The sequence below is a fragment of the Crotalus tigris genome, unplaced genomic scaffold (assembly GCF_016545835.1).
Source record: "Crotalus tigris isolate CLP2741 ecotype Arizona unplaced genomic scaffold, ASM1654583v1 scf7180000017975.10810073628:1450386, whole genome shotgun sequence".
NCBI lineage: Eukaryota > Metazoa > Chordata > Lepidosauria > Squamata > Viperidae > Crotalus > Crotalus tigris.
Window position 1 is genome coordinate 1,324,611 of NW_024096754.1, and position 126,330 is coordinate 1,450,940.

The 126,330-nt window shown below is 45.8% G+C and overlaps 6 protein-coding genes across 15 annotated transcripts; 2 read left to right on the forward strand and 4 right to left on the reverse strand.

The window, feature by feature from the left end:
* The first annotated feature begins 5,206 nt into the window (after positions 1-5,206).
* Positions 5,207-24,786, forward strand: LOC120309005 (F-box DNA helicase 1-like). The gene is made up of 19 exons (XM_039345778.1): positions 5,207-5,262; positions 6,273-6,412; positions 8,151-8,289; positions 8,878-9,068; positions 9,736-9,819; positions 10,551-10,642; positions 12,332-12,500; positions 13,315-13,546; positions 14,745-14,832; positions 15,595-15,690; positions 16,894-17,030; positions 17,362-17,461; positions 17,546-17,670; positions 18,885-18,939; positions 19,586-19,780; positions 20,972-21,094; positions 22,189-22,292; positions 22,729-22,860; positions 23,883-24,786. The coding sequence occupies exons 2-19, from the start codon at positions 6,294-6,296 to the stop codon at positions 24,051-24,053; spliced, it is 2,352 nt and encodes a 783-aa protein (XP_039201712.1). The 5' UTR covers positions 5,207-5,262; positions 6,273-6,293; the 3' UTR covers positions 24,054-24,786.
* A 16,002-nt stretch (positions 24,787-40,788) lies between these two features.
* LOC120309007 (interleukin-15 receptor subunit alpha-like) lies at positions 40,789-67,093 on the reverse strand. Of its 3 annotated transcripts, none has more exons than XR_005556980.1 (8): positions 66,753-67,093; positions 52,023-52,211; positions 50,178-50,219; positions 48,664-49,026; positions 47,376-47,411; positions 46,593-46,644; positions 43,452-43,941; positions 40,789-41,236 (listed from the first exon to the last, which is right to left on the reverse strand). XR_005556980.1 is itself a non-coding variant. In XM_039345779.1 (7 exons), the coding sequence occupies exons 1-7, from the start codon at positions 66,919-66,921 to the stop codon at positions 43,779-43,781; spliced, it is 1,014 nt and encodes a 337-aa protein (XP_039201713.1). In that variant the 5' UTR covers positions 66,922-67,093; the 3' UTR covers positions 43,423-43,778. The 3 variants fall into 3 exon arrangements, 1 of the variants encoding a protein (XP_039201713.1); XR_005556979.1 differs by having other exon boundaries at positions 43,441-43,941; XM_039345779.1 differs by lacking the exon at positions 40,789-41,236 and having other exon boundaries at positions 43,423-43,941.
* On the forward strand, positions 66,735-85,599 carry TSGA13 (testis specific 13). 6 transcript variants are annotated; one of them, XM_039345783.1, is made up of 6 exons: positions 66,735-66,762; positions 77,878-77,947; positions 80,024-80,230; positions 81,810-81,925; positions 84,056-84,165; positions 85,266-85,599. In XM_039345783.1, the coding sequence occupies exons 1-6, from the start codon at positions 66,755-66,757 to the stop codon at positions 85,457-85,459; spliced, it is 705 nt and encodes a 234-aa protein (XP_039201717.1). In that variant the 5' UTR covers positions 66,735-66,754; the 3' UTR covers positions 85,460-85,599. The 6 variants fall into 6 exon arrangements, with proteins under 6 accessions (XP_039201717.1, XP_039201720.1, XP_039201718.1 ...); XM_039345786.1 differs by lacking the exon at positions 66,735-66,762 and adding an exon at positions 67,046-67,107; XM_039345784.1 differs by lacking the exon at positions 66,735-66,762 and adding an exon at positions 67,119-67,411.
* A 2,602-nt stretch (positions 85,600-88,201) lies between these two features.
* On the reverse strand, positions 88,202-92,697 carry LOC120309009 (tubulin alpha-3 chain-like). Its single transcript, XM_039345787.1, has 3 exons — positions 92,502-92,697; positions 90,718-90,866; positions 88,202-89,420 (listed from the first exon to the last, which is right to left on the reverse strand). The coding sequence occupies exons 1-3, from the start codon at positions 92,680-92,682 to the stop codon at positions 88,437-88,439; spliced, it is 1,314 nt and encodes a 437-aa protein (XP_039201721.1). The 5' UTR covers positions 92,683-92,697; the 3' UTR covers positions 88,202-88,436.
* Positions 92,698-99,889: 7,192 nt separating this feature from the next.
* Positions 99,890-107,998, reverse strand: UCN3 (urocortin 3). Of its 3 annotated transcripts, none has more exons than XM_039345694.1 (2): positions 107,931-107,998; positions 99,890-100,654 (listed from the first exon to the last, which is right to left on the reverse strand). In XM_039345694.1, the coding sequence occupies exon 2, from the start codon at positions 100,639-100,641 to the stop codon at positions 100,195-100,197; it is 447 nt and encodes a 148-aa protein (XP_039201628.1). In that variant the 5' UTR covers positions 100,642-100,654; positions 107,931-107,998; the 3' UTR covers positions 99,890-100,194. The 3 variants fall into 3 exon arrangements, with proteins under 3 accessions (XP_039201628.1, XP_039201627.1, XP_039201629.1); XM_039345693.1 differs by lacking the exon at positions 107,931-107,998 and adding an exon at positions 107,430-107,638; XM_039345695.1 differs by lacking the exon at positions 107,931-107,998 and adding an exon at positions 107,128-107,422.
* Positions 107,999-112,851: 4,853 nt separating this feature from the next.
* LOC120308963 (kunitz-type serine protease inhibitor 4-like) lies at positions 112,852-121,528 on the reverse strand. The gene is made up of 7 exons (XM_039345696.1): positions 121,457-121,528; positions 119,717-119,770; positions 117,490-117,538; positions 116,152-116,160; positions 115,815-115,958; positions 114,277-114,447; positions 112,852-112,918 (listed from the first exon to the last, which is right to left on the reverse strand). The coding sequence occupies exons 3-7, from the start codon at positions 117,518-117,520 to the stop codon at positions 112,911-112,913; spliced, it is 363 nt and encodes a 120-aa protein (XP_039201630.1). The 5' UTR covers positions 117,521-117,538; positions 119,717-119,770; positions 121,457-121,528; the 3' UTR covers positions 112,852-112,910.
* Positions 121,529-126,330: the final 4,802 nt, after the last annotated feature.

A 126,330-nucleotide genomic window follows, 5' to 3' on the forward strand; every position in this document is an offset into this window, starting at 1 on the left:
CTCTCTGCCTCTCTCTCTTTCTCTGCCCCCCCTCTCCCCCCCAACTAAATAAATATAAATTGAATCATGGGGGAATGCACCAAAACCTCAGACCAGATATTGTGTGGTTTGGAAGCATCACTGATTCATATAGGCAGGCAGTACACAGAGTGATGAAGATGGCAGAAAAGATTATCGGTAGTTCGCTTCCTTCCATCCAGGACAGGGCACATAAGCGTTGCTTGAGCAGGGTGCACAAGATTGTGTGGCATCTGTTTGGGATGCCACACATCCTCTTCACAACTGGTTTTCCTCTTTACCTTCTGACAGGAGGGGTTTTTTTGTGGTATCCGATGCAAAACATCTGGATTCAGTTGCAGTTTTGTCCCATACAGTATTAAACTTGTCAACTCTCAAGCTTCCTCCTTCCGTTATGTTTTTCAAGATGGACAGTGATCTATCTATCTCTATATGTATTTACCATGATTCCCAAAAAATTAGATCGGGTCTTATATTTAGTTTTGATCCAAAAAGAGGGAGGGAGGGAGGGAGGGAGGGGGGGAGGGAGGGGATGGAGAGAGAGGGAGTGGCAGGGAGGAAGGGAAGCAGAGAGGCAGAGAGGGAGGGAGGGGAGCGAGAGGGAGGGAGAGAGGAAGGGGGTGAGAGGGAGGAAGGGAGGGAGTGGGAAAGCGAGGGAGGGAGGGGATGGAGAGGGGAGGGGCAGGGAGGGGAAGAGGAGGGAGGGGAGGGGGAGAAGAGGGAGGGAGCAGGAGGGGAGAGAAGGGACAGGGAGGGGGGAGGGAGAAGGAGGGAGGTAGGCAGGGAGAGGGAGGGAGGGGGAGGAAGAGAGGGAGGGAGGCAGAGATGGAGGGGGGAGTGAGGGAGGATCCAATCTGGGTTGGTATTTGGGACCAGAAGTTCCCTCCCTCCCCCCTCTCCCTCCCTCCCTCCCTCCCTCATTTGTTAAGTTTATTGGTCTCCTATCTTGCTACTCTAGGCTAAACTATGCTACTATGCTGCTCTGAACTCTGTGTGATAGTTGGATGAACCCTGGTCGATTGCTTAAAATGCGATTGGCAGGGGCCACACCTTAAACCATCAATTGTGGTTTGCAAAAGGCAGGGTCTGGGTTTACAGTGGAACGGGGTTTTCCTCTTTCACTTGTAGGTCTTTCTCTCACCCAGTGACATTTTGTTCTGTTGTTTTCTTGTGGGTCAGTGAGCTCTTCCAAGCAACTCGGCCCTGCAGTGAGTGAAGGCGAAGCTCCTCGGCAGAGCCCAGAAGGCACAGCCGCTCTGACGCAGCCCCTCAGCCAGAGGCCGGGCAGCCCAGATTCCAACGGGGGCCTTTGCCCACCTCCTGAGAGGAAGAAGGATTCCGAGGGTAGGATGAGTTGTGACCCTTTGCATTTGTGTTGCAAGGCTGAGCAGATGCTTTCCTGGTTTCGGGGGCCTTTGCTGCATCTGTTTGTGGGGGTGTTGTGTTGCAAAAGTTTGGTGCAGCATTTGTCCCTTGTCCCCTATTGATAAGGCTTGGCTCCCTTTTTATATGGCCACCTGTATATAGAGAGCAAAACCTTCCCCCTCCTAGCCCTGATGATGTTCCCTAGTTGGGTCATGAAACGTCTTGTACATGAAAACCACCAAACTCAGAGAGTATCAAGGAACCTACAGTCATTTTCATTTCCCACTTCCTCCTCCTCCACCACCACCTTTTCTTCCTCCTCATCCTCCCAACCCCCCTCCCTTCTGGCACTGATGATGTTCCCTAGTTGGCTGATGAAACATCTGCAAGAAAACAGCCAAGTTTAGAGAGCACCAAGGACTCTAAACTCCTCCATCTCTACCTCTATCACCACTTCCTCCTCCTCCTCCTCCCAAACCCCCCTCCCTTCTAGCACTGATGATGTTCCCTAGTCTGCAAGAAACCCCCCCACCTCAGAGAACACCAAGGACCCTACACATGTCTTCTCTCCTACAGGTTTCAAGGTTGCAGCTTTTATAATTTTACATTTGCTGTGCGGATACCAGGGCTTAAAGGCTTAAATGGGAGATGTGGAAAACAGTACAGATAGTCCTCAACATATGACCACAATTGAATCCGAAATTTCTGTTGCTAAGCGAGACGTTTTGCACCATTTTCTGTTGCTAAGCGAGACATTTTGCACCATCTTTCTTGCCACAGTTGTTGAGTGAACGACTGCAGTTGTTAAGTTAGCAACACGGTTGCTAAGTGAATCTGGCTTCCCCCATGGACTTTGCTTGCCAGAAGGTTCGCAAAAGGGATCGCGTGACCTCGGGACACTGCGACCGTCAGAAATATGAATCGGATTGCCAAGCATCCGAATTTTGATCATGTGATCCTGGGGAGGCTTGTAAGTGTGAAAAAGGGTCATAAGTCCCCTTTTCCAGTGCTGTTCTAACTTTGAACGGTCACTAAATGAACTGTTGTAAGTCGAGGACCATCTGTACAGAGGCCTGCCATTGTCCACCAGCGCCCTGCTCTTCGACATGGCCGAAGCTGTCCTTGGAAGCTGCTGTAATTGTCTTCCCTTTCTGTCTCTGTTGGGTGGGCAGGTCATCAAAGCACCATCTCGAGATGCTCCGATAATGTGGCAGAAGGCAGCGAAAGCAAAGTTGAGAAACCTCTGGAGAACTTTGTTCGTGACTCATCGTCCACCTCGGATAACTCTTCCATTCGTCCTGGTGATGGAGAGGAAACATCGATGCCCCCCAGGAAACGATCACGTTTGTCCCGGGGACCTAGCGACTCTGACAGAAGCTCTGGCCAAGAGGTCGAACCATTGTTGGTGAGGCCTCCTGAGCAGAACGTAGATGATGGAATGGTCAAACAGGAAGTTCGAGTCGTCGAGGTATTTCCTCTTCCTAATGTCCACTCTGGGCTCTTAGAACTAAATCTGAGGATGACATACCTCTAGGAACCATGGAAAAGCTGCAAAATGACCACCTTCAGGAGATCTTTGCCCTGGTGCCTGTAGTTGATCTTCTCCAAAACTTCTCTCGGCTGGGTCAGCACTGGAAGCTTATCATCTCTGACATGAAGGTAAGCTATGCCTTTACCTCATCTTCCAATATTTGAGGGGCTGCCTCAGAGAAGAGTGGGTCAACCTATTCTCCAAAGCAAAAGTGCCCACAGAATGACACAACAGGTTGATTAAAGCATCAATCACACCATCGTGACCACCATAGTGACTTTCTCACCAGTGTGGACACTACTAGTTTTATGTCTGATAGTCTGAGGGATCCTTATTGTTGTTTTACACCGACTGGAATCTATATGCTTGGCTATCTTCCTCAGAGTGAAAGGACCTTCCAATATTTGAGGGGCTGTCCCAAAGAAGAGGGAGTCAAGCTATTCTCCAAAGGGTCTGAAGGCAGGACAAGAAGCAACAGATGGAAACCGACCAGGGGAGAGAAGCAACCTGGAACTAAGGGGAAATTTCCTGACAGTGAGAACAATTAACCAGTGGAACAACCTGCCTCCAGAAGTCCAGTGCTGAAAGATTTAGAGAAGAGATTGAACAGCTGTTTGCCTAGAATGGTATAGGGTTTCCTGCCTGAGCAGAGGATTGGACTAGAAGACCTCCAAGGTCCCGTCAACTCTGTTATTCTGTGAACAGAAGGGGATTTTAAACAGGATTATGTTCTTGTCTATGGTTAGACTATGGAGGAAACGTTGCAAGGGAGACTGAATCTGCACTGGGTCCTGTCCATCCTCCTGAGAATAACACACTTGGAAGGGACCTGGAGGTCATCTAGTCCAACCCCCTGCTTAGGCAGGAAATCCTATACCATTTCAGACAAATGACTCTCCAGTCTCTTCTTAAAAACTTCCAGTGTTGGAGCATTCACCACTTCTGGAGGCAGGTTGTTCCACTGGTTAATTGTTCTCACTGTCAGGGAATTCCTCCTTAGTTCCAGGTTGCTTCTCTCCTTGATGAGTTTCCATCCGTTGCTTCTTGTCCTGCCTTCAGGCCCTTGGGAGAACAGCTTGACTCCCTCTTCTTTAGGGCAGCCCCTCAGATGTTGGAAGACTGATATCATGTCCCCCCTCGTCCTTCTCTTTGTTGGACTCTTCGTTAGCCACAGTAGATCACATCAGATAAATCCTTTTAATCAGAGGAAGACAGCCAAGCATATAGATTCCAGCCGGTGTAAAACAAGAGTAAGGACCCCTCAGAGTATCAGACATAAAACTAGTAGTGTCCACACTGATGAGAAAGTCAGTATGGTGGTCACGATGGTGTGATTGATGCTTTAATCAACCTGTTGTGTCATTCTGTGGGCACTTTTGCTTTGGAGAATAGGTTGACCCACTCTTCTTTGTGGCAGCCCCTCAAATATTGGAAGACGAGATAAAGGCATCACTTACCTTCATGGCAGAGATGAAAAGCTTCCAGTGCTGACCCAGCCGAGAAAGGTTTTGGAGAAGATCAACTACAGGCACCAGGGCAAAGATCTCCTGAAGGTGTCATTTGGCAGCTCCTCCATGGTTGGTCTAACAGGTATCTGCCACCACTTTGGAAATGATTAACGAATCAATGCTGCAAACACTGAATTATGGGGAGATAGGTAATGTTCAGAATTGCACCACACTTCTTCTGTTCTTGAAGACAAATCTCCTGTTTTCTAAGGTGTTCATCTTGCTTCTTATGAATCGAAACAATCCCAAAGAAAATTTAATTTCTAATCTAATCCAAGAGCAGGAATGCTTCTAAAAGTTCAGTCCCTCAAGCGAAGATTGTGCCCAGTCAAAAGTGAACCTGACTCCACATCGGTGTTGAACTCCCTTCAATGGTGGGACTCCCTGGCGCTGTCACGGGGAGCAGTATTAGAACCAGACAGGATTACCATTAGCACAGATGCAAGCCTGTTTGGGTGGGGGGGCACACCTCCACACGCACTGGGCTCAAGGTCGGTGGTCCAAACAGGACTTAAAGAACAATATAAACTGGCTGGAACTCAGAGCCATACATAGGGCCCTAAAGAGATTCACCGATATAGTACAGGGCCAACATGTCCTGATTTTAACCGACAACATTACAGCCAAGGCCCACGTCAACAGACAAGGGGGGACAAGGTCCAGGCCTCTCATGCAGGAGGCCAAATTGCTGGGGTCCTGGGCGGAACTGAATCTTGCCTCCATCAGGGCGGAGCACATATCCGGAGTGACCAACCAGCAGGCGGACTCACTGAGCAGAGCAACCGTGGACCATTCCGAAGGGCAGCTGGATCCGAAGGTGTTCAGAGAGATCGTGGACAGGTTTGTTTCCCCAACCTTAGACCTTTTGCCTCCCCTACCAACTCACAACTTCCCAGGTTCCTTTCCAGGTTCCCGTCTCCCTCAGCGGAGGGAACAGATGCGCTCCGCAGTCTCTGGCCCAGGGAACTGCTCTATGCCTTCCCTCCCCTGCCACGATCAGGAAGATCCTTCGCGAATGAGCAGAGGTCCTCCTGGTTGTGCCGCATTGGCCGAGACGCTCTTGGTCGCCGACCTGATGGAGCTCTCCGCATCCCCTCCATGGAGGATCCCAGCAAATCGCATCTCCCACATTCAGGGGGAACTACGCCATCCAGACCCTCAATGGCTCCAGTTAACTGTCTGGCACTTGAGAGGCAGGCCTTAGGCCGAGACTCATATTCATTGAAGGTCATAGCTATGATTCAGCAATCCAGGCGACCCTCGACAAATAGAATATACGATGCCACGTGGAGAGGCTCCTGCAACTGGTGTTTAGTTCGAAAAATTGACCTTTTGGCGGTTTCAATGCCAGTTATTTGGAGTTCCCGAGGGATGGTCTAGACAAAGGGCTTTCCACAAGCACCATCCGCAGGCAGGTAGCATCACTTGCCACAGTTATTTCCTGCGGCAATGAATCCTTAACACATCACCCTATGATACGCTCCTTCCTAAAAGGAGCTAACAACGTCAGACCATCAACTGTACATAGATACCCCTCGTGGGATCTTCATCAGGTTTATAGGCTCTTGTTTCGCACCCTTTGAACTATTGACACTGGTTTGTTCAAACAGTTATCGATGAAGGTGGCATTTCTTGTTGCTGTAACTTCAGCCAGAAGGATCTCTGAACTGGCTGCTCTTCAGTGAGGAAGGACCTGTGTACTTTCCATAAGGACAGGGTAACCCTTAGGCTAGGCCCCTCCTTCGTGCCTAAGGTCAAGTCCTTGTATCATAGATCTCAGGAAATATTAAAAGCGGGATTTAAGAAAAAAAATCTTAAGAAAAAAAAACAATATCCAATGTTTTGCTCAGGAATTTCCGTTCATTTCTTGGATGGATGTGTACAATCTGTATTTGGAGGGAGACAGCCGAGCCTTGGGGGCTGTCCGAGACAGTCTGCAGCGGTACGGCCTAACCAAGAATCACCCCAGATGCATGCCTGGATTAATTCGGTGAGTGGTTTTCAGTAACACAACCACAAATCCTCTCTTTTGCTTTAGTTAAACAGGTATCCTGATATAGGTAGTCCTCGACTGACCGTCGCAATTGAGCCACAAATTTCCGTTGCTGTGCAAGACAGTCGTGACGTTACGACCTTCCTTGCCACGGTTCTTAAGCGAGTCAATGCAATTAAGTTAGCAACTCGGTTGTGAAGTGAAACTGGCTTCCCCATGGAGTTCGCTTGTCAGAAGGTCGCAAGAGGGGATCACGTGACCCCGGGGCACAGCAACCGTCATAAATGTGAGTCAATTTCCAAGCCTCTGAATTTTGATCAGGTGACCCTGGTGCTGCTGATGCAGCAACGGTCGTAAGTGTGAAAAATGGTCCTAAGTCACTTTTTTCAGTGGCGTTGTAACTTCGAAGGGTCACCAAGCAAATCGTTGTAAGTCGAGGACTCGTCATCCTAGTCAGCCATTCAATCGCGTGTGACTCTCGGCCCCTCTATGGACTGACGCCCTCCGTGCCCCTCTCTCTTGCACCGCTGGATCTGCCAAGGGTCTGAATACACCTGCACAGGTAGTCCCCGACTTACAGCAGTTCATTTACTGACCGTTCAGAGTTACAGCGGCATAGAAAAAAGGGACTTATGACCATTTTTCACACTTACGACCTTTGCAGCACCCCTGTGGTCATTTGATCCAAATTTGGACTCTTGGCAACGGACCCATATTTATGACGGCCGCAGCATCCCGGGATCACGTGATCCCCTTTTGCGACCTTCTGACAAGCAAAGTCAATGAGGAAGCCGGATTCGCTTAACAACCGTGTTACTAATTTAACAACTGCAGCGGTTCTCTTAACAAAAGTGACAATGTCATAAAATGGGGCAAAACTCTCTTAACACATTTCTCACTTAGCATAGCAACATAAATTGTGGGCTCAGTTGTGGCCTCACGTTGAGGACCCCGTGCGCCTTATCAACGGTGAGCTGGCTTATGTAACCAAGTAAAGATAAGAAATCTGCATATAAGGGCTTCAGACTGCGTTGAGTGTTCTCCCAGTCTTACGAAAGGACCCACCTTTGCTCAGCTGAATGAACGCGTATCTTTAACGGAGATCACCCGGACTCTCTTCCCAAGAAGCCACACGACCTCGAGGACTCCCTGTAACCCAGCCATCCCCAAGCTTTCCAGCTGGGAGCCTGACCTGGTGCTGTGGGGGCAGACCTGTGAATGGCAGGCGCACGCCCACAGCTCCATTTGTGCGAGCAGCACATCTGCCCTCCACTCACACAAATGGAGCTTCGCATATGAGCAGAGGATGCTTGCGCTCATGCACGAAGCTCCATTTGCGCAAGCGCAACCTGCAGTGCAAGCAGAGGGCACTTGTGGGAGCACACGAATGCTTCACCCGCCTGAGTGTAAGCGCCTTCTCCCAGGAATAGTTTTGCGCACAAGTGCAAGCCCCTTCCGCTCACATGAGTGGAGCTTCAGACATGCACCCCTGCTGCAACCATTCCACTCCTATTAGGTTATCTGAGCAGGGGGTTGGAGCAGATGACCTCCAAGGTCCCTTCCAACTTTATTATTATTATTATTACTACTATTACTACTATTACTACTACTACTACTACTCTTAGTATCTAGGAATTGCCAACTTGCTAAAATCACAAAAAGGAGTTGAACTGGGGAAGAAATCTATGTCTGTAGAGAAGGCCGTCACCTGTCCCTGTTTCTCTTCCCAATCCAGGTGTGTGGCTGCTGTTCGGAGCTGCCACTGCCGAGATCCTACCGCTATCCTCGCGTGTCTGGAATGCCACTCGCTGTTTCCCAAGGCGCAAATCTGCATTGCCAAGAATCTTCCGGATTTGGAGAGTTGCAAAGAGAAAGTATGTCTCGGCAGGTTTAAACACTTATCTGGAATTGATCTTTGGGCGCGTTTCGATGGTGTTTCCCCTGGGAGATTTGTTGTCTTGCTCAGAATTTGGATTGGATGGTCACTCAAAAGGCAATGGATTGCAAGACAAGAGAGTTCTAGCAACCATTCATTTAGCGATCATTTAGTGATTTATATGAATGCCAGGCTTCCAAAAACCAAGGACCACCACCACCACCTCCTTCTCCTCTGCAAACCCATTTCCTTTTAGCACTGATGATGTTACCTAGTCAGCTGATGACACTTCTGTAAGAAAACAACAAGGTCAGAGAGCACAAGGGGCCCCACAGTCCTCACCCCCTTCCTCCTCCTCCTCTGTGCAGACCCCACTCCCTTGTAGCACTGATGATGTTCCCTAGTTGGGTGATGAAACGTCTGCAAGGAAACCCACCAAGCTCAGAGAGCACCAAGGACTCCACATTCCTTGAATAGCTGCAAGTTCAGGACTATTTGTACCATTTAACTTGCTCTCCTGCCAGACAGGACAGAAAATACAAGGTTGCCCCCATCCCGATAATGATCCCACCCCATGTTCTTCCAGGCGGCCTATGTTCGGGCAGTGATGGCGGCCATTGTGCTCTTCGCTGGAGGTGTTTGCGATATTCAGGATCTGGTGGGCTGCCTCCAAAGGCCCACCTCTCCCATGTCGCTGATGGACATCAATGAAATGTTATACTGCACAGCCACCCTTCTTTATGCCATGCGAGAGAACGGGGTCAAGATCAGCAACAGGTCAGTTTGAAAAGGGTCAGGAGAGACACTTAGGACGGAAACCTGTCCTTTACGGCAGTAGTAAAAGTAGAAATACATCTTTGGCAGGGCTTTGTGTGTATTTAAAAATGGTTCAGAAAAAGCACTTTGGATCTAGCATGAGAGCCGATTTGGTCTAGCGGTTAAGGCACCAAGGTAGAAAGCAGGAGACGGTGATTTCTAGTCCTGCCATAGGCATAAAAGCCAACTGGGTGACTCTGGGCCAATCAGCAGGAGACTGTGAGTTCTAGTTCTGCCTTAGGCATGAAAGCTGGCTGGGTGTCTTTAGTCTTGTCTGTCTGTCTCTCAGCCCAACGCACCTCAGAGGGTTGTTTTTGTGGGAAAAGTAGTAGGAGGAAGCTATATTGGATACATTCGTCCCCTTGAGTTATGTGCAAAAAGAATTCAGGTGGGTTATCAATCACCAAAAGCAACACTTCTCCTACTCATTAAAGCAGCTGCAACTTTGCTCAGGCTTTCTCACGCATCTGCAAACAGATACTGCTGATTTCAAGGGTTGGTTCCTTAAAGCAGAAATCCGCGGAGGTGTGTTTATTCTCCTCTCTGAATTATTTTTCCTGGATTTTATACAGTTTAGAGTTTACTTTGAGATTCATTATAACGTTTCTCATTTTCCCTATCCTTCTAGGTTTTATTACAATGTTTTTTATTATTTTCGTACCGTGGAGAATTGGCCCTACAACGACTCCAACCCTGAATTACTGGATTGTAGGTACGTACGTTAACTTTGTGTCTCGATACAGAGAGTCCTCGATTTACAGCAGTTCGCTTGGTGACCCTTCAAAGTTACAACGGCACTGGAAAAAAGTGACCTATGGCCATTTTTCACACGACCGTTGCAGCCTCCCCATGGTCACATGATCGAAATTCAGAGGCTTGGCAACTGATTCATATTTATGACGGTCGCAGCATCCTGGGCTCATGTGATCCCTTTTTATGATCTTCTGATAAGAAAAGTCAATGGGGGAAGCCAGATTCTTTTAACGACTGTGTTACTAACTTAACAACTGAAGCGATTCACTTAACAATCATGGCAGGAAAGGCCATAAGATGGGGCAAAACACACCTAACAAATGTTAACAACAGAAATGTTGGGCTCAGTGGTCGTAAGTTTGAAACATGGTCATAAGTTACTTTTTTCAGTGCCGTTGTAACTTTGAACAGTCACTAAATGAACTGTTGTAAGTCGAGGACTACCTGTATAAGTTTTCCCAGGAGAACCAGGGAATAATTTAGCCCAATGTTTCCCAACCTTGACAACTTTAAGCTGCATGGACGTCACTCCCAGAATTCCCTAGCCAGCAAATGCTGACTGGGGAATTCTGGGAGTTGAAGTCCACCCATCTTAAAGATGCAACTTTTAGACCCTGTTTGCTATGTTGCAAAAAACACCTGGTTACCTATGTTAGCTTTTTACTTTTTTCTGCTTCTGTTCATCAACAGGACTGACTTAAAGCCTACCAGAGAACAAGAACAGATCTTGAACCACGCCTTTAAAAAACCTGGAGAGGTGGTAAAAATTGTGGGTTTTGCAGGTAAGGCAGCCCCAGCCCAGGAGATACTTGATTCTGTCTGCAGGTGCAAATTTACTGATCATTGTATATCTTGAGAACTGAGATCACCTTGCCCGGATCTTCATTTCACCAGCTTTCCCGAATTCCTCCAAAGATCTCTTGCTATTTACAACAATATTGTCCTTGCTGGTGATGTAGGCTGCTACGGTTCTTCTCCACCATTATAGGGAGATTGTAGTGTTACCGATAGAAGAGAATATTTGTAGCTCATGGTTGGACTGTTGTTGCTCTCTGAGCTGGGTGGTTTTCTTGCAGACGTTTCATGACCCAACTAGGGAACATGATCAGTGCTTAGAAGCCTTTTAGTACAAGCCTTCTAGCAATGATCATGTTATCTAGTTGGGTCATGAAACCTCTGCAAGAAAACAACCAAGCTCAGAGAGCACTCAAGACCCCACAGTTCTCCTCTTCCTCCCCCTCCCCCCAACTCCTCCACAAACCCCACTCCCTTCAAGCACTGATGATGTGACCTACTTGGGTCATGAAATGTCTGCAACTGAACACCAAGGACGCCGCAGTCTTCCTCCTCCACAAACCGCGCTCCCTTCAAGCACTGATGATGTTACCTACTTGGGTCACCACCAAGGATGTCACAATCCTCCTCCTCCTCCACCACCACCACCACCACAAACTGCACTCCCTTCAAGCACTGATGATGTTACCTACTTGGGTCGTGAAATGAATGTAAGAAAATGACCAAACTCGGAGATATCAAGAACCCAGCAGTTCAACTGTGAGCTACAAATATTCTCCTCCATACATACATTTGCGCTCTTTCTGTCTCTCTCTCTCTCTCACACACACACACACATACACAAACACTCATATACACTTACCCACATCCTTCTCCACTAGGCTGGCAGAATGGGTGGGCTTTCTTTGTAGATTGACAAGACTGGAAGCTACTACAGATAGTCCCAGACTTACAGCAGTTCACTTAGTGACCGTTCAGAGTTACAGTGACATGGAAAAAAGGGATTTACGACTCCTTTTCACACTTACAACCTTTGCAGCATCCCCACGGTCACGTGATCAAAATTCAGACGCTTGGGAACTGACTCCTATTTATGACTGTTGCAGTGTCCTCAGGGTCACGGGATCCCTTTTGCGACCTCCTGACCAGCAGAGTCAGCGTGGAAACCAGATTCACTTAACAACCATGTTACTAAATTAACAACCGCAGTGATTCACTTAACCACTGTGGCAAGAAAGGTTGTAAAATGGGGCAAAAATTACCTAAGAAATGTTTCACTTAGCAACGAAAATTTGGGGCACAATTGTGGTCGTAAGTCGAGGACTGCCTGTGTTGCCTTGTTGGTTTTCAAGTCTGATAGCTGTTGATGGGATTTGCACAGGGGGCCTCTCCCTCTGCTGAGAACCCCATTTTGTTTTTGTCTGGTTCAAGTGACTTTTTTCCCCCTTGTTTCCTTAATGACTTGGTTCCTTCTCATTGGAAGGGATCTATTAGATCTGTTAGTCCTGGATTTTATCCACCTTGCTTAATTTCATCTGTAGACATGGAAGCTTCACATCTTTCACCTGCAAAGTCCTGGGGATTTTTTTTTTTTCTGCCATCCTGGCTGTCTGGAAGGAACCTGGCTAGGAAATAACAATCCGGAAGGACTGAAATGTTTTTAATTTTTCACACAGGCACCGGGAAAACGTACACACTGATCCAGTACACCAAGAAATGGCCCAAGCTTAAGTTCTTATACTTGGCGTTCAACAGTTCCGTCCGAGAACAGGCGAAGCAGCTTTTCCCTGAGAACGTCACCTGTGAAACCTTCCACTCCTTAGCTAAGGAAGCAGTCAAAACAGAGTAAGGAGCTGCCTCCTATTTAATGAATCTGCCCTGGTTTTAAAAAAAACAGTGATGTGGTGAGGTATAACATAATGAAAAAGAAAAGGTAACCCCCCCAAAAATAAAACCAAAGAGCTGATAAGATCCCAACAAACCAGCAATAAAACAATTTATTATTTTGAAATAGTTTCTTAAGACATTCGTGAAATAAAATAGGTTTCTCTGTTGCTGGAAGGATTGTGAAGAGAATAATAGAATTGGAAGGGACCTTGGAGGTCTTCTAGTCCAATCCCCTGCTGAGGCAGGAGACCCTATAACATTTCAGACAAACAGTTGTCAAATCTCTTCTTAAACACCGCCGGTGTTGGAGCATCCACAACTTCTGGAGGCAAGCCATCCCACTGATTAATTGTTCTGTCTGTCAGGAGAATTCATGAAAGAGTGATTCACTTCAATTCGAGGTGGGTAACAGATGTTCTTTTCCCACCAAATCGCGATTTAAAGCATACTGCCCACATCCCAGAAATTAATATGGACTCTGGGGTCCTTTCTGCTCTCTGAGCTTGGCTGTTTGGTTGCAGACGTTTCATGAACCCAAGTAGGTAACATCATCAGTGCTATCTAAAACGGCAGAGAATTCCTGGCACTCTGGGAAAAAAAATCAGCCATCAACAGGCACATTGAGATAAACAACAACTACATACCATTGAAAACAGATAATCCAAAAGCCAAAAAGGAAACAGAATGACCAAAAGACTTCCTTGCCAGCAACTAACAAGCAGAGATTAAATACCAGGATTAATTCTTCCGTCCCTCTTTCATTTGGCTGCAGTTACCAAAGAGAACTTGAACTGTTCCCGCTGACGTCCTATGTGGACAGCTTTCTCCAATCCAATCGCCAGGAAAAGCTTCCGTTCATCAGAGTCAGCATGATCGTTCAGACCCTCACTGCGTTTTTCGCTTCAGCGGATGACTCTATCACTGTGGACCACACACCCAAATGGTGCAAGAACAACTGCGAGAAATTCAAAAACTGTGGATTTGGTGCTGAGGAGCTATGTCAGGTACAGGTTACTCCTTGACTTTCAACTGTTTCTTTAGTGACCGAAGTTACAACAGTACTGCAAAGAATAACTTCGGATCATTTTTCACACACATGACCTTTGCAGCATCCCCATGGTCACGCGATCAAAATTCGGATGCTCGGCACCTGATTCGTATTTCTGACAGTTGCAGGGTTCTCGGCTCACATGATCCCCTTTTGCAACCTTCTGACAAGCAAAACCAATGGGGAAGCCAGATTCAGGGTGGAAATTGGTTCTCTGACCTTGTGGGTTGGTTTCCAAACTTTTTCTTACTGAGCTAGGTAACGTCTTCAGTGGAGTTGAGGGGATGTCAGTGTCGCTGTTCTTTTGTTGATGAGGGCTTCAGGTGTGGGTGTGTGTCGAGTGAGGGTCTTGTGATGAGTCAGGTGTGAGTCATCAGTGAGAGGCTAGTGATGGGTCTCGTCATGGGGAGGTTATGTCAGGTCAGGATCCTTGGGAGGTGAATTGCTGGTAGTGGGGGATTGCACGGGATGGTTGAGGGTCGGTGTCGTCCCCGGTTGGCTGTGTGGTTGATTTGGATTCTGAGGGGTGCGAAGGCCAGTTGTAGGTTGATGTGTCTGTGGATGGAATTGCTGGTGGAGTGCCAGGCTTCGAAAAACTCATGTGCCTGGCGGGTGGTGGCGTGGCTGATGATTTGTGTGCTGCTCCAATCAATTGCTCCACCTCCCCATCACAACACCCAAGCCCCTCATTGATGACTCACGCCTGACCCATCACAACCCTCACTCGACACACCCACACCTGAAGCCCTTATCAACAGAAGAACACGGACATCCCCTCCACTCTGCTGAAGATGTTACCTAGCCCGGTAATGAAACGTTCGGAAACCAACCCACAAGCTCGGAGAACGAACCTTCACCCTCATCCTACACCTGAACTGCAGATATTTGCCCCTATTGCAACTGTGTGACGAACTTAACAACTTCAGTGATTCACTTAACAACTGTGGCAAGAAAAGTTGTAAAATGGGGCAAAACTCACGTGACAGCGGTCTTGCTCAGCAATGGAAATTTGGGTCTCAATTGTGGTCGTAAGAAGAGGACTACCTGTGGATCCAGACCGTCCTTCTCCTTCAAGGTCTCTGGGCAGTCTGGATGAGAAAGCCTCGGATCTGATCTTGTCTGGCAAAATCTACTTATCAGCTTTTGCTTTCTAGATCATTGTTGAAGATGCAAAACAAATATGGAGGGAGATGCAGACGCTGAGCCCAACCGGGGAAATGGCGCACCGAATGACGCACGAAGGTAGGTGGGATATGTGAGGTTTCATTTAGTTCTGGTTGCATTTAGCTCTGCTGAAGAAAGAGGAAGAAAAAAATAAGAATAAAGGGCAGTTTTTTTCACGGAGAGAAATTCTAGTCCTTAGGCAAAAAGCCAGCTGGGTGACTTTGGGCCAATCACCAGGAGATGGTGAGTTCTACTCCCGCCTTAGGAATGAAAACCAGCTTGGTGACTTTGGGCCAATTATTAGGTGACAGTGAGTTCAAGTTCCGCCTCAGGAATGAAAGCTGGCTGTGTGACTTGGGAATAATCACCAGGAAATGGTGAGTTCTAGTCCCTCCTTAAAGCATGAAAGCCAGCTGGTGATTATGGACCAATCATTAGAAGACAGTGAGTTCAAATCCCACCTTAGGAATGAAAGCTGGCTGGGTGCCTTTGAACTAATCACCAGAGACGGTGAATTCTAGTACTGTAGCCATGAAAGCTGGCTGGGTGACTTTGGGCCAATCACCAGGAGACTGGGAGTTCTAGTCCTGTCTTGGCCGGTTTAAGACTTGTGGACTTCAGTTCTCGGGAGTTTCCCAGCCAGCATCTTGGGAGTTGAAGTCCACACATCTTTAAGTGGCCAAGCTTGGGAAACCCTGTATTAAAAGAAAATATATCATCATGCTTCCTTTTAAAAGCAATAGTGGGCTCTGTTTCTGTTGTAACACAGGAGTCCCAGACCAGAAAAATGCAAATGTTGCTTTTTTGTGCACTGATGTTGATTTTAAGCATCGGTCTTAGGTCTTTTAGATTACTTGAAGCTTTGGCAACTCCAGAAGCCTTCGCTTTCCGAATACGATGTCATCTTGGTGGATGAGGCCCAAGATTGCACCCCCGGTGAGTGAGGTGTAGGTTCTGGGTCCAGTTTTCCAAGTACAGGTAGTCCTCGACTTACGAGATTTCCTTAGTGACCATTTGATATTACGACAGCTCTGAAAGAAGGAACATGATCATTTTTCTCACGACCGTTGCAGCATCCTCACGGTCACATGATCAAAATTGGGAGGTTTGGCAACTGATTCATATTTATGACAGTCGCAGTATCCCAGGAGGTCACGTGGTCCTCTTTTGCAACCTTCTGACAAACAAGGTCAATGGGGAAGCCCGGACTGATGATCCCAACGAAGTAAGCACAACCGAGACACTCCAATCACTAGTGCAGACTTTATTGAGTACAGCATACCGGCACTGTTGAATGGAAAACCAGCTCTTGTTAAAATGGTGCCAAGCAGGATATTAAAAGTACATGGAATGCAGGTCACATCCCCCAATTAAGTGGCCGATAATTGTTGTGAAAAAATTTCTGTAGTTCTGCAGTTCTCAGCCATCAGTTCTTCAATGACCTGGGGTCCCACACTCACACCTGCACAAGCACACAACAAAATAATATGTCTTTGTAGCTGGACAGCCGGATTCCCTTATTAACAACTGTGTTACTAACTTAACCACTGCAGTGATTCACTTAAGAGCTGCGGCACTAGAAAAGTCGTAAAAAGGGACAAAACTCACATAACTCTTTTGCTTGGCAACAGGAATTTTGGGGACTGCTTCTGTTGATTGGATTCATCTTTTGGTGCAGTTGCCCCAGAGGAATAATTCTTAAGGAATTTTTAATTCTTTGCACAGGGCTGGCTGGGGAATTCTGGGAGTTGAAGTCCACCCATCTTAAAGCAGACAGGCTGGGGAATTCTGGGAGTTGAAATCCACCCACCTTAAAGCAGGCAGGCTGGGGGATTCTGGGAGTTGAAGTCCACATACCGTCAACTTGCCAAGGTTGAAAAACTGATTAGGGAACTATCAGGGGAAACTCTGTAAGATCCATGAATTGTGAGTTTGGGATATTGGGGTGTGATTTCCTGCAAACCTCTCCTGTTTTGGAAACTCCAGTTCCCATCATTTACGATAAAGATTAAAAAAATTAAAATCCACCGTTCATTAAAGCCGCTCTCTCTTTTTGAGGGTCTTGTTCCTGTGAGAACGTTGGCCTTGGCTTCCTTTCCACATCAAGCTTCTAAAGATCTCTCCTTTTCCTTTCTCTAGCTATGGCAGACATTGTTCGCTCACAAAAGTGTAGTGTGATCTTGGTAGGAGACCCACACCAAAAGATCTACTCCTTCTGTGGTGCTGATAACACAATTTTCAACATCCCTCACGACCACATCTTTTACCTGACACACGTAAGTCGAGGCAGGATGGCAGACTAGCTGGGATGCTTGACTTGGAGTTGTGGGTTACCTGTAGATTGAAGATCCAGATGTTTCAGTTCCAAGCAGTTCATGGGTCTCATTGTGGGTCCTCTCCAGTTCCAATTGAAAGCTATCTCGCAAGATACACATTTCATTCGCTTTCTCTCTCTCTCTCTCTCTATCTCTATCTCTATCGTGTGTGTTAGTGGATTTGCCAAACAACAGCACTTCCAGTTTTGGTTTGCTTAATCAGTGCGGCATTCACTGAAGACCCTGCAAAACAAGTGATGCTGCATTTTCCTTCCCCCTCTTGCTTCCGCAGAGTTTTCGCTTTGGCTCCGAAATCGCTTACGTGGGCGCGACCATTCTGGATGTCTCCAAGGGAGTCCGGAAGAAAACGCTGGTGGGGAACAAGCAGGAAAGTGAGTCTTTGAAGCCAGTTGTCCTTTGGTTGCTCCAGGTGAGTCTGGCTAGGCGGGACTGAGGCGGTGCTCTCTTTTCGACAGGTGACGTCAGTGGGGTCGGCGTGGAGGGGACGGTGGCCCACTTATCCCGGACCAACAAAACTGTCTTTGAGGATGCTGTGAAGCTTACCTGTGGAGACACACCTGCTAAGATACACTTGCTCGGGGTGAGTGTGAGAAGGCACAGGAAGGACGCAGTAGGGGTTCCTCCCTCCCTCCCTCTTTTCCTTCCTTCTTTCCTCTTTTCCTACCTTCTCTTCATCCCTTCTTTCTTCCTCCCTCCCTCCCCATCTCCTTCCGCCCTCCCTTCCTTCCTTCCTCCCTCCCTCCCTCCCTCCCTCCCTCCCTCCCTCTAAAAACTAAAAACCTATAGCTTCCTGGTTGGACTTTTTGTTGGCAATTTTTACTCCAGTGTTGAAGATGTTAATGCTCCCTAAAAGACTGAGCTGTTTGATTCACGACACCTCCAAAGTCTTTATTAATATTCTTGAGATATCTGCAGTGTCCCTGTTGTGCTTCAGCATCTCAGGGTTGTTTGTAGCATACAGAACAACAGAGTTGGAAGGGACCTTGGAGGTCTTCTAGTCCAACCCTCTGCTCAGGCAGGAAACCCTCTACCATTTCACACAAGGGGCTGTCCAGTCTCTTCTTAAAATCCTCCAGTTTTGGAGCACCCACAACTTCAGGAGGCCAGCTGTTCCACTGGTTAATTGTTCTCACTGTTAGGGAAATTTCTCCTTAGTTGCAGGTTGCTTCTGTCCTTGATGAGTTTCCCTCCGTTGCTTCTTCTCCTGCGTCCCGGTGCTTTGGAAAATAAGTTTGCGAGACCGCCTATTACCTCATAGTTCCCTACATCCGGTTAGATCCCACCGGCTGGGCCTCCTTCAGGTCCCGTCGGCCAGGCAGTGCCGTTTGGCGGGGCCGCTGGCGCCCACGTCCTGGAACCAGCTCCCCCCCGGAGATTAGGAACGCTCCCACCCTGTTGGTTTTCCGTAAGCTGCTTAAGACCTGGCTTTTCCGGCAGGCCTGGGGTTTATAAAATCTGACCCCTGGATGACTGTTATTGCACTGTTTGTTTTGTCATGTTTTATGTTGTTTTTATTGTTAGCCGCCCAGAGTCCTGCGGGAGTGGGGCGGTTTATAAATTTTAAAAATAAATAAATAAAATAAATAAATAAGTTCTTTGTTGCAGCCGCTCAGATATTGGAAGGCTGCTATGTTGAGGAATGTGTGGCAAAACCAATGGATTCTGCAGATGCCTCTTAATGTTTGGAGGGCATTAAGGAGCCCCAAAGGGCGGACAGATAATTATGACTATGCATCGGACTACAAGTCCCATCTCACAGGGCTCTACTTGATGTTGTTGTCCTCTTTTAATCAGGGACTTGAAGCCTTTGACAAGATTCGTGATATCTGGGCGCTTCGTCATCCTGAAGGTGAGTTCTCTCAGCCGGTGTTTGTGTAGATGTCCAAGCTGTGTACAGGCAGCGCTTGACATACCATCCTTCACGGAGCGTGCCCAATGTGGTCATACGTTGTAAAGTCATAAAATGGGTCAGTTATGCGGCCAATCCGCTTTTACGAGCCTTTTTGCAGGGGTCATTCAGCGAAATCTCTGGTTAAGTGAATCAAGGGTTTGCTGTGAGAGTTTGAAGGAAATAAGCACTGCTTTTCAGCAAAGCCTTGTAAAACCCGGTGATGTGACTGTAGGAAACGGGATGGCCATAAAGACTACCACATTGCCCGTGACAACACAACGACAAAGGAGGCTTGAGGTGTCACAACTTCAAACCTGGGTTGTAAGTCCCTGTTTTCGGATTAGTCTTTGGGTGGTCTCAACCGTTTGTTTAGTGACCGTTCGAAATTACAACAGCACTGAGAACAGTGACTTACGACCGTTCCTCACTCTTGACGACCATTGAGGCATCCTCGTGGTTACATGATCAAAATTCAGACGCTTGGCAACTGGCAGGCACTTAGGACGGTTGCAGTGTCCCGGGGTCACGTGGTCGCCAGCTGACCATAGGAAAAAAAGATTGTAAAGTTGGACGTGACTCACTTAACAACTTGCCTTGATCTTAGGAAGACTCGAGATACAGGATCCCTTCATCAAAAGTTGGAAAAAAAAAGGCTTCAAGAGCTTCAAGAACCATGCTAAAGAAACAGAAGATGAAGAACTAAAAACAATAATTGCAATTGTGGAGGAGACTCAGGGTTCTATTCCGGATTTGTTGGACAAAATATCCCAGCACCATGTCTCGGCTCCAGAAGATGCAGGTAAATATCCTGCGCAAAGAGCCAGATCCAGACAAATAGCATTCAAACTAGCTTCTTTTATTACTATCGTCTGCCTATAATACAGATAGTCCTCCACGTACGACAGTTCCTTTAGTGACCATTCAAAGTCACAACGGCACCAAGAAAAGTGACTTATGACCGCCTTTCACACTTAACAACCATTGCCGCATCCCCGGGGTCCCGTGATCAAAATTCGGACGCTTGAGAACGGACTCACCTTTATGACGGTTGCCGTGTCCCCGGAGTCACGTGATTCCCCATTTGCGACAATCAAAGTCACTCGGGAAGCTAGATTCGCTTTACAGCCGTCTTAACATAACGACTGCAGTGATTCGCTTAACGGCTGTGGTCATAAAATGGGGCAAAGCTCTCGCCTAACGGCTGTTTTGCTTAGCAATGGAAAGGTCGTGGATCCGAGACCAAACAAATCAGAACTCCGAGGCTCAATTTGGGCTCAGTTGTGGTCATAGGTTGGGGACTACCTTAAAGCCAGGTAAAATTGGGGTTCAAATGGGATCTTTGAAGAAAAAAAAAGATATCAGTATGAGGTTCATGAGCTCAACAGATGATGTTACCTAGTTGGGTCATGAAATGTCTGCAAGAAAACAGCCCAGCTCAGGACTCCACAGTCTTCCTCCTCCTCCTCCTCCTCTCTGCAAAGCCCACTCCCTTCTAATACTGATGATGTTCCCTAGTTGGGCTATGGAACATCTACAGGAAAACTACCAAGTCAGCACCAAAGACAATACAGTCCTCCACCACCACCACCACCTCCTCCTCCTCCCTGCAAACCCCACTCCCTTCTAGCACTGATGATGTTCCCTAGTTGGGTAATGCAATGTCCACAAATCAACCGCCAAGCTCGGAGAGCACCAAGGCAGCCACTGTGCCTCTGTCCAGCCCTGACGCCAGGTCCCCGTGCGGTTGATGGAAGTCCACTTTTCTTTCGGACTTTGGGGTCTAGCGGGATTGGAAGCCCTCTTATTCCGAGCACCTGCGTGGCTCCTCCGTCGGAGAAGGGAGAAAGGCATCCAGGCCCGCCTTCCTTCCAGATCTCTGCTGAAAAGAATAGAACGGACTGTCTTTATTGTCATTGTGTAACTCGCAACTCGTAATTAAGTTGGAAGTGTTCCGTTATGGACCTCACTGCTTCTCCTCTGTGTGTTTCAGACCACATCCTAGGCACTGTGCACAACGCCAAGGGGCAGGAATTCGACACGGTCCAAGTTGCTAGAGACTTTGCGAACATTACATTGGGGTGGTACTCTAAAAGGGTGCCTGGGATTGAAGCCAGTGAGTAGAGTTTCCTTCCTCCCTCCCTTTTATGGAAACACGTTAGCTTTTGTCAGATGCGTGGTGTGGCTTGACCGACGATAAACAACAACGAAACGCAGAACGATCGATCGGGAAGAGTCTGGAAGCTGCTTTCCTTGATTCTTGGTCACATTCTAACAATGGCCATAGCCCTTAGACTTATATACAGCTTCACAGTACTTTACAACCCTCTCTAAGCAGTTTATAGAGCCAGCCTGTTGCCCCCCCCCCAACAATCTGGCTCCTCATTTTACCCACCTCGGAAGGATGGAAGGCCGAGTCACCCTTGGGTCGGTAAGGATTGAACTCTTGGCTGTGGGCAGAGTCAGCCTGCAATATTCCATTTGAACCACTGTGCCACCAGGGCCCTTCCTTCCTTCCTTCTTTCCTTTCTTCCCTCCCTCCCTCCCTCTCTCCCTCCCTCCTTCCTTCCTCTATCATCTTCCTTCCCTCCCTCCCTCCCTCCCCTCCTATCTCTTATCATCTTCCTATCTTCCTTCTTCTTTCCTTCCTTCCTTTTATCTCTATAATCTTCCTCCCCTCCTTTCCTGCCTCCCCTCCTATCTCTATTCCTTCCTTCCTTCCTTCCTTCCTTCCTTCCTTCCTTCCTTCCTTCCTTCCTTCCTTTATCATCTTCCTTCCCTCCCTCCCTTTCCTCCCTCCCCTCCTTCTATCTCTATCATCTTCCTATCTTCCTTCTTTCCTTCCTTCCTTCTGTCTCTATAATCTTCCTCCCTCCCCTCCTTTCCTGCCTCCCCTCCTCCTATCTCTATCTCCTTCCTTCCTTCCATCTCTATTCTTCCTTCCTTTCTTCCACCCTCCCTCCCTTTTCCTTCTTTTACCTTCTCTCTTTCCACCCATCCATCCTTCCATCCGTTCCCCTCCCTCCCTCCTTTTTAGGGAATCCCTGATAACAATGTCTGATCAACCATGGAACACCTCCCTTGGCCTGGGAATGGGCACCACTCAGTGCTCAAGAGTTCAGATGTGTGTTTGGAGCAGATCTGCTCAAAGAAAGAAACCCATGCCATTATACTCAGTTTTTCCTTTTCCCTCTCCTCTCTCATCCAAAGCCACCCTAGACATTGAGTGGAACTTGCTGTATGTCGCTGTCACGCGAGCCAAGAAGCGTCTCATCCTGCCCATATTTTTTACTTCTGTCCTAGAAAAGGCCAAGGTGAGTTAAAGCCATTAATGCAGATAGTCAACTTACAACTTTTCATTTAGTGACCGTTCAAAGTTACAACAGCCCTGGAAAAAGTGACTTCACATGAATGATGATTGCCGCATCCCCGGGGCCACATGATCAAAAAAGTATGGACGTTTGGCAACTGGTTCATACTTAATGATGGTGGCGGCGTCCCGGGGTCATGTGATCCCTTTTGCGACCTTCTGACCAGCCAATTCAATGGGTGTAAGCTAAATTCCCTTAACGGCTGGGAGGACTGACGTAACAACAGTGGCAAGAAAGGTCGTAAAGTGGGGCAAAATTCACTTAATAACTGCCTCACCTTGCAACGGAAATTATGCAGTTGAGGCCTACCTGTGTTCCAGTCCTCGGGAGCCCCCTGGATTCCTGGCTGGCTAATCACTTCTGGTGTTTTTTCCCCGAGGAATACTGCATACGGTTTGAACTCGCCGACAAAGTGCGCGAAACGGCATCGCTTTGGTGTTTGGAGGACGGCTGCTTCACCGTCATCCCAGCGGATTCTTTCCTAATCCCGAAAAGGATGAAGTTTGCTTACGTACGTATCTCCTTTTAGGAAGTGACCAGCTCAGTAATACTATAACCTAGTAAGGCTGCATCCAGTTTTGGTCACTGCGTTAAAGAAAAAATGTTGAGACTTTGGGGAAAGTGCAACAAAGAGCGACTAAGAGGGTCAACGGCCTGGAGACTAGAACGTGTTTCTGGTCAACTTCTCTTCCAAGCAGGAGTCAGAAATATTTCCCTCTCCTGCCGTTGCTCCTTGCAAGGATGCTTTGGAGGCAAACTGCTCCCCATTCAGAGTAACATGGAGTGCAGGCTCCTTGCTGCTCTATGAGCCTGGCGCTTTTCTTGCAGACATTTTATTACCCAATTAAGTAACATCATCAGTGCTAGAAGACATATGCTAGGAGGCTTCTAGCACTGATGATGTTACCTGTTAGGTAATAAAATATCTGTAAGAAAACAACTGAGGAATATCAAGGACCCCACAGTGATCGTTGTCGTAGTCGTCCTCCTCCCAAATTCCTCTCCATTCCAGCACTGATGATGTTACCTAGTTGGATCATGAAACATCTGCAAGAAAACCACCAAGCTCAGAGCGCTCCTCCTCCTCTTCCTCCTCCTCTTCCTCCTCCTCCTCCTCCTCCTTTCCACAAACCCCTCTCCCTTCTAGCACTGATGATGTTCCCTAGTTGGGTCAAGAAACATCTGCAAGAAAACCACCAAGCTCAGAGAGCTCCTCCTCCTCCTCCTCCTCTTCCTCCTCCTCCTCTTCCTCTTCCTCCTCCTCCTCCTCCTCCTTTCCACAAACCCCTCTCCCTTCTAGCACTGATGATGTTCCCTAGTTGGGTCAAGAAACATCTACAAGAAAACCACCAGGCTCAGAGAGCACCCAGGACCCCACAGTTCAACCCTCAGCTACAAATATTCTCTCTTATCAGCACTCCAGAATCAGGAGGATGCTATTTAGAGCCGCCTCCCATGCACACGGGTGGGTAGAGATCGTCTCTCTCTTGCAAACCTCACTTTTTTTTTTTCCCCTCAACCTTTTTCTGGCAGTCGGGCGGCATCGAAACCTCCGAGAAATTACTTTGTCCTTCTTGTGCAGCGCGGATCCTCAGCCCCGTTGCACACCTCGCAGGATCTCCCACGATGGTGGAGGAGGCCGCCCGTGCTCCAGAAGTCATTGAGGTTCCACCCGTGCTTCGCCACCTCCTCGAAGACCTTTGAGTTCTTCACACACACACAAAAAATTGCACTGGGCATTTTTCAAAGCGAAAAGAAAGCAAAGAATGTAGAAAGGAAGGGGTCCTATTGATGTGAGAGCGATGCTGTTGTTGTGGTGCCTGGAGAGTCAGAATCAGAAGGGACCTTGGGGGTCTACTAGTCCAACCCCCTCCTCAAACAGGAGGCCCTGTGCTATTTCAGATAAGTGGCTGCCCAGTGTCTTCTTAAAAAACCCCAGTGAAGAAGCCCCCTACAACTTCTGGTGGCAATCTGTTCCACTGGTTAATTGTCCTCACTGTCAGGAAGTTTCTCCTCCATTCCAGGTTGCTTCTCTGCTTGATTAGTTTCCACCTGTTGTTTCTTCTCCACCCAAGGGGGGGGACTGTGCACAAATGATTGGCCACACCTCTACCCGGTGGTTTTACGGTGCTTCCCTTCCATCCTGGAGCCAGCAGAACATCACAGCACCCACAGTACACCCTTGTCACACACCTGGGGACGTCTGGGCTGCTGTCCTTACGGCTTCCCCATTTCTCCCTCTTGCACAGCCGGTGGTTCCCTTGGCTGAAATGTCCAACTTTTGCCATCCTATCAAAAGGAATAGCAACAGCCCCTAGACCAGTGGTTCTCAACCTTTTTAGTGCTGCGACCCCCAACCGGTCGTAAGTCGAGGACTACTCAACCGGTCGTAAGTCGAGGACTACTCCACTGGTGCAGCCCCGTTTGCAGAATGGGACTTTTGGCGGGCTCAGCAGGGCAGAGACAGCCTGGACAATTCCTATTGGCTTTTGAAAGCCAATAGAATTAGACTCTATTCAAGAGAGTCTATTCTATTGGTTTTCAAAAGCCAATAGAATAAAAGGGAGTAGCACAGCTAAGGAAAAGGGGGAAAAAATGGTGGACTGTGTTGTTTGGCGACCCCCGTGAAATGGTCCTTCGACCCCCAATGGGGTCCCGACCCACAGGTTGAGAACCACTGGACTAGACCTATATAGCGCTTTACTGGCCCCTCTAAGCGGTTTACAGAGTCAGCCTATTTGCCCCCAACCATCTGAGCCCTCATTTTACCCACCTCCGAAGGACGGGAGGCCGAGTCAACCTTGAGCCCGTCAGGATCGAACAGCTGGCAGTGGGCAGAGCCAGCCTGGATGGGATCCTGCATTCTAAGCACAGCGCCCCCTTGTATTGTGTCGTATTGTGGTTGTAAGTTGAGTTGACTTCCTCTATTGTTCCGGACAAACGTCCAGTCTCTTCTTAAAAACTTCCAGTGTTGGAGGAAGAGCCACGATTTTGAGGTATTAATTATTGTTAATCATGAATTGTTCTCCCTGTGATCTCCTTGCGGTCCAAGAGACTTCTCCAGCACAATTTGAAAGCACCCAACTCTCACAGCCCTACATTACAACCAGGCTTCATTCAGTGTGTGGGTTTCTGGAGAGAAATCCTAAGCCAAAATGTAGTTTGCTTAGTTTTGATTTAGCATGTTTCTAAACCAAGTTTGTAAATCATGCTATGTGATTTTGGTAGTGTGAATCCCAATTGTGGCTTAGCTAACCAATCATGGTTAAGTAGCAATATCAAAAGGACTTATATACCGCTTCACAGCACTTTAAGGACTATCTGTATTCCCAATCCTTCCTTCCTTCCCTCCCTCCCTCCCTTCCTTCCTTCCCTCCTTCCTTCCATCCATTCCTCCCTTCCTTCCCTCCCTCCCTCTCTCCCTTCCTTCTTCCTTCACAGCAATAGCATTTATACACTGCTTCACAGCACTTTACAGCCCTCGCTACATAGTTTACAGAGTCAGCCTGTTGCCCCCAACAATCTGGGTCCTCGTTTTACCGACCTTGAGCTGGTCAGGATCGAACTGCTGGCAGTCGGCAGAGTTTGCCCGCGATTACAGGTACTCCTCAACTTACAACGGACAATGTTCAGTGACCGTTCAAAGTTATAACAGCACTTCTGACAAGCAAAGAAGCAGGACTGTTTCACACATACAACTTTCGCCACCTCCATTGATTAAACTAACTTGACAATTGATTTATATTTATGATGGTTGCTGTGGTCGCAGAAAGGGATCACGTGGACACTGGGACCGTCATAAATGTGAGTCAGTTGCCAATTTTGATCACGTGAGCCTGGGGAGGCTGCAACAGTCGTGTGAAAAGCGGTCCTGAGACACTTTTTTCAGTGTCGTAACTTGGAGTGGACACTAAATGAACTGTTGTAAATCGAGGACTATCTGTCGATTTATCTGATTGGGCCTCCTTGCCCTGTGGTGGATATGCGTTCGAGTTTTTAGGCCAATTTATCAGCCGCTGGCTTTCTGTGCTGAGAGGAGAATAGCAAGCATAAAAATGTTTAATTCTGGTTCCCTTGTGGACTTCAAATTTGAGAGAGGCTCTTTCAATGCCGGTGTTCCTAAAAGTCAGGCAATCTGCTTTTTTTATATATCTAGTAAAGGTTTTATACATTTAAGCCACTCCAGCAGCCTTGCGCAAACCCCAGGGCCCTGGGGTATGTGTTTTTTTATAAAGTGAGGTGTTGCTTTTTTTAAAAAACACAGTTTTTGCAATGAAAAGGTAAAAAGAAGGTGATTTTTCCAAATTCCCGTCTTTCCAATTACTCTTTAGCACTTTCGCATTTGTTCTTTTGTTTTTAGTATGTTTTTCAGAAAAAAATGTTTGCTTGCTTATATGAATGAATCAAATAAACTAGTAATGGATGCGTCACAGTGATAAGGACTATTTCCTTCTTTGTGAAGTCTGAATGGATGGACGGATGGATTAGATAGATTAGATCAGTGATGGCAAACCTTTTAGAGACCCCAGTGCCCAAAAACTGGCCCCGCCCCACTCCACCCCTTGCCCCGCCCCTGCTCTGCCCCACCCCGCCTGCCCGCAGGGCCACTCACCACCTCCAGGGTCCGTCACAGATCACCCAACAGCGCCATGGTGGCCACGCCCTCTGCCCGCGTCCCACAGCCTCAACTGTACGATGGGGCCTGAGGGCCGAGTCTTGTCTACTCTGCCTGGCTGCCATGTCCTTGGCTGCACTGCTCTGCGTGGGCCACACTCGGAGGCGACTCTCTTCCAGGGGGGCTGCTGGTGAGGAGGGGGCCGCTGGTGAGGAGGGGGCCGCGGGGGAGGCAAGGCTGGGGCAACGGCACGTGTGCCCACAGTGAGGGCTCCGAGTGCCGCCTCTGGCACCCGTGCTATAGGTTCGCCACCACTGGATTAGATGATAGATAGATAGATAGATAGATAGATAGATAGATAGATAGATAGATAGATAGATAGAAATAGAGAGATGATAGATATACATAGATGAGATAGATAGATAGATAGATAGATAGATAATGATAGATGATAGAAATAGTAGAAGATAAATGATTTGTTGTTAGTTGCGAAGTTGTGTCCGACCCATCGTGTCCGACCCATCGTGACCCATGGACAACATTCCCCCAGGCCTTCCTGTCTTCTACCATCTTCTGGAGTCCATTGAAGAGCACGCCTTTTAGTACTATCCATGGAGTTTTCATGGCAAAGATACTGGAGTGGGTTGCTGTTTCCTTCTCCAGTGGATCACATTTTGTCAGAACTCTCTGCTATGGCCTGTCCGCCTTGGGTGGCCCTGCAGGGCATAGCTCATAGATAGCTTCATTGAGTTATGCAAGCCCCTTCGCCACGACAAGGCAGTAATCCATGAAGGAGAAGATAAATAATGATGTGGAAGGGACCTTGGAGGTCATCAAGTCCAGCCCCCTGCTCAGGCAGGTAACCTTATGCCATTTCGGACAAATGGCTGTCCAGTTTCTTCTTAAAATGATATAGATAATAGATGACAGTAGAAGATAAAAGATAGATGGTAGAAGATAAATGATAAATAGATCGACAGATGATTGATAATTAGATGATATAGATGATAGATGATAGAAATAGAAGATAAATGATAGATAATAGATGATAGAAATGATAGAAATAGAAGATAAAAGATAGATAATAGATGATAGAAATGATAGAAATAGAAGTTAAATGATAGATAATAGATGATAGAAGATACAAGATAGATGATAAATAATTAGATATAGATGATAGAGATATAGATAAATGAAAGATAGAAATAGTAGAAGATAAATGATAGAAGATAAAAGATGATAGTTGATAGGTACAGACAGATAGTAGAGTGGATGTATTCTGGAACGTATATGTAAACCTAACTAGAGAGCAGGTATCAGTGTGTTAGAGTGTCTGGCAGTTATTGGGTTAAATGCTAGGTATGTTGATGGGTCAGTGGGCGGAGTCTCAAAGGTCATTGGGAGACTTCCTGGACACAAGCCACATGGGAATCTCTTTGTCTGTAAGAAGCATGGGCCATGGAAGGTCACACAATAAGCCTGAGCCATTATAAAGATGGTATGGAAGAGCATCATACTTTTACCTAAAGAGATGGTCTAAAGAAATGGACAAAGGATGTATTTTCCAGGAGTATCAACCACAGCATGAATGCAAGTAATCTTTCTAATAAATATATTTTTTGTTTATTGTAAGATCTTTTCTTTTGAGTTATCTATCTGACTGGATTTAAAAGAAGGCGTTGTTTTATATCTGAGTCAGAATAGGATGGATGAAATAGGATGGATGGATGGAAGAGAAAGATATTTACACAGTGCATGGATGAAAATCAGAATCCATTGGGCCACCAGATGGCAGGAGAGAGATATAAACTGGAAGATTGTGTTTTACACAGACACACAAACACATCCATGATCTTATTTGTTTCTCTTTGAAAAACCAGCAGATTGTCAAGCAGATTTTAACTTTGGTTTTTTTTTGTAAAGCCAAGGTCGATTCCTGTTGATTTTATGGACACGTCCAGGAAGTGATCTGCTTTCTGGACACTTTTTAACTCCTCCGTCTCACTGACAGCCCTGGGATTTTGTAGCGGTGCCCCCTCCCATCCCGCTAACCAGATCTGAACCACGGGGATCTTTTCCCAAGCTCAGCCAAGGTCAGCTTGGTGCTGCCAAAGTCTCAGCTTACAAGGATGATACTCTCGGTTGCATCCCTGCTGAGAGGACCATAGGATGACTTTTCTTTCGACCCTTCTCAGCGTTGTCCCCCCATTAAAAAAACAACAACCGGTATTAGGAATTATATTTCACACAACTGTCCCTACTCTCCTGTTTTTACAGAGAAATAGGGAACAGTCAATGTATGTTTTTTTAAATAGTTAGCCTACAGGTAGTTCTCAACTTACGACCACAGCTGAGCCCAAAATTTCCGTCGCTAAGCGAGACACTGGCGAAATGAGTTTGGCCCCCGTTTAAAAACCTTTCTTGCCACAGTTGTTAAGTGACAAAACGGTTTTTCACACAGCGTCCCCACGGTCACGTGATCAACGTTCGGACACATGGCAGTGATTCACTTGATCACTCTGGGAAGAGAGGTCGTAAAATGGGGCAACTGGCTCCTATTTGTGACGGTTGCAGTATCCCAAGGTCATGCGATCCCCTTTTGCGACCTTCGGATGAACCAAGTCCGTGGGGGAAACTGGATTCACTTAACAACCGTCTTATTAGCTTAACAGCGGCAGCGATTCACTTAATAACTCTGGGAAGAGAGGTCATAAAAAGGGGCAAAATTCACTTAGCAATAGACATTGCGGACGCAAGTCTAGGGTGACCTGTACTTGGCTCTTTTCTAGATTTCCCCATCAGCTTGCAGAGAGGGTGCCCAAATGAAAATGGTCTCGTCCTGAAGGATTTATGCACAACCTGAACTTAACACCAATCTCAACAATTCACTTCCCTTCAAAAATGAGCAATGTCAGCTTCCCCAAATCCAAGCCAAGATCTAGCTGGGTATAACAAGCTCTCCAGGTCTTGAGAAGTCTCTTGTCTATTATTGTCTGTTAGCTAGAGAGAGCAAACAACTAAGGCTGATTGGAGTTTGCAATTATATATATAAATATATCTATCTATAAAGATAAAAGGAAGAAACAGGTAAGACCACACATTGCTCCTCGAAGCACGAAGCTGAAAACACCAGCCTGAAGATGACGAATGGGACTTCGTCGAAACGTTGCCAAGACACTTCCAATTTTACACGAGAGAAAACCCGAATAACCAAAGACCTACATATCTATCTATGTAGCTATTTATGTATGTATGTATGTATGTATGTATGTATCTATCTATCTATCTACAGTATATTCCACATATCTATATCTGTCTATCTATCTATCTTCCACATATCTATATCTTCCAAATATCTATATCTATATCTAATCTATATCTATATGTATGTCTATATATTTATATCTATATCTATATCTATCTATCTATCTTCCACATATCTATATCTTCCACATATCTATATCTATATATTTATATATATATGTATATCTATATTTTTAGGTTGCTAACAAAGAATAAAGAGAGAATGGTATAGCTATTTCGAGTTCCTTTAACTCTCTTCAGCCAAACTTACTCTTCTGAGATTCGAACCTGGGCTTATCTGCATGTTAGGCAGTTGTTATAACCTCTAAGCCACAGGCTCTCCTCACTTTGTCAGCTGTATCAGGAGAGAGATATAAAAAAGTATATAATAATAATAATAATAATAATAATAATAATAATAATAATAATAATAATAATAGTAGTAGTAGTAGTAGTAAAGTTGGAAGGGACCTTGGAGGTCATCTAGTCCAACCCCCTGCTCGGGCAGGAAACCCTACACCATTTCGGACAAATGGCTGTCCAGTCTCTTCTTAAAAACTTCCAGTGTTGGAGCATTTACTGCTTCTGGAGGCAAGCTGTTCCACTGATTAATTGTTCTCACTGTCAGGAAGTTTCTCCTTAGTTCTAGGTTGCTTCTCTCCTTGATTAGTTTCCACCCGTTGCTTCTTGTCCTGCCTTCAAGCGCTTTGGAGAATATCTTGACTCCCTCTTCTTTGGGGCAGCCCCTTGCTTCTTGTCCTGCCTTCAGGTGCTTTGGAAAATAGCTTAATCTATATCTATATCTATCTATCTATATCTATATCTATATCTATCTATCTATCTATCTATCTATCTATCTATCTATCTATCTATCTATCTATCTATCTATCTATCTATCTATCCATCCATCCATCCCACAATTTCTTCCAAAATAGGACTTAGCCGTTTGTGTTTCCATGCTCAAAATGCTATTATTTTGTCTCTGTCTTTATAATCAGAGAAAAGAAGTGGGGCGGGGGGGAAAACAGGGACGGCTATAAAAACCTGCTATTTTAAGGTTTTCCGTGGCCACTTTTAAGACCTGTGGACTTCAACTCCCAGAATTCCCCATGGCTGTCTGGGAAATTCTGGGAGTTGAAGTCCACAAGTCTTAAAGCTGCCGAGGCTGGATGCCCCTGTATTACACAGCTGCATCACAGCTTGTTGGCTTGTTGATCAGAACTGAAACGAATGGCTACTTTGGCAACGGGACAACACAACAAAAATGGCCTTTTGCACAAAGAAATGGGAGCTGCTCCAGGCTGGCATAATGCCTCAGCTTTTCAAAGTGTCAGTTCAGTTTTCTTAGCCTGTTTCTCCAGCCAAGAAGCTGAGATTGGAGGCCTCCACGGGGAAGAGACCTCAGTGAGCATCCTCAAAGTCAAGATGGTGGCTTCGTTGCACAGTTGCAGACACTGTTCCTAATTGTGTTGACAGCAGGGTGTCCATGAAGATACCCCTGTCCCTAACCCAATGCAACAATAATAATAAAGTTGGAAGGGACCTTGGAGGTCCTCTAGTCCAACCCCCTGCTCAGGCAGGAAAGCCTATACCATTTCAGACAAAGGGCTGTCCAGTCTCTTCTTAAAAACCACCAGTGTGGGAGCATTCACAGCTTCTGGAGGCAGGTTGTTCCACTGGTTAATTGTCCTCACTGTCAGGAAATTTCTCCTTAATTCTAGGCTGCTTCTCTCCTTGACTTCAAGGAGAACCTCAAAAGAAGCAAATTGTTCCACTGATTATTTGTTCTCAGTGTCAGGAAATTTCTCCATCGTTCCAGGTTGCTTCCCTATCCATTAGAGTCCTTCTTACTGCAAAGAGCCATCTGACAGAATTGGAAGGGACCTTGGAGGTCTTCTAGTCCAACCCCCTGCTCAGGCAGGACACCCTATGTACCATTTCAGACAGATGGTTGCCTAGTCTCTTCTTAAAAACCTCCAGTGATGGAGGACCCACAACTTCTGTTCCACTGATTAATTGTTCTCACTGACAGGAGGTTTCTCCTTAGTTCCAGGTTGCTTCTCTCCTTGATGAGTTTCCATCCGTTGCTTCTTGTCCTGCCTTCAGGCGCTTTGGAGAACAGCTTGACTCCCTCTTCTTTGGGGGGCAGCCCCTGAGATACTGGAACGCTGCTATCATGCCCCGCCCCCGTCCTTCTTTTCTGTAGATTGGCCCTACCCAAATCCTGCAGCCGGTCTTCGTATGTTTTAATCTCTAGGCCTTTAAATCATCTCAGTTGCTCTTCTCTGCACTCCCCCCCCCAAGTCTCAACTGAGCCCCCCTTTCAGCTGAACAAAATTGGACAGCCTCATCAACCCCCCTTTGGAGTTGAAATTTCTCCTTAGCTCCAAGTTGCTTCTCTCTTTGATGATTAGTTTCCATCCCTCCTTCCTTGTCCTGCCAACCTCTTGTCCCCAAGGTGCTTTTTTTTTTTCCAAAAGGCAATTTTTTCCCCCTTTGAAAATGTTTTGCTCCTCATCCAGGAAGCTTCTTCAGTTCTTCTGAGGAGTTTCCTCTGATGGGACACTCAGAATATGGTCTAACGTTGAATCAGGAGGGGCTCAACCTCTTCTCCAAAGCCCCTGAAGGGCAGGACAAGAAGCCACGGATGGAAACGAATCAAGGAGAGAAGCAACCTGGAATTAAGGAGGAATTTCCTGACAGTGAGAACAATTAACCAGTGGAACTACCTGCCTCCAGAAGCTGTGAATGCTCCAACACTGGAGGTTTTTAAGAAGAGATTGGACATGAAATGGTCTAGGCCAGGGGTGTCAAACTCAATTCCACTGAGGGCCGCATCAGCATTGCGGTTGCCCTGGGGGGGGGGGAAAGGTGGGTGTGGCCTACTGGATGGGTGTGGATGGAGTGGGTGTGGCCTGCTGGGTGGGTGTGGCCAGCTCTACATCGTTTGCATCAAGGGGGCCTGTGGGGGCCTGGGCAGGAGTGGGACAGATCTAAGGGTCTCTGGCAGAAGGGGGTGGGACCAGGGCAAGTGCCAAGATGGCCACCACAAAATTGTACATTGGCTCCCGGCTGGCCTGGGCCAGGGCCAAGGCAGCGGGGGCCGTTCCCTCACTGTTTCCAGGATGGCTTTTTGGGCCACATGAAACCACTTTGCAGGCTGCATCCGGCCCCCCGGCCCTTATGTTTGACATGTCTGGTCTAGGCCAGGGGTAGGCAACCTTGGCTCTTTTATGACTGGTGGACTTCAACTCCCAGAATTCCTGAGCCAACATGGCTCAGCTTGGAACCTGTTGCTTTCCCCTCAGCATGGCTAGCTCAGGAATTCTGGGAGTTGAAGTCCATGAATCATGAGGGGGCCATAGTTCCCCCATGCTGGCTCAGGAATTCTGGGAGTTGAAGTCCACCAGTCATAAAAGAGCCAAGTTTGCCTACCCCTGCCCTAGGCCTAGGCTGCTTTATGACTGGTGGACTTCAACTCCCAGAATTCCTGAGCCAGCCACGCTGAGGGGAAAGGGAGAGGTTTCTAAGCTGAGCCGTGCTGGCTCAGGAATTCTGGGACTTGAAGTCCACCAGTCATAAAAGAGCCGAGGTTGCCTACCCCTGGTATAGGATCTCCTGCTTGAGCAGGGGGTTGGACTAGAACACCTCCAAGGTCCCTTCTGTTATTCTTTTAGGTGGCTCTTTGCAATAAGGACTCTAATTTTTTTTTCCTTTTAAAAATACACGGGTCACGTTCCAAATCATTTCTTTTAAAGTGTCTTTGTATGGGTGAGGTTGTTAGGCTGTGTTTTGAGAAACCCCAAAGGTTGAGAACTTCCTTTAGAAAGCCATTTTGCAGCTTTTCTGCGTTATTCAAAAATCTCAGACTAAAACGAATCTTTTTTTTTAACAACGATGTGGGACAGAGGCCAAAAAACAAAACAAAAAAACACAACAACAAAAAACCCAGACACAGCAGCTTTCCCCCCCTCTCTTTACAAATGTAATATATTCACAAGCTATAAACAGTTGCGTACAATTTCAAACACATCTCTTCACAATGTCAGATTTCAGCCCTCCTTCCAGCTTCTTTCTGCCTATTCACACACACACACACACACACACACACACACACATCCCCCACCAGGATATTCTGCTCCCCCTTTAAATCCACTTTTCTTACTATACACAGTCCTCGCCTTAATGACCACAATTGAGTTGTTCAAGTCACTTTTTCAGTGCCGTTGTAACTTTGAACGGTCACTAAAGGAATTGATGTAAGTCGAGGACTTTCTGTATTGATGTTTATACTAGCTGTACCTGGCCACGCGTTGCTGTGACTCAGTTTGGTTAAATGGAAAAGAAAGAAAAGAGAGAGCGCACGTAGCGTGTGTTGCTTTTACGTCCAACAGATGGTGCTGTTTTTGAAAAAAAGCATGTTTTTACCTGTCACAGGTGTGACATCTATATAATATAGGTATATAAAAACACGCGCATATTCGAATACAACGTTGTGTCAAAATTTCAAAGCAATCGGAGAAGAACTTTCAGAGATTTAAGATTTTGAACAAACGAACATTTACATTGTTATTTATATAGATGATGATAATAATAATAATGTTGGAAGGGACCTTGGAGGTCATCTAGTCCAACCCCCTGCTCAGGCAGGAAACCCTAGACCATTTCAGACAAATGGCTGTCCAGTCTCTTCTTCAAAACTTCCAGTGTTGGAGCATTCACCGCTTCTCATGTCCTTTAATCTTCTCTCTCTCTTTTTTAAAATGAGTTTCTTTCCTCTCTAGCCTTCGTCCAACAGCTAGTAAAATTTTTTGTTTTTTTGAGCCTCTGAAGTGCAGGCAGCTCAGTAATCTGCAACATTGCACATTTCAGGGTAAAATACCCAATTTCTGGCAGAGGGTTCATAGGAGCAGTTGGTTCCATTATTTGGATTCTTTTAATCAGGTGTAGCAATGGAATTTCTGCTCACAACTGTAGTTGTTAAGGGCTTCCTGTATCTTGTTTCTTGCCTTTTTTTAACGTCACCTGTATCGTTCTTAACTTTCATTTTTTTTGTTTCTCTTACATTCTTTCCAAATATTAAAGGCAGTTACTTTTAAAAATAGCTCTATTAGACAAGCACCCCCTTTTAGTCTCTCCCATCCCTCCTCCTCCAAGTCCACTCCCTTCCAACACTGATGCTGTTATCTAGTTAGGTTAATAAACGTTTGCAAGAAAGATTAGAAAACATCAAGGACCCCAGTTGTTGTTGTTGTTGTTGTTGTTGTTGTTGTTGTTCTTCTTCTTCTTCTTCTTCTTCTTCTTCTTCTTCTTCTTCTTCTTCTTCTTCTTCTTCTTCTTCTTCTTCTTCTTCTTCTTCTTCTTCCTTCTTCCTTCTTCTTCTTCTTCTTCTTCTTCTTCTTCTTCTTCTTCTTCTTCTTCTTCTTCTTCTTCTTCTTCTTCTTCTTCTTCTTCTTCTTCTTCTTCTTCTTATCCTTATCCTCCTCCTCCTTTCACACCCCACTCCCTTCCAAACGCTGACAGTGTTATCTAGTTAGGTTATGAAACATCTGCAAGTAAACAATCAAGATTAAAAAGTATCAAGGACCCCGTTTTCTCTTTCTTTCTTTCTTTCTTTCTTTCTTTCTTTCTTTCTTTCTTTCTTTCTTTCTTTCTTTCTTTCTTTCTTTTCTTTCCCTTTCCTTCCCTTTTTCTTTCTTCCTCCTCCTCCTCTTTGCACACCCCACTCCCTTCTAACTCTGATGGTGTTACCTAGCTGGCTTAGGAAATGTCTGCAAGAAAACCATCAAGCTCAGAGAGCACCAAGGACCCCATAGTCCTTCTCTCTCTCTCTCCTCCTCCCTGCAAACCCTCCTCCCTCCTAGCACTGATGATGTTCCCTAGTTGGGTCATGAAACATCTGCAAGAAAACCACCAAGTTCAGAAAGCACCAAGGACCCCCAGTCCTTTTCCTCCTCCTCCTCTTCCCTCCCGCTGGAACACCAGCTGGTCACCATTAAACTGTGAGACCCTCTCCATCTAAGTCCCTTTCCACCCTCACAGAGGCTCCTGGCCTCCGGATGTAAGCATGTGTCTGCGTGGTCTCGAACCCAGATCGACTTCTAACACCGCGGTAAATTCCTGAATACAGTTCTGGCTCCAGCGTCTGTCTTCCACTTCACCAAATTAGATCTCTGCCTTGTGAACTTTAGGACCCACCTGTGCGTCTTTATCTGCGCCAAATCTCCTCTGACTCCTGAGAAACAGGGCCTGTTTTTTTTTTCTTTTCCCAGACAGATACACCCAGTTCTGCTCTATTTACAGTGATATTTAATATATAAACATCCTTGTCTTAGCCAAGGCTATGCAGGCAGGTCTCTGCAGATAATTTCCAGAGGGAGATTCCAGAATATCTTATTTGTTCCACTCCTTCCGGTGTTCTTGGATACCTGGGGTTCTTCTCTCCAAAGAACGCAGGAGAAGGGGGAAAAAAAGGACTCTTTTCTGGATTTTCTAGATCCCAGTCGCTCTGTCCTTGCGACTGCTGATCCCTTCTCTGACAGCTTTGCTCAGCAGATCGCTCTCAGATCCTGCTTGCCCCTGCTGAACCTCGACAAGATTCCTCTCCCGGATCCAACCACATCACCGGTCTGTGCCCCAGCCAGACAGCTCCACCAACTCCAGCAACCTCTCTTAGATAACAGAATACGAGAGTTGGAAGGGACCTTGGAGGTCTTCTAGTCCAGCCCCCCCCCCGCTCAAGCAGGAGACCCTGGACAATTGGGGGTCCGATTATCTTTTTAAAATCCTCCAGTGTTGGAGCAACCCACAACTTCTGGAAGCAAGTCGTTCCACTGGTTAATGGTTCTCCCTGTCAGGAAATTCTTCCTTATTTCTAAGTTGGTTCTCTGCTTGATTAATTTCCATTCATTGCCTCTTGTTCCCTTCCGGGAGGGGGGGGGCTTCGGGGTATCCGAAGCAGAACATCCCAGTTCAACCAGAGTTTCATTCCACGCAGCATTAACCTTGCGAACTCTCAAGCTTCCTCCTTCTGTTATGTATTCAAGATGGGCAGTATTTAATATTTATTTGCTACGTATATGTAGAGATGTGGGTCTACACATATGTTGTTCATAGTATGTCTAGGTGTGCGTCGTGTGTGTTTCACTTTGAGAGCGGGCAACTAAATTTCATTTTTGATGTGTGCCATTGTGCCCACAGTATACAAATGACAATAAAGGTTATCTTGTCCTGCCTTCAGGCGCTTTGGAGAATAGTTGTTTAATAATAATAATAATAATAATAATAATAATAATAATAATAATAATAAAGTTGGAAGGGACCATTGAATCCAACCCCTGCTCAGGCAGGAAATCCTGTACCATTTCAGACAAATGGCTGTCCAGTCTCTTCTTAAAAACTTCCAGTGTTGGAGCATTCACCGCTTCTGGTGGCAGGTTGTTCCACAGGTTAATTGTTCTAACCGTCAGGAAGTTTCTCCTTAGTTCTAAGTTGCTTCTCTCTTTGATCAGACCTCCGGTTTTGTGGAGGTATGGATGTAGTGTTGAATACAGAACACAGGGTTGGGGAAGGGACCTTGGAGGTCTTCTAGTCCAACCCCCTGCTCAAGCGGGAGACTGTATACCATTTCAGACAAGTGACTGTCTAGCCTCTTCTTAAAAACCTCTGGTGATGAAGCACCCACAACTTCTCTCTCTCCATTTCTCTCTCTATATATATCTCCATATCTATCTATCTATCTATCATCTATTTTTCTATGTATCTATCATCTCTATCAATCAATCTCTATTAATCTATCATGTATGTATGTATGTATGTATCTATCTATCATGTATCTATCATGTATGTATCTATCATGTATATATGTATGTATCTATCATGTATGTATCTATCTATCTATCTATCATCTATCTCTATCTAATCTATCTATTTTTCTATGTATCTATTATCTGTCTGTCTGTCTATCATCTATTTATCTATGTATTTATCATCTATCTATCATCTATATCTATCAATCAATCTCTATTAATCATCTGTATGTTTGTATGTATCTATCATGTATGCACGTATCTATCATCTATATCATGTATTTATCTATGCACCTATCAACTATCTATCTATCTATCTATCTATCTATCTATCTATCTATCTATCTATCTATCTATCTATCTATCTATCTACCTATCTATCTATCTATCTATCTATCTATCTATCTATCTATCTATCTATCTATCTATCTATCTATCATCTATTTATCTATCTAATCTATTTATCACCTATTTTTCTATGTATGTATTATCTATCTATCATCTGTCTATCTCTGTCTATCTATCATCTATTTATCTACAGTCAGGTCCAGAAATATTGGGACATCAACACAATTCGAACATCTTTGGCTCTATACACCACAATGGAGTTGGAATGAAACAAACACAATGTGCTTTAACTGCAGACTGTCAGCTTTAATTTGAGGGTATGTACATCCAACTCAGGTGAACGGGGTAGGACTTACAGCAGTTTGCATATGTGCCTCCCACTTGTTAAGGGACCAAAGGTAATGGGACAGAATAATAATCATAAATCAAACTTCCCTTCTTAATACTTGGTTGCAAATCCTTTGCAGTCAATCACAGCCTGAAGTTTGGAACGCATCGACATCACCAGACGCTGGGTTTCATCCCTGGTGATGCTCTGCCAGGCCTCTACTGCAACTGTCTTCAGTTCCTGCTTGTTCTTGGGGCATTTTCCGTTCAGTTTTGTCTTCAGCAAGTGAAATGCATGCTCAATGGGATTCAGGTTAGGTGATTGACTTGGCCATTGCATAACATTCCACTTCTGTCCCTTCACAAACTCTTTGGTTGCTTTTGCAGTTTGCTTTGGGTCATTGTCCATCTGCACTGTGAAGCGCCGTCCAATGAGTTCTGCAGCATTTGGCGGAATGTGAGCAGATAATATTGCCCGAAACACTTCAGAATTCATCCTGCTGCTTTTGTCAGCAGCCACATCATCAATAAATACAAGAGAACCAGTTCCATTGGCAGCCATACATGCCCACGCTGTGACACTACCACCACCACGCTTCACTGATGAGGTGGTATACTTAGGACCATGAGCCGTTCCTTTCCTTCTCCATACTCTTCTCTTCCCATCACTCTGGTACAAGTTGACGTTGGTCTCATCTGTCCATAGGATCTTGTTCCAGAACTGTGAAGGCTTGGTTAGATGTTGTTTGGCAAACTCTAATCTGGCCTTCCTGTTTTTGAGGCTCACCAATGGTTTACATCTTGTGGTGAACCCTCTGTATTCACTCTGGGGAAGTCTTCTCTTGATTGTTGACTTTGACACACATACACCTACCTCCTGGAGAGTGTTCTTGATCTGGCCAACTGTTGTGAAGGGTGTTTTCTTCACCAGGGAAAGAATTCTTCGGTCATCCACCACAGTTGTTTTCCGTGGTCTCCCGAGTCTTTTGGTGTTGCTGACCTCACCGGTGCGTTCCTTCTTTTTGAGAATGTTCCAAACAGTTGTTTTGGCCACCGCCTAGTGTTCTTGCTGTCTCTCTGATGGGTTTGTTTTGTTTCTTCAGCCTAATGATGGCTTGCTTCACTGATAGTGACAGCTCTTTGGATCTCATCTTGAGAGTTGACAGCAACAGGTTCCAAATGCAAATAGCACACTTGAAATGAACTCTGGGCCTTTTATCTGCACATTGTAATTGGGGTAATGAGGGAATATCACACACCTGGCCATGGAACAGCTGAGAAGCTGTTATGCAAACTGCTATAGGTCCTACCCCGTTCACCTGAGTTGGATGTACATACCCTCAAATTAAAGCTGACAGTCTGCAGTTAAAGCACATTGTGTTTGTTTCATTCCAACTCCATTGTGGTGGTGTATAGAGCCAAAGGTGCTCGAATTGTGTCGATGTTCCAATATTTCTGGACCTGACTGTATGTATCTATCATCTATATCAATCAATCTCTATTAATCTATCATGTATGTATGTATCTATCTATCATGCATGTATGTATCTCTCTATCTATCATCTATCTATCTCTCTATCTACTATTTTTCTATGTATCTATTATCTATATCATCTATCTGACTGTCTATCATCTATTTATCTATGTATCTATCATCTATATCAATCTCTATTAATCTATCATATGTATCTATGTATGTATCATGTATGTATGTATCTATCATCTATCTATCTATCTATCTATCTATCTATCTATCTATCTATCTATCTATCTATCTCATGTATTTATCTATGTACCTATCAATTATCTATCTATCTATCTATCTATCTATCTATCTATCTATCTATCTATCTATCTATCTATCTATCTATCTATCTATCTATCTCTATCTTTACTCATTTTAATCAGAATAGAGCTGAAAGAGCCCATTCCTGAAGGAGACCCTCTACCATTTCAGACAAATGATTGTCCAGTCTCTTTTTTAAAAAATTCCAATGATGGAGCACTCACAACTTCTGGAGGTGAGCCTTTCTACTAATTAATTGTTCTCCATGGTCAGGAAATTTCTCCTTCATTCCGGGTTTCTCCTCTCCTTGATGAGTTTCCATCCGTTGCTTCTTTTCCTGCTTTCAAATGCTTTGGAGGGTATCTTCCCGGATGTGACCCATTTAAAGTTATGTCTCCTTGATCGACAGGCGAGAAAAGGTCCCCACGGATTGAATCTCTCCTTCCGGGTTGGTGTTAAGAGGTTGCTTGCTTCTCCCTCTCCGACTATGTGACTCTGCAATGTTTTAAATCTGCCGCTTAAGAAAGCCAGCCCGCTTCGTCACGACATAACAGGCCGGGCAGGGGGCTTCAGACCTCCAGGAAAGCCCATCTTCAGATGATGGACACTGTTGGCTTCTTGAGAACCAAAAGAGGGTTACTCGAACCATGAAAAAGACCCAGGCAAGAGAAGGTTCTGGACACACGGACTGGCGATTCTCCTGAGAAATGAAAAGAACATTTCAAATCAGTGATGCAACTTTTTGTGCTTCTGCGGAAGGAAATCGGCCAAGGCAGATTTTTCGGACCCAACTGGGACTTTTTTTTTCTTCTTAGAATAGAGGTTGGATGTTTTCCTGCCACTGGGCTTAACCCAGAAAATTCAGATAGTCCTCGGCGTACGACCACAGCCGAGCCCAAAATGTCCGTGGCTAAGCGAGACGTTCGTTCAGTGAGTTTTCGCCCCATTTGACGACCCTTTCTCACTCCAGTGGTTAAGTGGATCCCTGCCGATGTTATGTAAGTAACACGGTTGTTAAGTGAATCCGGCTCCCCCCCCGGTTGACTGTCAGGAGGGTCGCAAAAGGGGATCACGCGACACCCCTCCCCCAGGGACAAGGCAACCATCACAATGACGAGTCATGCCTCTGAATTTGGATCATGTGATCATGGGGATGCTGCAACGGTTGTAAGTGTGAAAAAGGGTCATCGGTCGCTTTTTTCCGCGTCGCTGTAACTTTGAACGGTCACTAAATGAATCGTTGTTAAGTCGAGGACTACCTGTAGCCTTCCTAGTGGTTCCTGCAGCGTATAATCAGTGGGGGACTTTAATCTTTTGATTTAACCCAGTGGTTCTCAACCTTTTTAATGCCGCGACCCCCAACCAGTCGTAAGTTGAGAACTATTCAACCAGTCGTAAGTCGAGGACTACTCAACTGGTGCAGCCCCGTTTGCAGAATGGGACTTTTGGCGGGCTCAGCAGTGTAGAGACAGCCTGGATAATTCCTATTGGCTTTGGAAAGCCAATAGAATTAGACTCTATTCAAGAGAGTCTATCCTATTGGCTTTCAAAAGCCAATAGAAGAAAAGGGAGTAGCACAGCTAAGGAAAAGGGGGGAAAAAATGGCGGACTGCGTTGTTTGGCGACCCCCGTGAAATGGTCGTTCGACCCCAAATGGGGTCCCGACCCACCGGTTGAGAACCACTGATTTAACCTTTTGCCTAGACTGGACATCTACTTCCGCAGGTGGAACAGCAGCATCCTCAGTTTTTCCCATCTCTGGTTACCTAGTATAAACTCTGGTTTGCGGCCGCATTTCTGAGACCGATATGCTGGAGAAGACCTGCACGATCTGAGACCAAATTCTCTCCCTCGAACAGCAAAGCCTTCCTTCCTTTTTGCTCACAGCGCTTACAGGCCTCCTTGAATCTGAGGCAATCCCAGCTGTACCGTCACCATATGTCCTTTATAATGAAGGACAGGTCCTATGTTTGTACTGATGATGTTGCCTAGTTGGGTCATGAGACATCTGCAAGAAAATCACTAAGCTCAGAGAGCACCAAGGATCCCATAGTCCTTTTCTTCTTCCTCCTCCTCCTCTCTGCAAACCCCCCTCCCTTCTAGCACTCATGATGTTCTCTAGTTGGGTCATGAAACGTCTGCAAGAAAACCACCCAGCTCAGAGAGCATCAAGGACTCCACAGTTCTTCCTTCCTTCCTTCCTTCCTTCCTTCCTTCCTTCCTTCCTTCCTTCCTTCCTTCCTTCCTTCCTTCCTTCCTTCTCCTTCTCCTTCTCCTTCTCCTTCTCTTTCTTCTCCTTTCCACTCCCTCCTAACACTGATGATGTTTCCTACTTGGGTCATGAAATGTCTGCAAGAAAATCACCAAGCTCAGAGAGCACCAAGGACACCTTAGTCCATTTCCTCCTCCTCCTCCTCCTCCTCCTCCTCCTCCTCCTCCTCCTCCTCCTCCTCCTCCTCCTCCTCCTCCCTGCAAACCCACCTCCCTTCTATCACTGATGATGTTCCCTAGTTGGGTCATGAAACGTCTGCAAGGAAACCACCCAGCTCAGAGAGCACCAAGGACCTCACAGTTGTCTTTTTCTTCTCCTCCTCCTCCTCTTTTCCCTCCTCCTTCTCCTCTTCCCCTTTCTCCTTCTCCTCTTCCTCTCTGCACTCCCTTCCAGCACTGATGATGTTCCCTAGTTGGGTCATGAAAGGTTTGCAAGAAAACTACCAAGCTCGGATAGCACCAAGGACCCACCAGTCGTCATTTTCCTCCTCCTCCTCCTCCTCCTCCTCTCTGCAAACCCCCCTCCCTTCTAGCACTGATGATGTTCCCTAGCTGGGTCATGAAACGTCTGCAAGGAAACTACCCAGCTCAGAGAGCACCGAGGACCCCAAAGAATGATATATTTCAGCTCACCTGACACCCACTTGTATGCAGCTGAAGCTTCTGCTAGCCTCGATCTCTTCTTCATCACCTGTTCTCCATGCATGCTTCTATTGATCTCACCAGGGCATCACTTCTTCGTCTTTTCCAACTCCAGCTTGCTCTTCCTCTTCCTCTCTCCTCGTGCTCAGCTCCTGCTCACGCAGGTACACCTGCCGAGGACAACTGAAAGTGCCCCAAAGTGATTTACAGCCTCCTTTTCAAGGTTTTGCAAGAGGGGAACGGACAGACACCGTGTCCACCCTGACTCTGGACATCGTGCTTAGGACCTCTTTTCCCAAAGCTAGACGATGCTTTGATGCCCAGCAGGATCACTCCACCGGTGGAGGTAATCCCATTAGCATTGGATCTTCTTCATTCGCCGGACCGGGATCTGGAGCCTCGCCAGCCGATGCTGATCTTCCTCCTTCAGATCCCAAGGGATCCATGGGGATCACTTCCACAGAAGGGACCCTGGCCTGCCTCCAAGGAGCGCTGCGGGATGAAAGGAGATTTAAGGCACGCACCAAGTTGGCAGCCCTACGTCGAGAAGAGGCTGGCAGCGGCAGTCAAAAAGACTGGCTGAATGAATGAATGAATGGAACCCCTTTATTCCATTTGGAAATTGGGGTGGCTGTGCTGACGATCCCTTGCTTTTAACTGGGGTGAGGCAAGGTAAAACTACAGTAAGGATCGAACATAGGGGTGTCCAACTTGGCAGGCTGAAGATATGTGGACTTCAACTTGGCAGGCTGAAGATATGTGGACTTCAACTCCCAGAATTCCCCAGCCAGCACAGCTGGCTAGGGAATTCTGGGAATTGAAGTCCACGGGTCTTAAAGGAGCCAAGGTTGCACCTCCCGATCTAAAATAAAATTCTTTAAAAGAGTTGAAACATGAAACAACCCCGCTGTCTATTGTGCCTACGTTTGGACACTGCTTTTCTTTTTCTTTAGGGAAAAAAAAACACGACACAAAAAATCCCTTTTGCCTGTTGCGGATAAATTTGGACCCTGCCTTTATTTTTCTTTAGGAAAAAAAAAAAAAGACATCGCTGCAGTGATTAAGAACTCTGTCTTAAAAAAGGCCCCAATATATTTGCAGAGATAAGAAAATGGGGCAGGAGCAGTTAATAATAATAGTAAAGTTGGAAGGGACCTTGGAGGTCATCTAGTCCAACCCCCTGCTCAGGCAGGAAACCCTACACTATTTTGGACAAATGGCTGTCTAGTCTCTTCTTAAAAACTTCCAGTGTTGGAGCATTCACCACTTCTGGAGGCAGGTTGTTCCACTGATTAATTGTTCTCACTGTCAGGAAGTTTCTCCTTAGTTCTGGATGCAAGTATTCCAAGTGTGGCCTTACCAAGGCATTGTAAAATGGTATTAATACTTCATGTCATCTTGATTCTATCCCTCTATTAATGCAGCCTAGCACTGTGTTGGCCTTTTTGGCAGCTGCAGCACATGGCTGGCTCCTATTTAAGGGATTGTCCACTAGGACTCCGAGATCCCTCTCACAATTTGGACCCTGCCTTTATTTCTCTTTAGGAAAAAAAACAAAACCACATCGCTGCAGTGATTAAGAACTCTATCTTAAAAAATGCCCCAATATATTTGCAGAGACAAGAAAATGGGGCAGGAACAACAGTTCAAGGAGACAGATTTGGACTTTGAAACGGCAAGAGTCGGAAGAACCAACCAATTAACCCCTGATTTTGGAATTACGGGGCCACCACAACGGGGAAAAAAGCACCAGACCTGAAGGAATTCAAACCTCTTCTTCACAAGTTCCTGCGTCCCGGGAATCCCAAGTGGGTGATTCCCAAAGACTGGAGAAATGCAGGATGGGAATTTGAGGGAGGGTCCCCATATAGCTGGGTTTGGGACAGATTGAGCCAAGGGACCTATACAAACAAGAGTTTAAAACAGTATTTCTCAAGCTTGGCCACTTTAAGATGAGTGGACTTCAACTCCCAGAATTCCCCAGCCAGTGTGCCTGCCTGGGGAATTCTGGGAGTTGAAGTCCACCCATCTTAAAATGACCCAGATTGAGAAACATTGCCTTAAAGCCTGGGTTAAACAAAGCCAATGAGCTCCAGAAACCATAGAGTCTGTTATCTAGAGAAGCCAGACCCGGGGGAATTCTGGGAGTTGAAGTCCACCCATCTTAAAGTTGCCCAGATTGAGAAACATTGGCTTAAAGCCTTGGTCAAACAAAGCCAACGAGCTCCAGAAACCATAGAGTCTGTTTTCTAGAGAAGCCAGACTCCAGGGAATTCTGGGAGTTGAAGTCCTGTGGGGAAAAATGCATGCACAGCAAATTGGCTGTGCTTCCCCCCCCCCACAAACCTCATAACCTTTTGATACCCTTTGTCCCAGTGAAGCAGCCAAAAGGTCATCCCCTTTTGACTTAATGCCTAAATAGATAATATGCTTAGTTCCGTCTCCTATCTCTTCCTGCCTTTGTTAGTTCCTTCTTCTGTTTGCTCTTCACCTGGTCTTTGACCACGTAATGTGTTACTAGAAAATAGTTGCTTACATCAGTGGTTCTCAACCTTTTTAATGCCGTGACCCCTGACCGGTCGTAAGTCGAGGACTACTCAACCGGTCGTAACTCAACCGTTTGCAGAATGGGACTTTTGGCGGGCTCAGCGGGGCAGAGACAGCCTGGACAATTCCTATTGGCTTTTGAAAGCCAATAGAATTAGACTCTATTCAAGAGAGTCTCTTCTATTGGCTTTCAAAAGCCAATAGAATAAAAGGGAGGAGCACAGCTAAGGAAAAGGGGAAAAAAATGGCGGACTGCGTTGTTTGGCGACCCCCGTGAAATGGTTGCTCGACCCCAAATGGGGTCCCGACCCACAGGTTGAGAACCACTGGAATAGAAAATAGTTGCTTGCATGAAGACATTTTCCAATGAAGAAACCTTTTGTCAGCGTCTAATGTTAAAGCTGGTGTATGTAGTAAGTATATAAGAAGCAATAAACTCAGAGTTTGTCAAGATGTGTCCTGCAGCTTCTAACTTCTGCTCAAGACATGCCTTGTGTCTTTTTCTTAGCATCTTACAAAGTCCATCCATCTTAAAGGGGCCACACTGCTTTAAACCCATTGCCAATATTAAAAATTAACATAGCCACAAAGCTTACCGGGATCTTGCACAATAGCAGTAGTACACGAATCCTGCTGATAGGATGACCGCTATTAAGAGAGAAAAATGAATTAAAATGAATAATCATTCCTAAAAAGTTCTCCGTTGCAGGGCAGCCTAATGTCAAGTCAACCCCAGTTCTGGGCACAACAACACGGAATGCCGACAAGCATTCCACCTTTGTGAAGGAAATGAACTACAGGTCGTCTTTGCTTACAACACTCGTTCGGGGACGGTTCGAAGTTACAACGGCATTAAAAAAAGGGGATTACGACCATTTTTTCACATGCATCCCTGTGGTCACGTGATCAAAACTCAGATTTACGACGATGGCAGTGGCAGCCCAGATTGACCAGGACTAAGTTAAGAGGCCGTATCAATGTCTTAAAATAAAATTTATTTAAATAAATCAAACACAGCAAAGCGCACTAACTCCACACACCCCACCACAATTTAGGCTCAAAACAGCCAAGAATGCCTGAACAGGGATTAAAACAAACAAACAAACCCAAATCCAGATGCTAAATGCAATTGCCAAAACGAGAGCCTTTTCCATTGCAAAAGATGTTAAAAAAAACGGACTAGGTTTTGACTAGGTTGGAGCCAGACTTTTAAATTTCATTTAATTTAATTTTACTTTTGACAGTCTCCTGTGTCACTCCTAGGGTGAATTTTTGGCGCCCGCAGGGTAAAAATCCTGTTTTTGTGTAAGTAATTAAATCTGCCCATCCAGTTTGGAGGGCTGCTGAAACTCTGTGTATTATTCAGGAACATTCCTTACCAAAAAAAGGAATTCCAATTTTGAAGTAATGAGAACCTGCAAGGAAGGAAGAAAAAAAAAAAAAGAATATTAAGGAATTAAAAACGGCTCGCCCCTTCTTTTCATCGGCAAGAAGCTGCAAGCTTTAGCTTTTGATATGCTATTATTATTTATAGTGAATGCAAAAACATGCACGTTAGAAGCTTGTTTGTGGGTCCTTGACTTGACTGTCGTAAGTAGGAACCATTACTGTTTTTCCACACTTAACGACTGTTACAGAATCCCCAAGGTCACTTATTCAAAATTTGGATGCTTGGCAACTGGCTCATCTTTATGACATATTCTTCCCCCCCCTTCATTCCTCCTTCCTCTTCTCCATCTCCTTCTCCTCCTCCTCTCCGCAAACCCTTCTAGTACTGATGATGTTACCTAGTTGGGTCAGGAAACACCTCCAAGAAAATAATCAAGCTCAGAGAGCATCAAGGACTCCACAGTCTTTTTCCTCCTCCTCCTCCTCCTCCTCCTCCTCCTCCTCCTCCTCCTCCTCCTCCTCCTCCTCCTCCTCCTCCTCCTCCTCCTCCTCAAACCCCCTTCCCTTCTAGCACTGATGATGTTACCTAGTTGGGCCAGAAAAGGTCTGCAAGAAAATAACCAAGCTCAGAGAGCATCAAGGATCCCACAGCCTTTTTTCTCCTCCTCCTCCTCCTCCTCCTCCTCCTCCTCCTCCTCCTCCTCCTCTCCGCAAATCCCACTCCCTTCTAGCACTGATGATGTTACCTAGTTGGGTCAGGAAACATCCGCAAGAAAACAATCAAGCTCCGAGAGCACCAAGGACCCCACAATCTTCCTCCTCCTCCTCCTCCTCCTCCTCCTCCTCCTCTCCACAAACCCCCTTCCCTTCTAGCACTGATGATGTTACCTAGTTGGGTCAGAAAAGGTCTGCAAGGAAACCACCAAGTTCAGCGAGCACCAAGAACCCCACAGTCGCCGTCATTGTCATCGTCGTCGTCGTCCTCCTCCTCCTTCTCCTCCTCCGATCCACGAACCCCCCTCCCTTCTAGCACTGATGATGTTCCCTAGTTGGGTCAGGAAACATCTGCAAGAAACCCACCCAGCTCAGCGAGCACCGAAGACCCCACAATCAACCCTGAGCTGCAAATATTCTCTTCTAGCGATACAAGGCGAACACATTCACACGGGGAACACCCAACTCTTCAAACTAAGAGGACACACTCCGGTCATGAAGGGTTAATGCGGACACGCCGAAGGCGGCTGGGGTTAGAAACACGCGTGCATGCCTGGAACAAACCTGTAATGCTCTGCCAAACGCCCGTATCAGTGGGATCTGTGGTATTTCCAAGCGGGCCCTCCGATGGTGCAGACGTAGTTTGTTGCGGTGTCCACTGTGTGTTGATATTTTCGTCTGGGGAAAATGGCGTCCTGGTCGGGGAGGGGGTTACACTTTTGGAAACTGTGCCCGTAGTCATCCATCCACCCCCTGAGGTGGCTGTCACCGTTGACCCAAGGCTATCGGAGGACGGCTTCGCTGTCCCACGCGGAGGGGGTGCAAAACTTGACGTCTCCACTACTGGTGAGGTGGTCTGACTTCCATACAGACGTGCAGGGACTCTCCCTGGATTTGTACACTGGATCTGTGTAGGTCGGGCAGTTTCTACTTGTACAAATATGGGATGAAGTAAAAATTCTTAGCCACATTCGAGGGCAGATCCTCACGTGGTTTTAGTTTAGACAGAGTTAGAGATTAGTAACGTCAATCCTCAGGCAGCTGCTTTACAGAAGGGGACAACTCGGCGCAGCTGATTCGCGACAGCCAACTTGATGTGGGACAATCCACTGTGGACCATTCAATTCTTCGATATTAGTGTAACTTCTGTCTCGCAGCGAGTTGTCCTGTGGCAAGTTGGCTGAGGTGAGTTGGTGAGTTGGCCAAGGTGAGTTGATGAGTTGGCCAAGGTGAGTTGGTAAGTTGGCCAAGGTGAGTTGGTTAGTTGGCCAAGATGAGTTGGTGAGTTGGCCAAGGTGAGTTGGCCAAGGTGAGTTGGTGAGTTGGCCAAGATGAGTTGGTAAGTTGGCCAAGGTGAGTTGGTGAGTTGGCCAAGGTGAGTTGGTGAGTTGGCCAAGGTGAGTTGGTGAATTGGCCAAGGTGAGTTGGTGAGTTGGCCAAGGTGAGTTGGTAAGTTGGCCAAGGTGAGTTGGTGAGTTGGCCAAGGTGAGTTGGTGAGTTGGCCAAGGTGAGTTGGTGAGTTGGCCAAGATGAGTTGGTGAGTTGGCCAAGGTGAGTTGGCCAAGGTGAGTTGGTGAGTTGGCCAAGGTAAGTTGGTGAGTTGGCCAAGGTGAATTGGTAAGTTGGCCAAGGTGAGTTGGTAAGTTGGCCAAGGTGAGTTGGTGAGTTAGCCAAGATGAGTTGGTGAGTTGGCCAAGGTGAGTTGGCCAAGGTGAGTTGGTGAGTTGGCCAAGGTGAGTTGGTGAGTTGGCCAAGGTGAGTTGGTAAGTTGGCCAAGGTGAGTTGGTAAGTTGGCCAAGGTGAGTTGGTGAGTTGGCCAAGGTAAGTTGGTGAGTTGGCCAAAGTGAGTTGGTAAGTTGGCCAAGGTGAGTTGGTGAGTTGGCCAAGGTGAGTTGGTGAGTTGGCCAAGGTGAGTTGGCTGAGGTGAGTTGGCCGAAGGGACTAGGGAGATTCTCAGTCCTCCAGGTCACAGTTGTACTGAAGGTTTGATGGTTGACACGGTGTCCCAGAGAAGGACATTCCCCCCTTCCCCACTCCCTGGTTCCCAGTGGAATAAGCACAAAAAGAAGATCTCCTACCTCGGGTGGTGTGGCTTTCAGTCGTGTCCTCCACAGCCAGGTCTTCGTGGGGAAGAAAAGGGAAAGAGAAGACAAGGGGTTGATGGTCATCAAACGAGCTTAGGATGAACTCTTGAGTGCTACCTCTGATTAAACCCTCAAGTAGTAGATTATTTTAAAGAAAGGACAGCCACAAAGAACGAAGATTTCAAAAGCCATCAGCATGGTAGGAGCATAGCTGCTAAAGGTTATTATTCTATCTTGCTCTCCTCACCACCCATCTATTCTATTCTATTCTATTCTATTCTATTCTATTCTATTCTATTCTATTCTATTCTATTCTATTCTATTCTATTCTATTCTGTTCTATATTTCTATTCTATTCTTCTATTCTATTCTATTCTATTCTATTCTATTCTATTCTATTCTATATTTCTATTCTATTCTATTATTCTATTCTATTCTACTCTATTCTACTCTATTCTATTCTATTCCATACTTTCTATTCTCTTCTATTCCTCTTTCCCCTTCTCTTTCCTTCCTTCTTTCCTTTCCTTCCTTTTTCCTTTTCCTTCCTTCCTTCCCATCTCATCTTTTTCCCTTCCTTCTTCTTTCTCATTTCTCTCCTTCCTCCCTCCCTCCCTCCCTCCCTTCCTTTTTTTCCCTTTCCTTTCCTTCTCTTCACTCTCTTCTAGCACTGATGATGTTGCCTAGTTGGGTTATGAAATGTCTGCAAGAAAACAATCAAGCTCAGAGACCACCAAGGACCCTGAGATAGATGTATTCTCTTCTATTAGAAAAATGTCTTTATGGCTTTTTGGGAGCTCTGCAAAGAGGGGACCCAGATATTAAGGGGGGGCAAGGTATCCCAAAGATGGAAGACCATCACGGAAAAGGCTCCACCAGACAGCCTTCCTTCTGCGCCAGGATCTTCTCATCACCCAGATGTCACCAGGCTTAATCCAGAGGACACAACGTCAAAGCTGCCCAAGACCTCAGCCATGTCAACTTTTGAAAGTAACAACCCCCCCCCAGGTGGAAGCCAGGTGGCCCTCAATTCAACTTTCATAGTAGCTTCGTTTTCGTGGGGGACCTTAGATGCCTGATGCAAGAAGATCTAGCAGGAGGAACTACTCATGATTCAACATCAGACCATATTCTGAGCGTCCCATCACAGAGGAAACTCATCAGATGAACTGAAGAACCTTCCTGGATGATAAGCAAAACATTTCCAAAGTTGGGTGTGTGTGTGTGAAACCAAGAAGGTCCAGGTGCCTATTGGGAAAAAACCCAACCTTGGAGACAATCATGACCAGGATGATTGAAAATCTCCATAGACATCAGATGAAAGTTATGGAGCTACCACAGCCGAAGCAGTGGTCCCCTTCATGCGATGGGGCTACAACCTGGCGTATCCTTCTCCCCATTCTTCTAGACCAGGGCTCTTCAAACATGGTGACTTGAAAACTTGTGGACTTCAACTCCCAGAATTCCCCAGCCAGGGAAACTGGGAATCGAAGTCCACAAGTCTTAAAGGTGCCAAGTTTGGAGACCCTTGGTCTAGACCAGGGGTAGGCAACCTTGGCTCTTTTATGACTCGTGGACTTCAACTCCCAGAATTCCTGAGCCAGCATGGCTCAGCATGGAAACCTCTACCTTTCTCCTCAGCGTGGCTGGCTCAGGAATTCTGGGAGTTGAAGTCCACCAGTCATAAAAGAGCCCAGGTTGCCTACCCCTGGTCTAGAGCCACTTTTGATGTCCTCCACTAGTCTGAAGATCTGGCTTTCTAAAGGTGTCCTCCACAGCCAGCCACCTTGGGGAGGTTGCTACGGGTTCTCCTAACCCGGGGCCACAATAAATACTCACAGATACAAACCAGTTGGGGTGGACTCCATCTATACTTCCTGGTTATTGCGTCTTGTTCACAAACAATGAGGCTGGACGTGCCGGCTTTCCTTTTGAAGTTCTCTAGGCAGGCGTATCGCAATTTGTTGCCGTGGCTGTTCTCATAGACAATGCGTGCGTTGGCCACCGGTTTGGGGACACCACATTTACCTGGGTAACACACACATTTGAGTGAGCTCACCCCAAAAGGCATAAGGGGACATCGTCTTAACACAGAGCAAAATTGGGAGGAAGTGATTCTTTGATTTATTTTCATGGATCTGTTCTTATTTCTTTATTGTCTTTGATTACTTTATTTCATATATTTATTATTATTTGTTACATATTAATTTTCCTTCCTTTATCTATTCTTCCCTATTGTATTTATTTTCATTATTTCGTCGATGTATTCCTGTTTTGTTGCTTCGTATTTTCTTATTCATCTTTTATTCTTTTTGATTATTTTGATTATTTCATGTTTATTATGTTATATATTAATTTTCCTTTATCTATTCCCTCTTAATGTATTTTATTATTCATTATTTCATATATTTCACTATAGTTTATTGCTTTTCTTTTCTTTTATTCTTTTTGATTTTCATGTTTCTTGTTACTATTTGTTTATATTAATTTCCCTTTATCTATTCTTTTTTGTGATTTTCATTATTTCATCTATTTCTTCCTATTTATTGTTATGTTACTGCTTTTCTTTTATCTTTTATTTTTTTTGATTTTCATATCATGTTTCTTGTTACTGTTTGTTTGTATTAATTTCCCTTTATCTATTCTTTTTTGTGATTTTCATTATTTCATCTATTTCTTCCTATTTATTGTTATGTTACTGCTTTTCTTTTATCTTTTATTTTTTTTGATTTTCATATCATGTTTCTTGTTACTGTTTGTTTGTATTAATTTCCCTTTATCTATTCTTTTTTGTGATTTTCATTATTTCATCTATTTCCTGCCACTTATTGTGTTACTTTTTTTTCTTTTCTCTGATTATTTTCATGATTTTTATCAAGCTATTACTTTATTCCTTTCTTTTGTACTTTTTGATTGTTTTCATGATTTCATCAGTTATTATTTATTATTATATATTAGCTTTCCTCTCTTCTTTTTATTGTATTTCATTGTATTTCATTATTTCCTCTATTTCCTATTATTTGTTGTTGCCTTGTTTGCTTTATCTTTTATTCTTTTTTCATTATTTTCATGATTTCATCAATGTATTACTCTTTCTTGTTTATATATTATTTGTTTTTATTTAGCTCATCTGATCAGCCTTCTTCTCTGGCCTGCCTAGCTCAGGGGTTCTCAACCTTGGCAACTTTAAGACTTGTGGACTTCAACTCCCAGAATTCCTCAGCCAACTGGCTGAGGAATTCTGGGAGTTGAAGTCCACAAGTCTTAAAGTTGCCAAGGTTGAGAACCCCTGGCCTAGCTGATGCCCAGGCAGCTTCTGTAGCTCAAGAGATTTGAACCTAATCTCCCCATAGATAGTCCAGTACCTTGGATTATATAAACCTATTTTAAGGTGGAAGAACAAAGATGGAAGGGACCTCGGAGGTCATCTAGTCCAACCCCCTGCTCAGGCAAGAAACCCTATGCTATTTCGGACAAATGGCTGTCCAGGCCCTTCTTAAAAACTTCCAGTGTTGGAGCATTCACTGCTTCTGGAGGGAAGCAGCTCCACTGATTGATTATTCAGCTCTACAGAGAATCATTAAAACTGCCCAGAATATTATCGGATCTCAGCTACCAGCCCCGGGCAACATCTTCAAATCTCGTTGTTTGAGGAAGTTGTATAACATTCTCAGGGACTCTTCCCATCCTGCTTACAATCTCTTTGGACTGTTGCCTTCTGGCAGAAGATACAGAACAATTAAAACTCGGACTACCACGTTTTCTGAATAGTTTTTATCCCAGAGCTATAATTGCACACAACAATGAACCAAAGGGCCACCATCAGTGAACTGTTGGATAGTATTACTTGGTCTGTTGTGTGGATGTTTGGTTGGTCTTAGGGGTGGGGAATTGTGGTGGGTGGGAGTGTGTTTGGGGATTATGCGTGGGGGACCTGGTCTTTGGGTGTCAAGTAAATTTCGTTGTATGTGTACACTGTGTATACACATACAATGACAATAAAGTTTATTTATTTATTTATTTCAATTGTCAGGAACATTCTCCTTGATTCCAGATTGCTTCTCTCCTTGATGAGTTTCCATCTGTTGCTTCTTGTCCTGCCTTCAGGTGCTTTGGAGGAAAGGATGGGATAGAATGACAGAGTTGGAAGGGACCGTGGAGGTCTTCTAGTCCAACCCCCTGCTCAGGCAGGAAATCCTACACCAGTGATGGCGAACCTTTTAGAGACCGAGTGCCCAAACTGCAACCCAAAACCCACTTATTTATGGCCGGGGGGGGGGGCAGGCGGGCGTGGCCCATTGGGTGGGCGTGGCTGGGGTGGTCATGGCAGACTGGGTGAGTGTGGCCAAGGTGAGCGTGGTCACCTCGATGTTGCTCGTGGGGAGGGACACCTGTGGGGGCCGGGCAGGGTTGGGGGAGATCCAGGGGGTCTCTGGCAGGTGGGGCGGTGGGCAGGAGGCTCGCCTTGCAGGGTGAGGCGAGGCAAGGCGAGGCAGGACAGGGGTGCCATTGCCGCAGGGCAAGGCAGGGCAGGGGCTGGGGTGGCTGCTTCCTGACACCATCGGCCCCCGCACACAGAGGCCAGCAAGCGCATGGGGGACAACGGTGTCCGTCAGCAGCCACAGCCTGCCGGCCCCTTGACTGGCGCACTCTGGGGCTCCGCAGCCCGCCCCCAGCAGTTCAAAGAAGCAGAGATGCAGTGGGTCGTGCCCGGGAAAAGGAGACCATGCGAGGCCAGGAGGGATGGGACAGGGGGGGGAGAGAAAACAGCCATGCTGGGATGCATCCGGCCATGTGGGACCTCGGTGAGTTAGTGGGCGGCTGGGTGAAGAGCGACGGTTGCCATCTTCGAGGCATGGTGCGCGTGCCCACAGAGAGGGCTCCAAGTGCCGCCTCTGGCACGCGTGCCCTAGGTTCGCCACCACTAACCTATACATTTCGGACAAATGGCTGTCCAGTCTCTTCTTAAACCCTTCCAGTGCTGGAGCATTCACTGCTTCTGGAGGCAGGTTGTTCCACTGGTTAATTGTTCTCACTGTCAGGAAGTTTCTCCTTAGTTCTAGGTTGCTTCTCTCCTTGATGAGTTTCCATCCGTTGCTTCTTGTCCTGCCTTCAGGGGCTTTGGAGAACAGCTTGACTCCCTCTTCTTTGGGGCAGCCCCTGAGAGACTGGAAGGCTGCTATCCTGTCCCCCCTCGTCTTTCTCTTCATTAAACTAGACATCTCCAATTCCAGCACTATTCTTCATATGTTTTAGCCTCCAGTCCCCTGATCATCTTTGTAGCTCTTCTCTGCCCTCCTTCTGACAGCCTTTTTTTTTCTTTTCTTTTTTCTTTTTTTGTTCTTCCTGTTTCACAACTACGAGGATTGCAATTATTTGATTTCCAGCAATGGTGGTTACCTAAGGAAGGAAGTGCCTTCAAGGGACAGGGAAGAAGCCTGACCAAAAGGACAGCCTCATGGCAAGCGGGCGAAAATCACGCTTGCAAGATGTGTGTGATCTTGCAGTCACAAGTTCTCCACCGCTTCCTCCTTTGGGTGAGAAGGGCTATCATTCAGAGAATCAGTTCTGCTTCCTACCTCCTTGACTCTGAAAACAGATCCTTAAAGCCAGGGGTCTTCAAACGTGGCCCTTTCATGACTCGTGGACTTCAACTCCCAGAATTCCTCAGCCAGCATGGACGATATAAGCCAGGGGTCTTCAAACTTGGCCCTTTTATGACTTGTGGACTTCAATTCCCAGAATTCCTCTGTCAGGATGGACCACATAAGCCAGGGGTCTTTAAATGTGGCCCTTTGATGACTTGTGGACTTCAACTCCCAGAATTCCTCAGCCAGCCTCCATTTTGTTTGTTTAGATTTAAGACAGGGGTCTTCAAACTTGGCCCTTTGATGACTTGTAGACTTCAACTCCCAGAATTCCTCAGCCAGCCTCCATTTTGTTTGTTTAGATTTAAGACAGGGGTCTTCAAACTTGGCCCTTTGATGACTTGTGGACTTCAACTCCCAGAATTCCTCAGCCAGCCTCCATTTTGTTTGTTTAGATTTAAGACAAGTCATCAAAGGGCCAAGTTTGAAGACCCCTGGCTTATATGGTCCATGCTGGCTGAGGAATTCTGGGAGTTGAAGCCCACAAGTCCTAAAAGGGCCAAGTTTGAAGACCCCTGCTTTAAAGGGACCGTTCCTCATCTCAGATTTTGGTACAGCTGAGAAATGGAAACACTACTGCATTTTGTTGCTTAAAGGGCCGGTGTGACTCTCTGCAATCTGAACCCTGTAAAACTGGAATTGCAAAATAGAGATTTCCTATGGCTGCTCCATCACTGGAGGTTTTTAAGAAGAGACTGGACAGCCATTTGTGTGAAAAAGTATAAGGTTTCCTACTTGAGCAGAGGGTTGGACTAGATGACCTCCAAGGCCCCTTCCACCTCGGTTATTCTGCTATTCTTTCTTTCTTTCTTTCTTTCTTTCTTTCTTTCTTTCTTTCTTTCTTTCTTTCTTTCTTTCCCTTTCTTTTTCTTTCTCTCTCCTTCCTTCCTTCCTTCCTTCCTTCCTTCCTTCCTTCCTTCCTTCCTTCCTTCCTTCCTTCCTTCCCTCCCTCCCTCCCTCACTCCCACCTTTCTCCATCACTGGAAGTTTTTAAGAAGAAACTGGACAGCCATTTGTCTGAAATGGCAACAGGTTCTCCTGGTTGAGGAGGGGGCTGGACTAGAAGACCTCCAAGATCCCTTCCAGCTCAATTCTATTCAGCACTTGAAGGGAGGAAGCACATAGATATGTAGCTGGTGGGCAATCTTTACTCCCTTTCCTACAAATCACGTGTCCTTTGAGGAAAAGGAGAAAAACATCCCTTTATTTGTATTTGCAAGAACTGGTTGGGGAAGGTAGAAGAGAGAAAGTTTTTTTTCCTCTTTTTTCAACGAAATGATTTCATTTCAGGGAAAAGGAAAGTGAAACTTTGCTCCAGATGAGGAAATCACGTCATGCACCTGTAGATTCAATTGCCAGATCATTGTGCTGGCTGCTGCCACTGTGGGAAAGGATCTGGAGAGTACTTGGGCTGGAAATAGAGGGGTGGGAGGGGGAGATGGGGGGGGGGAGAGGACACAGGCTTTGGAAGCCAGTGGGAAATTCCAACTCCCGATAGGACATCCAAATTTATTCAGTTGAAGCGCTGACCCTTTGGAAAAAGTGCAGAGAAGAGCAACTAGGATGATTAAAGGCCTGGAGACCAAAACATCCGAAGGACAGTTGCAGGAACTGGGCACGGCCAGTCTAGAGAAAAGAGGGACAGAGGGAGGACATGATAGCAGCCTTCCAGTATCTGAGGGGCTGCCCCAAAGAAGAGGCAGTCAAGCAGGGGGCTGGACTAGAAGACCTCCAAGGTCCCTTCCAGCTCTGTTCTGATTGATAGGTTTGGAGATTCCTGGTTTAGAAGAACGGGGAGAAGGCTTTGGCCGTGGTAGCTCCCATATGTTTCTCTGATGTCTATGGAGACTCTGAATCCATCATGGTCGTCTCCGAGGTGCTTTTTCCAAAAGGCAACTGGACTTTGCTGGGTCTTTTTTTTCCTTCCTTTGGAAGCGTTTCGCTTCTTACCCAAGAAGCTTCTTCCGTTCGTCTGATGAATTTCATCAGAACGTGGTCTGACGTTGAACCAGGAGGGGCTCAACCTCTTCTCCAAAGCACCTGAAGGCAGGACAAGAAGCAATGGATGGAAACTCACCAAGGAGAGAAGCAACCTGGAATTAAGGAGAAATTTCCTGACAGTGAGGACAATTAACCAGTGGAACAACCTGCCTCCAGAAGCAGTGAATGCCCCAACACTGGAGGTTTTTAAGAAGAGACTGGACAGCCATTTGTCCGAAATGGTACAGGGCAGGGATAGGCAACCTCGGCTCTTTTATGACTGGTGGACTTCAACTCCCAGAATTCCTGAGCCAGCCACACTGAGGGGAAAGGGAGAGGTTTCCAAGCTGAGCCAGGCTGGCTCAGGAATTCTGGGAGTTGAAGTCAGGAAATGTCTCCTTAGTTCCAGGTTGCTTCTCTCCTTGGTGAGTTTCCATCCCTTGCTTCTTGTCCTGCCTTCAGCTGCTTTGGAGAATAGAATAGAATAGAATAGAATAGAATAGAATAGAATAGAATAGAATAGAATAGAATAGAATAGAATAGAGTGGGGTGGGGTGGGGTGGGGTGGGGTGGGGTGGGGTGGAGTGGAGTGGAGTGGAGTAGAGTAGAGTAGAGTAGAGTAGAGTAGAATAGAATAGAAAAGAAAATAGAGAATGGAATGGAATGGCATAGAATAGAATAGAAATATAGTATAGGAAAATAGAATAGGAAAATAGAATAGGATAGGATAGGATAGGATAGGATAGGATAGGATAGGATAGGATAGGATAGGACCAGACCGGACAGGACAGGACAGGAAAGAACAGAATAGAGCTGGAAGGGACCTTGGAGGTCTTCTAGTCCAGCCCCCTGCTCAAGCAGGAGAACCTATCTATACCATCTCAGACACGTGACTGTCCAGTCTCTTCTTAAAAACTTCCAGTGATGGAGCTCCCACAACTTCTGGTGGCAAGCTGTTCCACTGGTTAGTTGTCTTCACTGTTAGGAAGTTTCTCCTTAATTCCAGGTTGTTCCTTTCTTTGGTCAGTTTCTAACCACTGTTTCTTGTCCTGCCCTCCAGTGCTTTGGAAAATAATTTGACCCCCCCCCTTCTCTGGGGCAGATAAAATAAAATAATAAAATAAGATAAAATAATAAAATAAAATATAAATTAGTTTTACTTTCTCTTCTGATTTCACAATCCAGTTTTCAGAGCCAGGAGTTTGGGGGGTTTCCCCACCCAAATACCAACGAAACCCAAACGTGATGTCACCGCCGCTAACATCGGATGTTTTTGCTTTGACAACAGATGGAAATGGAGCCATCTTTTCTCTATCACTTTTAGAGTTAGCTGATGCTGGGAGGGGGAATGTGGATGAGAGTCCAGACAAGTCATAACAACAATAACTCAGCCTTGGGAATCCAAGGTTGTTGTGATTTGGTGGGCTGGAGAGGAATCCCGTGCTAATTGGGGAATGTGATTTATGACTGTTAATTGGAGGAGAGAATTGTGCTTTACTACTTTGTGCCCAGGGGAGGGGAATTCAGATTGTGGCTTTAACTATTTAGTGCCAATACTTTGTTTCTCGAATAAAAGATTCTTTAAGGTAAACAAGGCCTCGAAGTTCTTTTGAAGAGTTTCATCTGACGCTAACTCAGCTTCTACACCCCACGCAGGGTCATAGAGTAGCCAGCCACCCCCTTCCCTATCGTTTGTAAAAGTTTAGCCGATCCTATGAAGACAGTCCTCGACTTACAAGCCCAAATTTTCTGCTGCTAAGCGAGACATTGGATAAGTGACTTTTGCCTCATTTTGTGACCCCATTTTGTGGGCACAGACATTAAGAGAAACGCTGCAGCTAATAAGTTACCGATACGATTGATAAGGGGCTTCCCCGTTGCTTGTCGGATGGTCGCCATAGGGGATCACGTGAGCCCCAGGGACACTGCGACCCGAAGTCAGTTGCCAGGCATCTGAACTTTGATCCCATGGTTGTGGGGATTGCCACAAGGCCAGCTTTTTCAGTGCCACTGTAACTTTGAATAGTCACTAAGATTAGATTAGATTAGATTATTAAAAAGTTTTTATTTTCCATTTATTCATACAAAATAATTCAATTAAAATAAATTCCTAACCATTGGTACCACCTGCCCATTCCCCCCAGGCTGCGTCCACCCTCTCTAAAGAGATTAGATTAGATTAGATTAACTTTATTGTCATTTTTTTCCTGTGGGCACAACGGCACACATTAAAAACGAAATTTAGTTGCTTGCTCTCAAAGTGTACATATACATAACACACATTTAAAACATGCTCTATACACAACGGTATGTATAGACCTACACCCTGACATATAAGTAACGTATAAACGGACTGTTGTAAGTGGAGGACTTGCTGCATTTTCCACAACTGGATTGGAGGGAGATTTTTTTAAAAAAATTCTCCCTCCCCAAAGACTTGGAAAACAAGAAAATCAATTTCTCTTCCGGCTTCTGGCATCTCACCAGCTCCAGAGTGAAAACATAACAGAAGATAGTAATGTCAACAGGGTAATTAACTGCAAGGTTGATCCAACCGGTCAGTCCTAGAGGAGATCAACCCCGACTGCTCTTTAGAAGGCCAGAGCCTGAAGTTGAAACTCAAGTACTTTGGCCACCTAATGAGAAGGAAGGACTCACTGGAGAAGAGCCTAATGCTGGGAAAGATGGAGGGCAAGAGAAGAAGGGGACGACAGAGAAGGAGGTGGCTGGATGGAGTCCCTGAAGCAGGAGGCGTGAACTTCAATGGACTCCGGAAGATGGTGGAAGACAGGAAGGCCTGGAGGAACGTTGTCCATGGGGTCACGATGGGTCGGACACGACTTCGCAAGCTATTCTTCAAGACGCCTGAAGGCAGGACGAGAAGCAATGGATGGAAACTAATCAAGGAGAGAAGCAACTTAGAACTAAGGAGAAACTTCCTGACAGTGAGAACAATTAATCAGTGGAACAACCTGCCTCCAGAAGCTGTGAATGCTCCAACACTGGAAGTTTTTAAGAAGAGACTGGACAGCCATTTGTCCAAAATTGTATATGGTTACCTGCCTGAGCAGGGGGTTGGACTTGATGATCTCCAAGGTCACTTCCAACTTTATTATTATTATTATTATTGATGATGATCATCGCACAGTCAGCCAGATGTTCATACTGGATTTGGCATTTTGTCTACCTATCGAGTCCTTACCCAGGACCTGGGATAGGCAGATGTGGATGTTTGATGGTATTACAGGTATCGTCGCAGGATGGAAGCAGTTCCTAGTAAGGCCGCCTTTGCAATTGACTAATAGCGAATTTGTCAATGCCAATGGTGTTCAAGTGGTGCTCCAGTTGTTTTGGGATTGCACCCAAGGAGCCTATTACTATTACTATTGGTCCATTATTATTATTATTATTACTACTACTACTACTACTACTATTACTACTACTACTAACTAAAAATAACAAATTCCTACAATAAGAAATTAGAATTTCTGATTTGGATGGCCAGGCAGGCTGATTTCAGTAGCTGTAATCCGTTGTTGTTTTAAAACAAAACTTCCTGTCATTGGTGACTTTAAAATGCCTCCCCAAATTTAAAAGACGGGACTATGATTAGAATATAGATTTTACCCTGTTTTTCATTACCCAAGGCAGTGAACATACATAATAGTCCTCCTATTTTCCCCACAAGAACCCTGTAAGGTGGGCTGGAGACAGAGAGACTGGCCCAAAGTCAGCCAGCAAATTTTCATTCCTGGGCGGAACTAGAACTCACAGCCTCCTGGTGATTGGCCCAAAGCCATTCAGCTGGCTTATGTGCCTAAGGCAGTATTAGAAATTGGATGGGGAAGGGACCCCATCCCATCCTCCCCCAGTCTCCAAGTTGGAAGAGAGACTTTTATCCACACACCAGGGGTTCTCAACCTTGGCAACTTTAAGACGTGGACTTCAACTCCCAGAATTCCTCAGCCAGCTTAAAGTTGCCAAGGTTGAGAACCCCTGCACCAGAGGGAGCTATTGGACCAAAGGCAGGATAGGATTCAACATAAGAGAATAAGAGGGTTGAAAGGGGCCTTAGAGGTCTTCTAGCCCAACCCCCTGCTCAAGCAGGAGACCATCTACCATTCCAGATAGGTGGCTGTCCAGTCCCTCCCTCCCTCCCTCCCTAATAGAATCATAGGGACCTTGGAGGTCTTCTAGTCCAACCCCCTGCTCAAGCAGGAGACCCTATATCATTTCAGACAAGTGACTGTCTAGTCCAGGGGTAGGCAACCTTGGCTCTTTTATGACTCATGGACTTCAACTCCCAGAATTCTTCAGCCAGCATGGGGGAACTATGGCCCCCTCATGACTTGTGGACTTCAACTCCCAGAATTCCTGAGCCAGCATGGGGGAAATTATGGCCCCCTCATGACTCGTGGACTTCAACTCCCAGAATTCCTGAGCCGACTCGTGGACTTCAACTCCCAGAATTCCTGAGCCAGCATGGGGAACCCCCCTCATGACTCGTGGACTTCAACTCCCAGAATTCAGCTCTATGGCCCCTCATGACTCGTGGACTTCAACTCCCAGAATTCCTCAGCCAGCATGGGGGAACTATGGCCCCCTCATGATTTGTGGACCAACTCCCAGAATTCCTGAGCCAGCATGGGGGAACTATGGCCCCCTCATGACTCGTGGACTTCAACTCCCAGAATTCCTCAGCCAGCATGGGGGAACTATGGCCCCCTCATGATTTGTGGACCAACTCCCAGAATTCCTGAGCCAGCATGGCTCAGCTTGGAAACCTCTCCTTTCCCCTCAGCATGGCTGGCTCAGGAATTCTGGGAATTGAATCCACCAGTCATAAAAGAGCCAAGGTTGCCTAGCCCTGGCCTAGTCCTTTTTTAAAGACCTCCAGTGTTAAAGCACCCACAACTTCTGGAGGCAGGCTGTTCCACTGGTTAATTGTTCTTACTGTCAGGAAATTTCTCCTTAATTCCAGGTTGCTTCTCTCCTTGATCAATTTCCATCCGTTGCTTCTTCTCCTGCCTTCCTGGGTTTTGCAGAAGAGACTGACCCCTTCCTTCTCTGTGGCAGCTCCTCAAATATTGGCAAGATTTATTTCTTTACGTTTTTTTCCCACATTTTTTCAATCCACCCATCTCCCTCAGAGAGAAAAAAAAGATAAAGATAAAAAGGAGAACTTGATTAGACAAACTTTTGCCCAGCCCAAAATGTGGAAGAATGTTCCAGAACTTGAATATTAATTAATGTTGTCATCTCGGGCTCCTGAACACGGTCTGAATTTTCAAGATGACGTCCAATCATTAGCAAAGCCCAGAACATATTTTCAACTCTGGATTAGTTTGAAAAGGAAGCCCGGCCAGGCATTTAATACAGATAGTCCTCGTTTTACGGACCACAATTGAGCCCAATGGTGGGGGGTTGTGAGTTTGGGGCCCTTTTACGACCTTCCTTGCTCCGGTTGTTAAGTGAATCGGGCTCCCTTATTGAAGTTGCTTGTCAGAAAGTGGCCAAAGAGGATCCTGTCACCCCGGGACAGGGCAAACCGTCGTAAATATGAGTCAGTTGCCAAGCGTTTGATCACGAGATCCTGGGGATGGCTGCAGCGGTCGTAAGTGGGAGAACTGGCCACAAGTCCCCGTTTCGGTCCTGTGGCAATTTTGAACGGTCACTAAATGAAATTGAGGAGCACCTCTGGTGAAAGCTGTGGCTTTGCCTTGGTGCATTTCATTCAGGGATCATAGAACTGGAAGGGAACTAAGAGGTCATCAAGCCCATCCCGCTACAAGTTACTACACCATCCCTAATACAGATGATTAACCAGCCCCAGTTTGGAGAAGAAGAAAAAAAAACACAGAAGGGAAAGGAACCACTGATTGGCCGTCTCTTCTGCTCAAGATGTTCTTCCTAAGAGCTAATCCAGTTGAGGGGGGGGGGTCCGACCTTGGCAACTTTAAGACCTGTGGACTTCAACTCCCAGAATTCCCCAGCCAGCAGCCTAGGGAGTAGGTTTTGCAGAGAGGAACAGGAGGAGGAAGACGAGGGTTGTTGGGTTGTTGCTCTCTAAGTTTGATTGTTTCCTTGAAGACGTTTCATGACCCAACTAGGTAGCATCATCAGGCTTATACATAAACAGAGAATAAATCCATTCTGACACTGATGAGGTTGGGTCACAAAACATCTGCAAGAAAACCACCAGGCTCAGAGAGCACCAAGAACCCCACAGTTCTCCTCCTCCTCCTCCTCCTCCTCCTTGCAAATCCCCCTCCCTTCTAGAACTGATAATAATAATAATAATAATAATAATAATAATAATAATAATAATAATAATAATACATTGACAAATTCGCTATTAGTCAATTGCAAAAGGCGGCCTTACTAGGAACTGCTTCCATCCTGCGACAAGATCTGTAATACCATCAAACATCCACCTCTGCCTATCCCAGGTCCTGGGTAAGGACTCGATAGGTAGAAAAAAAGGCCAAATCCAGTCTGAATATCTGGCTGACTGTGCGATGATCCATAATAATAATAATAGTAAAGTTGGAAGGGACCTTGGAGGTCATCTAGTCCAACTCCCTGCTCAGGTAGGAAACCCTACACCATTTTGGACAAATGGCTGTCCAGTCTCTTCTTAAAAACTTCCAGTGTTTGAGCATTCACCGCTTCTGGAGGCAGGTTGTTCCACTGGTTAATTGTTCTCACTGTCAGGAAGTTTCTCCTTAGTTCTAGTTTGCTTCTCTCCTTGATTAGTTTCCACCTGTTGCTTCTTGTCCTGCCTTCAGGTGCTTTGGAGAAGAGCTTGACTCCCTCTTCTTTGGGGCAGCCCCTGAGATAATGGAATACTGCTATCATGTCCCCCCTTGTCCTTCTCTTCGTTAAACTAGACATACCCAATTCCAGCAACCATTCCTTATATCTTTTAGCCTCCAGTCCCCTAATCATCTTTGTTGCTCTTCTCTGTACTCTTTCTATGATGATGTTCCCTAGTTGGGTCACGAAACATCTGCAAGAAAACCACCAGGCTCAGAGAGCATCAAGGACCCCATAGTTCTCCTCCTCCTCCTCCTCCCCCCCCTTGCAAATCCCCCTCCCTTCTGGAACTGATGATGTTCCCTAGTTGGGTCACGAAACATCTGCAAGAAAACCACCAAGTCCCAAAACGACATGCTTATTACTGAGCAATGAACACCAACCAGGTGCAAAAGTATAGTAGGTCACAAGGAAACCCAGAAGTCCACTCTAGATATTTTTATTTTTGTTCCAGTTTTTTTTTCTAAAGGATCCTGAGAAGGAGAGAAGGCTGGCCAAGTGCATGCAAGGGATACAAATTTTGGAGCAGTGATTTATATCCGGGAAAAGAATGAAAAATATTCAAACAGGGTTAGGCCAGAAGGGAGGGGGGAAATGGACATAGGGAAATTTAAGAGGGAAGAATGTTAATCACGCATCTTGGGAAGAAAAGAACAATATGACCTGGACAGGATAAAGAAATCTGGCGTGTGAACAGCACGTTAGAAAAAAAGGACCTGGGTGTAAAAAATAAAAATAATTTAAACAATGGTCAAAAATACACATGTGGGTACAGAAAATGTTAAGAAAACATGTCGATTTTAAGCCAGAAGCATTTCTTCTAGCTATAATTACAGAGAACTATGACAACAAATGTATATATTTAATATTACATTTGCACAACATTGGAAAAATGAAGAAACACCGTCGGAAGAAGATTATAATTAGGAAAAAAATTGGATTATGCGGAAATGGATAATAGGCTCACCTTGAAAACGAAAGGAAAGGAAGATACAGAGTATTTTCAAACGGGGTAATTTTTATCAATGGCTAGAAAAGCGGAATAGAGAGTAGAAATGGAAGCTGAATTACTATTAATGTTAAATGTGTGAACCCAGAAAAACACGTTGTTTATTAAGCACTAAAGATTTGTAACTATAAAAACTTAATAAAATACAAATCTATCTATCTATCTATCTATCTATCTATCTATCTATCTATCTATCTATCTATCTATCTATCTAGATATAGATATAGTATAGATATAATATAGATAGATAGATAGATTTGTATTTTATTTTTATAGTTTTTATAGTTACAAATCTTTAGTGCTTAATAAAAGTGTTTTTCTGAGTATCTATCTATCTATCTATCTATCTATCTATCTATCTATCTATCTGTCTATATTCTATCTATCTATCTATCTATCTATCTATCTATCTATCTATCTATCTATCTATCTATCTAGGTATAGATATAGATATATAGATATCTTGAAGAACATCAAGAGAAGGCAGAATCCAGATCAAGGCAAATAGGGATTACTAATTTACCAAACCACGACACAGTTTTAAATCTAGATTAGTTTTAAAAGGATGTCAGTCAGGCCATTAGTTCAAGTAGTCCTCCACTTACGACCACGATGGACTCCCAAATTTCTCTTGCTAAGCGAAACATTTGTTAAGGAGAGTTTTGCCCGCCCCATTTTACGACCTTTTTTGCCACACGAGCCTGGCATGCTGGGACCGCCTGGGAATACACGGCAGCTGGGAAGCATGGGACTTTGGATCGCACGACATTGTGGGGATGGTTGTAAGTGTGAGGACCTGGCATACATCACCTTTTCCCCCCCCCCCCAGGGCCGGTAACTGAACGGTTGTAAGTCGAGAACCACCGATCCTGGAGCTCTTGTGTTCCTACCTGGCCTCTCCAGGTATCACACACCTGTGCTCCCAACCCGCCAGGTAAGGACATAGTCCAAGCGTCCGAGAGGTTGTAAAACGCCCAGCTGGATCAGCTCCAACCGGCCGGCCGCTCCTCCGCTCCGCCCGGCAGCTGGCAGGGAAACGGCGCCGGGTGGCTCGGACCGGTTCGGGGTTCGAGAGACTGCGCCAGTCCTCTGCACACGCCCCGGAGCGCCACTTACCCATGCCGAGGTCCGAGGCAGCGGCAGCGGGGGAGGCGGCGTCCCCGTCCAGGAACAGCCCCAGCAAGAGCAGCAGGAGCAGCCGGCGGCCGGGCAGCCCACAGCCGGCTGCGCAAAAGGCGTCTGGATGGGGCGCAGCGGCTCCTCCGGGCGGAGCGCAGCGCAACATGGCCCGGCGGTGCACGCAGGAGCAGCGGCGGCGGCGGAGGCGGGGAGGCGCGGCGGAGCTCCGCTTTCTCTTTCGCTTTGCGCCCGCGGGCTGGGCGGGGATTGCGCGCAGGCAGGCGCGGGAGGGGATCCCCTTTGGCGGAGGGGCGGCGGGTCTCTGAGCTCGCGCCTTTGCAGCGGGCGCCAGGTTGGGGAAGGCTGCGCCCGGGCCACTGGGCGGGGATTGCCAAGGGGGCGAGGGAGGGTCGCCTGGCGCTGGGTTCAGACGACCGCCCGTTTGCACGCGGGGCTAATCACGCGTGCAGAGTCTGCTCGGGGTTGGGTGGCTTGCGCTCCCGCGGACTGCCTCGACGATCAGCCGCTCCGTAAGCCGAGGGAAGGTTCCCAGCCGGCGGAGCGCGACCCGATTTGCCCTTCCGAGTCAGCTGAATGCTGTCGCCTTCCTGGGAACCAGAAGGGGAACTTGCCCTGTTCACACGAACGGTGTAGAGGTTATCTGGGTGCTGCGGGCTAGAGAGGATGGCTTCTGGTCTTTTTTTGTTTATTTTTTAGCTCTTCTTCTTCTTCTTCTTCTTCTTCTTCTTCTTCTTCTTCTTCTTCTTCTTCTTCTTCTTCTTCTTCTTCTTCTTCTTCTTCTTATTATTATTATTATTATTATTATTATTATTATTATTATTATTATTATTATTATTATTATTATTATTATTACTATTATGGATCATCGCACAGTCAGCCAGATGTTCAGACTGGATTTGGCATTTTGTCTACCTATCGAGTCCTTACTCAGGATCTGGGATAGGCAGATGTGGATGTTTGATGGTATTACAGATATCGTCGCAGGATGGAAGCAGTTCCTAGTAAGGCCGCTTTTTGCAATTGACTAATAGAGAATTTGTCAATGCCAGTGATGTTCAAGTGGTGCTCCAATTGTTTTGGGATTATTATTATTACTACTATTATCATTATTATTATTACTAATATTATTACTATTATTATTATTAGTAGTAATAGTAGTAGTAGTAGTAATTGTGATTAACACCCAATGAAAGGGTCAAGTGGAAAACAAATAGCCTGATCAAGGAACTGCCAAGGAAGGCAGGAAAACAGGCAAACTATTGTATATAAACCTGGAGCCCACTCTGTTCTAGAACTGATGCTGTTCCCTAGTTGGGTCATGAGATGTCTACAAGAAAGCCACCCAGCTCAGAGAGCACCAAGGACTCCATAGTCCTTTTCTTTCTTTCTTTCTTTCTTTCTTTCTTTCTTTCTTTCTTTCTTTCTTTCTTTCTTTCTTTCTTTCTTTCTTTCTTTCTTTCTTTCTTTCTTTCTTTCTTTCTTCCTCCCTCCCTCCCTCCCTCCCTCCCTCCCTCCCTCCCTCCTTTTCTCCTCTTCACTCTCCACCAAGCTCAAGAGAGCCCGCGAGGACTCCGTTGCTAAGCGAGACAATTGTTAAGTGATTTTTGCCCTGTTTTGCGACTTTTCTTGACACGGTTACTAAGTGAATCCCCGCCCTTGATTATTTATTAACACAGCTGGCAAGTGAATTGGGCTTTTCCCCCATGGACTTGGCTTGTCAGAAAGTCACACAAGGGGATCACGTGATCCCGGGACGCTGCGACCGTCGTAAGTATGAGTCAGTTGCCTAGAGTCTCTGAATTTGGATCACGTGACCACGGGGATGCTGCAATGCACCTCTCAATTGGGTTCCTCCCTAAAATTGTTACCTAAAGCAAACATTTGGGCCCCAGGGACCGGTTCCGTGGATAGAGGTTTTTTTCCGTGGACCGGAGGGTACGTTGTTTTGTGTGCTGCCTGCATGTTGCAGATGGGGCTTTGCTTGTTTGTGTGGACCGGTTGCTGGGCCCGGTACCGGTCCATGGGCCGGGGCTACAGGACCCCTGACCTAAAGCTTTCCTAACTCAGAACATCTTCCACCAGTAAAAATACAAAAAGCAGATATTTAGTAATAGTAATAGTAGTAAAGTTGGAAGGGACCTTGGAGGTCATCTAGTCCAACCCCCTGCTCAGGCAGGAAAGCCTACACCATTTCGGACAAATGGCTGTCCAGTCTCTTCTTAAAAACCTCCAGTGTTGGAGCATTCTGTAACTGTTTAAAGTTACGACGGCCTTGAAAAAGGTGTCTTATAACTGTTTTCATACTTATGACCAGTTGGTCACGTGATCAAAATTCAGATGCTTGGCAAGTGACTCACATTTATAATAATAAGAATAATAAAGTTGGAAGGGACCTTGGAGGTCATCTAGTCCAACCCCCTGCTCAGGCAGGAAAGCCTACACCATTTCGGACAAATGGCTGTCCAGTCTCTTCTTAAAAACTTCCAGCTTGACTCCCTCTTCTTTGGGGCAGCCCCTGAGATACTGGAAGGCTGCTCTCATGTCCCCCCTTGTCCTTCTCTCCGTTAAACTTGTTGTTGTTGTTGTTGTTAATTGCGAAGTCGTGTCCGACCCATCGCGACCCCATGGACAACATTCCTCCAGGTCTTCCTGTCCTCTACCATCTTCTGGAGTCCATTTAAATTCACACCTACTGCTTCAGAGACTCCATCCAGCCATCTCATTCTCTGTCGTCCCCTTCTTCTATTGCCCTCAATCTTTCCCAGCATTAGGCTCTTCTCCAGTGAATCCTTCCTTCTCATTAGGTGGCCAAAGTACTTGAGTTTCAACTTCAGGATCTGGCCTTCTAAAGAGCAGTCGGGGTTGATCTCTTCTAGGACCGACCGGTTTGAACGCCTTGCAGTCCAAGGGACTCGCAGGAGTCTTCTCCAGCACCACAGTTCAAAGGCCTCAATTCTTTTGCGCTCAGCCTTTCTTATGGTCCAACTTTCACAGCCATACATTGCAACTGGGAAAATCATGGCCTGGACTATGCGCACTTTTGTTGGCAGGGTGATGTCTCTGCTTTTTAGAATGCTGTCTAGATTTGCCATAGCTTTCCTCCCCAGGAGCAAGCGTCTTTTAATTTCTTGGCTGCAGTCTCCATCTGAGGTGATCTTGGAGCCCAGAAAAATAAAATCTGTCACTACCTCCATTTCTTCCCCATCTATTTGCCAGGAATTGAGAGGGCCGGATGCCATGATTTTGGTTTTCTTAATGTTGAGTTTCAAGCCAACTTTTGCACTCTCCTTCTTCACCCGCATCAAGAGGCTCTTTAGTTCCTCTTCACTTTCTGCCATTAGAGTGGTATCATCTGCATATCTTAGGTTGTTGATATTTCTCCCGGCAATCTTAATTCCAACTTTTGATTCATCTAGCCCTGCCTTTCTCATGATGTGCTCTGCATATAAGTTAAATAGGCAGGGCGACAGTATACAGCCTTGCCGGACTCCTTTTCCAATTTTGAACCAATCAGTGGTTCCGTGTTCGGTTCTCACTGTTGCTTCTTGACCCGCATATAGGTTTCTCAAGAGACAAATGAGATGGTCTGGTACTCCCATCTCTTTAAGAACTTGCCACAATTTGTTGTGATCCACACAATCAAAGGCTTTTGCATAGTCAATGAAGCAGAAGTAGATGTTTTTCTGGAACTCCCTAGCTTTCTCCATGATCCAGCGTATGTTGGCAATTTGATCTCTAGTTCCTCTGCCTCTTCGAAATCCTGCCTGTACTTCTGGTAGTTCTCGATCCACATACTGCTGGAGTCTAGCTTGTAGGATTTTAAGCATAACTTTACTAGCATGTGAAATGAGTGCAATGGTGCGATAGTTTGAACATTCTTTGGCATTGCCTTTCTTTGGAATTGGAATGTAAACTGACCTTTTCCAATCCTGTGGCCACTGTTGAGTTTTCCAAATTTGCTGGCAAATTGAGTGTAGCACTTTTACTGCATCTTCTTTTAAGATTTTGAATAGCTCAGCTGGAATACTGTCACCTCCACTAGCTTTGTTGTTGCTCAGATTTTCTAAGGCCCATTTCACTTCACATTCTAGGATGTCTGGTTCGAGGTCAATGACCATCTCATTGTGGTTATCTGGGATGTTAAGCTCATTCTTGTATAGTTCTTCTGTGTAGTTTTGCCATCTCTTCTTAATCTCTTCTGCCTCTGTTAGGTCTCTGCCATTTTGGTCCTTTATCATGCCCATCTTTGCATGAAACGTTCCCTTCATATCTCCAATTTTCTTGAAGAGATCTCTGGTCCTCCCTGTTCTGTTGTTTTCTTCTATTTCTTTGCACTGTTCATTTAAGAAGGCATTCTTATCTCTTCTAGCTACTCTCTGGAATTCTGCATTCAATTGGGTGTATCTTTCTCTTTCTCCTTTGCCTTTCGCTTCCCTTCTTTCCTCAGCTATTTGCAAAGCTTCCTGAGACAGCCATTTTGCTTTCTTGCATTTCTTTTTCTTTGGGATGGTTTTAGTTGCTACCTCTTGTACAATGTTGCGAACTTCCATCCATAGTTCTTCAGGCATTCTGTCTATCAGATCCAGTTCCTTAAATCTATTTGTCACCTCTACTGTATATTCATCAGGAATATGATTTAGTTCATACCTGAGTGGCCTAGTGCTTTTCCCTACTTTTTTCAATTTAAGCCTAAATTTTGCAACGAGAAGCTCATGATCTGAGCCACAGTCAGCTCCTGGTCTTGTTTTTACTGACTGTATAGAGCTTCTCCATCTTTGGCTGCAGAGTACATAGTCAATCTGATTTCTATGTTGACCGTCTGGTGATGTCCATGTGTAGAGCCGTCTCTTGGGTTGTTGGAAAAGAGTGTTTGTTATGACCATCGTATTCTCTTGACAAAATTCTATTAGCCTGTGCCCTGCTTCATTTTGTACTCCAAGGCCAAACTTGCCTGTTATTCCGGTTATCTTTTGGCTTCCTACCTTAGCATTCCAATCCCCCATGATGATAAGGACATCATTTTTTGGTGTTAATTCTATAAGGTGCTGTAGGGCTTCATAGAACCGGTCAATTTCATCCTCTTCAGCACCAGTGGTTGGGGCATAGATTTGGACTACTGTGATATTGAATGGTTTGCCTTGGATTCGAATTGAGATCATTCTGTCATTTTGGGGATTGTATCCCAGTATTGCTTTTCCTATTCTTTTATTGACTATGAAGGCTACTCCATTTCTTCTGAGGGATTCTTGCCCACAGTAGTATACCTGATGGTCATCTGAGTTAAATTCACCCATTCCTGTCCATTTTAGTTCGCTGATTCCTAAGATGTCGATGTTCAGTCTTGTCATCTCTTTTTTGACTACGTCTAGCTTGCCTTGATTCATGGATCTTACATTCCAGGTTCCTATGGAGAAAAAATCTTTACAGCATCGGACTTTCCTTTCACCACCAGATATATCCACAGCTGAGCGTCCTTTCGGCTTTGGCCCAGTCGCTTCATTCTTTCTGGCGCTACTAGTACTAGCCCTCTGCTCTTCCCCAGTAGCATATTGGACACCTTCCGACCTGAGGGGCTCATCTTCCAGCGTCATATCTTTTTTCCTTTTAGTACTGTCCATGGGGTTTTCATGGCAAAGATACTGGAGTGGTTTGCCATTTCCTTCTCCAGTGGATCACATTTTGTCAGAACTCTCTGCTATAACCTGTCCGTCTTGGGTGGCCCTGCACGGCATAGCTTATAGCTTCATTGAGTTACGCAAGCCCCTTCGCCACGACAAGGCAGTAATCCATAAAGGGGTCCGTTAAACTAGACATGCCCAATTCCAGCAACCGTTCCTTATAGGTTTTAGCCTCCAGTCCCCTAATCATCTTTGTTTCAAAGAACCCCTGTTAAAAATTTTAACTGGGAAGGATGAGAACGAAACGAGAACCATGAAGAATAATTTGCTAAAAGTCCCGTAAACATTTCAGGGGAAATTCTTAGGAAAGTCAGTTCGATGAGCAGCTGTGCTTCGCCAGTGCAAAATTCTTGCAGGCAGATGTCAAAATCTTCTCTTCCAGACAGCAAAATACAAATAATGTGGAGATGGTTGCTAGGACAAATATTGTCCTGTTTATTCTGGGTGGACAAACACAGTGTCAGAACAGGGATTTTCAAAGTTCCTTTCCAAAGTAATTCAAGGACCAGACGGATTACACCCCAGAGTTCTCAAGGAACTGGCAGATGTGATATCGGAGCCACTGAACTATATTTTTCAAAGATCCTGGAACACAGGGGAACTACCAGAGGACTGGAAAAGAGCTGATGTAGTTCCCATCCTCAAAAAAGGAAAAAAAAATGGATCCAGGAAGTTACAGACCTATCAGCCGGACCTCAATACCTGGGAAGATCCTGGAAAAGATAATCAAACAACGAATCAACGAACACCTAGAGGCAAACAAAGTCATTACTAAAAGCCAACATGGGTTTGTCAAAAATAGATCATGCCAGACAATCTTATTGCATTCTTTGACCAAGTGACAAAATTAGTGGATCAGAGGAATGCTGTGGACATAATTTACTTGGACTTCAGTAAGGCATTTGATAAAGGAGATCACAACCTACTACTTGACAAGATAGAAAAATGTGGGGTAGACAGAACCACCACCAGATGGATCCGTAGCTGGCTGACCGGCCGTACTCAGCGAGTGGTCCTCAATGGAACTGCATCTATATGGAGGGAAGTGTGTAGTGGGGTGCCCCAGGCTCTGTTCTGGGCCCAGTACTCTTCAACATCTTCATCAACGATTTGGATGAAGGGATAGATGGGGAACTCATCAAATTTGCAGATGACACCAAACTGGCAGGAATAGCCAACACTCCAGAAGACAGGCTTCAGATACAGAAGGATCTGGACAGACTTGAACACTGGGCACTAACTAACAAAATGAAATTCAATGGTGAAAAAAGCAAGGTTCTACATTTAGGCAAGAAAAACAAATGCACAAGTACAGCATAGGTGGCACCATGCTCAATAGTAGTAACTGTGAGAGGGACCTCGGAGTCCTAGTAGACAATCACTTAAATATGAGCCAGCAGTGTGCTGCAGCTGCCAAAAAGGCCAACACAGTGCTAGGCTGCATTAACATAGGGATAGAATCAAGATCACGTGAAGTATTAATACCACTCTTCAATGCCTTGGTAAGGCCACACTTGGAATACTGCATCCAGTTTTGGTCACCACGATGTAAAAAAGATGTTGATACTCTAGAAAGAGTACAGAGAAGAGCAACAAAGATGATTAGGGGACTGGAGGCTAAAACATATAAGGAACGGTTGATAGAATTGGGTATGTCTAGTTTAACGAAGAGAAGGACAAGGGGGGACATGATAGCAGTATTCCAATATCTCAGGGGCTGCCATAAAGAAGAGGGAATTAAGCTATTTTCCAAGCACCTGAAGGCAGGACAAGAAGCAACGGGTGGAAACTCATCAAGGAGAGAAGCAACCTAGAACTAAGGAGAAACTTCCTGACAGTGAGAACAATTAATCAGTGGAACAGCTTGCCTCCAGAAGCAGTAAATGCTCCAACACTGGAAGTTTTTAAGAAGAGACTGGACAGCCATTTGTCCGAAATGGTGTAGGGTTTCCTGCCCGAGTAGGGGGTTGGACTAGATGACCTCCAAGGTCCCTTCCAACTTTACTACTATTACTATTACTAAGGCCAAATGGGAATTCTTATCTGAATTTTGTCCATACGCCAATCAGCTGACAATTGACATTCTGCATCCGGGTCGAAGCTAAAAAGAAAACCTCAGCAGATCTACAACTCCGTTTTATCAACTTGAGTTTCTCTCATGATTTCCCTTTTTTTTAAAAAACTCCATCTGTCAAAGGATTCTGCTTGCAAATAATTTTTTTTTTAAAAAAATCAGAATGGTTATTGTTCATATCTGAATCTTTTGCATGCCAATTGATAACAGAGAAGCAATTTTTACGCATTCTTGATCCTAGTTAAAAGCAAACTTACAATCGTTCGCTTAGGAACTGTTAAAAGTTACAACGGCCTTGAAAAAGCTGTCTTATGACTATTTTCATACGTACGACCAGTTGGTCACGTGCTCAAAATTCAGATGCTTGGCAACTGACTCACATTTATAATAATAAGAATAATAAAGTTGGAAGGGACCTTGGAGGTCATCTAGTCCAACCCCCTGCTCAGGCAGGAAAGCCTACACCATTTCAGACAAATGGCTGTCCAGTCTCTTCTTAAAAACTTCCAGTGTTGGAGCATCCACCGCTTCTGGAGGCAGGTAGTTCCACTGGTTAATTGTTCTAACTGTCAGGAAATTTCTCCTTAGTTCCAGGTTGCTTCTCTCCTTGGTGAGTTTCCATCCATTACTTCTTGTCCTGCCTTCAGGCCCTTTGGAGAACAGCTTGACTCCCTCTTCTTTGGGGCAGCCCCTGAGATAATGGAAGACTGCTATCCTGTCCCCCCTCGTCCGTCTTTTCATTAGACTAGCCATATCCAATTCCAGCAACCGTTCTTCGTGTTTGGCCCTGACAGTGAGAACAATTAACCAGTGGAACTACTGGCCTCCAGAAGTTGTGGGTGCTCCAACACTGGAAGTTTTCAAGAAGAGACTGGACAACCCTTTGTCTGGAATGGTATAGGGCTTCTTGCCTGAGCAGAGGGTTGGACTAGAAGATCTTTAAGGTCCCTTTCAACTCTTATTATTCCTCTCGTAATAAGCTGCCTCTCATGGATGTTTGAATTGGTGATCCTTGTGGTCCTCCCTACAAGGCATCTGTGTTCTATGAATCTGTGTCACAGAGCGGAAGGGAGCTGTTCCATACGTGGAACTTCGCAACTCTTCCTGTAACAGTCCCAACTGTCGCTCCTCCAACTAAATTCAGATGGCGGACTCGGAAACCCCCTCCCCAAAATAGACAGAAGTTGTGTGTGTGTGTGTGTGTGTGTGTGGGAGGGTGTCACACCTCATGTCGACAAAGGAAGGACCTTGGATTGAGGTGAGAGATGCCGGTGGATTCCCCCTTAGTTCTCCAAATCTTGCCAAGTTCTGTAGGACTCGTTCTGCTGAAGTTCTCTGCTCCTTCAGCCAGCTTGAGAGTCTAAATTCTTTAGCAGTCCAGGTGAACTTTGCCCCTGGGACTGGTGTTTCTGTTTGATCTGCAGCCTCGTGGGCTGAGTTTGCACAGCTTTTGCTAAGCTCGGTTAGTGAGCTCATTTCAGTTTTGAGGTTAAGGTTTAACACGCCGAGTTTGGCCCAGAGCTGATAAGAAAGTTGAATGAGAGACAGAGGAGAGAGAGAGAGAGAGAGAGAGAGAGAGAGAGAGAGAGAGAGAGAGAGAGAGAGAGAGAGAGAGAGAGAGAGAGAGACAGACTGACTTAACCTTTGCCAAGGGGCTTCCTGGCCCAGCTGAATGTCTCAATTACCAAGTAATTTAGGCTGAGCAAAAAGCATTTATTTAGGAGATGGAGTGTTTTTATAGGGTACGGAAACAAATGATGAATATAGAATAGAATAGAATAGGAAAATTAATCAGAATAGAATAGAATAGAATAATAGAAAATATGGAATAGAATAGAATAAAAGGAAAATTAATAGAATAGAATAGAATAGAATAGAATAGAATAGAATAGAATAGAATAGAATAGAATAGAATAGAATAGAATAGAATAGAATAGGAATATAGGATAGAATGGAATGGAACAGAACAGAACAGAACAGAATAGAATAGAATAGAATGGAAATAGTACAGAACAGAATAGAATAGAATAGAAAATATAGAATGGAATGGAGTAGAATAGAATTAGAATAGAATAGAATAGAATAGAATAGAATAGAATAGAAAATATGGAATAGAATAGAATAGAATAAAAGGAAAATTAGAATAGAATAGAATAGAATAATAGAAAATATGGAATAGAATAAAAGGAAAATTAATAGAATAGAATAGAATAGAATAGAATAGAATAGAATAGAATAGAATAGAATAGGAATATAGAATGTAATGGAATGGAATGGAATAGAATAGAATATAGAATGGAATGGAATAGAATAGAATTAGAATAGAGTAGAGTAGAGTAGAATAGAATAGAATAGAATAGAATAGAATAGATAGGAATATAGAATAGAATGGAATGGAATGGAATGGAGTAGAATAGAATAGAATAGAATAGAATAGAATAGAATAGAATAGAATAGAATAGAATAGAATAGAACTGGAAGGGACCCTGGAGGTCTTCTAGTCCAACCCTCTGCTCAAGCAGGAGAACCTACACCATCTCAGACAGGTGACTGTCCAGCCTCTTCTTAAAAATCTCCAGTGACGGAGCGCCCACATACATCCAGAAGAGGTGATATGTCATTAATGACACAGGAAAGCAAGGGGTCAAAAGAATGAAAGGCATGAATGACACATGAGAACTGAACGGCAGACAGTATGGCTTCAAGATCATGTTCCACAAATGGCAATTACAGGAACAGAGTCGTAAGGGACCTTTGGAGGTCTTCTAGCCCAACCCACTGCTCAAACAGGAAACCCTGTGGCATTTCGGACAAACAGCACTGAAAAAAAAGGGACCTGTGACCGTTTTTCACCCTTACGACCGTTGCAGCATCCCCATAGTCACGTGACTCACATCTGGATGCCTGACTCATATTTATGACGGTCGCAGTATCCCAGAGTCACCTGATTCCCCCTTTTGTGACTCTTCTGAAGAGCAAAGTCAATTGGGGAAGCCCAGATTCGCTTAACAACCGTGTTATTAGTTTAACAACTGCAGGGACTCACTTAACAACCGATGCAAGAAACGTCAACAAATTTTCCCCCTTAGCAACGTAAACTTTGGGCTCCGTTGCAGTCCTAAAATTGAGGACTGCCTGTATTTTTCTGAGCGCTGGATTTTTTTAAATTTGAAATTGTTTCTGGGAGTTTCCCAAACTTCACCCAGGTGCCAAAATATTTCCACCTTTCTGCTCACTAAAAGAAAAATAGATTTTCCCGTCCTCTGAGAAAAGAATGCGGCATGTCAGGATTTGAAACCTTGTCCAAGCTGGGGGAAAAAAATATTGACAAGATTTATTTTATTTCCAGGTTGATTTTGCGCACGATGAGCAGTTTCTTCTTGATGCACGAGCTGCATTTCTCTCCCCATCCGAATCTGGTAAATAATAATGTTGTTGTTTTTTTTAACTGAAAGAAGGAAAAGTTTTAATTTATTAGACGCATTGCACGGTACAAATCCAGCAATTAGTTATTCTCATAAAGCGTTGGTCATTCCCAAGAGCTGAAGTTCAACCCTGTCAGAAGATTTCCTTTCCCAAAAACTAAATTTGGTTAAATCAATCTTTGTCGATACCGGAAACTTTCAGACCGGTGGCTTCGACTCCCAGAATTCCCCAGCCAGCACAGCTGTGCTGGCTGGGGAATTCTGGGAGATGAAGTCCACCGGTCTTAAAGTTGCTGAGATGGCTGTGAAGGGGTTGGAGTTTGAGTTCATGGAATTTGAGCTGGGGAATTCTGGGAGTTGAAGTCCACCCATCTTCACATTCTTGAGAAAGCTGGAGAATTCTGGGAGCTGAAGTCCACCGGCCTTCAAATCGTTGAGACAGCTGGTGAATTCTGGGAGTTGAAGTCCACTAGTCTTCAAGTTCTTGAGACAGCTGGTGAATTCTGGGAGTTGAAGTCCACCCATCTTCAGGTTCTTGAGACAGCTGGGGAATTCTGGGAGTTGAAGTCCATCCATCTTCAGGTCCTTGAGACGGCTGGGGAATTCTGGGAGTTGAAGTCCACCCATCTTCAGGTTCTTGAGACAGCTGGTGAATTCTGGGAGTTGAAGTCCACTGGTCTTCAAGTTCTTGAGACAACTGGGGAATTCTGGGAGTTGAAGTCCACCCATCTTCAAGTTCTTGAGATAGCTGGGGTATTCTGGGAGTTGAAGTCCACCCATCTTCAGGTTGCCAAGGCTGAGAAACCCTGGTTAGATAATGTCTGTCCCAACTCGACCCTCCTTCACAGAAAGTTGACGTTCCTCAAAATTCCTCTCCAGCTCCTGTATTTGTACAAAGTTAGTGTGTGGAGGTACCCAAAGGTGTTTTTTCGAAAAGGCAACTGGACATCCTCAGTTGTTTTTTTCCTTGAAAACATTTGCCTTCTCATCTAAGAAGCTTCTTCAGTGGTGTGAGGTGCCTTGTGAGGTGCACCAAGGTGGCACCTCCCAATGGCTGTGCCAAGGCCAAGCGAGCTGATTGGTTAAGCGGTTTAATGCAGTCTTCGGAGCTGGAGGAACAAGAGAGGATCCCTAGAGATCACTCAGAAGGGGACAAGATGTCCAGGCGTCTCGCCACATGACGGAAACGGGATAACTGAGGTTTCAGGACCAGATTAAGGAATGGGGTAGCTAGGTTAGTATGTGCACAATTTTGGAAAAATGAAGAAACTCCTACAGAGGAGAATATAATTAAAAAAAAATACTGGGATGCACAGAAATGGATAGGTTAACATTAAAAATGAAAGGAAAAAGAAGAAACAGAATATTATATGACCTGGGACATTATTTTATCAATGGTTAGCCGATAAAAACAGAGGTCAGACAGTTGGAAATATGAGAATATGTGGATTATGTGAGCAGGATTTAATCATAATCATAATGATGATGATGTTGATGATGTTGGAAGGGATCTTAAAGGTTATCTAGTCCAACCCCCTGCTCAGGCAGGAAACCTCAGAAAAATGGCTGTCCAGTCTCTTCTTCAAAACTTCCAGTGTTGGAGCACCCACAACTTCTGGAGGCAGGTCGTTCCACTGGTTAATTGTTCTGTCAGGAAGTTTCTGAATGGGTTAGTGAATCCTTTGATTGTTATGTAACTAATATCAATGCGGGCAATTCTATTTTTAACATTTGGAGTGCTATGTCCTAGTCTACGATTGCGTTTCGATAAGATTATTATGAACGTGAGGATGGTTATATTTTAATGCGTGTGTATACCTAGACCACACACTGTTCAATGTAGAAATGGAATTTTCTTAAAGTAATAATAATAAGACATTTTTTAAAAAAAGAGGAATGGGGTAGAATCAGAGCAGGAGAGAAATGGAAATTTGGGGGTGGTGGGGGGAGAATATAAACCACCATCACCAGGCCCACGTTGAGTTTTCAGGAAAGGAGGGGGGTGAAGGTTCAAGCTTTTTCGTGTCACCCCACTTTGCGTACAACTGGACTTTTCCTGTCCCTGGCCAGACCCAATATTTCATCCCTCTGACCGATGCGGATTTTCAAGACCGCTTGGAGCAGCACCGGAGGGAGACGGCCATCATGCTCCGGTCTTCGGAATTCAACCAGGACAAGACGGCGCTGATCGTCACCAACAGCCCGTTTCCTCTGCTGGTCTCCGGCACGCACCTGGCCACCCCTTTCCAATACTTCCCCAAAGACTGGTTGAGGAGGGTAAGGGGGCTCATCCCTTTCGCCCAACGGGGAAAAGAACGGGCGAATGAATGAAATGAAGGAATGAAATGAGGCAGGGAGGGAGGGAAGGAAGGAAGGAAGGAGAAGATAGGTAAGTAGGTGGGTAGGTAGGTAGGAAGGAAGGAGAGGAAGAGAGGAAATAGTAAAAGAAAGAAAAAAGGAAGGAAGGAAGGAAGGAAGGAAGGAAGGAAGGAAGGAAGGAAGGGAGGGAAAGGAGGGAGGGAGGAAGGAAAAGGGAAAGGAAGGAAGGAAGGAAGGAAGGAAGGAAGGAAGGAAGGAAGGAAGAAAAGGAAGGGGAAGGAAGATATGTATGAAGGAATGAAGAAAGGAAGGAAGGAAGGGGAAGATAGGTAAGTAGGAAGGAAGGAGAGGAAGAGAGGAAAATAAAAAAAGAAAAAAGGAAGAAGGAAGGAAAGATGGGAAAGGAGGGAGGGAGGAAGGAAAAGGGAAAGGAAGGAAGAAAAGGAAGGGGAAGGAAGGTATGAAGGAATGAAGAAAGGAAGGAAGGAAGGAAGGAAGGAAGGAAGGGGAAGATAGGTAAGTAGGTGGGTAGGAAGGAAGGAAGAAAAGGAAGGAATGAAGAAAGGAAGGAAGGAAAAGGAAGGGGAAGATAGGTAAGTAGATGGGTAGATAGGAAGGAAGGAATGAAAGAAAATGAAGGGGAAGGAAGGTATGTATGAATGAAGAAAAGGAAGGAAGAAAAGGAAGGAAGGAAGAAAGGAAGGAAGGGGAAGATAGGTAAGTGGGTAGGTAGGAAGGAAGGAAGGAAAAGAAGAAAGGAAAATAGAAAAAGAAAAAAGGAAGGAAGGAAGGAAAGAAAGAAAGAAAGAAAAATGTCGTCTCACATTTAATAGGAGGGAATCCAGAGAGTAGCTGTATCCTTTACTTTACTTTACTTAATCAGAATAACACAACAGCAGAACTGGAAGGGACCTCAGAGGTCATCTAGCCCAACCCCCTGTTTTAATCCTAAAACTGGATGAACAAAAACAAGTTTGGGGCTTTCCCTAGCATGCTATACAGAAGTGTAAGAGAAGGACTAGGGATGATTCGGGGCGAGTGTGTTTGCGAATATTGCACAGCCAGGAAAGATACAGGCAGCCCTCGACTTACGACTGGTCGCTTCGTGACCGTTCAAACTTAACGACAGATCCTCCCGGAGCTACTTAAAGACTCCCATTTCAAGTTGCAACACCCACCCGCCTGGTCACATGATCCCATCGTGTGTACCCGGCAACTACTCTGCATGTATTGCTATTGGCTGCATCCTGTGGTCATGTGACCACAATGTATGAACTCCACCCCCCCACCCCCCAACCTGGCATTTGATCCCAGTGTCCGGAAAAATATAGCCCATTGTGGACAATGGATTCGATTAACGACCGCCACTGAAAAGGTGGTAAAACTGGGCACCGCCACAGCTGACTCGCTTAATGACCAGCCCAACTTAATGACCGTAATTCCGGGCTCAGTAACGGTCGTAAGTTGAGGACTGGCTGTATCCAAGGGACCCTCCCCAACTTCACGAGGGCACTGACGGTCTTCTTTTCCCACCCAGCCTTTCCTGCAGAGCTTCCGGGATCAAACACCTCGTGGCTTGCCCCCGGTGGGGGGCTCATCCAAGGAAGGCCCTGGGATGGAAATCAAAAAGCTGAAAATTCCTGACCAGCTCAGGTACCGACTCTGACAGGCTGTGCCTCATGGTTTTTCTTCCCTGCTAAAGCAGCTTTAGAAATGTGGGGCCCCAAATCAAGAGCGACCACGGGTGATTCTTCCGAGCTGAGCCCTTCAAGTTTCTCTTAGTAACAATAACAACAACAACAACAATAATAAAGTTGGAAGGGACCTTGGAGGGCATCTAGTCCAACCCCCTGCTCAGGCAGGAAACCCTATGCCATTTCGGCCAACTCTTTGAAGTTGCAACGGGCCCGAAAAAGAAGGACTTAGGATCCTAGTTTCACACTTAACGACCCGTTGTAAGCCTCCCCGGGGGTCACGGGATCAAAATCCAGAGGCTTGGCGACTGACTCATATTTATGATGGTGGTAGCGTCCCCGGGGGGCACGGTATCCCCTTTTTGCTACCTCTGGACAAGCAAAGTCATCCGGTCGTTAGTACTCTTCCTGAGAGTTACTGAGCCCGCTTGGAAGTTTATCCGTGCTCTCTTTTGAAGACGGCAAAGTCCACATTCTGGGCAGAGAGGACCCATGATTTGAAGGGGGGGGGGTCAAAGAGGTCATCTACATTAAGACTGAACAGCCCTCCCTCAACAGAGGGGGGTGGGATACAACAATACAGTCCTGTCAGCAGTTCCAAGAAGTCGTCGTCCCTCCATCAAAGTAAAATGAGCTGGAACGGGACCCTACGGAGGCCGCGGGAGAGGGGTCTGGGGCTTCAGAGGAAGGTGGGGAAGAGCAGGCCGAGGCAAGCCAGGACCCTTCAGGATTGGGACAGGAGGAACAGAAGAGGCAGAGTTCAGGCAATGAGCAAGGGTCACCCCCACCTGATCCTAGAGAACGGAGAGTGGAGAGAAGGAGGGAACAACGCAGGCAGGCTCAGCGACTCGGGTGGAGAGCGTCCCGCCCTTCTCCACAAGGCACACCTGGAGAGTGAGATTTAAGAAGATGCTGTGGGGAGAGGCATTTGTCGGGAACAAACGCTGATTCCTTGGAGTTTTGTGTGTGTGTTGTTGCTGATCTCTTGTTCTGTGACTTCTGCTTGGAAACCCGGAAACTCGGACCATTGGACTGGCTGACAACGTTGCTTGGATGCTCAAAGATCTCGGACTGTATTTTGGCTTCCCTTTTGAAACTGCTCAGGCAGAAACTGTATTCACACAGACTCATTAGGTTTATGATGTATGTGTCCGGTGCTTTTTTCCTAAAAAAAAAAAAAAAAGGTGCCGGAACTCACACACGTCATACAACCCGCCTTGCCTACTCTACAAGGTTCCATCCCAAAAAAGGTGCCGGAACTCCGTTCTGGGCGTTCTATGAGAAAAAAAGCTATGTATGTGTCATTCTTTCATATCTCCGTGGCCTTGAGTAAATTCCTCTCCTAATCAGACTGTATGTGAAACTGCTTGCAGCCAGAGGCGGCTGAAGGTGTGTGTATGTCTTCCTTTGTTTGGAGGCTGGCCAGAAACGTGGGAGCATTTGGGGAAAATTTAGAGCAATTAAAGGGCGGTTTGAATTGCCAGCTGACTGCATTGCCTCTGTCCTGTGCCCTGGGTCATCACAGAAGGCTCTACACCCATTTGCACTATCCGGGTGACCCTGAGCGCATAGATAAACCTCCAAGTGGCTTCAACAATTCTCAGGAAGAATACTAAACGACCAGATGACTGCAAGGATTATAAATCCTTCCATCTTCCACCATTCGGTCAGAACTGAAGAAGCTTCTTGGATGAGAAGTGAAACATCTTCAAGGAAAAACAAAGTCCAGGTGACTTTTGAAAAAAAAAACACGTCTTTGGGACAACGATGACCTGGATGGCTGAGAATCTCCATAGCAGACATTTACTCTGGGAAATAATTCTTAATTTTTTTTCTTCTCTTTTCAATACATTCCCATAATTATTCTTAAGAAGGAGCTGCTTCATCTCCACAAGTGCTTTTTTCTGGGCAGAAATTTGAGATAGGGGGATTTATTTTAATTTTATTTTTTTATTTTTATTTTTTTAAAAAAACCTTTTTAGCAAATCTTTGGTTAGCCGCATGACGCAGCTCGGTGGCCCAAAGTGTGATTGCTGATGGTGCAAAAAAAGATTGCCTGGTTCTCAAGAAACGTATCTCTTCTTTGAAGCAGGTTTACCAACAAGAAGGATTTCAAAGGCGAAGCCCATTTTTCCAAAAATTACGCCGAGAGGCGTTTGCAAAGGTTGTATCCCCAGTTACACCTTCATTCCAGATTAGGTAAGATGTGGCCTCTTAATGGTTATAGCAGGGGTCTTCAAACTGGGCCCTTTTATGACTTGTGGACTTCAACTCCCAGAATTCCTCAGCCAGCCTCCATTTTGTTTGTTAGATTTAAGGCAGGGGTCTTCAAACTTGGCCCTTTTATGACTTGTGGACTTCAACTCCCAGAATTCCTCAGCCAGCCTCCATTTTGTTAGATTTAATACAGGGGTCTTCCAACTTGGCCCTTTGATGACTTGTGGACTTCAACTCCCAGAATTCCTCAGCCAACATGGCTGGCTGAGGAATTCTGGGAGTTGAAGTCCACAAGTCATCAAAGGGCCATGTTTGAGGGGACTCGTGTGTGGGGGATGGGCCGTGGCGACAAATCCTAACCGTTGGCTTTAATCTTGCCGATACAGCTAGTCCTTTCCTGACAACGGTTCATTTAGTGACCGTGGCCCTGAAAAAAGTGACGTAGGACTGTTTTTCACACTTAACGACCGTTGCTGCACGTGATCAAAATTCAGAGGCTCGGCAACTGGCTCGTATTTATGACGGTTGCAGTGTCCCCGGGATCACGTGATCTCCTTTTGCGACCTTCCGACAAGCAAAGTCAATCGGGGAAGGCAGGTTCCTTTAACAACCGTGTGACTATCTTAACAATTGCGGCGATTCACTTAACAAATTATGGCAAGAAAGGCAGGGGGGGAAGAGGGGAAACTCCCTTCATCATTGTCTCGCTTAGCCACAGAAATTGGGAGGGTGTATTGTGGTTGTGAGTCCAGGATTACCTGTATTGTTCCACACCTCTAGACGGAATCTTGCCAAAATGAAGTACGATCTGAATCTACAATATTCTCTGGGAACTGTTAGGGAGGGCCTGCCTTCACCCTCTTTCTCTCACACATACGATCCGGTCTACATTGCCTCTTATTCCTCTGCAATGCATCCCTTCCCTCCTGGAAAATCCCTCCCCCCCCTCCTCGCGATGTGAGGGCAGTAAATTTCTCATTTAGCAACCTAAATTCCAGGCTCAACTGTGGTCGTAAGTGGAGGACCTGCCTGTAAACAGAGATGGCGTCCTCATTTTTCCCTGTGTCCGCTTTTCCTTGCAGATGACTGGAAAAAGCAGCCCCTTCCCCGGATTCAGGGGTGGCCTGCCGCCAAGATTCAGTGGGAGCCCCTGACCCTTTCCTGCCTGACCGAAGTGAAGCCCACCTTTCTTGTCCCCGGAGAAAACGGCTTTAGACACGGAAAAGCTCCTCTCTGGATTGTAAATAACTCAGTGGTATTAAATTCCACCCAATAAAAATCTCAGCTGGCTGACTGTATTCTGATGGGTTTGGTTACTCTGTGATGTGGAGGCTTCAGTTCCTACCAATGATGTGGACCTCTGAGGACGGGTGTGGAATGATGGCCTCTTTATGACTTGTGGACTTCGACTCCCAGAATTCCTGAGCCAGTATGGCTGGATGGCCCCCTTCATGACTTGTGGACTTCAACTCCCAGAATTCCTGAGCCAATATGGCTGGATGGCCGGCCCCCTTCATGACTTGTGAACTTCTACTCCCAGAATTCCTGAGCCAGTATGGCTGGATGGCCCCCTTCATGACTTGTGGACTTAAACTAGAGTCTTGGACTTCAAGAGAGCTAATTTCAATAAACTTAGAGAGGGCTTGGGAAGGATTCCATGGATGAGAATCCTCAAGGGGAAAACAACTCAAGAAGCTTGGGAAATTTTGAAAAATGAGATAATAAAAGCACAGTCTAGCACAATACCAACAAAGAGGAAAAATAACAGCTCTCAAAAGAAACCAACATGGCTGCATAAAGAACTCTCTGACAAATTGAAAGATAAAAAGGACAAGTATAGAAGTGGAAAGAGGGGAACATAACTAAGTCAGAATATCAGCAAATAGCCCGAGCCTGCAAAGATGAAGTGAAGAAAGCCAAGGCTCAAAATGAACTGAGGCTTGCGACCAAAGTCAAAAATAACAAAAAAAAAGCTTCTTTCAACATGTAAAAAACAAGAAAAAAGTGAAGGAAATGATTGGTCCATTAGTGGGTGGAAGTGGCAAGAAGGTGACAAGCAACAGGGAGAAAGCAGAACTATTTAACTCATTTTTTTGCATCTGTCTTTACACAAAGGGAAAAAACAGACCAACCTATCAAAAATAGTGCCACAAAAAACAAAACAGAAACACAAGTTAAGATAGGCAAGAAAATCGTTAGTGAGCACCTGTCCAGCATAGATGAGTTCAAATCGCCAGGACCAGACGGATTACACCCCAGAGTTCTCAAGGAACTGGCAGATGTGATATCGGAGCCACTGAACTATATTTTTCACAGATCCTGGAACACAGGGGAACTACCAGAGGACTGGAAAAGAGCTGATGTAGTTCCCATCCTCAAAAAAGGAAAAAAAATGGATCCAGGAAATTACAGACCTATCAGCCTGACCTCAATACCTGGGAAGATCCTGGAAAAGATAATCAAACAACGAATCAACGAACACCTAGATGCAAACCAAGTCATTACTAAAAGCCAACATGGGTTTGTCAAAAATAGATCATGCCAGACAAATCTTATTGCATTCTTTGACCAAGTGACAAAATTAGTGGATCAGAGGAATGCTGTGGACATAATTTACTTGGACGTCAGTAAGGCATTTGATAAAGTAGATCACAACCTACTACTTGACAAGATAGAAAAATGTGGGGTAGACAGAACCACCACCAGATGGATCCGGAGCTGGCTGACCGGCCGTACTCAGCGAGTGGTTCTCAATGGAACTGCATCTATATGGAGGGAAGTGTGTAGTGGGGTGCCCCAGGGCTCTGTTCTGGGCCAGTACTCTTCAACATCTTCATCAACGATTTGGATGAAGGGATAGATGGGGAACTCATCAAATTTGCAGATGACACCAAGCTGGCAGGAATAGCCAACACTCCAGAAGACAGGCTTCAGATACAGAAGGATCTGGACAGACTTGAACACTGGGCACTAACTAACACAATGAAATTCAATGGTGAAAAAAGCAAGGTTCTACATTTAGGCAAGAAAAACAAATGCACAAGTACAGCATAGGTGGCACCATGCTCAATAGTAGTAACTGTGAGAGGGACCTCGGAGTCCTAGTAGACAATCACCTAAATATGAGCCAGCAGTGTGCTGCAGCTGCCAAAAAGGCCAACACAGTGCTAGGCTGCATTAACAGAGGGATAGAATCAAGATCACGTGAAGTATTAATACCACTCTTCAATGCCTTTGTAAGGCCACACTTGGAATACTGCATCCAGTTTTGGTCACCACGATGTAAAAAAGATGTTGAGACTCTAGAAAGAGTACAGAGAAGAGCAACAAAGATGATTAGGGGACTGGATGCTAAAACATATAAGGAACGGTTGCAAGAATTGGGTATGTCTAGTTTAACGAAGAGAAGGACAAGGGGGGACATGATAGCAGTATTCCAATATCTCAGGGGCTGCCATAAAGCAGAGGGAATTAAGCTATTTTCCAAAGCACCTGAAGGCAGGACAAGAAGCAACGGGTGGAAACTAATCAAGGAGAGAAGCAATCTAGAACTAAGGAGAAACTTCCTGACAGTGAGAACAATTAATCAGTGGAACAGCTTGCCTCCAGAAGCAGTAAATGCTCCAACACTTGAAGTTTTTAAGAAGAGACTGGACAGCCATTTGTCCGAAATAGCGTAGGGTTTCCTGCCCGAGCAGGGGGTTGGACTAGATGACCTCCAAGGTCCCTTCCAACTTTACTACTATTACACTCCCAGAATTCCTGAGCCAATATGGCTGGATGGCCGGCCCCCTTCATGACTTGTGAACTTCTACTCCCAGAATTCCTGAGCCAGTATGGCTGGATGGCCCCCTTCATGACTTGTGGACTTCAACTCCCAGAGTTCCTGAGCCAATATGGCTGGATGGCCCCTTTATGACTTGTGACAGCTGGCTCAGGAATTCTGGGAGTTGAAGTCCACAAGTCATAAAGAGGCCATCCAGTCATACTGGCTCAGGAATTCTGGGAACTGAAGTCCATAATTGACAAACCCGGCCTGGAAGACATACTACCCTTAAGGCGTAATTGCAAAGTTGCCTTTATTAGATGCTTAGAAAGGAAGGAACAAACTATGCTCCTAGCAAGTTCCTACAGGAAGTGTAACAATGTTGGCTGGTTTACGAGTGCATTTTCGGGTTAGGCTGACGAGGCCAGGATCTTCTAGTGCAGAAGCCAAACCATCCTGAAAATGAAGGTGGTTTTCTTCCGAACAGTCAGTATTCATGGTCATCTTCGGCATCAGATCCGTACCTGCCCGTATCTTCTCCAACTTCTTCATAATCCTTCTCCAGAGCTGCCAGGTCTTCCCGAGCTTCGGCAAACTCGCCTTCCTCCATGCCTTCCCCCATGTACCAGTGGACGAAGGCCCGTTTGGCGTACATGAGGTCAAACTTGTGGTCCAGCCGGGCCCAGGCCTCGGCAATCGCCGTGGTGTTGCTGAGCATGCAGACGGCCCGCTGCACCTTGGCCAGGTCTCCGCCGGGCACCACGGTGGGTGGCTGATAATTGATGCCCACCTTGAAGCCGGTCGGGCACCAGTCGACAAACTGGATGGTTCTCCTAGCCTTGATGGCGGCAATGGCCGCGTTGACGTCCTTCGGCACCACGTCTCCCCGGTACAAGAGGCAACAGGCCATGTATTTGCCCCGGCGAGGGTCACACTTGACCATCTGGTTGGAAAACTCAAAGCAGGCATTGGTGATCTCCGGCACCGAGAGCTGCTCGTGGTAGGCCTTTTCGGCCGAGATAATGGGGGCATACGTGGTCAAGGGGAAGTGGATTCGAGGGTATGGCACCAGGTTGGTCTGGAATTCGGTGAGGTCCACATTTAAAGCTCCGTCGAACCTCAAGGAAGCGGTGATGGAGGACACAATCTGCCCGATCAAGCGGTTGAGGTTGATGTAGGTTGGATAGTCAACGTTGAGGTTTCGGTTGCAGATGTCGTAGATGGCTTCATTGTCCACCATGAAGGAGCAATCCGAGTGCTCCAGGGTGGTGTGAGTGGTCAGGATGGAGTTGTACGGTTCCACCACTGCGGTCGAAATCCGCGGCGCAGGATACACGGAGAACTCTAGCTTAGCTTTCTTCCCAAAACTCATCGAAAGCCGTTCCATCAGGAGAGAGGTGAATCCTGAACCCGTGCCTCCTCCGAAGCTATGGAAGAGCAGAAAACCTTGGAGGCCACTGCATTGCTCAGCCTGGAAGAGAAGATCCTAGCGTAAGTTCCTCGTAGGACTTGTTCATGAAGCATTGAGAAAACGTGGTGTGGGACACACTTGTGGGAGAAACCCTCTAGGACAAGACCACACATGGTGGTAAGAATGCAAAACCAGGATGAACTGGGTAGATCAAAGCTTGGACTCCATCAGAGTTCAGTAGATCACGGACAACTTTGGAGTTTAGCCTTGACTAGTAGGGATCGTGGTTCAGAGTCCTACTTAAATACTATGTTGGACCAGCAAGGACGAGACGGTCCTTGGGATCCAATCTTTATTACTTGTCCTCTCTGGGTCAAAAAATGGTGTGACCTAGTGGTCTGGTTGAGAATGGAGACTATCCAGAGGTTGCTAAATTATGGGTGTTCATTGACAAGAGGAGACTCAGAGTTGAGTTGGAAAGTTGTTGGGTTAGGAAGGACATCATGTTGAAGCTATTGTCACGGCTGGCCTGTATCTAAGATCAGTGTTTGTCAACCTTGGGAATTTTAAGATGGGTTGGAGTTCAACTCCCAGAATTCACCAGCTAGGAGAATTCTGGGAGTTGAAGTCCACCCATCTTAAAAGTCTCAACGTTGACAAATATAGAGCGATCCTCACTTTGAGAGGTCAACCAGGACAACGCCTCAATCTATACTTCTTATTCAGCTGCCATGTCACTCAGGTTTAGAGGCTTTGGCATGTTCATATAACCTGCTGGACTGGGCTAATACAGGATTGAAATTTTGAGGGTCCGTGGGGTGTATGAACCAGATCATTCTGGGAGAACAAACACAGACCCTTCCCGTTCCATCAATGGCCCACCAAGGATGTTCACCTTAATGGTCAAGAGTTTGAATGGTGGGAATTCACAACATCTGGAGACCCAGTGTCCTTCGAGTAGATTTCCTCAACTCAATAAGACTACAATACCCATATTTCTCAATAATCAGATAGGAACAATGGGAGCAGAGCCCAGGAGACACTGTATGGAGAAATCCTGAAGGAGTGCAGCTTTATATTTATTATTTATGCTTTTAGACTTGCCTCTTCTCTGAAATCTTTAGGAAATCTCCACGGAAGAGGCTATAACAACTCCCCTAAAAGGTAGACTTGCTGGTTGAAAGCTAACGAGATTTGTGATTTTGCTGGCACTTGATATGGTTCTTCTAAGTTCTAGGCCTGAACTACAATGCTACCCTAGTTCTCCCCCGTTTTTAACTTCAAGAGGAGCATCACGGAACAGCCTTGGCCCAGCACGGTCTACCCGAGGCGGCCAGGGAACTGGTGCGCTGCTCACCATTTTGCGAATCCTATCCAGCACGGTGTCGATGATTTCTTTTCCGACAGTGTAGTGGCCTCGGGCATAATTGTTGGCAGCGTCTTCTTTGCCGCTGATCAGCTGCTCCGGGTGGAACAGAGAGCGGTAAGTCCCACAACGGATTTCGTCTGTAGAGAGAGGGATATAGGAGACTAACGAGCTGCATGCCAGTCTCAAGAGCAAACCATTCAGATAGGTCGCACCACACCGCAACGGGACACAGCTGCACGCCTTGAAGGGTCCATTCTGGCTTTGCATTACCGTATAACAGTGGTTCTCAACCTGTGGGTCGGGACCCTATTTGGGGTCAAACGACCATTTTACGGGGGTCGCCAAACAACGCAGTCCGCCATTTCCCTCCCCCTTTTCCTTAGCTGTGCTACTCCCTTTTATTCTATTGGCTTTTGAAAGCCAGTAGAATAGACTCTCTTGAATAGAGTCTAATTCTATTGGCTTTCCAAAGCCAATAGGAATTGTCCAGGCTGTCTTTTCCCTGTTGAGCCCGCCAAAAGTCCCATTCTGCAAACGGGGCTGCACCAGTTGAGTAGTCCTCGACTTACGACCGGTTGAGTAGTCCTCGACTTATGACCGGTTGGGGGTCGCGGCATTAAAAAGGTTGAGAACCACTGCCATACAGGTAGTCCTCAGCTTACAACATCTCATTTAGCGACCGTTTGAAGTGACAATGGCCCTGAAAAATGTGACTTCCGACCGCTTCTCACACCTAAATGACAGTTGTAGAATTCCTGCGGTCGTGTGATCCAAATTCAGATGCTTAGCAACTGGTTGTTGCTGTGTCTTGGGATCAACGTGATCCCCTTTTGTGAGCTAAATCAGTGGGGGGGGGGGCAAAGCCAGGTTCACTTAACAGACGGGTTACTAACTAATCAACCACAGTGATTCATTTATCAACAGTGGCAAGAAAAGTGGTAAAGTGGGGGCAAAGCTCACTCAACAAAGGTCTCACTTAACCACAGAAATTTTTGGCTCAATTGTGGTCGTAAGTCGAGGACCACCTGTATTTCTCTTGACCTCTACTACAGAGGTTCTCCCACCTTTTGGGCACCAGGGACCGGTCCCGTGGAGAGAGGTTTTTTCCATGGACCAGAGAGCGTGTGGTTTTGTCTGCTGCCTGCATCTCGCTGGCATGCCGCAGCCCGGTACAGATCCACAGATTGGGGGTTGGGGACCCCTGCCTTAAATCACAGTTTAGGTTAGCCCAAGAGTCTTACGTATTTGGGGCCAGTGGCACACACATAAGATAGCTACTGCAATGGGGGAACCTGGCTTTATAAATCCTAGAATAGGATTACAGAATAGAATAGAATTAGAATTAGAATAGAATAGAATAGAAATATAGAATAGAATAGAAATACAGAATAGAATAGAATAGAATAGAATATAGAATATAGAATATAGAATATAGAATAGAAATACAGAATAGAATAGAAATACAGAATCCTGTCTTACTTCCTTCTTACAACCATCCATCCATCCTTCTATCCTTCCTTCTTTCTTACTTTCTTCTTCCATCCATCCATCCATCCATCCATCCATCCAACCATCCATCCATCCATCCATCCATCTATCCTTCTGTCCTTTCATCCATCCATCTTTCCATCCGTCATCCTTCCACCTTCCTTCCTTCCTTCCTTCCTTCCTTCCTTCCTTCCTTCCTTCCTTCCTTCCTTCCTTCCTTCCTTCCTTCCTTCCTCCCTCCCTCCCTCCCTCCCTCCCTCCCTCCCATCCACCTTACCCAGTACCTATGACTGTTGGTTCCAGATCTATAAACACAGCTCGGGGAACATGTTTCCCAGCCCCCGTTTTGCAAAAAAAGGTCTCAAACGTAGCATTGGCTTGGCTCGGCCCGTTGGTGATAGAGATGGTCCCATCCGGCAGGATGTTGTGTTCCAGGCAATACAGCTCCCAGCATCCGTTTCCCATTTGGACCCCGGCCTGACCGATATGGATGGAAAGACACTCCCTCTGGAAGAGAGAGACGTACGGAGAGCGTGACACACAGATGGGTGGACTTCAACTCCCAGAATTCCCCAGGCAGCTTGCTTTAACATGGGTGGACTTCAACTCCCAGAATTCCCCAGCCGGCATGCTTTAAGGTGGGTGGACTTCAACTCCCAGAATTCCCCAGCCGGCATGCTTTAACATGGGTGGACTTCAACTCCCAGAATTCCCCAGCCGGCATGCTTTAACATGGGTGGACTTCAACTCCCAGAATTCCCCAGCCGGCATGCTTTAAGGTGGGTGGACTTCAACTCCCAGAATTCCCCAGCCGGCATGCTTTAAGATGGGCGGACTTCCGCTCCCAGAATTCCCCAGCCAGTTAGGCTAGCTGATGCCCACCCAGCTTAAAATCACTGCCTTGTGGCTGCGGAACTCTGGGAGTTGAAGTCTACCCCATCTTAAAAGTTGCAAGGTTGGAAAACACTGTTGTGGGGACACAAGACCTACAACCATGAGGATGTATTTAATTGCTGGAGGCGTTTAAGAAGAGACTGGACAGCCCCTTGTCTGAAATGATCTAGTAGGGTCTCCTGCTTGAGCAGGGGGCTGGACTAGAAGACCTCCAAGGTCCCTTCCGACTCTGCCTGTCTATGTTCCATCTTCTTCCAGTTTAAAACTGCCAAAGTTTTGTAATTTGGGCATTACAGCCATCAGTCCATTTGAGGGGAACCTGGGTGGTCTTATGTCTCCCAAACCAGGGAATTTAAGCAGACTCAAAGAGTTCAGTGTAGGATAAAAGCCACACTTTCTGTCCAAAAATGTTGGCCACACCTTGCTTGGAAGGTCAACCTGTGGCCAGATCTGCCCATATTTTTTTCATCTTTCCAGGCTACTTTACTCCTTCCAATAAATATTGCTGAGCATTCACTCTCCCTATCTACGATCTGTTGCAACCCATGGCCAGCAAGGCTAAGATTAAAATGTTCTTACGCCCCCCCCCCCGATTAGTCATTCTTTGATTTATTAAATTCGGATCCCACCTTTATTACTTTTTAAGGAATGGAAGGCACCACCAAACAGACCTCCTTCGTCTTCCATTATTTTTCCGGGCCATTTATGCCAATCCCTACCTCCTCCCCCCCAACTTATGTTAGTTTAATTCATTCTAAAGTCGACGCCAGTGTCTTCTGAGATCACATACCATTGTAAGAAAACACAATTCCTTCCGGTTTCTCCTTTTTCCGGAGAAAAGAACTTCTCCATCAGCATTCCACCAGCTGCTTTTTCCCCGCCTGGGACTTTTATAACAGAAGGCAAATGGACGCAGCTGTAAAGATGAATCCGTTTAAGAGCGCATGTCGCTTTCCAAGAAAGATTGGGCTGAGTTCACACAACAAGCAACATCTGGCTTGCAGGGAAGGGCGGTTTGGGGGTTCCCTGGGATGTGGGAACCCAGCTGTCGTTTTTGTTGCTTTTTAAAATGTCGTCATTGTTGTTTTAAATCTTGCTAATGTTCTTTTTGTTGTTAGCTAGCATTGGTGACTTTCCCTAGTTTGGTAATGAAACGTGTGGAAGGAAACCACCAAGCTCAGAGAGCACCAAGGATCCCACAGTCCTCCTCCTCCTCCTCCTCCTCCTCTTTATGATGTTCCCTAGTTGGGTCATGAAACGTCTGCAAGGAAACCATGAAGCTCAGAGAGCACCAAGAACCCCCCCCCCCAAATGTTGTTAGCTGCCCAAAGTCTCATTGGTGAGGTGTGTGATCATATCCATCCATTGAATAAAAAAAAACAAATAAATTTTTACAGTGTTGTCAACAAGGTTCATTTTATTTTGTTTTCTCTGGTTGTTTGGCTGTGGCCCAACATGTGATGTTGCCATCCTGGTTTGTTTAGTTCAGTTTAGCTCTCTTGGAAGCAAAGACCGCCAGGCTTGTGGGGTTGAGTGTAGGCGTCATTTCTCAGAAGTCCAGTCTGTGGTTGGATTCACAAGGCATGTGCAGCCCCTGGTTTGGCTAATCATAGTTTTGTGAAGGAAGAAGAGTTGGTTGAGTTTTCTCAACCAGCCAAAAAGCTAAGCTGTAAATGTGGTTTGTGAACGATCATGGCTTGATGCACACAGCCCCTTAAGGTGAAGCCAACCAGATTAGATTAAGGTTTAGTGGACAGTGTGAACCAGGCCTGCCTCTGGCGTGGGAAGATGCGATAAACGGGCTCATGCTGGAAAAAATATGATCTTAGATAGGCATGGCATTGTTCAACCATGTGACTGTGTTCACATAATATGCTTAGCTGGGTCAATAGCAGAATCCCCACAATCGGCTAAATCTGGTTAGTTTTAGCTTTGGTTTGTTTTTGTGGCTAGGTGGATAGTGAGATATCTGGCATGTTTGGGTTGGCTTAATGCAGTGGTTCTCAACCTTTTTAATGCCGCGACCCCCAACCGGTCGTAAGTTGAGGACTGCTCAACTGGTGCAGCACTGTTTGCAGAATGGGACTTTTGGCGGGCTCAGCAGGGCAGAGACAGCCTGGACAATTCCTATTGGCTTTGGAAAGCCAATAGAATTAGACTCTATTCAAGAGAGTCTCTTCTATTGGCTTTCAAAAGCCAATAGAATAAAAGGGAGGAGCACAGCTAAGAAAAAGGGGGAAAAAAATGGCGGACTGCGTTGTTTGGCGACCCCCGTGAAATGGTCGTTCGACCCCAAATGGGGTCCCGACCCACAGGTGGAGAACCACTGGCTTAATGCAAGGACGTCTAACATTGGCAACATTAAGATTGGTAGACTTCAACTCCCAGAATTCCTCAGCTGACTGGCTGGGGAATTCTGGGAGTTGAAGTCCACAAGTCTTAAAGTTGCCAAAATGGGACACTCCTGGTTTAAAGTTTTGTGCCAAGCCAGAAAATGAGTTAGTAATTGGGTTAAGTATGCTGACATTACCTGACATTACCTGACATTACCTGACATTACCTGACATTATTTACCAGAAGTTGTTCTTAGCTCAAGATTGAAGACTCAAGCAACATACTTGATTGTGGTTTAATTAAGTGGAACACATGAAGGTGCCTGAAGATTTTGTTTCCTCAGCTGTTCCTCAACAATTACAACCAGCCAGGGCAGAACAGGAAAGCCTCGAAATAGTTGTATCTCCTTACTTCATACTTGTGATGAAGGGTCTTTAAGGGCTGAATTGTTTTTTAATGGTTGCTTTAGGTTTGTTTTTTAATTGCTTGCTTATTCTACACTGCTCAGTCTCATTTGTGAGAAGGCTGGCAGTATACATTTGATGAGAGATAGATAGATAGATGATGGGTAGATGATTGATAGATAGGTGATTGTTAGATGATTGATAGATGATGGATGGATAGATAGTTCGATAGATGGATAGACAATGGATAGATAGATGACAGATAAATAGATGATAGATTGATAGGCAGACAGACAGACAGAGACAGACAGATAGAGGATAGCTAGATAGATGATAGATGGAAGATAAATGATAGATAGATAGATAGATAGATAGATAGATAGATAGACAGACAGACAGACAGACAGACAGACAGACAGACAGACAGACAGAGACAGAATGACAGATGACAGGTAGAAGATGAAATATAGATGGGTGATAGGTAAATAGATGAAAGATGGATAGATGGATGGATGGATGGTAGACAGATAGATGATAGGTAGATAGATGGATAGATGGAAGATAAATGATAGATAGATAAATAGATAGATAGATAGATAGATAGATAGATAGATAGATAGATAGATAGGTAGGTAGGTAGATAGACAGATAGATAGATAGGCAGACAGACAGAGACAGACAGATAGATGATAGCTAGATAGATGATAGATAGAAGATAAATGATAGATAGATAGATAGATAAACAGACAGACAGATGACAGGTAGAAGACGAAATATAGATGGATGATAGGTAAATAGATGAAAGATGGATAGATGGATGGATGGATGGTAGACAGATAAATGATAGGTAGATAGATAGATGATAGATGGAAGATAAATGATAGATAGATAGATAGATAGATAGATAGATAGATAGATAGATAGATAGATAGATAGATAGATAATCCACATTCTAGATTCCAGCAAGTGATGGAACGGCCACAGTATCCGGAGATTGCACAATGCCCTAAGCTTCAAGAAAACCTAATCATGATTAAAAGCACTGCCTTTGACTCTTCTGCATGAGGCCAGCCAAAATTTGTCCGTGGAAATCTGGATTTTAAGCTTGGGGGCCCCAAGCTACAATTTATGTTTGTTTGTTTTTTGTTTTTTTTAAATGGGAGTTCGGCTAATAAATTCAGCAAATGTTTTTGAGCAGAGAGTGTAAATTAGGAGAAAGCTGGAATGCAAACTTTTTTTCTTGGGTTTACTTTTCTTTCCATTTATGGAGCACAAAATTAGATTTTTTTGGGGGGGGGGGTGCGAATCCATCTCCTTTTTTCTTCTGGTTAATAACAAACGGCATTGAAAATGCCGTTTTTGTTTTATCTCGGAAATTGATTTGCAAATCTGAAACCAGAACTAGAATTAAATCATTTGGAGCAGATCCGGGACACTCACCCGCTTTGCCCTTCGGCCTTCAGCTCTGCTCTGGCCTAGATTGCGTGTCCTAGATTGCTTTGCGGTCACGGAGATTCATAAGTCCTTGACTTATAACTGTTCATTTAGCGACGCTTCGAAATTACAAGGGCACTGAAAAAAGTAACTGATGACTGATCCTCGAACAAACCGTCACAGTATGGATGGAAACTAATCAAGGAGAGAAGCAACCTAAGAACCAAGAAGAAATTTCCTGACAGTTAGAACCATTAACCAGTGGAACGACTTGCCACCAGAAGTTGTGAATGCTCCAACACTGGAAGTTTTTAAGAAGACATTCAACAACCATGTTGTCCAGCAACTGTTCCTTACATGTTTTAACCTCCAGTCCTCTGATCATCTCTGTTGCTCTTCTCTGTACTCTTTCTCGAGTCTCAACATCTTTTTTACATCGTGGTGACCAAAACTGGATGCAAAACTGGAAACCTTGATTGGTTTCCATCCGTTGTTTCTTCTCCTGCCGTTTGGTGCTTTGGAGGATAGCTTGACTCCCTCTTCTTTGGGGCAGCCCCTGAGATGATGGAAGACTGCTCTCATGGCACCCCTGGTCCTTTTTTTCATTAAGCTAAAAAGAACAGATGCAGCCTTCAGTTCTTCTATGCATCCATGGGATCAATCATGGTGTGGGGGTGTCATCCTTCTGCATGTCCTCCCTTTGAATACATCCCTCACCCCGAGAGATTTAAGCAGGCCCAAATAGTTCAGTGTAGGATAAAAGCTACACTTTCTGGCCAAAATGTTGGTCACGCCTTGTTTGGGAGGTCAACCTGTGGCCAGATCTGCCCATATTTTTTCATCCTTCCAGGCTACAAGTTACTCCTTCTAATAAATCATTGCAGCCAGCCAGGTGTCAGGAGAATTCTAGCAAAACAGAACAACCGTTAAAATGATAAGGAATCCTCAGTGGGCCTGGGAGAATCCTAGTAGAGGTGGACCTCCTACGTGTAGCCACAATGGAGCCCAACCTTTCTGTCGCTAAATGAGACAGTTGTTAAGTGAGTTTTGCCCCATTTTACGACCTGGCTTGTTACAGCAGTTAAGTGGATCCCTTCAGTTGTTCAGTTAGTGACACGCTTGTTAAAGGAATCAGTCTTCCCCATTGTCGTCGATTGTCTGCAGGTCGTAAAAGGGGAAGCCGTCATAAATATGAGTCACTTGCCAGGTGGCTGCCCTGTCAATGTGGGTGGGAGTGTTCTTTGTGGTTTTAGGCTGTTGTTTAAAGGGTAAGCCGTGTGTATATAAACAGCGACTAAACCCTTCTCCTTTCTAGCACTGATGCTGTTATCTAGTTTGATCATGAAACGTCTGCAAGAAAACCACCCAGCTCAGAGAGCACCAAGGATTCCACAACTCCTCCTCCTCCCCCTCCCCGCAAACTCTACTCCCTTCTAGCACTGATAATAATAATAATAATAATAATAATAATAATAATAATAATAATAATAATAATAATAATAATAGTAAAGTTGAAAGGGATCTTGGAGGTCATTTAGTCCAGCCCCCTGCTCAGGCAGGAAATCCTATACCATTTCGGACAAATGGTTGTCCAGTTTCTTCTTAAAAACCTCCAGTGTTGGAGCATTCACCGCTTCTGGAGGCAGGTTGTTCCACTGGTTAATTGTTCTAACTGTCAGGAAGTTTCTCCTTAGTTCCAGGTTGCTTCTCTCCTTGATGAGTTTCCATCCGTTGCTTCTTGTCCTGCCTTCAGGGGCTTTGGAGAATAGCTTGACTCCCTCTTCTTTAGGGCAGCCCCTGAGATACTGGAAGGCTGCTATCATGTCCCCCCTCGTCCTTCTTTTCATTAAACTAGATATTCCCAATTCCAGCAGCCATTCCTTATATGTTTTAACCTCCAGTCCTCTGATCATCTTTGTTGCTCTTCTCTGCACTCTTTCTAGAGTCTCAACATCTTTTTTACATCGTGGTGACCAAAACTGGATGCAGGATTCTAGGTTGGCCTCACCAAGGCCTTGTAAAGTGGTATTAACACTTCACCTGATCTTGATTCTATCCCTCTGTGAAGACAGCCTAGCACTGTGTTGGCCTTTTGGGCAGGGATCATAAAGATCATGTTCCCTAGTTAGGTAATGAAACATCTGGATGAAAATCACCAAACTCAGAGAGCACCAAGGACCCCACAGTTGTCATTGTAGTCGTTGTCATTGTCGTCCTCCTCCTCCTCCCCCTCCTCCTCCTCCTCTCCACAAACCGCACTCCCTTCTGGCATGATGTTACTACTTGGGTCATGAAATATCTTCAAAAAAATCAGCCAAGCTCAGAGAATACCAAGCATATCACAGTTGTTGTCGTTGTCATTGTCCTCCTCCTCCTCCTCCTCCTCCTCCTCCTCCTCCTCCCTCCTCTCTTCTAACACTGATCATATTCCCTAGATAGCTAATGAAACATCTGCACGAAAATCTCCAAACTCAGAGAGGACGAAGGACCCTCCCACACACACACAGTTTGGGATTCCTATGATGCTCGTGGCAACAAAGGCTGGCTGGGGCCAACGCTGTGGGTCAGACTCAGTGGCAGAAAAAGAAGAAGGAAGAATTAGAAACTCAAGAGAATTTGCTTTAATGGGGACCTGCATCACGTAAAAGCCAGCAGCCTTTTCTCCTTCACATTTTTGACCGGCATCCGAAGTTCCCCTTAGCTCAAGTTCCTCGGGGGCCGAAACCAAGAAGAAGGACGAGAGAGAGAGACGGGAAGGACAAGGGGAGAAAGAAAGAGAACGACGGTTGGGGAGCTTCGGGAGACGGAGGAGAGAGACCGTCTCTTGTGCTTGACGTTGGACAGTCCCATCTCCGAAGACCTGAAGGTAGGGTTGAGGCCTTCTCCCCGGTCACCTCTCCTGACCCTTCCCTCACTTCCTCCGGCCGATGTGGGCCATCAGCTGAGCGTTGCTGGCCGCCTTTGCTCTCAGGCTCTTTGCTTTGGCGATGTTGAAGAGGATGTTCATGAGGTTGGTTGGGACGTCCAAGGAAAGAGTAAATTTAGCCCGCCGGTCGTTCTTGCCTTGGTTGTGGGACACCTTCCCTTTCGCCTGGCCGAGGGAGACGTAGCGCGTGACGGCCGGGAAAGTCCTTTTCTCCTTCTCTGCCCGGATGTCCTCGTAGGAGTCGGAGTCTTCCCCTTCCAGAGGGATGACGAAGGCCCTCTTCTCCAGGACTGAGTTCTCACCCATGAGGTCCTTCTTGGCCTGGGAGAGAGCGGAGTTGAGACAGCTGAAGATGGACTCGGCGTTGAAGGACGAGCTGGTCTTAATGGTGGAGAGAACCAGCAGGAGGAGCAGAAGTCTTGAGGGGTGCATGGTACCACGTAGCCTGTGCCACCAAAGAAGGAGAGAAGGTTTAGGAACATGGGCCTTGGGCAGGACCCTGGCCAAATTGCTGGAGGAGCTGAGTCCATACAGGTAAGTCCTCAACTTACGACCACAACTGAACCTTAATTTCTGGGGTTAAGTGAGACATTAGTTAACTGAATTTTGCCCCATTTTACGCCCCTTCTCGCCACAGCTGTTATGCGAATCGCTGCCGTTGATCAGTTAGTAACCCGGTTGTTAAGTGAATCCGGCTTCCCTATGGATTTTGCTTGTCGGAAGGTCGCAAAAAGGGATCACATGACCCTCCTGGTCATAAATAGGAGTCAGTTGCCAAACACCTGAATTTTGATCACGTGACCCTGGGGATGCTGCTGCGAAAAACGGTCCTAAGTCACATTTTTTCAGCGCCGTTGTAACTTTGAACGGTCACTAAAGGAACGGTTGCTACTTGTATATATGGTTCTGTACAGCAGACTTACAGCAGTTCGTTTATCGGCCGTTCAAAGTTACAACGGGACTGAAAAAGTGACTTAGGACCGTTTTTCACAGTTACGACCTGTTGAAAGAAAAATCTTCATCGAGGTCCAGTCCAAGCCGGGAATAATCAAAATGGAGACTGCTTTAGAAAGAAGGTTGCAGTTTATTGAAGAGGAGAGCCAGACAGAAAGATGGCTCTGGAAGAAAAGAGAGAGCACATGTAGGGAGTGGGTTTTTATACCTTCTTGAGCCTTTTGTTTGGAGTTGTTCCTGTGGCGTGAACTTTGACCTGAGTCTGAGGGTGCCTTTCTGGTATTCTGATGGTGGTGGGTTAATCCTATTATGCTTCCCTGGGGCTGGGGCTGATGGCTATGTCCTGTGTTGGATTTTTGGGCTGTGAGGGATTGTTAATTCTAGGGATCTTGGTCTTTCTAATCCCATCAGTTCTAAGCTTCCTGGCTCCAGTCTTTCTGAAAGGATGATCACCTCTGCATTTCTGCAGACCTGGTTTCTGTTTGGGGTAAAAAGACTTGTGGGGTGTGTGTGTGTTGGTTTCTGCCTTTTAAGATCCTTTGGGGAAATATAATATTCTGCCTTTTTAATATCCCCCCCAAATATTTCTTTCTCTGGATTCTTCCCACAGCTCATTGTGCATCCTGTGGCAACATGGTCAACATTCAGCCACTTGGGAACTCGTTCACGTTCTTATGACGGTCGCATTTCCTGGGGTCACGTGACCCCCCTTTTGCGACCATCTGACTAATGAAATCAATGGGGAAAATAGATTCGCTTTAGGAAGTGCAGCGATTCCCTTCAGGACTGTGTCAAGAAAGGACGTAAAACGGGGCAAAACTCACTGAACAACGGTCTCGCTTAGCAACCAAAACTCTGGGCTCAATGGTGGTCATAAGTAGAGGACTACCTGTCTGGATTTTGAAACAGCTGTCCGGTATGGCCACCCCACCCAAACCCTTTTCTTGATCCAGAAGGGTGAAATCTAGATTTTTACATTACGACTTTCTAAGTTGCTCCAGAGATTTGGGGGTGGATGTTTTTCCTCACCAAATTCAGACAATAAAAGCCAGATGAATAAAAATCCAGATGCGTTTGTTGGGTATCCCTTCTCAGCCCATACAGATGCCGAAGGGAAACTCGTGGTTGCCATGACTTACGAAACAGGTTTGTTTTCAAGACAAACATAAAACAATTTAGCACAGAGACGAGCCTTGCTTTTAAGGGTGCCATTATCATAAGTGGGAAGCTGATAGTCTTTGGGTAGGGGGAAATGTGGAGGAGGAATGAAATGTAACGTTCTCAAATGCTCCAGATTAAAATAATAATAATAAGCTGAAGAAACAGTGGACCACCTGGTAAGCTGTTGCAAGAAGATTGCACAGACTGACTACAAGCAGCGGCATGACAAAGTAGCAACAGTGGTGCATTGGAAGATCTGCAAAAAATATCATTTGCCTGTAAGCAAAAACTGGTGGGATCATAAAACAGAGAAAGTCATAGAAAATGATAAAATTAAACTGCTCTGGGACTTCAGAATTCAAACAGACAAGCACCTGCAACATAAGACCCCAGACTTAACAATTGTCGATAAGAAAGACAAAAAAGTCTGGATAGTGGACATGGCAGTGCCTGGAGACAGCAGAATAGACGAGAAAGAACTGGAGAAGATAACAAAATACAAAGACCTACAAATAGAAATAGAAAGATTGTGGCAAAAGCAAGCAAGGGTAGTACCAATAGTCATAGGCGCCTTGGGTACAATCCCAAAACAACTGGAGCACCATTTGAACACTATCATCGGCATTGACAAATTCGCTATTAGTCAATTGCAAAAGGCGGCCTTACTAAGAACTGCTTCTATCCTGCGACGATATCTGTAATACCACCAAACATCCACATCTGCCTATCCCAGGTCCTGGATAAGGACTCGATAGGTAGACAAAATGCCAAATCCAGTCTGAACATCTGGCTGACTGTGCAATGATTAATAATAATAATAATAATAATAATAATAATAATAATAATAATAATAATAATAATAATAATAATAATAATAATAATAATATAATCCTTTGAGCTTTCCGTCGGCTTTTTGCAGTGATTGGGCGCCACCTGGTGGCTTTTCTCTAGCACTGCAAGTCAATTCACCGTCCCGTCAATTAAACGTGGTTAGTTTATGGCTAGCCAATCTTTTTTAAAGGGATCTTTTGCCATTGGCAGATTTTATGAAAAGACAGACGCTTTCATGCCTTTTAATCAACTTTGTGAGTTGGCAAAGATGGCACCCCATTTATTCGGAAAACAGAACTTCGTAGGCAGTGCATGGCCTGCCGAAATAAATTGAAAAGAAATCAAATGTTGATGTACGTTTCTAGTAACATTTGCGAAGGTGTCGCAACTGATCACCAGCTGCATGTGAGCCGGGTTTCTTTCTTTCTTTCTTTCTTTCTTTCTTTCTTTCTTTCTTTCTTTCTTTCTTTCTTTCTTTCTTTTTCTCTCTGTCCTCTGTTTCTTTTCTCTCTTCTTTCTTTCTTTCTTTCTTTCTTTCTTGTTCTTTCTTTTCTCTCTCTCTTCTCTCTCTTTCTTTTCTCTCTCTCTCTCCTCTCTTTATTTCTATTTCTATTTCTATAATTTCCTTCCTTCTTTCTTTCCTTCCTTCCTGTCATTCCCATCTCCTTCCTTCCCTCCCTCCCTCCTTCCTCTCATTCCTTCCTTCCTTCCTTCCTTCCTTCCTTCCTTCCTTCCTTCCTTCCTTCCTTCCTTCCTTCCTTCCTTCCTTCCTTCCTTCCTTCCTTCCTCTCATTCCCATCTTCCTTCCTTCCTTCCTTCCTTCCTTCCTTCCTTCCTTCCTTCCTTCCTTCCTGTCATTCCCATATCCTTCCTTCCTTCCTCCCTCCCTCCCTCCCTCCCTCCCTCTTTCTTTCTTTCTTTCTTTCTTTCTTTCTTTCTTTCTTTCTTTCTTTCTTTCTTTCTTTCTTTCTTTCTTTCTTTCTTTCTTATTTTCCAAGTCCAGAACATCTTACATTAAAAAGAGAAATACAGGCAGTTCTCGACTTACGACCGCAAGGGAGCCCAAAATTTCCCTCGCTAAGCGAGACATTTGTTAAGTGAGTCTGGCCCCATTTTACGACCTTTCTTGTCACATTGGTTAAGTGACTCGCTGAAGTCCCTAACCCAATCGAGCTTCCCCTACTGACTTTGCGCGTCAGAAGTTTGCCAAAGGGGATCACGTGACCCTGGGGACACTGCGAGCGTCGTAAATGTGAGTCAAGTCGCCAAGAGAACGAATTTTGATCCCGTGACTGCGGGGCTGTTGCAACGGTCGTAAGCATGAAAAGCAGCCATAGGTCACTTTTTTCAGGGCCCTTGTGACTTTGAACGGTCACTAAATGAGTCATCATAAGTCGAGGACTACCTGTAGTCTGGAATTTAAGCCAGCATCCTAGAGAGACAAGAAACTCGTCTTTCCTGGATATCCTCAACGGTAGCTGAGCCACCGCTGGCCAAAGATAGGGCAAAACTCACTTAACAAATGGTTCACTTAACGACAGAAATTTTGGGCTCAGGGGTGGTCGTAAGTGGAAGACCACCCATATCAGGACTCTGCATAGTCGAAATTTATCAAAGGGGCGAATAAAAGCGTTTAAGCAAATTGGGTTTCATATTTCTGGTCCAATTTTTTTTTTTTTTTTTACTTATTACTTTATTGTTCAAGGGTCTCCCATCACGGAGTAAGCGAAGCCCTTTGAATTCCGTCAGTCTAAAGTTCTTTTTCCCAAATTCCCTATGGATTCCTTATGGATTTACGAATCTTTGGTATAAACCCCCGCATATAATTTCAGTGCTTTTTAAATCTTCGCTCTGCTCTCTTTACTCCACCATAAATTAGCACGAGAAAAAACACATTTGTTAAGAGAAAAGCACTCTCAAGAATTCCTCCCTCCCTCCCTTTCCTCCCTCCCTCCTTCCCTCCCTCCGTTCCTTCTTTCCTTCCTCCCTCCCTCCCTCCCTCCCTTTTCCTTCCTTCCTTCCTTCCTTCCTTCCTTCCTTCCTTCTTTCCTTCCTTCCTTCCTCCCCGTCCCTCCCTCCTCCCTCCCTCCCTTTTTTCTTCCTTCCTTCCTTCCTTCCTTCCTTCTTTCCTCCCCGTCCCTCCCTCCCTTTTTTCCTTCCTTCCTTCCTTCCTTTTTTCTTCCTTCCTTCCTTCCTTCCTTCCTTCCTTCCTTCCTTCCTTCCTCCCTCCCTCCCTCCCTTTTTCTTCCTCCCCCCTCTTTTCCTTCCTTCCTTCCTTCCTTCCTCCCTCCCTTTTTCCTTCCTTCCCTCCTTCCTCCTTCCTCCCTCTCTCCCTCCCTTTTCCTTCCTTCCTTGCTTCCTTCCTTCCTCCCTCCCTCCCTCCTGCCTTCCTTCCTTCCTCCCTCCCTTTTTCTTCCTCCCCCTCTTTTCCTTCCTTCCTTCCTTCCTTCCTTCCTTCCTCCCTTTTTCCTTCCTTCCCTCCCTCCCTCCTTCCTTCCTTCCTTCCTTTTTATTCCTTCCTTCCTTCCTCCCTCTCTCCCTTCCTTTTCCTTCCTTCCTTCCTTCCTTCCTTCCTTCCTCCCTCCCTCCCTCCTGCCTCCCTTCCTTCCTCCCTCCCTTTTTCTTCCTCCTTCCCTCTCTTTTCCTTCCTTCCTTCCTTCCTTCCTTCCTTCCTTCCTTCCTTCCTTCCTTCCTCCCTCCCTCCCTCCCTCCCTCCCTCCCTCCCTTCCTTCCTGCTGCTTTAACCTGTTGGGCAAATATCACAAAGCCGAAAACGAGAAGAGTCTTCAGATAAACCTTCTCCATCTCTTTCTGTCTCTCCTGGTTTATTGTAGCCAACAGAGATTCTGGGTTTAATCATCTTTCTCTTTTTTTGCACTTTCTGATCTATTTTAGGGAGAACGCAGGCTTGCCCATCTGACGGATGTCTGAATCAACCTGGCTGGTGGCTTCACATCTGATAAACGTCGCTAGCCGTCTTTGACGGTTGCCCGTCCAGTTGTATCAGAAGCGTTTGTCTCTCTTTAATGAATCTTTAATGAACCTTCTACTAATTAATTCTGTTTTCTCAACCTTAGCTGGCTGGGGAATTCTGGGTGTTGAAGTCCACACCTCTGAAAGTTGCTAAGGTTGAGAAAAATTGACTTAATTGCTCTGTCTTCTTTCGGCACTCTGTAGAGGCTCAGGAGACATCAGATCAAGAATGTGTTGAATTCAAATCTCAAACAGAGATCCTGTTATATGCCAGCCTTTCAGACCCTGTTCCTCAGCTACCTCAAAAAATAAATAAATAAACACACTCATGCCTTAAAATGTGCATATCTTAAACGTGTATAATTTTAAAAAAATAATAACATGTGCATAGCTTAAATACCTGTATGTGTATTCTTTAAAGAAAACGATAACATGTACATATCTTAAAATGTGCATATCTTAAATGTGTATAATTAAAAAAAAATAATAACATGCATGCCTTAAAATATGCATAATCTTAAATACCTGTATGTGTATTCTTTAAAGAAAACAATAACATGTACATATCTTAAAATGTGCATATCTTAAATGGGTTACGTAAAAAATAACATGTATGCCTTAAACATGTCCATGCCTTAAACATGTGCGTCCTTAAAACATAACATGTGCATGTCTTAAAATGTGCAGATCTTTATGTATAAGAACAATACAGGTGCATTCTTTAAACAAATGTATACGTAAAAATAATAACTTGAGCATCTTAAAAATGTACATTCTTTAACTATGTCAAAGTCAAATATTTCATGGAGTCCAAAAACAATACACCTTTAAATATGTGTACACTTTAGAAAATAATAGCAGGTGCCTGTCTTAAAATGGGCATATCTTAAACATGTGTATAGTTTAAAAAAATGATATGAACATGTCTTAAAACATGCATCCCTTGAACTTGAATGTAATGTAAAGGAATAACATGCACGCCATAAAAAATGTACCTACCTTAAAATAATGTATGCTTCAAAATAATAACATAGAATAAAATGCCACTTTGGAACTAGATTCTTGGAATGAATTTAAGGGACTAAAAACATCTTAGGGGGGGAAATAAGAGAGGTAAACTATTGTGTTTCCCAAAATTATTTCGGATGCTGTTGCAAAAGTCTTCGGATGTCGAGGAAGCTCCAGTATTTCTGGAGCAAAGTTTTGCTCGCAATTGGTTTGAAACTGGTTCGGGATAGGAAAAATCTCCCTTCATCCACTTCAAGGATGCTCCTTTGGATATTTCCTAATCAGAATCTCACCTCTCCTTTTGATCCTCTGTTTTGAATATTCTTTTAACCATATATCTTCTGGCTAATTAAAGCAGGAGAGTCAGCTGTTCCCCCATTGCTTTGCACCTCTTTTATGTTGGCGAAAACTCTCCAGATTGTTCCTTCCTGATCATTTTTAAAGCATCTCTGTAGCTCTCCTCTCTGCCTCCCGACGCCCTGCTCGTCTCTTTCCAAAGATTAATGCAACAATAAAGATTGCAATTTCAAAGTCCACTCTGCCAAATGGCAAACACATCTTCCCTTCCATCCCTTGGGCAAAACTCCCCAAAAGTGAGTGACCGACAGCCTCTCTTTCAAATCGGCTTCCAATTAATTTAACTTTGATCCCTTCCTCACCTGTCTGGTGGCTCTGCGATCCGTTCAGGTAACTATTTTATTTTTTCTTCTTCTTATTTTTTTTTTTGCAAAGTTCCCAGGTTTCTCTCCCCCCCCCCCTAGAAAAGCAGGCGAAGAAAAAAAAAATGCACATACCTGAGACGGTCTCGGGAAGCCGAGGTGCGTCTCTTGTCTTGCTTAGTGGCGAAGTCCGGTCTTGACGCTCAAGACTGAAGGCATCCCAGTTGGATCTGAACTTGATCAGATGTGTGTCTCCCCTTGGATTTATTTTATTTCGGTTTTATTTTGGGGGGGGAGGGGAGGAGAAACTGCCTTGTGTGTTCTCTGTGGAAGCACTTCCTTTCTCCTGCCCAGCCTTGGATATTTTTTTTTTACATATATATATATATATATATATATATATATATATATATATATATATATATATATATATATGATATATGTATACAGGGGGGAACGGAGAGAGAGGAAATGATATGTTAATGGCTTTAAAAGGATCTCCTTGGAACGAGATGATGCCAGCTAGTAACGTCACAGGGCAGAGATGCCATATATATATATATATATATATATATATATATATATACTATATATACAACACACATACTACATATATATACATATACATACACATACACATACAACATACACATACACACACATATAATATATATATATAGATATATATATATATATATATATATATATATATATTAGGATGGGAGGGAATTTTATTACGGGTCTTATCGCTGGCACCGCTTAAATGTATCCGTTGTTTTTTCTTTTCCTGCTGATCTAGAGTCCTGCAAGGTGTAACCGACACAATCCAGAGATCAGAGGGCGTTTTCCGAAGATGCAAGACTTGGGGGTGTCTTAAACCAGCCAGTCCTCAACTTACAGCCATTCGCTTAGCGAAAGTTCAAAGTTACGACGGAACTGGAAAAATGCGAATTTAGGACCGCTTTTCACCCTTAGCGACGGTTGCAGCCTCCCCAGTGGCGACGTGATTTACATTCGGGGGCTCGGCAGCCGGTTCCTACTTACGACGGTTTGCCGTGTGCCCGGGGTCCTGTGACCCCGCTTTGCGACCCACCGACAATGGGGAAAGGCGGATGCGAACAGGCGGGTGACTAATTTAACCGCGGCAGGGATTCACTGAACAAATAATTCTGTAAGGGTCTGCTGCCTGAGCAGGGGGCTGGACTAGAAGACCTCCAGTGTCCCCTCCCATTGTGTTATTCTGTTATTCCGGATCCATGTCTGTCAGGGTTGAAGTGACCTGCCTTCACCTTCTTGGAGTGGATCTTTGGCCAGGAAGAAGAGGTTGAGGGTGATCTTGAGAATTCTCCAGGGCGGATCTGAGATCACCTACCACCAATTTAAACATGTTGGACTTCAACTCCCAGAATTCCTGAGTTTCTCCAGCCTGGCCACTCCCCCACCCCAAAATCCATTCTCACGTCCATGTCTTGAGGACCCTTGCCAACTTTTGGGAAGGTCTGCCTGCAAGGAAGTCGGCATATTTCCAGGCTGAGAGTTATAGTCCAAGGGTAGGCAACCTTGGCTCTTTTATGACTCGTGGACTTCAACTCCCAGAATTCCTGAGCCAGCATGGCTCAGTTTGGAAATCTCTCTCTTTCCCCTCAGCGTGGCTGGCTCAGGAATTCTGGGAGTTGAAGTCCACCAGTCATAAAAGAGCCAAGGTTGCCTACCCCTGGACAAGATCCTTCCATTCCCCAGGTTTTTAAGAATGGACTAGACCAGGGGTAGGAAACCTTGGCTCTTTTATGACTGGTGGACGTCAACTCCTAGAATTCCTCAGCCAGCATGAGGGAACTATGGCCCCCTCATGACTTGTGGACTTCAACTCCCAGAATTCCTCAGCCAGCATGGGGGAACTATGGCCCCCTCATGACTTGTGGACTTCAACTCCCAGAATTCCTCAGCCAGCATGGGGGAACTATGGCCCCCTCATGACTTGTGGACTTCAACTCCCAGAATCCCTGAGCCAGCATGGCTCAGCTTGGAAACCTCTCCCTTTCCCCTCAGCATGGCTGGCTCAGGAATTCTGGGAGTTGAAGTCCACCAGTCATAAAAGAGCTGAGGTTGCCTACCCCTGGTCTAATCCCACCTTAGACCTGAAAGACCTGCTGGGTGATTGGCCAATCACCAGGAGATGGTGAGTTCTAGGCATAAAAGCCAACTGAATGACTTTGGGCCAGTCCCTCCCTCTCAGCCTAGCCCACCTCACAGGACTGTTGTCGTGAGGAAAATAGGAAGAAGGCGCATTTGCTACGTTCGCCACTTGAGTCACTTTTAAAGTAATTCAAGCGGGAGAAAAATCTAATAATAAAATAAAGAATACTGCATTAACAGAGGGATAGAATCAAGATCACGTGAAGTATTAATACCACTCTTCAATGCCTTGGTAAGGCCACACTTGGAATACTGCATCCAGTTTTGGTCACCACGATGTAAAAAAGATGTTGAGACTCTAGAAAGAGTACAGAGAAGAGCAACAAAGATGATTAGGGGACTGGAGGCTAAAACATATAAGGAACGGTTGCGAGAATTGGGTATGTCTAGTTTAACGAAGAGAAGGACAAGGGGGGACATGATAGCAGTATTCCAATATCTCACGGGCTGCCATAAAGAAGAGGGAATTAAGCTATTTTCCAAAGCACCTGAAGGCAGGACAAGAAGCAACGGGTGGAAACTAATCAAGGAGAGAAGCAACCTAGAACTAAGGAGAAACTTCCTGACAGTGAGAACAATTAATCAGTGGAACAGCTTGCCTCCAGAAGCAGTAAATGCTCCAACACTGGAAGTTTTTAAGAAGAGACTGGACAGCCATTTGTCCGAAATGGTGTAGGGTTTCCTGCCCGAGCAGGGGGTTGGACTAGATGACCTCCAAGGTCCCTTCCAACTTTACTACTATTACTATTAGTAATACATTATAATGCAATGGCACAATCATGTCTAGCCTGGAGCAACCTGGGCTGAGAATTTTTATTCTGATTTCAGGGCAGTTGGTCGGAAAACAGGATTGCAAAAAAAAAAAAAAGGGGGGGGGAACACAAGTGAAGGGAACTTTTGCTGTAATTCGGAGTGAAAACGGTTTTGCAAAAACGGGTTTTTGCAACGGCTACCTCACCTCATCCCGTCAATCTGGGGGGGTGGGTTTCTAGCTACCTCACTAAGGGGGAACAAATTGGTTGAGATTGCTTGCTAATTCTCACCTCTTCTGCTCCTAATGAATTTGGAAGAGTCAGCTAAGTGGGCACTAATGAGCCTTCTAACCTTCCAGAAAATATCATATTTTTTTTTCAGAAGGGGGGGAGGTCAAAACCAAAATAAATCAGAGCTAGGAAGCAGTGGATCAGCCTGCTGGGGTCTCTGAGGATGCCTTTTCCTCATCAGGGGGTTAGAGAATCTATGAAGCAGATATTGTGAATATATTCATTTTAAACGGGATGAGGGTGCTGGTTGGTATTTGTCTGCTCTAAAAAAAAGCTTCCTAAGTGGGAATAATTAGCCAGTGGAACAGCTTCCCTCCAGAAGTTGTGGGTGCTTCATCACCGGAGGATTTTTAAAGAAAAGACTGGACAGCCACTTTGTCTGGAATGGTAGAGGGTCCCCTGCTTGAGCAAGGGGCTGGACTAGAAGACCTTCAGGGTCCCTTCCAGCTCTATTCTGATTAATTGAAGACAGAGATAGATAGATAGATAGATAGATAGATAGATAGATAGATAGATAGATAGGTAGATAGGTAGATAGGTAGATAGGTGGGTGGATGGATGGATAGATGGATAGGTAGACATAGTAGATAGATAGATAGATAGATAGATAGATAGATAGATAGATAGATAGATAGATAGGTAGGTAGGTAGGTAGGTAGGTAGGTAGGTAGGTAGGTAGGTAGGTAGATAGATAGATAAGTAGGTAGGTAGGTAGATAGGTAGGTAGGTAGATAGGTAGATAGATAGGTAGGTAGGTAGGTAGGTAGGTAGGTAGGTAGATAGATAGGTAGGTAGGTAGGTAGGTAGGTAGATAGTGGGTGGATGGATGGATAGATGGATAGGTAGACATAGAAGATAGATAGAAGATAGCTAGCTAGATAGGTAGGTAGGTAGGTAGGTAGATGGGTGGGTGGATGGATGGATGGATGGATAGATAGACATAGATGGATGGATGGATAGATAGATAGATAGATAGATAGATAGATAGATAGGTAGGTAGGTAGGAAGGTAGATAGGTGGGTAGATGGATGGATAGATGGATAGGTAGACATAGAAGATAGATGGATAGATAGATAGATAGATAGATAGATAGATAGATAGATAGATAGATAGATAGATAGGTAGGTAGGTAGGTAGGTAGGTAGATAGACAGACAGACAGACAGACAGACAGACAGACAGACAGATAGATAGATAGATAGATAGATAGATAGATAGATAGATAGATAGATAGGTGGATGGATGGATAGATGGATAGGTAGACATAGAAGATAGCTAGATAGTTAGATAGACAGAAAGACAGACAGTGGGGGGGGGAGGACTACGAATATGCATGGAGTTTAGCTAGACATGACTATACTGAACCTAGTGTGTGAACCAAGGTTATTGAAATAAGAGATGATAAGAATTGGCGATTGGAGAACTGGAGGGAAAGCCTGCATTTCAAGCTAATTGGAGAATGTGATTTACGACTGTTAATTAGAGGAGGGAATGGTGCTTGGATACTATGTGCTCAGGGGAGGGGAATTCAGATTTTGGCTTTGACTGTCAGTGCCCCGCTATGCTGCTTGATTAAAGATTCTTTAAGGTAAACAATGCCTCAAGGTTCTTTGAGGAGTTTCATCTGTCGGGATCACGACACAGGGACTATCTCTATGCCTTTGGGCACCTGGATTTCAAGACTGAACAGGGCCGGCTACCACGACGGTTCCTGCTTTTCGTCAGGAGCCATATCCTTTTTCCAAATGGATTTATTAACACAAATGTTGTTTACAGAATATTTCCAGGGCAAACGTCCAGCTCTTTCGCCATCTGTACAGTGCAGGAGAGGACTTATCTTTGCCCTTCCCCAGGCTGCCTGTTTGCTCTGCAGACGGTCACCTTCCTGGGGAGAGGAGGAAAAACAAAGAAATAAAAATATTTTAAGCCAGCAGGGAGAGTGAGAAAGAGATAGCATACGGGCGTCCGCCAGCTGTTCGGCCCTCCGTCCTTAGGAAGCGTGGATGAAAATTCAGCTTTAAGAGGGAAAAAAAGATGTTAAAAAAAAGGTCTAGTGGTTAAGGCAGTAGGCGAGAAACCAGGAGATGGTGAGTTCTAGTCCTGCCCTAGGTGTGAAAGCTGACTGAGTGACTTTGGGCCAATCAGCAGGAGATGGAGAGTTCTAGTCCCGCCTTAGGGATGAAAGCCATCTCGGTGACTTGGGCCAATCACCAGGAGATGGAGAATTCTAGTCCATGAAAGCTGACTGGGTGACTTTGGGGCAGGAGACAGTGAGTTTTAGTCCCACCTTAGGGATGAAAACCATCTCGGTGACTTTAGACCAATCACCAGGAGACAGTGAGTTCTAGTCCCACCTCAGACACAAAAGCCAGCTGGGTGGCTTTGAGCCAATCACCAGGAGATGGAGAGTTCTAGTCCCGCCTTAGGGATGAAAGCCAGCTGGGTGACTTTAGACCAATCACCAGGAGACAGTGAGTTCTAGTCCCACCTTTGAGCCAATCACCAGGAGATGGAGAGTTCTAGGGATGAAAGCCAGCTGGGTGACGTGGGCCAATCACCAGGAGATGGAGAATTCTAGTCCTGCCTTAGCCATGAAAGCTGACTGGGTGACTTTGGGCCAGGAGACCATGAGTTCTAGTCCCACCTTAGGGATGAAAGCCATCTCGGTGACTTTAGACCAATCACCAGGAGACAGTGAGTTCTAGTCCCACCTCAGAGACGAAAGCCAGCTGGGTGGCTTTGAGCCAATCACCAGGAGATGGAGAGTTCTAATCCCGCCTTAGGGATGAAAGCCAGCTAGGTGACTTGGGCCAATCACCAGGAGATGGAGAATTCTAGTCCTGCCTTAGCCATGAAAGCTGACTGGGATGAAAGCCACTTTGGTGACTTTAGACCAATCACCAGGAGACAGTGAGTTCTAGTCCCACCTCAGAGACGAAAGCCAGCTGGGTGGCTTTGAGCCAATCACCAGGAGACGGTGAGTTCTAGTCCTGCCTTCGCTATTGGTCCAAAGTCACCCAGCTGGCTTTCAAGGCTAAGGCGAAACTAGAACTCCCTGTCTCCTGGCCCAAAGTCAGGACTAGAACTCACTGCCTCCACGTTTCTAGCCTGCTGCCCTGGTCTATTCCTCCTTATTGATTCAATATTATCGACGCCTCGATATTCCTCGTGCATTTGAGAATTTTTGTGAAAAAGCTCATTTTCTCTTCCCACCCCCACCCCCAATGTTGGGATCCAGCTCACCTTTTCCCCCCTTGCACCTCCGCTCACACTCTTGCTTCGAGGGGAACCGGTTCCCGTTGCCGCCGCAGCCTCCGTAGATAAAGGGTCGGCACGAGTCCGTTTCTGGGTGGAAATACCACACCACCACATACTGCAGGCAGGCGCCCTCGTCCATCGGCAAGGCGCAGGGACCTGCAAGGCGAGACGAACCCCAGGGCCCCAAAATTCAGACCGCTAAGCTGGAGGTAGAGGGAGACCTTAAGACCTTCGCCCAGCTAGGAGAAAAAAAAGCCAGAGTACAGACAGCCCTCAACTTATAGCAGTTCACTTTGTGACCGTTCGAAGTGATGACGGCAGTCAAAAAAAAAAATGAGGTAGGACCGTTTTTCACAGTCACTGCCCCTGCAGCATCCCTGTGGTCATGAAATGAATATTCAGAGGGAGGGAGGGAGGAAGGAAAGAAGGAAAGAGATGAAACAGGGAAGGAAAGGAAGGGGAGGGAAGGAAGGAAGGAAAAAAGGGAGGGATGAAGGAAGGAAAGAAGGAAGGAAGGGAGGTAAGGGAGGGAGAAAAAAGGGAGGGATGAAGGAAGGAAGGAAGCGACGGAGGGAGGAAGGAAGAGAGGAAAGGAAAGAGAAAAAGATGAAACAGGGAAGGAAGGGGAGGGAAGGAAGGAAGGAGGGAAAGAAGGGAGGGAGGGAGGAAAGTTGGGAGGGAGGAAGGGAGGACGGAAGGAAGGAAGGGAGAGAGCAAGGGAGAGGGAGGGAGGGAGGGAGGGAGGGAGGGAGGAAAGTCGGGAGGGAGGAAGGAAGGACGGAAGGAAGGAAGGGAGAGAGGAAGGGAGAGAGGGAGGGAGGGAGGAAGGGAAGGAGGGAGGGAGGGAGGAGAGTTGGGAGGGAGGAAGGAAGGACAGAAGGAAGGAAGGAGAGAGGGAGGTAGGGAGAGAGGGAAGGAGAGAGGGAGGGAGGAAAGATAGCCTGCCATCCTCTTTCTCTTTTTCCCCTTCCTTCCTTCCTTCCTTCCTTCCTTCCTTCCTTCCTTCCTTCCTTCCTTCCTTCCTTCCTTCCTTCCTTCCTTCCTCTCTTCATCCTTCCCTTCCCCTTAGCCGTAGAGGTCATCCTTGCTTAACGTTAAGGCTGCCCTGTTAAGCCCACCATTCACAGTTACGATGGCACCAAAAGGGTCACTTTACAACCGGCCCTCATACCACAACGGTTGCCGCACCTCGCCATGGACACAACCGCCTCTGCGCCCATTTCCCAGCCAGCTACCCCCAAGCAGAGTCCAAGGCGAGATGCCCGCAGTAAAAAAAAAATAAAAACAATTTTTTTATCGCCGTTCTGTGATGTCTCGCACAAGGAGCACGGCGATTCTCTGAACCCCCAAACGGGAAGTGAGGTTGTAACCCGAGGCCGGTCGTGTGATTTCTCGCTTAGCGGCCGGCCACCGAGTGACAGAGCGGCTTATCCCAATTGTGGTCCTGGAGTGAGGACGTTAACGTTGGTTACATCGATGAAGGGATGAAGGCCGAGAGCGTCTCTCCGCCGCCAGTCTGGTACCTTTCTGGTCCCGTTCTGTGGTTTTGCCCAGGGGGTCTCCTGCTGGACCTTTGGACATGGGGGCCTCCCCTGACATCTGGTGGACCTCTGCCCAGGAACTGGCAGCGGATTCTGCCCGCCGTTGGGCGGCACGGATGCTTTTCTCTGCAGGAAACGAGGAAGAATCGGAAAAGCGCAATCCGATCGCGGCACAAATTCCTCTCCACCTTCCCCCATCTGGCATCCTCGGGGCACCCTGAGAACGATGGACAGCCAGATCCAGGATATATAACAGAAGAACAGAGTTGGAAGGGAGACGTCTCTCTTCCCATTGGAGGGTTCCTCTTCCGCAACTCACCGTCACAAACTGTGAAAGCAGACCAAAAAAAAAAAAAAGGGGGGGGGGTTGAGCTGTGTTTGCAATACAGGAGCTTTTAAAGCAATAAAGTTTTATAAAATTATAAAGGCTGGTGCCAAAGGAAGCTTATGTTATGGGAAATACAGGTAGTCCTCGACTTCCTGTTCTATTCTATTCTATTCTATTCTATTCTATTCCTATTCTTCCTTCTTATTCTATATTCTATTCTATTCTTCCTTCTTATTCTATATTCTACTCTATTCTATTCTTTATTCTATTCTATTCTATTCTATCCTATCCTATCCTATCCTATCCTATCCTATCCTATTCTATTCTTATTCTATATTGTACTCTATTCTATTCTTTATTCTATTCCTATTCTATTCTATTCTATTCTATTCTATTCTATATTCTATATTCTATTCTATTCTATTCTTCCTTCTTATTCTATATTCTATTCTATTCTTTCTTCTTATTCTATATTCTACTCTATTCTATTCTTTATTCTATTCTATTCTATTCTATTCTATTCTATTCTATTCCATTCTATTCTATTCCATTTTTTTTAATGTTAGTATTTGTAAAATTTATTAGCTGCCCACCTTACCACAAAGTAACTCTGGGTATGGTTAGATTTGCACAGTAGATCCCATGTCAAGGGGATCTGAGTTTTCGGGGATCGCTTGGGTCACGGTGATTATACTGGTGCAACCATCTTATTAATGTGCCAATGAAGCAGGTCAGATGTGATTCTGGCCTCCATGTACACTAGAGCAGTGTTTCTCAACCCTGGCAACTTGAAGATGGGTGGACTTCAACTCCCAGAATGCCCCATCTGTCTCAAGCACTTGAAGATGGGTGGACTTCAACTCCCAGAAGTCCCCAGCTATCTCAAGAACCTGAAGATGGATGGACTTCAACTCCCAGAATGCCCCATCTGTCTCAAGAACCTGAAGGTGGGTGGACTTCAACTCCCAGAAGTCCCCAGCCAGCCTAGCTGGCTGGGGAATTCTGGGAGTTGAAGTCCATCCATCTTCAAGCTGTGAAGGTTGAGAAACTCTGCAGTAGAGAATCCAAAGCACAGAGCCGGGGCTGTGATCTGAAAATAAATCACAGACTTTGTCACTCTGCATTCTGCTGGCCAGAGGGAGGTGCAAATTAAGATTCTGCAGGAAAACCATCTCCGCCCACCACTAAGGTCAGGGGCCGCCCGCCCGGCTTCTGCTCCGATCCGTCTATGATCAGGCTGGGTAAAAAAAAAAAAAAAATGCTTGTTAAATTTCCTTTCCCAGTTGGGGATGTGCTGGCATTCAAATTGATCCAATTTAATACCCTTACCGTCCTTCCTGCTCAGCTCGGCCCTGACCATGACCTTCACGTCTTCTGCCTGGGTGGACAAGCACAAAAGCTGAGCTTAAGAATCCGCAACAGGGATGTTCCGGTCAGTTTCCCTCCCTTCTCACACGTTTCTTTAGCCCCATAAGTGTGCAAAGCAAATGGGATGCTGGCTCTGGTGTTGGGGGGGGGGGGACGACAGAGGGAAATTCAACTGTGCTTCTCAGCTCAGGAAGTGGGACCATCGCATCCCCCCCCAAATGGACAATTGGCAGCAGGTTTGGGCTGTCATCAAAAGCCACACATTTTACTTTCTGCAGCGTTTACGACCAGAGAAAAGAGAAAGAAAGAAAGAAAGAAAGAAAGAAAGAAAGAAAGAAAGAAAGAAAGAGGAAGGAAGGAAGGGGAGAAAGAGAAAGAAAGAAAGAAAGAGAGAAAGAAAGAAAGAAAGAGGAGAGAGGGAGGGAAAAGAAAGAACGAGAGAGAGAGAAGGAAAGGGAAAGAGAGAGAGAGATAAAAGAAGGAAGGAAGGAGGGAAGAAAGGGAAGTGGGTTATGAGAGAAAGAAGGAAGAAAGAAAAGAAGGAATTGGAAAGAGTGAGAGAAGAACGAAAGAGAAAGAAAGGAAGAAAAAGAGTGATGAGGGAAAGAAGGGAGAAAAGAAAGAGGGAAAGAAGGGGAAAGAGAGGGAGAGATGAAGGAAGAAAAGAAGGGGGAAGAATGATAAGAGAAGGAAGAAAAAGAAGGGAAGGGAAAAGAGGAAGGAAGGAAGGAAGGAAGGAAGGAAGGAAGGAAGGAAGGGGAAAAGAGAGAGAGGATGGCAGGCTGGAAGGAAGGAAGGAAGAAGGAAGGAAGGAAGGAAGGGAAAGAAGGAAGGAAGGAAGGGAAGGAAGGAAGGAAGGGGAAAAAGAGAGAGAGGATGGCAGGCTGGAAGGAAGGAAGGAAGAAGGAAGGAAGGAAGGAAGGAAGGGAAGGAAGGAAGGAAGGAAGGAAGGAAGGAAGAAGAGAGAGAGGATGGCAGGCTGGAAGGAAGGAAGGAAGGAAGGAAGGAAGGAAGGGAAGGAAGAAGGAAGGAAGGGAAAAGAGAAGAAAGGAAGGCAGGAAGGAAGGAAGGAAGGAAGGAAGGGAAAAGAGAGGAGGATGGCAGGCTGGAAGGAAGGAAGGAAGAAGGAAGGAAGGAAAGGAAGGAAGGAAGGAAGGAAGGAAGGAAGGAAGGAAGGAGGGGAAAGAGAGAAAGGATGGCAGGCTGGAAGGAAGGAAGGAAGGAAGGAAGGGAAGGAAGGAAGGGGAAAAAGAGAGAGAGGATGGCAGGCTGGAAGGAAGGAAGGAAGGAAGGAAGGAAGGAAGGAAGGAAGGGGAAAAGAGAGAGAGGATGGCAGGCTGGAAGGAAGGAAGGAAGGAAGGAAGGAAGGAAGGAAGGAAGGAAGGAAGGAAGGAAGGAAGGAAGACTTCTCCACCCTTCCATCCCCCTCCTCTCTGTATTTCCTGCCCTGCATTTCCCAATTCAGCTTCTGCCCTTCCAGGGGAGCCTCACAGCCTGCAAGTCCTTCTTTCCCGGCTCTCCCAATAAAACCACATTTCCCACGGCAGCCTCGATCCGCCGTTCACCAGGATGCGCCAGTCCTCGGCGGTTTCCATCAGGTCCCTTCCTGAACCTGCCATTTCCCCCAAAAGCCGTCGTGCGCATTCCTCGGCCTGGTTCAATCCTGACAGACAGACGGAGAAATCCTGCAGAATGACACCTAAAACCGCCTGACTGAGATCGATCCTTGGGGTTTACCCCTGGACAAACGACTCGTTTAGCAACCGTGTAAAATTACGACGACACTAAAAAATAAAAATTAAATTTTTTTTAAAAAAAACCTACGGCCATTTTTCGCACTTTCGTCCACTATGGCGTCCCGAGGGTCACGCGATCCCAATTTTGAACGCTTGGCAACTGACTCGTATTTAGGATGGTTGCAGTGTGTGTGTGTGTGTGTGTTTGTGTGTGGTGTGATCCCCTTTTGTGACCTTCTGACGAGCAAAGTCACTGGGGGTAGCTGGACTCCCTTAACGACCGCACGATTCATTTAACAATGGCAGCGACTCGCTGAATGGCCGTGCCCCAAAAGGTCAAAAATCTGGCAAGCACCTCGCTTAGCGGAGGGAATTCTGGTCCCCCGTGGGCCGTATGTCCGAGGACTACCTATAAGCTGAAGGAAGATCACCCGGGTGTACCAACAACTTACAGAAAGTCCTGGTTCTCCTTTTTCTCCCTTCCGGCCAGGCAAGCCTTCTTCCCCCTGGTAAAAAGAGGCCCCGTCATCAGACTAGTCCTGAAAGGGGTTGAGGACACCACCCCAAAAAAAGACCAAGCCTTTTGTCGTAAGAGTTTGAATGAGGAGCTCCTTCTTCTAGATCAAAGGTGTCCAACCTTGGTAACTTTAAGACTTGTGGACTTCAACTCCCAGAATTCCCCAGCCAGCCATATACGCCTGATGATGCTACCTAGCTGGGTCATGAAACGTCTCCTTCTCCTACTTGTCTAAGATGTATAGGTTCTCCTGCTTGAGCAGGGGGCTGGACTAGAAGACCTCCAAGGTCCCTTCCAGCTTCTATTCTATTCTATTCTATTCTATTCTATTCTATTCTGTTCTGTTCCATTCCGTTCCGTTCCGTTCTATTTCCTATATCTTCTATTCTATGCTATGCTATTCTATTCTTCTGTTCCATTCCATTAAATTTAATTTCATATATTTTTTACTCTACTCTACTCTACTCTACTCTATTCCATCCCATCCCATCCCATCCCATCCTATTCCATTCTGTAATTCTATTCTGTAATTCCATTCTATTCTACTCTACTCTACTATCCCATCCCATCCCATATTTTCTATTCTATTCTATTCTATTCTATTCTATTCCATTCCATATTTTCTATTGTTCTGTTCCATTCTATTGCATTCCACTCCATATTTTCAATTCTATTCTGTTCCATTCCATTCTATTCCATTCCATATTTTCTATTCTATTCTATTCTATTCTATTCTATTCTATTCTATTCTATTCTATTCTATTCTATTCTATTCTATTCTATATTCTGTATTTTCTATTCTATTCTATATTCTGTATATTCTATTCTATTCTATTCTATTCTATATTCTGTATTTTCTGTTCTATTCTATTCTATTCTATTCTATTCTATTCTATTCTGTTCTATTGTTTTCTATTCTATTCTCATTCTTCCTCTTCCCCATCCTCCTCCTCTCTGCAAAAACTACTCCCTAGGCTGCTGGCTGAGGAATTCTGTGAGTTGAAGTCCAGAAATCTTAAAGTTCCCAAGTTTGGAGATCCTTTCTTGAAAAGCTTGGAAGGAAGATCCACCTGGCCCACTAGGACGGGAAGGTAGGAAATAACAACAAAACAACAACAACAGAATTGGAAGGGACCTTGGAGGTCATTTAGTCCAACCCCCTGCTCAGGCAGGAAACCCTACACCATTTCAGACAAATGGCTGTCCAGTCTCTTCTTAAAAACTTCCAGTGTTGGAGCATTCACCGCTTCTGGAGGCAGGTAGTTCCACTGGTTAATTGTTCTCACTGTCAGGAAGTTTCTCCTTAGTTTCATGTTGTGCTTCTCTCTTTGGTTAGTTTCCACCCGTTGCTTCTTGTCTTGCCTTTAGGCCCTTTGGAGAACAGCTTGACTCCCTCTTCTTTGGGACAACCCCTGAGATACTGGAACACTGCTATCCTGTCCCCCCTCGTCCTTCTCTTCACTAAACTAGACATACTCAATTCCAGCAGCCTTTCCTTATATGTTTTAGCCTCCAATCCCCTGATCATCTTCATATTATGCTTGCACGGATTAGGGATGTTCAACCCGGTGGGACCAGAAAAAAGGAGCTTCTTGGTGGTGGCCCCTTCTTTATGGAAACAAAGACTTCAGGATTTCAGATTTTCAGATCGACAATCTGACGATCAAATGCTCACCGTTCCTCCTTTCTTGCCGGGGGTCCCCGGGGGTCCCCGGAGGCAGAACGAGGGTCTTCCTCTTCTTCCTCTTTCCCCCTGAAAGCAGAAAAGAAGAGGTGGTCGCCATACAGGGCATCATTTACTCCATTATCTCCTTGTTTTTATTTATTTATTTTGTAGGGCACCTTGTTTTTTTTTTTTTTTTTTTTTTGCAAATAACTCAAGGGGGCAAATATAGTGTTGCGTCCTTGGCGGGAAAACAGACACGAGAAGCAGCTGGAGTTCTCAGTTTCTTTTATTCAGCGTTCAGCTTACAGGAAGATGGCTTCAGCCTCGCCCAAACGCCTCGCAGCCTCTTATATAGGCAACTCCCGGGTAAATGGGTTACTTTTCCCGCGCCAGCACCCGCGCATGCGCACGGCGCTGGCGACAGCCTGTCTGGTCCCGGGCAGCTTTGCACCTGCCCGGGACTGCCTGCAAACGCCCGAGCCGTTTGCAAAGGCTCGGGACATAACACCCCTTTCCCCCGGGCTAAAACTACTACCAACATACAACATTTATTTTATATGACATTTTGCTCCCCAGTGCTCCCACTGTTTACTGGCCTTTGCCTTGCCAGCAATGTTATGTAGTCTTCTAGGTACTTAGGAGATTTCTTTGCTCTCTGTGACCTTCTTAGCTGTGGGTTACTGGCATAAGTCCCCTGACTGGAGGGAGGCGTGAGCCTGTTCTCTCTATTGTGCCCTGGTGTCTTCCAAGGACTGTGCCCCGATGCCTGGCCTGCTTGCTTGCCCACCGGGCTCGTCAGGCCAGGGCTTCTGTTGCTTTGTGACCTGGTTGACCTGCCTAGCTGTAGACCCTCGGGCCCCTTGAAGTGATAGCCACTGCTGGGCGTCTCTGTAGAACCTCCTAGGTCAGTCCAAGACCTGTCAGGAGGCTGTCCATTCCCTGAACCCCATTCTGTGCTCGGGCTCGTGTGGGTTTCTGTACTTTCCCAAAACTCAGTGTTCCCTGATTTGTGCTAGGGGTGTTGTAGTCGGGACTTGGTTCCTCGACTAGCTCTGTGTATGTTTGACCCCCTGTAGGATTTGGGGTAAGGTCAGGCCAACCTTGGGGATTGTGTGCCAGCTCTCTTGCGGGGAATGATTTGTTGGGATGCCCCCGGGTATCCTCCGTGACTGGAGTGCTGTGTGACGTGTGTGGAACGTGAGTATGCCCCCGGGGTGACTCCCTGGCTGGAGTAGGCGTGGATGCCTGTTGTGTGGGTAAGCTCCATGACTTCCTTTTCGGAGCAATTGCGGAATCTGGGGACGGGCCGTTTGTGGCTCCCTCAGTGGAGATGGGCAGTAGCTCTTGCCCTTCCCTTTGCTCCAAAGGGTCCCCCTCCCCCCCTGGAAAAGACCCAGGAGTCTCAGCAGAAAAGTCTCGCCTAGAGCGAAGGTTGGTCGATGTGCCGACGCAGGACACGACCGTTGTCCAGGGCAACCTCGTAGGAGAGAGGACCTGTGATCCTGGAAACAGAAGCGGGGACCCATGTATGACCAGGCCCGTAATTGCGAGCCCAAACCGGGGCACCCACAAGTAGTTGTCTAGGTGCCCTAGGATGTGAGGTAGATGAAGGCAGTCTGTCCGGATGCAACCGGTCAAGTCTAGTAGTAAGTTTGCGCCCCCAACGAAGTTCAGCTGGACTTCTCCCTGTAGAAGTGGACGGTGTGGTGCGATAAGAAAGGAGAAAGTCAGCCAACCTGTGATGCCAGTCCCCGTAGGTGAGTCTCTTTCAAGGCGTCCTTTGCGATTCGCACCATGCGTTCCGCCATACCGTTGGTGGAACGGGTGAAAAGGCGCAGACGTGGCATGACGAATCAGGTTTGCCTGTAAGAAAGCTTGGAATTCGGAGGAGGTGAATTGAGGGCCGTTGTCAGACACAATGACATCTGGCGCCCGTGTGCAGCAAAAATCCCCCTCAGTACCTGAATAGTCTTTGCAGTGGTGGTGGATGAGACAGGCACAACCTCAAGCCATTTTGAATGGCTGTCAACAAGGACCAAGAAGAACTGGCCCTGAAAGGGCCCAGCGTAGTCAATGTGCACCCTAGACCATGGGGACTGTGTTTCCTCCCATCTATGCACAGGAGCTTGGGGCATCTCTGGGCGAGATCGTTGGCACAGGTGGCATGCGTGCACCTTAGCCTCAATATCTTTATCTAAAGCAGGCCACCACAAGTGGCTTCGTGCAAGAGCCTTCATACGAACAATGCCAGGATGACCCTCGTGGAGGGATTCTAAGACCCTAGTCCTCATTGAGGTGGGAATGACAACTCTGTTTCCCCAAAGCAGACAACCCTGAGAAAGGGACAGTTCGTTTCTTTTGGACCAGAAACTCTGAAACTCAGGACTAGGGCAGTGCTCAGGCCACCCGGACAGGACCACAGGAGCGGACACGTGAAAGTGTGGATCTTACCCGTTTCGTCGTACACATACCCTGGCACTAAGAGGGAGCTCGGGCAGGCTTTGATGATAGAATGTTGACCAGCTGGCGCAGGGTCAGCTTCTATTACTGGCAGGGGCAATCTACTGAGGCCATCAGCATGGCCCATCTCTTTCCCAGGCTTGTGAAGTAAGGAAAAATCATATGCAGACAAAAAAATAGACCACCTGAGCATTCTAGGGGAAATGATTTGGGGAGTTTGCTTACGTGTGGTAAACAGTCCCAGCAGAGGCTTATGGTCAGTGAAGACCGTGAAATGCCTGCCATATAGAAAATCGTGGAATTTTTTTAATTCCAGCAACAACAGCCAGAGCCTCCCTGTCTATCTGAGCGTAGTTGCGCTCGGCAGAAGACAGTGTTCTGGAGTAGTATGCATAGGAACCTGAGTTCCATCAGACTTGAGGTGACTCAGGAAAGCTCCAACCCCGTAGGGGGATGCATCACAAGCGATGCACACAGGAAGAGACTCGTTGAAATGTGCAAGAACACTGTTAGAAGTGAGCAAGGCCTTGACTTCTTTAAAGCAAGCCTCATGTGTTTGTGACCACAGCCACACAGCTTGTTTGTCTAGTAGCCTGTGAAGAGGCTCAGCTACACTAGCTTTATGTGGAAGAAAAGAATTGTAGAAATTCAGGAGGCCTAGGAAGGCCTGAAGTTCGGCCTTAGACTTTGGCCTGGGTGCTTCTAAAATAGCAGTTAGTTTGGATTCAGCAGGATGAATCCCAGCAGCATCAATTTTGAATCCCAGAAATTCAGTAGAAGGCACCCCAATCTTGCATTTGTCTTTTCTGAGCTTGAGGCCTGATTCCCTGAATCTTAACAGGACAGCCCTAAGTCTTTCAGCTAGAAGGTGTGTGGAGTCTCCTGCAATCAAGACATCGTCAAAGTAGGGGCAGACCCCTGGTATACCTCGTAGTGTGTTTTCCATTACGCTTTGGAAAATCCCAGGAGCGACATTTACTCCAAACTGTAGCCTTTTTACTTTAAAGGCTCCCCTGTGGGTCACAATGGTCTGAGCTATGGCAGCATCATCATCAACAGGCAGCTGTTGATATGCTTGATCTAGGTCAAGCTTTGCAAAAACACGCCCCCCCTTGAGAGAGGCCAGGATGTGACTGACCACAGGAACAGGATAGGCATGTTGCTGCAATGCCTTATTGAGTGTGCATTTGTAATCAGCACAAATGCGAATGTCCCCATTTGCCTTTAGAGGCATGACAATGGGGGTCTCCCACGGGCTGGAATCAACAGGTTCTAGGATTCCCTGTTGGATTAGTTTGTCTAGTTCAGTGTCAATCTTACTTTTTAAAGCAAAAGGGACCCTTCTTGCTTTAATCCTAATGGGAGTGACAGTTGGGTCTAGCTTTAAGGACACAGGTGGTCCTTTGAATGTGCCCAGCTGGGGGCTGAAAACATCTGCAAATTCTTTGCAGACTTCCTGTAGGTCGAGTGTTTGTAAGCTGTTGAGTCCTGTGACGTGTATCCCCAGGGCCTCAAACCAATCGAGTCCTATGAGACTCGTTCGTTCACCCCCTACTACTAGTAAGTCTAGTGGACCTTCAAAACTCTTGTATTGCACGTTAAGGGTGGCCTCCCCCTTAACACACACTCTTGAGTTCTGAAAATCTGTTAATACAATATCAGAAGGCCTTAACTTTGCCTTAGACCCACTACTGGAACAAATCTTCCTAAATGTATGCAATGAAATGATGGACAGGGCAGACCCTGTGTCTAGTTCCATAGATAATGGAACCCCTTGTAGCTTCACTTTGAGTGACAGCTTTTTCTTCATGGGCTTGTGTGTGCCTGTTCTACAGATGCTTCTTCGCGAAGCGCAAAACCCTACCCTATTCTGGCTGGGGAATCTGGTACCTTTCAGGCGTTCTTCTTGGGGTTGGGCCTTTCGTCGGCTCAGACACACAGCTGCAATATGCCCTTGTTTGCCGCATGCCCGGCAGGTAGCGGAGCGGAACTTGCAGTCGGTTCTCCTGTGGCGACCTCCACAGCCGATGCACTTGAGCGGAGCCGAAGAGCTTTCCTTCTGGTTCTCTTCCTTCGCGGGGTGTAGACGGTCGACTTCCTCGTCCGGATCCTCCTCGGAGTTTCGTCGGACGTCTTCCTGGTGCACGGACGCACCCTCTGCACTGTTTCTGATCGGCCGCATGTTTTTGATGGCGCCGCCTGCTGCTTCTTCTGCGGTGACTTCCCTTAAGGCTTCTTGGAAGGATAATTCTTCCTTGGCAAAAAGTCTCTGTTGTAGCTCTCGATGCCTTAGCCCGCACACGAATCGGTCCCTCAGTCGTTCCTCGAGGTCCTTGAACTCTCAGGGCTTGGCGGCCTTCCGTAGCGCGGCGATGTATTCCTTGGCTGTTTCACCGGACCGTTGATCCCTCTGCTCGAAGGTG

Bases quoted from the DNA above. Each gene is read 5' to 3' on its own strand.
- TSGA13 (XM_039345781.1), top strand. From the start codon at position 77,810: ATGTCAGGATTTGAAACCTTGTCCAAGCTGGGGGAAAAAAATATTGAC. The intron at 80,231-81,809 runs GTAAGGGGGCTC...TTTCCCACCCAG, and splicing joins CCAAAGACTGGTTGAGGAGG to CCTTTCCTGCAGAGCTTCCG. The intron at 84,166-85,265 runs GTAAGATGTGGC...TTTTCCTTGCAG, and splicing joins ACACCTTCATTCCAGATTAG to ATGACTGGAAAAAGCAGCCC.
- UCN3 (XM_039345693.1), bottom strand. From the start codon at position 107,470: ATGGTTAAAAGAATATTCAAAACAGAGGATCAAAAGGAGAG. The intron at 100,655-107,429 runs GTGAGATTCTGA...TTGGTGGCACAG, and splicing joins ACAGAGGATCAAAAGGAGAG to GCTACGTGGTACCATGCACC.
- LOC120309007 (XM_039345779.1), bottom strand. From the start codon at position 66,921: ATGTTGCGCTGCGCTCCGCCCGGAGGAGCCGCTGCGCCCCATCCAGAC. The intron at 52,212-66,752 runs GTAAGTGGCGCT...TGTGTTACCCAG, and splicing joins TGCCTCGGACCTCGGCATGG to GTAAATGTGGTGTCCCCAAA. The intron at 47,412-48,663 runs GTTTGTTCCAGG...CCTTCCTTGCAG, and splicing joins CGTTTGGCAGAGCATTACAG to GTTCTCATTACTTCAAAATT.
- LOC120309005 (XM_039345778.1), top strand. From the start codon at position 6,294: ATGGATGTGTACAATCTGTATTTGGAGGGAGACAGCCGAGCCTTGGGG. The intron at 13,547-14,744 runs GTACAGGTTACT...TTTGCTTTCTAG, and splicing joins GTGCTGAGGAGCTATGTCAG to ATCATTGTTGAAGATGCAAA. The intron at 15,691-16,893 runs GTGAGTGAGGTG...TCCTTTCTCTAG, and splicing joins GGCCCAAGATTGCACCCCCG to CTATGGCAGACATTGTTCGC.
- LOC120309009 (XM_039345787.1), bottom strand. From the start codon at position 92,682: ATGGGAAACGGATGCTGGGAGCTGTATTGCCTGGAACACAACATCCTG. The intron at 90,867-92,501 runs GTACTGGGTAAG...CTCTCTCTACAG, and splicing joins TCTGGAACCAACAGTCATAG to ACGAAATCCGTTGTGGGACT. The intron at 89,421-90,717 runs GTGAGCAGCGCA...CTTCTCTTCCAG, and splicing joins TGGATAGGATTCGCAAAATG to GCTGAGCAATGCAGTGGCCT.
- LOC120308963 (XM_039345696.1), bottom strand. From the start codon at position 117,520: ATGGTCAGGGCCGAGCTGAGCAGGAAGGACG. The intron at 114,448-115,814 runs GTACCAGACTGG...CTCGCCTTGCAG, and splicing joins CACAGAACGGGACCAGAAAG to GTCCCTGCGCCTTGCCGATG.